The following is a 123,970-nucleotide window of genomic DNA, read 5'->3' on the forward strand; positions in this document are numbered from 1 at the left end:
GGACTAGTACAAGCGGCAACACACACACACACACACACACACACACACACACACACACACACACACACACTTATGCATGCACGTCGCTATATAAGTACAATAATCATGGGCACGACGTTAAACACCATTTCACCTCACCATCTGTAAGAGGCGACTAAAGGGATCGGGTGGTCAGGCTCGCTGACTTGGTTGATGTGGATCGATGCTCATGAGGTCAATCACTGGATTGTCTGATCCAGACTCGATTATTTACAGACCGCCGTCATATAGCGGCGTTAAACAACAAACCATCAACAAATCACCTCCATCAAATTCACGCCAAATTCCCTGCATCAAATATTCTGAGGAGCACCAAAGAGCAACAAGTGCGACTGACAATAGTGTTTTTGCTAATGTCGTACTAGGAAGATCGCCGCTAGTCCCCGCTTGCGCCGAGTTTAAAGTTTATCGTTTATGTGCATGGTTTGCGATTGATCCTCTATTGAATTAACATTAAACGCAGAATGCACGGCGCCAAATAACCTTAACGATAAACTACATTACGCAATCCTTGCAGCAACGTCGTCTTCAACTGGCGTCATCGCCATCCATGCAGCTGGGAGTTCAGACAGCGAGGTCTGGCACAGTTTTGACAATCCACACAAGATTAATACTTTATTGCAACGGAGTGTAATTTGTACATCTTTCAAGATGAAAGTTGAGATCACAGGTTTTTCTTTGGTGGACGAAAATTTGGCAGCCAAGCAATAGTGACACTCAGGGCTAGTATCAACCATTGGAATCTTCATCGGGTTGTTTATGATTTTCGACACAAGACGGCAAATATTTTCTTATGGGGATTTAAATTGTCTTACTTAATTCCGTTGTATAAAACACACTTTTTCGTTTTGGAATCTTTGCTTTTAGATCTAATCATTCCACGGCGGCCATGTCGCTGTTGTCTATTTGTAAATGTTTTCTGACAAGTCCATGGGATTTTATCGAAAAAAAAATTCGCGCAAAATTAAATTAAGCTCCAGACTGTTGAAAAAATGCCTGCCACTTAATAACATTGTTGCAAGGTGTTTTTCTCAAAAAGAAATCATAACTAATCTCGATACCAAATCCCAGCACCCCAGCCTCGGCCCTTTTGCGACTGGGTTCCGTCTAAGCGCAAACGGACATAGATAAAAGAATTGTCAACTCGTTGCGACAAAGATTCACGTATATATCCCCATACATAATATATATTCCAGATGCTATTTAAAACACATCGGGACTTGCATTATTATACAGTATGACTGAACACCTGTAAATGTATCATGGCAAATCATGTTAAACAGCCTTAAAAATATTGTTCATAACATACCTGTTGATGTACACTTACTGTTATACGGCAATGCAGATCACGTTGCTACAGAAAATGAAGCTATATTTAAGGCAGTACAACATTATATATGTACAACTAAAAGATTTGTGTAAAGAACTTTTCATTCAACAATGCATCTCTCTCTCTCTCTCTCTCTCTCTCTCTCTCTCTCTCTCTCTCATCTATAGTGTTTTATGTTTTATGCATATATATTGAATTTGAAATTGTGAATTTTTTGTAAATACCAGGGAGAGGGCATTCTAAGTTTGAAGAACTTGTCCCCCAATCCCGTTCACTCCTTGTGAATAAATATGTTTAAATCATGTATCATGGGTATTGTTTTAAATGCAAAACATATGTAAAATCAAACATTGTTCTTGAGGAATTCTTTGACCGAAGTAATTGCAGTCATAGGCGCATTCTGATTGTTTTTTAGCATTTTCGCACATAACACCCATCGATAGGAGGACGAGTCTTCTTGCAGCTTACGGAAAGTGGTGACGAATGGTTTCTAGGTTTGTCAGCACCATACCCGTGCTCGTGGGTTTCACCGAAGTGGTAAACGTCACTCCAGTCCACATATTCGAAAAACGTCCAAACGATTGATAAAATACCCGTTAAGGGCCCATTGAAATAGGAGCCAGTCTTGTCCCGTGCATTGTTAAGATCAACTCGCCACAAAGCTTAGCGCACGCGCATTATGATCATCAACACATATCTCGTGCAGCACGCACCGACGACTCATCCTAAATACATGATTTGGAAAATATCTGTTGGCGCAAACTTGACGGTACACATGCTTTACAAATTTTGCAATCGACAGAAGTATGCACGGCAGTTTACGGACCGGATGTTGATTTCATTACGCGATTTTGAATGGACTATGCATAGACTCGTTAGTCCAGCCAAACTCCATAATTCAAGCTTAGTTCGGCAAGGGGGGGGGGGGGGGGCACGGGTGGCCCAGTCGTCTAAGGCGCCGCGATTCGCTGTGCAGAGTTGTGTCCCTTGGGCACGCCAGAAACCTATGATTGTGGGTTCGAATCCCGGTTCGCCCCGATTATGTCCTAGGTTTGTCAGCACCTTACCCGTGCTCGTGGGTTTCACTGAAGTGGTAAACGTCTGAGACCTGCATCACTTCGGGCTTTCCTCCCACATTAAGCTGACACGCCGCGATATAACTGGAATATTGTTAAAAGCGGCGTTAAACCCAACTCACTCACTCACTAGTTCGACAAGGGTGGAAACTGGACTTTTATAGTTAGTTAACTCCCTTGCCTCGGGAAGATGGAAAAAGCAGTGATGACACCAGGTGTTCGCAAAACGGGTTAGCATGCCCTGCTCTATCGTTAGCAACCGTCACTCACACAAGTAACATGACATCCTTTCAAGAATATTATGACGTGTTATGCTGGGATTGCCTTCATTAGTAGAGGTCGACATGCTGATGGCTCGTGTGCCGTTTGACAATTCAGCCTTTTTATCACAAAGCGACTAAAAGCTCGAAAGCTCAACATCGCTCCTGTTTTGAAGGCTACAAAGATCAAAACCTTTTTAATTCTTGTTTCGAAAAACTAAAACCTCCAAAGCTTATAATCGCTCTCGCAATTCAGTTTTCAAACTAAGATTTTGGAAGATGAAAAGCTTAAAATCTCATTATTTGCTAATATCTTTCGTTTTTTTTATGTGATAACTAGCTCCGTGAAGGAGAAAAAGTATACCCTGGGTAAACGGAGAGCTCTGTGAGATTCGGTCTTGTATACTGGAGAAGAATAACGAAGTACAGCTTACTTACAGGAGTGTCTAAGTACAGTTAAATTAGTCAGTGAAGTTCTTTTTACATGAACATTTAAACATTCTCAACATTGTGTCTAAATGCTGATTATAACTTAAGTGAACAGGATTAACTAAAAAAATATGTACTTTCATATACTGAGTTGATATATACGTTGTAGTCTTATTACGATATAGGGACAGATTGGTAGCCCAGTGGTTAAAGCGTTTGGTCGTCACGGAATACTGTTAAAAGCTGCGTTAAACTCACTCACTCACACTATCACTTTTGATATGTTTGTGGATTTGTTGGTTTTTTGTTTTAACGCCGCATTCAGCAATATTCCAGCTATATGACGGCGGTCTGTAAATAATCGAGTCTGGACCAGACAATCCAGTGATTGACATCATGAGCATCGATCTACGTAATTGGGATCGATGACATGCATCAACCAAGTCAGCGAGCCTGACCACCCGATCCCGTTAGTCGCCTTTTACGACAAGCATAGTCGCCTTTTACGGCAAGCATGGCTTCCTGAATGCCCATTCTAACCCGGTTCTTGACGGGTCTATTCACTTTGTGACTTTGGAGTCATGGACGTGCATAGGAATGTGGACATTGTGCTTTTTGTGTCTAAACATTCAATGGGAGACTACACCTGGTCAAATTGGCAGTCCACATGGTTTGGTTCAAGTTTTTCAAACATCACTTTGTTTGTTTGTTTAAATTGTATTCTGTCTGAGAGTTAATGAGTACCGTAATTGCGCAGTTGCATATACAAGGCACTAAATACTAGGTCTAGAAAGGGCTGAAGATGAGCGTAGACGAGGAGCACAGCTCCACCTTCAGGAGGGATATAAAATTACAAAACTGAATTTTTCGGCGATACAAACGCAGACACAAAGAGCGAAGGGAGATCACTCTCGATAATTCACGCATACATACATTTAGTGACTGAAGTGATCGTAAAATATCCGGTATTCCGACACCAGCTTTGAAAGTATGGCAATCCATGTGAAAAGACTACGGGTTTCCCATCACAGACTCAGCTTGTCAAACACTGGCCCAGCAGACAGTAACACAGCGGGATAGGGAAAATGACCCCCTAAATATCTTCATTTGTTAATTAGTTTACTCTGTATAACAACTTCAAGATATCTTAAGACCAGAGTCGGTTCAGCCGCCTCTCCTGCTGTGTTGCTGTCATCTTGTCGTTATTAGATCCAAGGAAGGAAGGAAAACAGACTCTTGTGTATACCATTCATCAATATTTATTTAGATATAATCAAGAATTAGAATGACATGTGCCTAAAGAAAGTATCTCAATCGGGGCCAAAAGAAGTACAAAAACCGTCCTCTGAGTAGAAGAGAATTAAACTTAGAAATGTCAGACGAAAGGGAATGCCAAAAATTGATAACAAGATCGAAAGAGTGTGTCCAAAACCTACCCAAAAGGGGGTAGCCAAAAAAGACCAAAGGGAGGAATGTTTTAAAAGACGGGCACCAAAACACATCCTCTCACACAAAAACACTTTACCTATATGCATTCAAAACATATCTATATCACACATACAACATTACACTGAATCCCAAATGCAAAATACATCCCCTCGCATGCACACCCAATCACACATGCAAAACACATACCCTCACACCAAAATACTTACACCCAATAGCGCATGCAAAATACACTCTCTCACACTTACATCCAAACACACATGCAAAACACATACCCTCACATTATATCTAATCACACATACACATTAACACACACACACACACACACACACACACTCTCACACACACACACACACACACACACACACACACACACTGGATGAGAAATCTACGAGAAGATTCTCCTCCAGAAGGCAGCCACTCTCCTCAGTGCCTTCCTCAGAGGATGAACTTATCGGTCCTCCACGAAGCTGTCGTCGTCCTCGTCCTCATAGACCCAGTAGTCGTCACTAGGGGCAGGGTAGTAATCGACGTATGTGATGGTGACTGGGGCAGGGAGCGTCTCGCCGTGGTCAGGGCGGGCCAAGAACGGCGTGAAAACACTCAGAGGGTCAGGAGAGGGGGTCGGGGACGCAGCCTGGGGACGCTGCATCGGTGATGGGGGAGGGAAGGAGAAAGGAGGGTCATTGGGCGAGATTTGTAGGAGGTATTTAAAGAATAAATGCAAAAGAAAGTCAGAGTGCATAACCACAGTTTACACATGACAGGAGACGGTGTCACACGACAAACACGCTGCCAGACTGACAGAGAGAAATGTTAATGTGTAAATGGGAGAGGGTTGCCATGGGGCTGATGTTCAGGACACCATAACAGACAGTGAAATAAAATAAAGTGTCATTGGTGTGCGTAAGGGGACATGGACACATGGACGAAAACATCAAGCTATTCCGCCCAAGCTGCAACAGACGTCGATGAAATACATACACAGTCGGATTCCTCATCCAGCGACGGCCATAAACTCGCAGCAGGAGTGACATGATACCGGATCATATCTTCCCGTGCTGAAAATAACAAAAGCATCAAATTTAAATACACAAAACATAAATGCACAATGAAATAGAAACCGTCAAAAAATAGCGAGAGTATGTCTTTACTTCGATAGCCGATATTTGACCATGGGGACTAGTAAAGGCCACGAGAATGCGTTAGGCGAATTAAAATGGACATTGAAATCCTTGTGTTGATATACAATGCATCTTTTAGTGGTGCCACTGTAGGTCATATGATTGAAAGAGAGGTTTACAAATTAATAAATAAATACAAAATCTACGTCTAATTTACAAAAAAATCATCTATAGTTATGTAACAACATCGTCCGTCATATTTATATACCAACATCTATCATTTGACTGGCAGAAAAGAAATTAAAATGATACCAAATTCTGAATTTCTACAAATTGCAAATGGCGGCCATTGTCATCCCCACCGATACTGCTGTCAAAATACGGTCATTTTCAGCACTAATCTACATATTAAACACTTTAAAATACAAGAACTATCTTCTTAAATACCTTGGATATGCAGCCTAGTAAACATCTTGTTAGTAGAAGATCTTGAAACAATGCTGTAGTCAACTAAGTGTAGAGCGATAGCGAGCAAGAGCGATAGTGAATCTGTTAAAAACAGAAGGGGACGTTGGCAACGACAACGGTTACTATGTTATGGAGACGAAGTCAGAACGAGGCGTCATCGTCCATTTCCGACAACGTCAAACAGCCAGCATGTTATAGGGCCAAACACTTGGCGATTTGTAGTTTTTAAAGCGTTGCCTATATACTCAAACGCCGGATATATGGTAGTTCACCACCAAGTCGTGCCTGTTAGCGGTCGAAAACATACTATTCACTCTCTAAAGCCGTGTTAAAATTAGGATCAACAACAAATGTAAAGCATCAATGTTCAGTCTAAAGTATCTAAGTTTTCAGATTCCCGTTTCGCTGTTCCACACATGATTACCTCAGAAACAGAAGTTGCAGCCTATACACTTGCATTCCCGGTTATAGCTGACGGATATTTACAGGGTGATGAAATCTGATTTCTGGACAGGGCATTTGTGGCGACATTTAGAGATGAAACACGATGACCACTGGAAGAAACTGCTGGCGCAAAAGCAAACTCCTAAACAAAAGGAACGAGATCCTGTCGTGGCGGCCGTTGTCATGGTTTCCGTTGGTGATGAAGAAAAGGGCAGGTTGAGTTTGTTTTGGCCCCAGTATTAACTGGCTGTAGTTGAACGTATTTAATTGCTGGCAAACACCATATATTCATCTGAACTGGGAATGATTTACTGGTGTGTAGCTCGTGATGTACATTTGAGGTTGCCGGTAGCTGCACTAATTGCTGCGGAAAGACAAGTTGTGCTACATGTCTTGAAAACCCCGCGCTAATAAACTCGCACTATTAATCTGACAAGAGTTGTCTCCCTTTGTTCATTGGTCGCTGAGCTGGATAAAGTGCCGGTCCATCAATTCCTCCCACATACAAACGAGATAAAAGCTAGCCAACCTGCTTGCTGAATCAGTTTGCATGTGTATTTTGTACCTGATTCGATTAAGAAATTAACGCCGACTCTACAGCATATTTCCTGCTATATCCCCGCTCTTCCAAATACCAAGGCAGAGTCCCGGGCGTTAAATTGTAAGGCAATGTACGTGTTAACCTGCTCGTAATGACCGGTATTGACATTCAGCATTGGTTGTCCGTGCATGTAGTTGGTCAGTGAACCTGGCCAACGCGAGTTAAACTGACAAAGGCCATAGTCAAAGCAACAGATAAGATTAAACGCCTCGCTTTGATTTTAAGCTTCCTTACTTTATAAATCAAACATGGTTATTGGTTGGCGGTATTAGGTTGTTCCGTCCAATATACAGCTACACGCTGTTGATCTCCCGGGTCCACATGGAAGTAACGTGCTCCTTCTGCACACGCTGAATATACAACATTATATACCAGAATGCCAATGTGTGTCTTGTTAGTGTGGCGGCAGAAATGAATGACACTCTCGTGTATTTGTACACATGTATGATGTTTGTTTGTTTGTTTGTTTGTTGTTTAACGCCGCACTCAGCATTATTCCAGCTATATGACAGCGGTCTGTAAATAATCGAGTCTGGACCAGACAATCCAGTGATTGATATCATGAGCATCGATCTTCGCAGTAGGGATACTTGACATGCATCAACAAGTCAGCGAGCCTGACCACCCGATCCCGTAAGTCGCCTCTTACGAGAAGCACAGTCGCCTTTTACAGCAAGCATGGGTTGCTGAAGACCTATTTTAATCCGGATATCCAAGGGTCCGTAGTAATGGTCAAATGTGAAATGTCCAATATGGCCGCCAAGTTCAAAGTCCGACCGGAATTCTGTTTGGAGTTTGTTTGTTGTTTATCGCCGCACTCAGCAATATTCCAGCTATATGACGGTGGTCCAGTGTTTTGAGACACCATATGCGATCATTCATACAAAGTTTGATCCCCACAGGCCTTGTGGTTGTGGAGAGGTGTATCTAATTTCGTAACCCAAATGAATTCGTACCCCTATGCAATAAGCAATAAATTACGTTATATAAAATAACCCTTGTCAATAAACAACAAATTTTGTCATATAAAATATTTATCTTGAATTAAATGTACAAAAAAATCCTAACATGTTGATTGGTTATTAAAGTAAAAATAATAATAGTTTACAAATTGTTTGTGATGGGTAGGCTTTGGGATGGATTCACCGCCCTTATAAAATTCTGGATCGTTCCATGCATGGACAACGGGATGGTTGTATGGTATTTCACAGTGTGGCTTCTGCAGCCTATGTATCTCCTTAAGGGGTTTGTATGGCATAATGTATTGTAATACATTTTATTAACCCCCCCAAAATCAACCGGGAACAGAAACAAGAAAATATTTCTAAATAAATATATCTTTATTGCATAATTGAAAACAGTAACTGTAAAGTTGGTCACTACATCTGTCATGTAACATCATATTTGTTTCTCCTCTCAGCGTTGCCTTCAGTATATGTTTAAAGACAATATTTACTGTCACTATGCCCTCACTTGTTTAAAAGACAAAACCTCCACACCCATCTGTCATATTTGAAAACTTAGAGTGTTCTGGTGCTTCTTCTGGTTGAAGATGAACATCATACACTTTAAATTTCAAATTTTATCAAATAAAATTCGTACAAATTCCAAATTCCAAATGCAATCCGCTTTGAAATCTGTGTCTTTACACCCATTATGGTAAAACGATAGTTTCATCTCCTTTCAAAAATGTGTGATTTTTTTTTTAGCCGCAACAGGCAAACAAATCGTACCACACTGGTCTGTTTGGACAAGTGATTCGTTGTGTGCACAGTTAGAAGATTGATAAATCTGCAAAGCCATAAAGTTAATGTTATCGTTACCAGTCTTCTTATCAATGATATATTTAGTTTATTTTTTAACATCGCATTCAAGATTATTGCACAGCGAATCACGGTGCCTTAGACGACTAGGCCATCCGTGCCCCCCCGTTTTTATAGAGCAAATCCATTGAGATGCAAAAGTATAACATGGATACCCAACTTAGATAGATACAATATATATCTGAGTCAAGCAGTCCTTGTTTTATCCCCTTAATGCCAAGCTCCAGGCAGAAACAACAAGTATCATATATCTTTTGGTATGACAAGGATACAGATCGAACCCCGGACCTTCCGCTCTCCGGGCAGATGCTCCATCCACTACACCAGGGAAGCAGTTTATTAATATCTAGGTATGTGATAATTACTGTTGCCTTTGAGTATATTATTTGCCATAAGCTTTTATATTAAATAGACACGATTCAGGTAACGGTGCAATGGCTCTGCAATGAATTGATACAAGAAAAGCAAATAGCATAAATACATCAATATCAATTAAAAAATGCCCAATAAATTGAGATTTCTACAAATATAAAACTTGGCAAAAGGATAAAAAACAAAGGTTACCACCTGAGGGTAACAATGGCAACAGAAGGGGTAACCATGGCAATAAAGAGACTTCAGGAGGTTACTATGGTGACAAATAACATCAGCATGTAACCATGGTAATACATACACACAAGGGTTAACATCAGCCCTGAAAATAATGTGTGATTGTGCTTGGAAGACCTAGTCTTGCGCTGCTGGCCATTATTATAAACTAATATTTTGGAACATGAAACAAAACAATTATGGCTAAGGCTGAAAATAATAATAGTCTTGGTTCTCAGGCACCGCCCGTATCATAAAGTCTGCCGTTTTTATTTCCATTTAAAAAAAACAAATCTTTAATTATTCTGCATCTTGAACACACGACCCTGGCAGTGAGATGCTACAATACTTAAGTACAACATGGGTTCGCCAAAATTATTGTAAACAAAATTTGGTTACATACTGGCTTGAAGAACAAACAAAAACAACAAAAAAAACACACCGCCCGCCCGCACTATATTTTTAAAAGTCATTGCCTGAGAACCAATTCTTATTTTTTAAAGCCATAATTTACCCTTTTTCTCACGACAAAGCTTTCTCATGTTAGGTCTCCTGAAAGACAGTTTTGTTTTGATTAGGACCCAGGTATTTCAAAACATTGTACACAATCAAAAATGTTTTCTCAACACTTTTTCTGTATTGTTTCAGGAATGAACAATTATTTCTTCGGACAAATGCCAAACGTGTCACAAGAAGGCGCTGAGTTGCATCAAGTGGTTATTATTGTTTCAACATAACAACACAGTAACAGAAGGTTACCATGGTAACAATATCATGAGGTTCCTATAGTTAACCATGCCAACAGAGTAAAATCAAAAGGTTACTTATGGTGTACAGTTAATGTCAAATGGTAACCATGGTAACATCAGTAGGTTACTTTGACAATGCAGCTAACATCTGAGGTGTATCCATGGTAACTCAAAGAAGTTGGACTTCAACTGAATAGGTTGTGAAAACAAGCAGATGGGACTTCAACACTAAATGTTTACTCTGATAATTTTAAAGTAACCATGGTAACCCTGTACAGAAAGACATGAGATCAACACTGAAGAGTCATGACAAGACTTCATCTCCTCAATCTTAGCGCTAAAAATTCCTTTATCACTATTATTGCACACATACTCCACTGTTCAGTAGTACTAAGAGAGAATATAATTATTGGTTCTCAGACACTGCCTGCATTAGTAAAACATTAATTGTTAAAAACAATCTGTTAAAAACAATCTACCAAACACAATCTGCTAAACCAACTGTAGAACACAATCTGCTAACACTATCTGCTAAACCAACTGTAGAGTGAGAGAGTGAGTGAGTATGGTTTTACGCCGCTTTTAGCATTATTCCAGCAATATCACGGCGGGGGACACCAGAAATGGGCTTCAAACAGTGTACCCATGTCGGGAATCGAACCCGGGTCTTAGGTGTGACGAGCAAACTCTTTAACCACTAGGCTACCCGACCGCCCCACCAACTGTAGAACACAATCTGCTCAACACAATGTGAAAAACACAATCATAATACCATTGCAACACCACCTGTATTTGCAATAGAATCACAATACCAATGAGTTTGTAACACTGCCCTCAATAGCAGAGACTATGGCCTCTGTCAGTAGTCATTCTGACAATTAAGCTGAAGACACTGTCTGAGAGGGGCAGTCGGGTAGCCTAGTGGTTAAAGCATTCGCTCGTCATGCCGAAGACCTGTGTTCGATTCCTGACATGGGTACAATGTGTGTAGCCCATTTCTGGTGTCCCCTGCCGTGATATTGCTGGAATATTGCTAAAAGCGGTGTAAAACCAAACTCACTCATTGTCTGAGAACCAGCCTTTTCATCTCAATATTACTTGGTCCAGCATCCAGGCCAGGGAGTTAATCTCGCAAAAACAGAATACCATTAGAAATAGTGAAATGCACACAACAATGAGCATCCTCTATCATCCAGGGTATTATATCTCAATCAAGTTAAGATTAACACCCTGGACCTAATTGCCACCATAACTTCGTTAAAGAGTCTGGACCCCGTTCCACAAAGTGATCGTAGCACTACGTCTGATAATCTTAGCGCTATGATCGCTTTCTGGAACGGGACCCTGGTTCAAATGACATGATGCAAGAAATAGCTGTCCAATAAAAATACACAATTCTTTCAAGACTGAGACAAGCAGCTATGTAACCAGTACTCTCGTTGTTGTGCGCCTCTCAAATACAGGATTTCTAAGAAAAAGAGGAAAACTCTAGGGGGGTCTTGGGGCATGGACCCCCCCACCCACCCCCCCCACCCCATCCCGAATTAAACATTTGATTAATAAACAATTTCGTGCATGTTGGACAACATTCACACCATGAAATATAATAAGTCAATGGCAAAAGTCAGCGTCAAGTAAACAAAGATGTTGGATGCAAATTTCAAAGTTAAATTATTACTTTTAAAAAATCGGGCATAGCGTCTTTGCACCCGGCTACCTGTGCAATGTCTAACCCTTTCCCCATGTTGAAGCATACTGAAAAAAACTTACCTTATACTAATCACTATAAAACATCTAATTCACTTACAGGCTAAAAGACAACTTTATCTTAAAAACAAGCCATCATCTGAGTACTTACAAGTTCTGTGTGACACTACTTCCTACATTATAGTGCAAGAATTCATTATAGAAAACGTATGATGTCCGAAAACCTATGATCCGACGATAATAGTCTTGTGTCATGAATAATAATAAAGGCATATATGATGCTAAAAGCTCTTATCGAAAACAGGACAATCCGCGACTGTTGTCCGGAATCCCGACAATATTTTTGGGAGTAATTTTAAAAAATCTTTGATTATGTTTTTACGCGGAAGATGAGGACTACTTTTTAAAAAAACATGATTTTTCGCATTTCCACGGAAATTTCACATCCCTGCAAAAACTAAATAAAACATCTTGTCGCCTAAGACTCCCCTCTTCCTGTGTTAGTACTTGGGAAAATTTCTTTTCCAGCTAATATACTACTCAAACGAGTTAAGGAACATTCAAAATTGGAAGAGTCTCTTTTGCAATACCCACCAGCCATGACAGATTAACTACAGTCATATGAAAATAAATCAGATGTTCTTTAACTTCTTTTGAGTAGTATAGTTCATTTATTAGAGTCTTTGATCAAAAGTGACCATACTACATCACTAATCCCTGTGTTATGTGTAATTCATGACAAATAACAGTCATAAGAGAGCAGAGATTTTACTTATTTAGACTAGTTGATGCATCTATGTTTCAATTTTGATAAATTTCTGGGACCAGGGTGCAGCCCGGTTTTGTCTGGTGCAACTAGATTTTCATGTCAACATGCACATGGTGCAAGCTAAATCAAGTTCCTTCAATCGAGCCCTGGGACCCGTTTCACAAAGCGTTCTTAGTGCTAAGACTGCTGTAAGTCTATATTAAAGTGTAGGAGTTACAATCGTCTTAGCGCTACGAGGGGTTCTGGACTCTTTTTTCAGAAAGTTTTTGATTGGTCTTTGATACCAAGAGAGATAGAAATCCTGTGCTAAGTGATAGAGAGAGGAAGATGGTGATGCCACTTCCAAACTGAGGCTTGATGGTTAATGCTTCCAGGTGTTTCTGCTCTAGTTCACAGCAGATGTAATTCAAAACAAGAGTTTGGCACTAACGTGGTTGCAGAATTTATGACACAATTATATCTAAACAAACCCTAACCTTTTTGTAACCGAGGTGGAACTTGTCATGGAAATTGTTAAAAAAAGAACAGTTTGGAACCTAAGTCCATCTTGTTGCCATGGAACCGTAAAAAATAAAAATGTCTAAATAGCAAAAGGCACCAGTTTAGCATGTTCCTGACAAACCTGCAAAGTTTCATGAAAAAATATTAAACGGTTTCTGAGATATGCTCCGGAAACGAAACATGACGGACAGACGGACGGACAGAGCCCGTTTCTATATCCCCCTCCAACTTAGTTGGGCGGGGGATAATAAACATATCGTTTTTAGTATCAACAAAAAGTACACCATGCCATTGTGCTTGGATTTCTGGTCCTTCAACTGATTGTCTAGTTTATTTACAGGTCACCATCAGGCAAAAACACTTACTATTTTATACAGATTGTGTGATTGGCTACTGATAGGGCAGGACATGAGTACTCTCTTCGTGAACACCTGTGTCATTACTGACTTTCAGTGATTCATTCATATAATTTTCACCTCTGTTTTGACTTTTCATCTTCCCGGGGCAAGAGAGTTAACGGACTATAAAAGTACAGTTTCCTCCCTTGCCGAACTAGGCTGGTATTATGGAGTTACATTTTGGCTGGACTAACAGTCTATGCATAGTCCAATAAAAATCGCGCACCGAAATCGAAATTTGTTTGTAGGCTGTCAGGCAGGTTTCGGTCTACTGCAGGATTTGCAAAGCATGTGCATCGCTAACTTGTTGTCAACACATATTTTCTAAATCTTTTCGTGTTTTTAATCAAGGTGCTCACGTAATTTGATGTACTTCGCGTTGTAAGACTCGTTTTATCTCAGTATAGATCTTCATTATCGACCAGGTCGTCTTGACTGGGCATCACCTTTTTGTTTGAAGCAAATGCAAGTGATACGAGAGATGGAATCTGATTGGTCAATAGGAGAGGCATAGAAGGGACATAACTCGTAATAGCCACTGGTAGATTAAGGATCGAGCCCAGGAATTCCAGCCTAGTTCGGCAAGGGTGGAAACTAGACTTTTAAAGTCAGTTAAATCTCTTGCCTCGGGAAGATGTGACTTTTATGCCCAATTGAATCTGTTTTACTGGATAATCGAGACTGGTTATTCTTTGGTGTTGATGTTTTATACATATCCGTTGATGTTTATACATATTCGTTAATGTTTTATACAGATCCATTGATGTTTTATACATATCTGTTGATGTTTTATACATATCCATTGATGTTTAATACATATCCGTTGATGTTTTATACATATTCGTTAATGTTTTATACATGTTTTAAACATATCCGTTGATGTTTTATACATATCCGTTGATGTTTTATACATATCCGTTGATGTTTTATACATGTTTTATACATATCCGTTGATGTTTTATACATATCCGTTAATGTTTTATACATATCCTAACAGAACATAGATAAATTACCCTGGATAATTGAGGTTGAACAAATGGCGAGAAGAAAATAAATACCCATAAGCCCCATGATTTGTGATCAACACAAAAATTGTAAACTATCTAAACAAAAAGTGAATAAATTGATAAAGTGTGCGAGTGATACATATTCATGATGAAACGTGTGGTGAAATGAAATATACTGTTGGCAATAAATAAAGGAACATGACTGAGATCACTTGTTTAACATGACATCCTGCAAGAGATTGTGGTTTTCAACATAGTGACAAACTAGACAGTGCTAGACTGTTCACCAAGTTTGAAAAGAATCTGTGTAGTAGTTTTGGAGTTACAGGTCACACAAATGTTTAAGGAAAACAATTCTTAGTCAAAAAATGAAAAATAGTTGTATTTTTTCAGAAAATCCAAATACTGAAATCAAACTTCGCACTGCACCTCTCCTATTGTTGTAGAAAGTGTTCACCCAGTTTGAAAGAATCTATGCAGTAGTTTTCAAGTTACAGGTCACACAAATGTTTAAGGAAAACAATTCTTAGTCAAAAAATGAAATATAGCTGCATTTTTTCAGAAAATCCAAATATTGAAATCAAATTTCGCACTGCACCTCTCCTATTGGTATAGAGAGTGTTCACCAAGTTTAAAAAGAATCTATAAGCTTACAGGTTGCACGAAAAATGTCCTCGGGAAGGGCGGACAGGTGGACTTCATTTAATTACCATGATTACCAAGATAATGATAATGATAATCATAATCATAATCCATTTGTATTGCGCTTTTCCATGCTTGATATCCTGCTAAAAGAGCATAGAGAAATACCACAAAATAGCAAAATGCAATTTCAAGGTTGCCACTTAGCCTGAAACATATTTCTAGCCCATCTTCCCAAGGCAAGGGCGTTAACTGACGTTGAAATCTGCAAGTTGAAATCCATGTTGTTTACAAACAGAATATCAAGTTCGTTACGCGATTTTGATTGGACTATTCATAGACTCCTTAGCCCAGCTAATATGTAACTCCGGAATTCCAGCCTAGTTCAGCAAGGGTGGAAACTGGACTTTTATAGTCCGTTAACGCCCGTGCCTTGGGAAGATGTTACTAGCCTGAATTGCAATAGCGTATAAAGACACCCCCTTAAATGCCTGAAATTCTACTAGCCCTTTGAATACCTTAAACTTGATACTTTTAACATTAGAAGAACTGGCTCGGGTTTGCAGGCTGGCGCCTTGTTGATCCCAGTGCTACCAACAGAATACTTGGAAAAATTGCTTCTTGAGATTTTAATGTATTTGGAACATACCAGATATAAAAAATGAAATAAATTTTTTTAGTTAGAAAATTCAGTTTGGAAGCAGGAACTGGCTGTAGCCAAGCTGTACAAAAGGTATCGCTGTGGTTTATTAATAGACGTGAGGAATCAATACTAGTCACGGCAGTAACCTTTAAGTTAAGCGTTCCTTTATTTTCTTCCATGAGTATGCATGTATAACAGTGAGTGAGTGAGTGAGTGAGTATGGTTTTACGCCGCCTTTAGCAATATTCCAGCAATATCACAGCAATTATCTTTCACCATTGTTGTTTTTCCCCAAAATAATATTCTAAAAAGAGACCCCTATTTCAAATTTTGAGAGTGCCCTGGGCTCTGATTATGTCAAATATGGTAATTTCTTCAGCCCTACTTCAGCTCCTTTTTGATAATATATTTTTATCATGACAACGATAAAATTGAAACAAGAGTGAGTGAGTGAGTGAGTATGGTTTTACGCCGCTTTTAGCAATATTTCAGCAATATCACGGCTGGGGACACCAGAAAAGGGCTTCACATATTGTACCCATGTCAGGAATCCAACCCGGGTCGTCGGCGTGACGAGCGAACGCTTTAACCACTAGGCTACCCGGCCGCCCTGCATGTAATTTATCGATAAAAAATGATAAATTGAAATGGAATACGTATTTCAGACATTGTGAAATGTGACAGATTTAATAAATGAATGATATTACAGGTAGATCTAGGTCCATAAAAATATATACTATTTTGACGTGACGTGAGATAAACACACATTGATGATTTGGCCTCGGTTAAACGGCTCATCGTCTATAACGCCCAACAATTATTTGGACCCCATTGGTAGCCTTGTAGCGAGGGACCACTGTACAACAATAAAATCAACAATTGACAAGTTCAGACCTCTCTCCCATAGTGATAGTTGTTCCACTCAAATCTACATAATCAATACATGAAAAAGTCATGAACAGAGTGAGTGAGTGAAAGACAGTGAGAGAGTGAGTGAGTGAGTGAGTGAGTGAGTGAAAGACAGTGAGAGAGTGCAGTTTTACGCTGCTTTTAGAGTGAGTGAGTGAATTGGGTTTAACGCCACTTTGAACAGTATTCCAGTTATAGCGTTAAAGCGTGCCCCCCACACTGCGTCAAATTATATTAACACCTTGTGCATGTTGTGGTTGGTTATATTTATTTTCCTGACTTGTCATACTTTCAGGGTCAGCGGAGTTCATAAACTGATTTTGATAAAAGATGTCATGCCTATATTTTGGAGCATAAAAACCATAAATAGAATAACAAAAATGAATTACTGCAGTGGAAATTCCCCTAAACACATGCTAAATGGAGAAATATTTGAAAAAAGAAAATTCTTCAATTGCTTTTGTTTACAGCTTCAGCAAATAATCAATATAACGTGCTTCTCACTAATACCATATCACATGGTACATTTCCATATAAGGGCATGCATCAGACAAATGTATCTACTTAAGTCTCTGGACCTTATAATTGATATCAAAAGAAAATTCTTCTAAATTTAAGATATTTCTACTTTTAGAACTAGGACCGATGCCAGATGATGAAGTTTGACAATGGCTTTTCTGTAACTCGGAAATACTGAAGTAAACAATAGTAATGATAATCATAATCATAATAATTAAAAGTACAAACATTCAATCGGAAATAACCAATCATTCACAATTCATTTTTTATAAAAATATGGACAAAACACCCAACGAATTTTATAAAAATATTTTCATGTTTCCGTTATTATGCCTCCAAGACATCATTCCAATCAAGTTACAACTCATCTTTGGACTTGTGATTTCTGCCATGTTTTTCTTGATGTGCTGTGATGTAGCTAGGGTGTGACTTCACATGCTGTGCTCCTTGAAATACTAGACGTAGAAACTCATTGACGTCAAAACCATAGTTCGTGAATTTAGCGTGCGCTCCCAGGGTTGGATGGTGGCCCTGGAAAAGAATAACACTTTATTAATGTAGCGGCCATAAAATTTCCGAGTTCCGTGATGGGATTCGAACCACGGACCTTCTGATCCAAGGTCGGACGCCTTGTAGCAGGGTAACCTCTTTGGTCATGTGGACAAGGCGTCCGACCTCGGATCAGAAGGTCCATGGTTTGAATCCCGTCACGGGACTCGGAAATTTTATGGCCGCTACATTAACATCATGCAAAACATCACATGCAGTCAGCTTTAAACATCAGACCTTACACTGCTTGTGTTTGTTAATGGATCCGTCAACCTTAAAAATCGAAACTTAAGAAACTTCAAAGATAGTGAGTGAGTGAGTTGAGTTTAACGCCGCTTTTAACATTATTCCAGTTATCTTGTGGCGTGTCAGCTTAATGTGGGAGAAAAGCCCGAAGTGATTGAGGTCTCAGACATTTACCGCTTCAGTCAAACCCACAAGCACAGGTATGGTGCAGACAAACCTAGAAACATAATCCAGGCAAAGCGGAATTTGACCCACAATCATAGGTTTCTGGCGTGCCCAAGGGATGCAACCCTGCATAGCAAATCGCGGCGCCTTAGACAACTGGGCCACCCGTGACCCCATCTTAAAATACAAAATAGTTTTTTTTAATACTGCTGACAGTAAAATAGTTTTGGCAATAAAAATAATGCATGGGATTTCTATATGACTAAAACAGTATTTTAACTGATATCATGGAGTTTGGCAAGGTTGACGGAATGCCCATTTATAATTTCAAATAAGTTGCTGATTTTTTAATCGAATACGCAGGGTTACTTCACCATATTTTGATGATACGCACAAATTTTTTTTTTGTAGCGTATCTGTAATGTTTGTTGCGTATTTGATACGCACAAATTTTATTTTAATGTGTATTTCTGCATTTCTGATGCGTATTTTACGCAGATAAGCAGCTTATCTGTAGCTCTGAATAACCCCACTAAATTATACGGTAATTATTGTTGGATTTCCTCTTTAAGTGGCACTTATCATCACATACTTGATAATGGTGTTAGTATCTACACCGAAACACCGCATTCATTGTAATAAAGAAGTTGTGTATCCATAGAACTATCTCCCTTGTTCATTGTTCATTTCGAAGTAAGTTTAATTCCTACTACCGTTTTAGTCGTAGTATACTTGTTTGTTTCTATTTGGCTAAACTTCATGATCATCGCCAGCGGCTGGCTAAGGGATGGCGTAAATCCTGCTGGGGAACTGTGCAGGTAGCAGAAGTATTGTAAGTCCCCACGGTTCCTAGTAGGGTGGCCTACCTTTAATTGCTGGCAATCCCTAGCCCCGTTTTTATAATGTATTGTCATTTATGTAAAATCTTTTTATGGTTCCATACTAGTCTTAAAATATACATCTGTGATAATCTAGTTATTTTACTGTCCTTTGACGACAGGTTTTATAATAAAATTGTATGTATTACTGTCTAACTTGATTTAGTCACGATATGGCTGATATGTGACTATAAATATTCACTCACTCATTCACTCACTCAGTGTTCATTTCACGATTAATGCCCTTCAAAATTTCAGTAGTTCAAATCCTGCTGATATTGTTCGAATTTGGGTTCTCTTGCCAAGTCAAGCTGACCCGCTATGTTATAACTGACATACAGTTCCCGAGATGGCCGTGTGGATGACCAAGACTGACCACTGACCTCATCCTCCTGGTCCAGCTTGTCTTGTCTCTCCCAGGTGATGTAGCTGATCCCACGGAGGCGGGCCAGGTCGTAGTAGCAGCGCGGGTCCTCGCAGTTGTAGCTAAATGAAAAATAGCAGTATTCTTTCAGGAAATCCAAATATTGAAATCAAACTTCGCACTGCACCTCTCCTATTTGTACAGAAAGCGTTCACCAAGTTTGAAAAGAATCTATGTAGTAGTTTTGAAGTAAAAGGTCACACAAATGTTTAAAAAAAGCAATTCTTAGTAAAAAAATTATAAATAGCTGTATTTTTTCAGAAAATCCAAATACTGAAATGAAATAAAATTTCACACTGCACCTCTCCTGTTGGTATGAAAAGTGTTCACCAAGTTGGAACGTTATCTACGCAGTAGTGTTAAGGTTATAGGTTGCACAAAAAACTGTCCCTGCAAAGGATGTCAGCACAGACGGAATTCCTTGGTATAACTATATACCTCTGCCTGTTTAGTTTGGGGGTATAACAGGGGGATATACTCTATCCTGACTATACCAGCACTGATCTGGCATACGTACATCTCAAACACCACGGCCCAGTCAGGTTGAAACAGCAGGTGCGTGAGGCCAGCGCCATGCATGCCGATGAAGATGTCACTGTTATGGGAGATCTGCAGATATAAAACAATACAATGATAAAGAACATGAAGATGATGATGATGATGATGATGATGATGACGACGACGACTTATTCAAAATGTTAAAATACAGCTGTGATGTCACTCTAATTGATGACGTACTTACTGTAATGTGATTTTATAGCTCATGCATTAATTTTAAGCACGTGCTTTACAAATGAACTGGCTGCAGCGATCAAATCGCACAAAATGCAAAGGCAGTAGTAACATATAGGCTAGTTCAAATTCAGCATGGATATCTAAGAACAAAGTTAAAGATTCTCATGTACTGTGTATGAACTTTCCAAGCAGCATATTTGTGTTGAAATTATTTTCATGTATTTATCGAATTCATGCATTTAACTTCCAGGCCTACTATAAATCTGATCACACAGTATTTTGATACTTTGATGCTATAGTTTAAGTCAGATAATGCACACATAATTATCAGGACTCACGCCGGCTTCATTGGCTCGTACATTATTTGTTCCAAAAATCCAGCTACCTGACATAATCCTCAACACGACACACACTTAGATCCTTCTACACCTTACATTCATCACTGTAACCATGGCAACACTCACCTTGAGTTGGTCTAAAAATGGCATGTCCCTGAAACAGATAGAGAAAATATATATTGATTGTTCTTGCCTGTAATCACAAAATCAGTAGTGAAGATCCGGGGTAGAATAGGTAGAATAGGTCTTCAGCAACCCATGCTTGCCGTAAAAGGCGACTAACGGGATCGGGTGGTCAGGCTTGCTGACTTGGTTGATGCAGGTCATCGATCCCAATTGCGTGGATGGATGCTCATGATATCAATCACTGGATTGTTTGGTCCAGACTTGATTATTAACAGACCGCCGTCATATAGCTAGAATATTGCTGAGTGCGGCGTAAAACAACAAACCAACCAACCAACCAACCTAACCAGAAAAAAACCCTATTACTATTATGTATTAAAAGATTGGCAAAAGCAAAATAAATGTCTTAAAATTTGTAAATCAGTGTTTAACTGGAAGGAGCTAAACACATAATCTAATACCGTAAGGGATTTTCTTTTAAAGAAATTAAATTGAAAAATTAAGCATCAATGGCATTTGAAAGAAAACAAACAAAAAAACTAGTTATTAAACGGTTTTCCCCTAACTCTATGTTCTAGAATTGAATATACTCAAGACACAGATTGGTAACCATAGGCAACAGACGATGAGTATCAACATGGTGTAGAGGTGAGCACTCACTTGTTAAACACAACCAGCTTCACTTCAAACTCTCCAACTGTTTTGAGAGCAGACACCAGCTGAAACAGAAGATGGCAAAGTAATGGCAGCAACCATCCACATGTTTATGAAAAAGGTGAGTGAGTGAGTAAGTATGGTTTTAAGCCCCTTTTAGCAATATTACAGCAATATCACGGCAGGGGACACCACAAATGGGCTTCACACATTGTACCCATGTCGGGAATCAAACCCAGGTCTTCGGCATGAAGAGCGAACACTTTAACCACTAGGTTACCTGACCACCCCCCATGAAGTAGGTAATCATTTCAGTGGCAACAACAAAAACATCCGATTCTCTTAAAAAAACAACCCCAAAATCTGTGGTCTCATCAATTAATTCCTTAAACCTGTTAAAGCACATGTTTGAGCTGTTGGTCGTTGTTCTTCAGAAATTGGGAGAATTTTTCATCATATTTTATCAGGAAAAAAAGTTTCAAAGACAATTTATCATCCTGATAACCTAGATGCTAGGATGACCCAAACATCAATCAATGGATCCAGTGGCATGATAAAAAATCTGACAAATTTCTTGATTATATTTTTCTATAAATCAATCAGTTTTAACCTTCGGTGGTACAATATTGATCTCAATAAATAAACCATTATGATGACGTCATGCTATTGTTTTTGCTGTTGATTCTGGGAGAAGAATTCGCCATTCTGAACATGCAACGCAACACGTAAAACTGGCACTATGGGTCACTGTGCAAAATTATAGAGACATTTTACATTAAAAATAACATGGCTTTAGTCGGAGAAATCCCTCAATCTGTTGATTTCTCCACGATTATGACAGCCGCTCAAAAAATATATGTTGCTCTGAATGCAGGATCTGGGTGCACATGGACCAAGATTTTTACCTCGTCTTGGTTCAAGATGTTCCGATACTTTGTGTTCCGTGCCAGCACAGTCACTCGTACCTTGTTCCTCTGCAACACAACAAGAACACCACGGTCACAGAACACCACGGTCACAGAACACCTCGGTCACAGAACACCATGGTCACAGAACACCACGGTCACAGAACACCACGGTCACAGAACACCACGGTCACAGAACACCACGGTCACAGAACACCTCGGTCACAGAACACCACGGTCACAGAACACCACGGTCACAGAACACCTCGGTCACAGAACACCACGGTCACAGAACACCATGGTCACAGAACACCACGGTCACAGAACACCACTGTCACAGAACACCATGGTCACAGAACACCACGGTCACAGAACACCACGGTCACAGCCACATATATTGGCTAGTGAACAATCCCAATTAGCACCCCTTCCGATTGATCAATGTACACAAGACTTATTTATTCGCGTATAATACGCACTCGTGTGTTATATGCACCCTTAATTATGGGCAATTAAATTCTGGAAAAATATATCTGTCGTATATAAACAGTTCAGGCCGTCAGCATAAACCACTAAATTTATCTTATAACTCTGTTTTTTCCCCCAATTAATATTCTAATAACAGCCCCCTATTTATAATTTTGAGAGCGCCCTGGGCGCTTACTACATCGAATACGGTAATAAATATTGGGAGTCCTGTCTACTGTCTTCTATGACTACACTTATTAACCATGCTGGAATTGACTGACATGTATGCCTACTTGAACTGAAATAAAACAGTCCGATAAAAATAGCCTCACCACCCAATTCAATTTAGCTGTATCTTACAAAAGCAACATATTTTATATGAAGAACTTACATCATTATGAAGAGATTATTGTTTGATCAGCAATGTACCGTAGTAAAAAAAAGTCTTTCAATAAGTTGGGTAATCCAAATGTGAAGATTTCATACTCACCAGTGGGCCGTCCTGAGGAACGTCCAGTCTGTGGATTGTGTGTTGTGAGAACGCTCGGATCAGTCCACTGCCTTCGCAGCCATTAACCTGTATCACAACACTGAGTGTTCAGATGTGCTGAATACGCCATACTTAGATTTTATTGAAAAATATATTGAAATGGATAATCATTTCTAGATACTGTTTCATCAAAATGTCAGGTTTTACACTGACAGTACCTATGACCCTGAAATCTTCAAGGGCACTACATATATTTAAATAGGCTCTTAGAGTTCATTTTATCGTGCAATCTCATTAAAATCAGGTCTAAGTTCTCGCTGCCGCTAAACAAAGATCTGAGGACATCCCATTACGGGTCATGTCAGAACGACCTTGCACGAACTTTCACCGACCAATCAGAATGACCAATCAAAAGGTAGATTTCTCCTGCTTATCGGCACAAATTTCAAACTGGCGACTACGCTTCGAAACATATTTTGACAAATTCTTGATTAAAAATTAGAAACCTGAACAAAAGAACATTCTGGAATCGCTAATAGATGGTTTAGATTGTATGGATTCAGTCGTTAAACCCGTAACTATTGTTCGGAATACCCCGTGTTAAAGTTTTCGAAATGCATGATTAGAAATCACATTCTGACTATCACTTTCATGATCTGGTAAGCGACGCTCTGATTGGTCAGATGAAAGGTCGTTCTGACATGACCCCAACTGGGATGTCCTCGCTTTGTTTAGCCACAGCGAGAACTAAGATTTGATTTTAAATAGATTGTTTTATCATGTGAAACCATATCCTTCCTAAAATTATTCTATTTCTATAAATCTAAAGTCAGGGGTTGAAAATTTATGGAAAATGTTACTTGACTAAAGGCCCTATTTTAAAATGTACTTGCCAAAAATCAGGCTAATAAACTCAGTAAAATGTTACATCCTACAGAACTGAGAATCAAGGATACACAGAATGTTCCTTCGCTATTGCTCCCCTCAATATAGCGCCAACTTGGTTATAGCTCCCAAACTTTACTTGCATATTTACTCAACTCAAGTTTTAAACTGACACGATGTTTTTCGCCACATCTCAAAAAGAAATTATCAGCTGATCACTGCGAGCACGCAACGAAGTACCAGTCAACAAATCCGAACTGAATTACGCAATTTCTTCCCATTATTAAACTATTTGGTTATAAAAATGTGTTCATTGTATATCTGGACTTTTGCAATATATTTTATTTATTTTATTCAAATTTAATTTAGTACTTGTTTACATACATTTCGGCAAAACTCATCGTTATTTACAGCAACCACGATCAGATTACCGCTATTGACGCCTTGAAACAAACTTTAGTTGCAAGAGAATGGATACATATATCATAAATGCCATACTTTGTCTTGTTAAAAGTCATATTATAGCAACTTTGACTATTAAATGTCAACATAACGTTTTCACAATCGAAATACATGTAGCGTTGGAAGTCCCTACAGTGACTGGTCAAACTGTTCCATAGGCAAAAATATCCTGCATACCACCTGTACCAAAGTGCTATGCTTATGGTTTCTTATAGTTTGTAACAAATTATACAAACTGCAACTAAAATAGCACTCAGCAATATTCCAGCTATATTGCGATGGTCTGCAAATAATCGAGTCTGGACCAGACAATCCAGTGATTGACATCATGAGCATCAATCTACGCAATTTGGATACGATGACATGCATCAACCAAGTCAGTGAACCTGTCCACCCGATCCAGTTAGTCGCCTCTTACGACAAGCATAGTAGCCTTTTACAGCAAGCAGGGGTTGCTGAAGACCCATTCTAACCCGGATCGTCACAGGTCTTAAGAGTCAGTTAACTCCCTCACCTTGGGAGGACGTGGACATGACAGACGTTGCAATTTCAAGAATACTTTACAGCAAACGGTGGCATCAACTCACCAGTGGCATATTGTAATACAATCCCAGCCTTGTCCGAGCCAGGAAGGAGAATACCGCTTCCTTGAAACATACCTTTTAAAAAGAGAATAAATATGTTCTAGATCTAGTGAGTGTGTTGGGTTTCAGCAATATTCCAGCAATATTCCAGCAGGGGACACCAGAAATGAGCTTCAAACATTGTATCCATGTGGGGAATTGAACCTGGACCTTTGGCCATGTTGGCGTTAAAAATATCAAACAAACTGAAAGTGATAGTCACTGCACACTATCCAACTACTCTCATTAGAACCACTACAACATATCAGAGAATTTACTGTCTCACACTCACAAATAGCCCCGACACGGTTACTTGTATAACTGATTACTGTTTGATTTGAATTCCCAACCAGTTGACAAGGTAAAGAATGTGCAAACTGGAATTTGTTATCCTTGTTGAATATTATAAATAATCATTTCAGTTGTTCATGAAACTATCAATTATAATATACTGTTATAATATATATTAATATTCCGATTGGGATTAGTACTTTGAATAACATGTTTTTGGATATTCAATAACAATATCATATTAAAATATATAATAATATTCTAATTGTGATTTGTACTGTGAATAACATTTTTTTGAATGTTCACTAACAATATTATATTATAATATCTTATAATATTCTAATTGTGACTTGTACAGTGGATAACATGTTTTTGAATATTCAATAGCAATATTATATCTAAACATATAATAATATTCTAATTGTGATTTGTACTGTGGATAACATATTTCAGAATGTTCAATAACAATATTATATTTAAACATATAATAATATTCTCATTGTGATTAGTACTGTGAATAACATGTTTTTAAATGTTCAATAACGATATCATATTAAAATGTATTATAATATTCCGATTGGGATTAGTACTGAGAATAACATGTTGCGGAATGTTCAATAACAATATAATATCGAAATGTATTATAATATTCCGATTGGGATTAGTACTGAGAATGACATGTTTCGGAATGTTCAATAACAATAATATATTAAATTGTATTATAATATTCCGATTGGGATTAGTACTGAGAATAACATGTTGCGGAATGTTCAATAACAATATAATATCTAAATGTATTATAATATTCCGATTGGGATTAGTACTGAGAATGACATGTTTTGGAATGTTCAATAACAATATTATATCGAAATGTATTATAATATTCCGATTGGGATTAGTACTGAGAATAACATGTTTCGGAAAGTTCAATAACAATATTATATTAAATTGTATTATAATATTCTGATTGGGATCAGTACTTAGAATAACATGTTACGGAATGTTCAATAACAATATTATATCGAAATGTATTATAATATTCCGATTGGGATTAGTACTGAGAATAACATGTTTTGGAATGTTCAATAACAATATTATATCGAAATGTATTATAATATTCCAATTGGGATTAGTACTGAGAATAACATGTTTCGGAATGTTTGATAACAATATTATATCAAAATGTATTATAATATTCCGATTGGCATTAGTACTGAGAATAACATGTTTCGGAATGTTGAATGACAATATTATATTAAAATGTATTATAATATTCTGATTGGGATTAGTACTGAGAATAACAAGTTTCGGAATGTTCTACACCTACCCTTTTGCCATCATACTGCTGCAGGGGAATAATTGGGTGATCTGAAAATACTTTCCAGGTGGCACTGAAGAAGTCCCCATAATGGAAGCCGCTCTGAAACACAGGAACATGTGAAGTGAACAAATAATTATAATATTGGGCAATGATACGCTGAACTTTATCAACCCCACAGACTCCAATTGCGGGAATTGACAGCAGGACTGCACTTTATTACTGGTAATACTGTAAATTGTAATATGCTTTTCAAATGATACGTTTTGCAATATTTTTTCTGTGTTCCGGATTATCATGATTATTGGGTTAAAAATGAATTACAAGTTTTGCTATCATTTGTATTGTCTACCCTAATATCCACACAGAAATTCAATGATAAATGATGTCTCCCTTTGAAATTGATTGACAAAATGGTGGAATCGCGGAAGTGATTTGTCTCCCATATTGTTATCTCCCCTGTATCCATGACTACAAAACGCCCTCTGCTACTTGGTCGTGTATCTTTCTTTGTGTAAACATGTATTTTTTAAATCAAAAACTTCTTGGAAAATATCAGTAAAGTATCGTATTGAATAGATGTTTCATTTTTTTTCAAAATATCTCGAATCAATCACATATTTCCACATGGCTGGATCAGATGTCTTTCCTGTAACCATGGTAACTTGTTTCAAACGTTATAATGTAAAAGAAACAATGCATGTATTTTTCAGAAACTATGTCTGTTTGAAAACCATTCATTGTGGACAATTGATTTATTTCAAAGTCATTCAGATTTAACCAACAAGATAAAAATAAGCCATACATGACTTTCCTGTAACAAAATATTGTCCATCCCATAACAACATATCCATACTGTAACAATTACCTTTTCGGTCACAAATATAATTACCAGTGAATATAGTTCAAATATGTAACATAGACATTTAATCATTGGAGATTCAAATTTAAAATGATGGATATATACACAATGAGGGAATTGAGACAACAATTATGTGGGTTGAAACCCTTGTCATTTTGATGGTGTTACAATAACACATACACCTTACGGGATTTGTATACAAGAAAAATGCTTATTGTATTGCTTTAAATCATGTAAAATTGTAGTTATCATAAAAGTACCTTCTAATGTATCAACGATCTGAATTCAAAGTTTGATTATTTAATCATTCCACACAAAAATGTTTTGTTACAGAAAGGACATGTAACCATGGTAACCCAAGTGCAGACAGGAAAGCTTATAAAACTTATAAAAATTATTTTTGTACTATATATTTAATCATCTTTCCAAACCAAGGAATACATTGGCTCTACTAATTCATTTATTTTGTCACACTTCACAACTTTAAACTTTGACCTATTTTGATATTGATATGACTAACACTGTGTAACTTGGCCTGACCTTTGACCTGTGACCCATGGGCTGACACAGGACCACAGGCAACCATGTTGTTTTTACTAACTTACTGCCGACATGACTACCTACCGTGTCCCACATGACGATGTTGACGTCGGTGGAGAAGGAGTTGTTGAAGTGTTGGCTGAGGTAAAGGTTGACATAGTCGCAGAAATGGTGGAACATGTTCACGCCTGTAAACAATCAACTATCGTCAACAGCTATTTGATTGGCATTCTGGAAGTTGGTGAGTAAGTAAGAAAACGTACAACTTTATGGATAACGACTTCTTGTTTATTGCATATAGCGATGTTTTGATGTAGATTCTTACGCCGTTATCAAGCTGGAGTGAGAACAACCAAATGATGAGAGGTATATATGTTACAGGAAACAAGTATAATCAGTGATTAAGTCTAATGACTGAAAATTTCAGTGATTATGTCTAATAACTGATTCACTCGGTGGTTATGTCTAATTACTGAAATGAACCAAGGGATTTCATACTTGTTTACTGAAAGCATATCCCTGCCTTGTTTTTATAATGTGTGCTAGTTTTGAAATTAGATTAGCTATCAAAGTAAATATAACCTCCTGTAACAAGACACCTTACACAAAAATCACAGAAATAAGCTTAAACAGTTCAATCTTTTATTTCATAAAATGGTATGGCGTGAATGGTATAACCACCAAGTGAATCAGTTATTAGACATAATCACTGAAATTTCCAGTTATTAGACTTATTAACATTGACAACAGGTACTGTATTCGATGTAATATGCGCCCTGCTCTAATAAGCGCCCACGGCGATATATATTGGCTAGTGAACAATCCCAATTATCACCCCTTCCTATTGATCAATATACACAAGACTTATTTATTCATGTATAATACGCACTCGTGTGTTATACGCACCCTTAATCATGGGCAATTAAATTCTGGAAAAGTATTTTTGTCGTATATAAATATTTCAGGCTGTCATCATAAACCACAAAATTTACGATCTTTCAACTGTTTTTTTTTTACCAAAACAATATTCTAATGAGCATGATAAGAGCGCCCTATTTCTAATTTTGAGAGCAACCTGGGCGCTTATTACGTTGAATATGGTAATCAGGGCGCCAGATAAAGGCTGTATCGGTGTATGTAGGATAAAAATATGCATGATACGGTAGGCGATAATTTAGAAAGCATATCAGATATGTATCACAGCATACATATATGGTCTAACGGTCTTTCTAGACATATTTCCCTAAAATGATATTCTGATTTCAAGCAGCGTAATTTCTTAAGTATAGTGCACACTTTTCCCCAAAAACACAGCTGTGTGAAGGGGATGTGCATTATTCACGCCATAATGAGTTTTGATGGTTTTTTCCCCCCAACGCAAAAACATTACCGTGACCACATAACACTGGAAATACCATGTCAACAAATCCATACTGAAACCCCTGAGATTGAGTATATGCTGGTATTACAAGTCAATCTGACTGCTGATGGGTCATAATGACATTGAAAATATTGTGACCCTCTGACATACTTTCAATTCATACAGTGGAAATGGCAGTTTAGAACCTACCTTGAACAATCAAACACTTGACTATAGACCCACTGTCATTCTCTATGGCATAACAACATTATATTTATATGAAAAAAGAAATAGCTGGCCTCAGACAAACACTCCCCTCCTCCCTTCAATTTTTTACGGGGCGGTCAGGTAGCCTAGTGGTTAAAGCATTTGCCCGTCACGCCGAAGACCTGGGTTCGATTCCCCACATGGGTACAAAGTGTGAAGCCCATTTCTTGTGTCCACCACCTTGATATTGGTGGAATATTGCTTAAGGCGCGTAAAACCAGACTCACTCACTCATTCAAAGTTTTACCATGATCCAGGAGGACATTAGGAGTGCCATGTTTAATGGGCTGTTCAATCTGTGCAAAATGATTTGGAGTGACTTGTGATAGCCTTAATAACATTATTTATTTTGCGTTAAAAAAAATTCCACAATCTGTATATTGATCCTAGCTTCCCATGATTTGACCCCAAGTTCAAGGCCGATGTGTGTTTCAGTTCAGTGGTTAATGTGAAATTTAAAAGGTGGATTCATGCTGATATTTTGCTGTTTAAGTGACAAGCGGGAGGTTGGTCAGCATGCAACAGGAGAACATCCTATGACTGATATTGATTATGTGGGCAGTCAGGTAGAGTAGGCTAGCTTTTCTGAACCAAGGGAGATAACTCACCAGCATCAAGCTTGATGAGGTAGGTTGGCTTCTCGATGATGATGTCGCAAACACCAGAGGTCAGAGGTGGGGACTCTAACGATGTGAAGTGTTCAACTTCAGCATACCTGGAAGAAATAATTCAGCAAATGTCTTTTGTATCTATTCGGGTTTCTAAAAACCTGTTTCTCATTTGTTTAGCATGTTCAGGAAGCGGTGGAGTAGCCTAGTGGTTAAAACATTTGACGTCACGTAAAGGTCCCAGTTTGATTCCCCACATTGGTACAATGTCGGAATCCTATTTCTGGTGTCCCCCAACGTAATATCACTGGAATATTGCTACAACCAGGGTAATAGCATCATCTGGATGAACAAAAAACTGTACGAGCCTGTATTTGGTATTAACAAAACATTACATGTTCCATGTCATACTATGTTTACGACATACATTGTTTTTGACAAAGTTTTTGACAGACTTTGATGGAATAGAATCCTATCCTATTTCTTATCAAACTTTGATCAAATTTTGAAGACGTTGATTTAATTTAGCCAATCAGAATGCAAGGAATATTTAGCCCTTTTCAACCAAAAGTGCATAGATTCAAGTCAAAATGAACTACTTTAGACTGACAAGATGTTGGAAGAATTAATTGCCTCCTCAACATGGCAATACACAGAATACATATGACAACAGCAAAACATTCTTCGTCAGTAGCATCCATCTTGGCAAGATAATTCCAACCCAAACTTTGATGAGCATAAACAGCCCAACTTAGACTGAGAAAACTTGGTCAAGTTTTCTTTGACCAAGTTTTTATAAAAGTTTTTGATAGTGTAAAGACACCTTTACAGTATCAAATACTTTGATAACAAAATTGGTCAAAGACTTTGTATTTTGTGTATCGCCATGTTGAAAAGGTGGCGTCGGTGTAGGCAAAGGCATATATTTGGTCCCAAGAATGGCTGCTCGTTGTTGAACCAAATTGATTAACTCTTCCAACATCTCTTCAGTCCTAAATAGTGTGCTTGACTTGACTCTATGCACTTCCCGTTCATAAGGGGTAAATGTTCCCTGCATTCTGATTGGCTAAATTTAATCAATGTCATCAAACTTTAAACAAAGTTTGACAAGAAATAAGATTGGTTTCTTTTCTATAAAAGTTAGTCAAAAACTTGTTACACTATCAAAGACTTGGTCAAAATGGACTTTGATCAAGTTTCGTATCAAAGGTTTTGATAGTGTAACAGGGGCTTAAGAGTCAAATAACTTCCTGTGAAGACATAGCAGAGTATGAAAATTTGGTTTGTAAATACATGCAAAAAAGAGGCAAATGTTTTGTAAATTTCAATCTGTTAAGGTACAGTGAAGATCCAACTTGGGTTAGGAATTGAAGTACGCAAAAATGAACAAATGTTTTGTAAAAGGCATTTGAACCATGTAAATGGAATATTCATTTTGAATCAAGTCACATCAATTCAAACATTGCCCTGACTCACCAAGACTGCAGTGGGCTCTTGTGGTCACCCTGTCTGGCCAGCGAGGCTTTGTCCAGTTGACAGTGACCTCCAATCTTCCCATTGTCCAGGAGATCCTCACGGTATCTGGAAACACACGACAATGTCATTACCTGCTACCAGGAACTCAAGGGCTGGGACGAGTTCAAATTTACCACCCAGATAACCCAACCCCCTATCATAAATGCTTAGTTTTACCAGAGATCTATTATATGGTGTCTGGTTTTACATTATCACACTGAATGCAAAGTTAAAATACCTCAGAATTAAAGAAAGTGTATTTCTTAAATATATTCCCAATCATGAACAAAATAATTATTTTCCCCCCAATTTTCTTGTCATGGGCACACAGAATAGAATCCCAGCTAAATTTCTGCATGTATAAAAACGATCTGATCAGGCATTCACTGAAGCTGACTGAAACTATATTTTTACCGGTACTTAAAACTCAGAAGGCATGTGTGCATAGTCAGAAGGAGTTGCTAACATTAGCGACTTGAAGTGTAACCATGGAGTTTTAATTCTATTGTCATTAAACAACATATCATGTGACTAACCACATGTCTGGGTGGTCCTGCGGGTACATGGGTCCTATACAGGACCCACCCGACCCAGGTCTTCACCTCCCAATCTCATTAAAATCAGATCTGAGTTCTCTCTATCGCTAAACAAAGATCTGAGGACATCCCATTACAGGTCACGTCAGAACAACCTTTCATCCAACCAATCAGAGTGTCACTTACCAGATCATGAAAGTGACAGACGGAAAGTGTTTTCTGATCATGCAACCTCGAAATATTTAACAGAGGGTATTCCGAACGACAGTTACGGGTTTTATGATTTTATCCATACAATCTAGACCATCTGTAAGCCATTCCAGAATGTTCTTTTTATCAGTTTTAAAATTCTTAACCGAGAATACGTCAAAATATATTTCGAAGCGTAGTCGCCAGTTTGATTTTGTGACGTAAAGCTCGAGAAAGCTGCCTTCTGATTGGCTAATGTTGATTTCTTGTCAGTCATTTCATTGATCGGTCAGTTTCGCGAGAGTTCGTTCTGATGTGACCCGTAATGGGATGTCCTCAGATCTTTTTTAGCGGTAGCGAAAACTAAGGTCTGATCTTAATGAGATTGGTCACCTACTGATGGCTATTTGGTATAGCTGTTCTCAGTCCTTAGTTTACACAACTGCTGTACATCCACATCACATAAAGTTCACAACAGTTCTAATCATTAAAACAAAGAATATAACAAAACCATGAGATACTTTTGTTTCCTGAGATGGTGTATTCACCACTTACTACTTAGTGGTTGGATTAAAAAGTGAGAAAGGCTGATCTTGAGGCGAGTGTCAATTTTCAAAAATAAACTGCTGAAGTAAGTGTTCGTTTGTATTTGTTAGGTGTAGTTTTACATAATGATCAATCATTTGAGAATTGACTTTCACTTTGTGTGAGTTCATTGGACTACCAACCTCCATAGAGTGAGCGCCAAACTATATAAACGTCGGAGCTTGCAACCTCAAAGTGGGGCACGGGTGGCCCAGTCGTCTAAGGCGCAGCGATTTGCTGTGCAGAGTTGCGTCCCTCAGGCACGCCAGAAACCTATCATTGTGGGTTCAAATCCCGGTTCACCTCGATTATGTTTCTAGGTTTGTCAGCACCATACCCGTGCCCGTGGGTTTCACCAAAGTGGTAAACGTCTGAGACCTGCTTCACTTCGGGCTTTTCTCCCACATTAAGCTAACACGCCGTGATATAACTGGAATAATGTTAAAAGCGGCATAAAACCAAACTCACTCACTCACTCACTGCGACCTCAAAGGATATAGGCCAAGATCTATACACAATTTTATTTAGTATGTGTGACTTCATGTTTAGCGAGGATATTCGTGAATGATCATGCAGTCAAACTGTGACATTTCTCAATGTATACTAAAATGCTGAGCTCAAGATCAAAGGGTCTAAATGATCAGAAAGAACGCCTCTGTACGTATTCGTGCTAGGGAAATCCCAGGGGTTTCCCAAGGAACGTGGAAGTAGTCTGTTAATGTTTACGTCATTTCGAGAACACAGTCTCGTGAAAAACATACGAACGTCAAATTGCAGCGATCATACGCTTATGAATGTCAATTTCATGGTCAGATGACCGACCACTCATCCAATTGAAAAGCTGAATATCGCTTAAACTTCAAATTAAAAAATCATTTCCAAACCAATTCCCTCCCCTGAAACCAGCCTGACAGTGTCACGTGTTATTCCCGAGGGTCTGTGATTAATGTCCTACCTGTTGTTGCTCTGCTTCATGTTGGCGCCGCGGAAGTCCAGGTAGAGGTTGGTGGCGCGGCAGTACCGTGTGTGGTCCACGCAGCGCAGCGAGGAGTCATCCTGTACAACATGGACAGTCATTACATCTCCGGGTAGAGTAGCGTCATCTACTTCACCAACACTTAAATAACATGGCTGGAACTCTTTTCTGTTCAAACGAGGTGCCCCAATCGGGATTCCGGGTTAGAATTGGTCCCCAGCATCTATGCAGGCTCTAAGAGGTGACCAAATGGATCCGTTTGTCAGCCTCCATGACTTTGTTGATTGTGTGTCAACTGCCCTACGGTGTCGATAATCGCTCACAACATCGATCACAGGATTGTCTGGTTAAGATTCAATTGTTTTAAGAATACCATCATTTGGTTGAAATATTGAGTGAGCCATTAAACAACGAACAAATCAATCTAGAGCAGTAGGGTAGCCTAATGGTCAAAGCGTTTGCACGTCATGTCGAAAGCCTGAGTTTTATATCCCCACATGGGTAAGTGTGAAACCCATTTCTGGTGTACCACATCATATTACTGGCATATTGCTAAAAGCATTGTAAAGCCATACACACTTACTCCTTAAGTTCAACCAGACAAGAATGTTCATGGTGAGTGAGTATGGTCTTACGCCGCTTTTAGCAATATTCCAGCAATACACCTGAAATGGGCTTCACACATTGTACCCATGTGGGGAATCGAACCTGGGTCTTCGGTGCGACGAGTGAACGCTTTAACCACTAGGCCACCCTTCCATCCCTGTTCAGGCTGAAGTGACTGCAGTAAGATTCAGTACAGAGTTGTTCTATGTTAGCTTCCCATAGGAAAGCAACAGTACAAAACACAGTGAACATATTATTAACACCATGCACTAGGATTATCTAGGCTAGCTCACAGGCTCATAATCGGCCCACAATTCGCCGCAAATAGCTATAAATATTCCAAAATTGGATTTACAAATTAACTAATTCATCATGTTATTCAAAAATTGCCAGCAAAGGGCAATTAGTTTAGAATACTGGACAAATTCCTGTTGGGTTCAGAACAAGAAAGACCCGTGAAGATCTGACCAGAATAGGTCTTCAGCAACCAATGCTTGCCGTAAAAGGCTACTATGCTTGTCGTAAGAAGCGACTAACAGGATCGGGTGGTCAGGCTCGCTGACTTGGTTGATGCATGTTATCGATCCCAATTGCGTGGAACGATGCTCATGATATCAGTCACTGGATTGTCTGGTCCAAACTCGATTATTTACAGACCGCTGTCATATATCTGGAATATTGCTGAGTGTGGCAAAACAACCAAATCAGAACAAGAAAGGTTGAGAAAATGGAATATTAGCTTGATTGTGCCTTACTTTGTGAGCAGGCTTGCAGTAGTACTTGTACTCCGCCTTCCTCTCCTTCACCAACCCGAAATCAGCCTGCTTCCAGAATATCTCCAGGTTACTCTCCTCCCTGCTCACCCGCCTGGAGTATATCATGTATATCATAGAGACTTGAGAGGGGGCAGTATATCATGTATATCATAGAGACTTGAGAGGGGGCAGTATATCATGTATATCATAGAGACTTGAGAGGGGGCAGTATATCATGTATATCATAGAGACTTGAGAGGGGGCAGTATATCATGTATATCATATAGAGATCGGGACAGGCCAGTATATACATGTATATCATAGAGACTTGAGAGGGGGCAGTATATACATGTATATCATAGAGACTTGAGAGGGGGCAGTATATCATGTATATCATATAGAGATCGGGACAGGCCAGTATATACATGTATATCATAGAGACTTGAGAGGGGGCAGTATATCATGTATATCATAGAGACTTGAGAGGGGGCAGTATATCATGTATATCATAGAGACTTGAGAGGGGGCAGTATATCATGTATATCATATAGAGATCGGGACAGGCCAGTATATACATGTATATCATAGAGACTTGAGAGGGGGCAGTATATACATGTATATCATAGAGACTTGAGAGGGGGCAGTATATACATGTATATCATAGAGACTTGAGAGGGGGCAGTATATCATGTATATCATATAGAGATCGGGACAGGCCAGTATATACATGTATATCATAGAGACTTGAGAGGGGGCAGTATATACATGTATATCATAGAGACTTGAGAGGGGGCAGTATATCATGTATATCATATAGAGATCGGGACAGGCCAGTATATACATGTATATCATAGAGACTTGAGAGGGGGCAGTATATCATGTATATCATAGAGACTTGAGAGGGGGCAGTATATCATGTATATCATAGAGACTTGAGAGGGGGCAGTATATCATGTATATCATATAGAGATCGGGACAGGCCAGTATATACATGTATATCATAGAGACTTGAGAGGGGGCAGTATATACATGTATATCATAGAGACTTGAGAGGGGGCAGTATATACATGTATATCATAGAGACTTGAGAGGGGGCAGTATATCATGTATATCATATAGAGATCGGGACAGGCCAGTATATACATGTATATCATAGAGACTTGAGAGGGGGCAGTATATACATGTATATCATAGAGACTTGAGAGGGGGCAGTATATACATGTATATCATAGAGACTTGAGAGGGGGCAGTATATACATGTATATCATAGAGACTTGAGAGGGGGCAGTATATCATGTATATCATAGAGACTTGAGAGGGGGCAGCATATCATTGAGACTTGAGACTGGGCAGTATATCATGTATATCATATAGAGATCGGGACAGGCCAGTATATACATGTATATCATAGAGACTTGAGACGGGGCAGTATATACATGTACATCATAGAGACTTGAGACGGGGCAGTATATACATGTACATCATAGAGACTTGAGAGGGGCCAGTATATACATGTATATCATAGAGACTTGAGAGGGGGCAGTATATACATGTACATCATAGAGACTTGAGAGGGGGCAGTATATACATGTACATCATAGAGACTTGAGACGGGGCAGTATATACATGTACATCATAGAGACTTGAGAGGGGCCAGTATATACATGTATATCATAGAGACTTGAGAGGGGGCAGTATATACATGTACATCATAGAGACTTGAGACGGGGCAGTATATACATGTATATCATAGAGACTTGAGAGGGGGCAGTATATACATGTACATCATAGAGACTTGAGACGGGGCAGTATATACATGTACATCATAGAGACTTGAGAGGGGGCAGTATATACATGTACATCATAGAGACTTGAGAGGGGGCAGTATATACATGTACATCATAGAGACTTGAGAGGGGGCAGTATATACATGTACATCATAGAGACTTGAGACGGGGCAGTATATACATGTACATCATAGAGACTTGAGAGGGGGCAGTATATACATGTACATCATAGAGACTTGAGACGGGGCAGTATATACATGTACATCATAGAGACTTGAGACGGGGCAGTATATACATGTACATCATAGAGACTTGAGACGGGGCAGTATATACATGTACATCATAGAGACTTGAGAGGGGGCAGTATATACATGTACATCATAGAGACTTGAGAGGGGGCAGTATATACATGTACATCATAGAGACTTGAGAGGGGGCAGTATATACATGTATATCATATAGAGATCGGGACAGGCCAGTATATACACGTATATCATAGAGACTTGAGAGGGGGCAGTATATCATGTATATCATAGAGACTGGACATTTTGTTGGAGACTAGATATTATTTCAGCTACAGCTGCTAAAAGCAGAACTTGTATTTCTATTTAAAAAATAAGAGCCTAATTATTATTATTTTTCTAAACCTATGCAACAATATATTTTTGTGGCAGACAATTTCTTTATTTTTCAACAATCTGAAGCATAATTATTATGTTCAAGTCTTTTCTGCGACCAGTATTTTTTGATAAACGTAAGGTATCTTGACACTCACCTCTCCTTGCTGCTGCAACGAGGGGTGCTCATCCTCTGGTTCTCCGGACACGACTTCTCATAACCCCAGCAACGCTTTGACTGTGTAGCAGCCTGAAATATAGTCAGTCAGCATGGAGAATGTCTCAAGTTTAAAGTTGCAGAGAGTATAAGTTATCACGGTTTTCTCAAATGCTGACACTTCAGAACACTGTTAACCCCGAGTAGCAATGGATGCATTGACTGGCTGATTGACTGGCTGTATAATTATCACATGAAGCATGTTAAGTTCAACCCTCTCCCCGAGGAAAAGGTGTTAACTGACTATGTAAGTCTAGTTCCCACCTTTGCCGAAATCGGCTGGAAGTTTCAGGATTGTAGCACTACCAGTGGCTATTATGAGTTATGTCCCTTCCATGTACCTCCTATTGACCAATCAGATTCCACCTATCATATTACTTGCATTTGCTTCAAACAAAATGGCGGCGCCCAGTCAAGGCGATCTGATCAATAATCAAGATCTACATTGTAATAAAAAGGGTCTTACACTGCGAAGTGCATCAAATCACGTGAGCACCTGGATTAAAAACATGAAAAGATTTGCAAAATATCTGTCAACGCCAAGTTGGCGGTTAACATCCTTTGCAAAACCTGCAGTCTGCCGAAACCTGCATGTTGAAATACAAGTTGTTTACGAACAGGATATCTAGTTCTTTACATGATTTTAATTAGACTATTCATAGACTCGTTAGTCCAGCCAAAATGTAACTCCGGATTTCCAGCCTAGTTTGGCAAGGGTGTACACTGGACTTTTACAGTCTGTTAACTCCCTTGCCTCAGGAAGATGAGTTCAACTGGCTTTTGTCTATATAATTTCACACATAAACCTGTAAAAGATGTTTTGTACTTGTCATTTATACTACAACCAAAACATTCTAAGACAACAAAAAACCAACTACAGTGTCTTTCTGATATGTTACCGTGGTTACCATGGTAGTGATTTATCTAGATCTACTCAGAGACAGGTATTTGGCCCCAAAATCCGCAGCAAATGTCAATAAAATTCCCAAATAGCAGGACAACATATAGAGGTAGATGCTTTGATGATTAGTTTAACATGATTGAATTTAATGTTAACATGAAGCGTAAAAGACCTCTGAAAAAATAGAAACTTTAAAAAAACTCAATTTTGGTTAATTTTATTTCATTTTCAAAATATGCTTGCCAAGGGCCCGTAGTTTGGAATCGTAGACAAATCCCTACATGGTTGTGTGTCATACATATCATCATTGCATTTATTCCCCATACCTTATAAGGACAAGCTTCATCATCCTGGCACCGCTGTTTGATGTGAGGATTATTCCTGAAGAAGTAGGGCACGTGTTCCGGGGGGAGTCTGAGGTCCCCCCAGTCAGCAGCGCCCCCTACTGTCACCAACACCAATGAGAACACCACCAGGGGAAGTAACTGAGTATGCATGCATTTTCCCAGCATTCTGTGGACAAGGTAGAAATAATCAAGTCACACTGCATGTTAATAACAACTTCAGAGAATTATTTTACAACATATATTATCATGATGATGTTTATCAGACTGTAGTACACTGTAATACCATGTACAGTCAAGTCTCGTTAATCCGACACTCGTTAATCCGACAATAAGCTTTATCTGACACTAATGATGGGGACCGATTAAATCAGTGCATTTAGACCTGTTAATCCGACACTCTCGCTTTCTGATTCCGACACACCTAATTTGCAACGAATTACCGAAATCACTCATTAATCAGTCTTGTTAATCCGACACAGTGATCAGCGTACTTCGTAGTCATCTGCCCGCATGTTTTGATGCACGACGAGTGGGCTGGTAGCTTCATATTACAATGGCTGCAGTGATAAACATGCTTAACAATAAACAATTAATGAACACTTAGTGTTTGTATCATTATCTATCGTGTAGTTGTCCGATTTTTTATCACGAACGCTGATACAAAATTTATCCGACATACTCGTTAATACGACATAATCATATGCAACCAACCATGTCGGATTAACAGGACTTGACTGTTTTCTGGTTGTGAGGTCACCTTCACGTTCATTGAGCATGTTAAGTGAGTGAGTGTTGTTTTACGGCAGAGTGAGCATATGCTTAGGCAATATTTCAACCATATCACAGCAGCCATTAATAAAACACAAACCAGGGACATGCAAGCCAATGGTTGGATGCATTAGCATGTCTGCATCTGAAACAATCACTTATGTAATATGTAATTGTCACTATGCTGCTGATATATGGATGAAACTTTCAACTTGGAAACTATATAGAAGGCAGAGTTAATTTTAGTAATGAACACATATTGTTTGGATTTAAAAAGAATAATAACTATTCACTCAATGCAGTAATTAGGGCAACAAAATCTATGCTTTACAAATTTAACATAAAAAAGTAAAACCAATTATTTTACTAATTCAAAATTAATTGCATATTCAAATTGTAATTATGCAAGTTTCCATGTCTTCTTTGCATTTATTATTAAGAAACCCTGTATAAAATATGATATATGATCTGTCCATGCTACAAATATGCACATAATGTTTTTTTAGTCGTTATTTTTTAATTTGGTCCTTGGCCCATATGGAATAAACTATATCTTACTATAATTATTATGCCAAATGTAACAAATGACCCATGCACACTACGTATGAAAATGAAATGTAAAACAAGATGGGCAATGTAATGTCAGACATTATAACCAACCAATCCTCATTACCGTATTTGATGTAATAAACACATAGGGCACTCTCAAAATTAGAAATAGGGGTTCTTATTAGAATATAATTTTGGTGAAAGAGTTGAAAGATCATAAATTTGGTGGTTAAATTCTGACAGCCTGACCTGATACAAAAGCAAAAGTCTGTGTGTATTATACACGACAGATATATTTTTGCAGAATTTAATTGCCTGTAATTAAGGGTGCATATAACACACGAGTGCGTATTATACACGAATAAATAAATCTTGTGTACATAGATCAATTGGAAGGGTGCTAATAGGGATTGTTCACTAGCCAATATCTTAGCGGGTGCTTATTATAGCGGGGCGCTTATTACGTCAAATATGGTACTTGCCGCTTACAACAGATCTGCCCTACACACACATCGATTGTCTGTCCTATAGATGATATTTACATTGTACATGTTGTATGACCCTCATATAAATCCTTAAGCTTGTCAAGCTAGCAATGTTTGAAAAGACTTGTGATAATTTAGTTATACCATGCACTATCCATTGGCAAAAGATATTTTTTTGACATACAGTATGATTTATAGCTGGTTTATACATAAGATCATCTTTTATTGTTTTCTACATTCAACACCATCATCATTTCAGATCAATAACATTTTTGCAAAAATTAATAATACATTTCACTTTGTAACATATAGTCAGTTTTTGGGGTAGCATATTGTAATGGTTTCACTAAGTCATGAGGCTCACGATCATAATGATGCTTGACATATCTGCCAGCACAGATTTTGGATTTAGTGTTAACTATATACACTAAACAAAGTTATACTGTATTCTTTTACTAACATCTCATCTAAGGTTGAAAATTAAGTTTTAATATCACTATTATCACATCTATTCAGAAAATTAAAGACATCATTCACTGCAAGATGCCTGAATAATGTGCATTAGGAACATGCATTAATTATGTCACCTGTTCATGCACTCAATCTGTTAATATGCTCAATCATGTTAACATGGTTAATGACAATGAAGAAAAATAAATTATACATTTTCTTACTTGTTCTAATGTTTCATGTTTTAACCACATACCAACACAAAAATTATACCTAATTATCATGTTTATCATACAGAATTTAAAGCACTTATAGAACCCCGGTTTTTGCTGTTTGTTAAATTTAGTTAAGTTAATATGTTTCAGTGCATTCCATTTACTGAAGAACATTTTAAAAGTGTGATTGTAATTTCTTTTTCAAAATGATATTAAACGATTAAATCAATTTCACTCTGCAAAAGAGTAACGTACATGTACCAAATACATCAGTAAAAAACTAAATGGGAGGTGCATTAGAGCCAGACAACAAACACACTCAACGTGTTACAAGTAGCATTCAAGTGTTATCCGCAAATGACATTTAAACAACTTAAAGAACAAATAAAACCGCTTTCTAAGTGTGGACAGAAGTGACGTGCGATAGCTACGTTGTGACACGGACCTATACAGTCAGTGGCTTCGTGCATTTGACTTTGATTTGAGTATCGATCACGGATCACAACAAGAACAGATCACTTGCACAAAACAACGTGACAACATGAACAAAAAACGTATAAGTGCATAAAAAACAAATGCTAAGAGACCGAGTAGAGATATAGCGCTGAGATCATGAACACTGTGACATGTAAACACCTTTGTTGTCAGCCCCCTCATGCCTCGTCGTCTATCCACGTTACTTCCTGATACGCGCAGATACTTATGCGCAGTAAACGCCCAAGCTCGTCACAACAGATTTTAGTATTAATAAAGTGAGGGTTCGATCCCGTGTCTCACTAAACTTTATTCAACAATTTTTTTTTCCACTCTTACTTATTGTAGTTGGAAGGGAAAACCATAATATGACGTGTGTGTTTTCTGACTGACGTTAATATATATTATGTCACAACTGATATATATAGTTCCCGATGTTAAACTCAAATCCACTCTTAACAAATCGACCCGTTAAGATCCGGGGTAGACTAGGTCTTCAGCAACCCATTCTTGGCTAAACGGGCGAGTATGCTTGTCGTAAGAGGCGACTAACGGGATCAGGTGGTCAGGCTCGCTGACTTGGTTGATGCATGTCATCGTATCCCAATTGCGTGGATCGATGCTCATGATGTAAATCACTGGATTGTCTGGTCCAGGATCGATTATTTACAGACCGCTGTCATATGAGTGCGGCTTAAACAACAAGCAAACTTAACAAATCCCACCCCATACACCCCTCTAGTCTCCTCGATTATCCAGCGGATTACATCTACAAGCCATTATGGCTGGAGATATAATACACTGGATAACCAGAACAGACTATGTTTAATTCAATACAGAGTGGACTGTGTTCGTTATAGCTAGCAGAGACCATAACATATTTATTGCCTGTGCATTGTTATAGAGAGTAGAGCGTGTTCGTTATAACCGGAGTTGACTGTGTTCTTTACAGCTAGCAGAGACCATAACATATTTATTGCCTGTGCATTTTTATAGAGAGTAGAGCGCGTTCGTTATAACCGGAGTTGACTGTGTTCTTTACAGCTAGCAGAGACCATAACATATTTATTGCCTGTGCATTGTTATAGAGAGTAGAGCGTGTTTGTTATAACCGGAGTTGACTGTGTTCTTTACAGCTAGCAGAGACCATAACATATTTATTGCCTGTGCATTTTTATAGAGAGTAGAGCGTGTTCGTTATAACCGGAGTTGACTGTGTTCTTTACAGCTAGCAGAGACCATAACATATTTATTGCCTGTGCATTGTTATAGAGAGTAGAGCGTGTTCGTTACAACCGGAGTTGACTGTTCTTTACAGCTAGCAGAGACCATAACATATTTATTGCCTGTGCATTTTTATAGAGAGAAGAGCGTCTTCGTTATAACCGGAGTAGACTGTGTTCTTTACAGCTAGCAGAGACCATAACATATTTATTGCCTGTGCATTGTTATAGAGAGTAGAGCGTGTTCGTTATAACCGGAGTAGACTGTGTTCTTTACAGCTAGCAGAGACCATAACATATTTATTGCCTGTGCATTGTTCTAGAGAGTAGACTGTGTTCGTTATATACAGAGAAGATTTCGACCGTGTTCGTTATTAAGAGATAAGACTTTGTTCTTTATATACAGAGTAGACCGTGTTCGTTATTTAGAGATTAGACTGTGTCCGTTATATACAGAGTAGATTATGTTCGTTATATACAGGGTAGGCTGTGCTAGTCACATAGCGACAAGCCTGTGTTTGTGGTAACCAGAGTAGACTGTGTTAGTTGTATATAGAGAGTTGACCGTGTTCGTTATAACCGGAGTGGATTGTATTCGTTATGTACGGAATTGATCTCGACTGTTTTCGTTATATACAGATTCGACTTTGTTCTGTCTCTATAAGAGTAGACTGTGTTCGTTATATAGAGATTAAACTGTGTTCGGTACACGTAGACCAAACTATGTTCGTTACACACAGAGTAGACTGTGTTTGTTATATAGAGAGTAGACCGTGTTCATTATATACAGAGTAAACTGTTCGTTATATACATAGTCAGGTGTGTCCGTTATATACAGAATACAATGTGTCAGTGATAACCTCAGTGGACTGTGTTCGTTATATACAGGGTAGACTGCGTTAGTTATATATCGAGGCGTAGACCGCGTTCCTTATAACCGAAGTGGACTGTGTTCGTTACATACAGAGTAGACTTTTCGTTATAAACTGAGTAGAATGAGTTCGTTATATAGAGAGTATATCTCGTCGACAGTGTTCGCTGTACACAGAGTAGACTGCGTTCGTTATATACAGAGTAGGCTGTGTTCGTTATATCCAGAGAAGGCTGTGTTCGTTATATCCAGAGAAGGCTGTGTTCGTTATATCCGTGCGTGCGTAACACCAACAATTAACTGCCCCGCGGATTCGCCAGTTAGAAATGTTCGCATCAGCAATATGCCGTGTAGGCTATCTGAAAGGGCACTACAATCAAACAAGGTAAAATGTATACCCCGGTACAGTCTCTACGTGTTTAAACATGTGGGATGTTGACAGACCGACTGCTCCCCGGGAACTTCCTAAGGAGAGCCCACGTGGCACAGCAGAGGTAGCACAGCCGTCGACATCAGCTGGGTAGGGACGGAGGGGTCCGAGATGGGAGTGGGGGAGTGGGCATGCCGGCTGTGTCATATGAATTGAGTTTAATTTCCATGAGATCCAAAACGACAGTTGGTTGAGTCAGTTCGTGAAATGTATTTTATGTCGCTTTTAGCAATATTCTAGCAATATCACGTCTGGGGACATGAGAAATGGGCTTCACACATTGTATCCTTTTAGGAATCGAACCCGGTTCTTCAGCGTGACGAGCAAACGCTTAATGCTTGCCAACCGCTCCTCAAAACCGGCATATGAGTGAGTATGGTTTTACGCCGCAGTTTGCAATAGTTCAGCAATATCACGCCGGGGGACATGAGAAATGGGCTTCACACAGTGTATCTCTTTGAGAATCGAACCCAGTTCTTCAGCGTAATAGCTAACGATTAATGCTACCAAACCGCCCCTCTAAACCGGCATGTGAGTGAATATAGTTTTACGCCACTTTTGGCAATATTCCAGCAATATCACGGCAAGGGACATCAGAAATGGGCTTCACACGACGTACCGTTTTTAGAATCAAACCCGGGTCTTCAGCGTGACGAGCTAACGCTTAAACTACCCAACTATCCCTCTTAACCGGCATGTGCGAACATAGCATTAAGTGAGTCGATCAAAAGTTAGGGGGGCACGGGTGGCCCAGTCGTCTAAGGCGCTGCGATTCGCTGTGCAGAGTTGCGTCCCTTGGACACGCCAGAAACCTATGATTGTGGGTTCGAATCCCGGTTCGCCCCGATTATGTTTCTAGGTTTGTCAGCACCATACCCGTGCTCGTGGGTTTCACCGAAGTGGTAAACGTCTGAGACCTGCATCACTTCGGGCTTTCCTCCCACATTAAGCAGAACATACGCATTGAGTTGGGGCACATTCATGCTCCTCGTGGGGAACAGAGGCGTGTGTGAAGAGAATGTGTTTGGCACATATGGCAGATGGCACATTTGTCAAAGGAAGACAACAGGTTTGCTCACCTCTGGCAATAAACATAACGGTATACACAAGAAGACGGACGCTAGGGTAGCCCAGCAGTCCACGTGTTTGCTTGCCAAGACTTCCTGGGTTCTTTTCTCTCGAAGTGCATGCCACATAAACCATCACTGCAATAATATGCAGCGTTATCTATATCCAATCAAAATCGATATAAATATAAACATATATATTTTCTTACATAGTTGTTCTAGTTTATTTATGTATTCATTGTTTTTTTAACCTGTTTGTACTGTTTACATTATATTGATAAGTAGCGGACAACAACAAGAGACCCTTACTCGATACAGCTAAACCTCTTTATACCGAACGGTGGCGTTAAACAGTTCCGACATGCGCCAGTGTTTTTTTTCACGCGTACTGAAAAAGCCGGGTTATCAAAACAATGCATCACACACAGGTAAAAAAAGACTGATACACGTAACCTCAATATCTACCTGTGTCCAAATAGTTCGCCACGCGACAATGAAATGCATCTTCTAAGAACAGGTGAACGACAAACTTACCTGGTGTACATTTCAACATGCAGCTCTCTTACGCATCGGATTTACCGGAGTATGTTACCTGCGCGTTTGCGGTGCTTCTGGCATTTCAACAAACCGGCCCGTGAGCCGTCACTCTCACTTTACTCAAGCCTATTATGCCCTCTGTTTGCCAACAGTAACGGTATGGTATGGGCCAGCCTCTTTCAACAAGTCGAGTCCCAATTATACGATGATGTCGAGTCCCTGATGCACACGTTAAATGTTAGAACTGCCCTGCGCTAGCTTCAATGTGTTGACACATTAGACCAAGTCAAAGGGTCTAATTTGTCCATTTGAACACGCCTGTTTCCCGACCCGAATACTCGTATGCCTGTCGTTGCTGTACGCAAGCCACCCTTGACAGATAACGGGATATTGGCAGCCCTTAGAATATGCTAGGCATTGTTTGGAAACTATGATACACGAAGGTGATAAATCATTTATGGTTAGTTTATTCTCCATTTTGGGTAAGGTGGCTTTGTATTGTAAAGCTGATCGATCAGTATAGCTCATAGTATATTGATTAGTATTGGGAAAAGCGCCGCGTTTATTTTAACGTGTGTAAATTTTATATAGTAAATAGTTCATTCATATCACATAAATGCCGGCTGTCTTTCCACAGGGCAGGGTTTTATCGTCACCGGCAATAGTCCATCGAGTGCAGTGCGTAATATATGATGACAGATTTGATACCCCCCACAAATGATTGTCAACACCTAGTAAATAAACTTCATCCGATAAACGTTCCGAAAAAACACGAGAATGGGTGATAAAAGAAGCCACTAAAGTCGGGTATTCAACATTTTCAGAATTTGGGGATTGGGGGTTTGTCTTAAAACTTAAGGAATTAAGTTTTTATCCAATATCGACATTTTGAACCGGTCCCTCGGAATGGTGTTCCACCGCTCTTAGCACTATGCTAGCAACATGACGATGGAGGAACGAACACGGGTCTTTACATATTGTCCCCTCGTGATCTAACTATAACTATTGGGGGTCTAACTATCATCTAATATATCACTCGCGATCTAACTGTAACAATTCGGGGTCTAACTATCATCTAATACAGCACTCGCGATCTAACTGTAACAATTCGGGGTCTAACTATCATCTAATACAGCACTCGCGATCTAACCATAACAATTGGGGGTCTAACTATCATCTAATACAGCACTCACGATCTAACTGTAACAATCCGGGGTCTAACTATCATCTAATACAGCACTCGCGATCTAACTGTAACAATTCGGGGTCTAACTATCATCTAATACAGCATTCGTGATCTGACTGTAACAATTCGGGGTCTAACTATCAACTAATACAGCACTCGCGACCTAACTGTAACAATTCGGGGTCTAACTATCATCTAATACAGCACTCGCGATCTAACTGTAACAATTCAGGGTCTAACTATCATCTAATACAGCATTCGCGATCTAACTATAACAATTCGGGGTCTAACTATCATCTAATATATCACTTGCGATCTAACTATAACAATTCGGGGTCTAACTATCATCTAATACAGCACCCGCTACCAAACTATAACAATTGGGGGTCTAACTATCAACTAATACAGCTCTCGCGACCTAACTGTAACAATTGGGGGTCTAACTATCATCTAATACAGCACTCGCGATCTGACTATAACAATTGGGGGTCTAACTATCATCTAATAGAGCACTCGCGATCTAACTATAACAATTGGGGGTCTAACTATCATCTAATACAGCACTCGCGATCTAACTATAACAATTGGGGGTCTAACTATCATCTAATACAGCAGTCGCGATCTAACTGTACCAATTCGGGGGTCTAACTATCATCTAATACAGCACTCGCGATCTAACTGTAACAGTTCAGGGTCTAACTATCATCTAATACAGTACTCGCGATCTAACCATAACAATTCGGGGTCTAACTATCATCTAATACAGCACTCGCGATCTAACTATAACAATTCGGGGTCTAACTATTATCTAAAACAGCCCTGGCGATCTAACTGTAACAATTCGGGGTCTAACTATCATCTAATACAGCACTCGCGATCTAACTATAACAATTCGGGGTCTAACTATCATCTAATACAGCACTCGCGACCTAACTATAACAATTCGCGCCTAACTATCATCTAATACAGCCCTGGCGATCTAACTATAACAATTTGAAGCCTAGCTGCGGTAACCGTACCTCTCTACTGCTCCTACAAACGATTTTGATATTGACGTGTCGCTACACACAGCTGCAAGCTGTCACTTTATGCTTTACAAATAGATCTCCGATCCAAATCTGCAGCACACTCTATATGCTTCATCAAAGTGCATGCGCCATGATCTAACGACAAAATGCAACCTTCACTTCCTAAGACACTTGCTTTCAAATACGGTACCTATATTTCAGATCGTGCTGCTATGTATATTGTATTTCTGGTGTCCCCCGCTGTGATATTGCTGGAATATTGCTAAAAGCGGCGTAAAACCATACTCACTCACTCACTCACTCACTCACTTTGTATATTGTATAATTATTTACTTATCGAATTGGAAACCGGACCGGTAAAAACATTTTATCCGTCATCGCGCACAGCTATGGCGCCCCAAACCAGTACACACTTGATGATTCCAACACGATAAGTACATAGACAGTTGCATGATCGAAAATATAAGTACATATATATTTGAAGGCAGGTGTACATTATGACAGGGTTAGTGCGGTAGGTTTTGAATCAGAATATTTTCGGAAAGACTATGAAACAGCCCCTAGCTTTGTGTAGCGACAAGTCATCATCTAGCATTGTTTAAATAGAGAGCAGCAAAGAGATACGGTTACCGGAGTCGAGCCACCATCTAATAGCGACCTCGCGATGTCACTAGAACACTTCTGGTGAAACGATCATCTGATAGAGGCCTCGTGATCTAATTATGACAGATGATACCTGTAAATAGGATATTTCTTGCGGCAGTGTAATGTGCCGTAGACAGTATTTTCTCACCTTTAAATTAAAATGGCACCACCACCACGTCTGAAGCTGATGGCGAATGTGTAGGGGATATCTTCAATTTATTGTATTAAACTGATCAATGGCTTCACATAGACTCGCCGCGTTCAGAGGATATTGAAAATATGATACACCATACACTATTTCCACACCAACATGCTGTTACATTGACATACATAAACAATCTAAGAGTCATCAGGAGATGACATATCCCCCGATCTGGTGCAATTCGAAACTGGCCTTCAGCGAAAAAAGTAAAATACTGTTTAGTATTTTTAAAAATCCCGATTCATTAAAAGTGTCAGTTCACCACTAGATGGATCTGTATAGCAAGTTTAGTCACGAAATGTTCAGCGGTTTTGGAGTTCTGTTCCGGAAACGAGCACTAGCCTCGTTTTCAGGATAAATCCAACTTGTCCCGAAAACATAAAAAATTAAAGACAAATGAATAAAAAAAATCATCAGAAAGTGTCAGTTCACTACTAAACGGATCTGTATAGCAAACTTTAACAAAAAGGTATTCTCATCAACAACAGTTACTGTGATGATATCAATTTACACTATCCTACCCAGAATTCCATGCGTCAGCCCAGTATCTCTGCCACAGGCCAGCAGCATGTGACGTCACATCTTACACAGTCCATTCACGATATTGTATATATTTTTCATTTCTTTTGACGAGTCTACATATTGAGATAAACATGTGCCATAAAATGGTTTTACTTTCATGGAGAAAATATCCTAAATAGTAAAAAACTATTTCCATGTGCGTATTTATCCTTTGTTTACACTTGTACGGCTCCACGTGCGGTCATCAAAGTCCTATTTAGAGCTTGCGTTACGGTCACTTTGATGTATACAGATATATTGTCATGCTCCTAACTGTTGCTGAACACATCCTTAAAATTCAAATTTAAACAATCCTTAAACGCAATGAAAGTTTTCATTGGGCTGAACTACACTGATTTCAGAATTAGCGCTTTGTTTACATACAAGAAAAAAGTCCGATCACGTGATATGCAAATTAGCCTGTGGCATGTGTGTATTGCTGCGCCGGAGTGTGATTAATTAATCGATGGCTGTAATTTTATACCGACTATGACGATATTGATAGTTATTCTGACTGATCCATCTTCCATCTGTGTACAGTAGACACGTCAGACCAGAGTAGGGTTATTCCGTTTCATAGTAATTTGGTTCAACAAGATACTCCTTACTTTACACTGTCCCGCCTTTTCAAACAGCGGAAATCTCTAATGAATCTGAAGATATTTCACTCTACCTTTTGTAAAGAACACTCACATTGCTACAGGGATGGACTGTGTTGAGGGAGTGGGTTGTTCATTGTGTTTCAGCCTCATCCTCTCCGGGGTTCACACACCTCAGGGCGGCCGGGTAGCTCAGTGGTTAAAGTGTTCGCTCGTCACGCCGAAGGCCCGGGTTCCATTCCCGACATGGGTACAATGTGTGAAGCCCATTTCTGGTTTCCACCGTCGTGAAATTGCTGGAATATTGCTAAAAGCGGCGTAATACCATTCTCGTTCTCTTGAGGTCAAATCAACATCCATGCATTGCATCCATGGCTACAGCAGACTGGCGCAGCACGAGACTAATCCATTGTCATGATGGAACAATACACCTTGAGTGAGTTTTCCAAACTTCCTAAGCAGAGAAGCATAATAATAGCCATAAATGGTCTGACCTTTCGGGAGGTAGTCATCTTCCCGAGGCAAGGGAGTTAACTGACTATAAAAGTCCATTTTCCACCCTTGCCGAACTAGACTCGATCGCAGCGCCCCCAGAGGCGATTACGAGTTATGTCCCTGCAATGCCCATCCTATTATCAAGGCGATGTGATCGATGATCAAGATCTATATTGTTATAAAAAGGATATTACCCCCACCCTCACCCCGACCCCCACCCCGACCCCCACCCCGAAGTGCATTAAACCCGTGACTGCCTTGATTGAACCCATGAAAAGATTTGGAAAATATCTGTCAATGCCCGGTTGACGGTAAATATCATTTGCAATTCCTCCAGTTGACCGAAATCTGCACGTTGACATCCATGTTGTTTACGAACCGGATGTCGATTTCGTAAAGCGATTTTGATTGGACTATGCATTGACTCGTTAGTCCAGCCAAAATATAGCTCCATAATCCCAGCCTAGTTCGGCAAGGATAGAAACTGGACTTTTACAGTCAGTTACCTCCTTTGCCTCGGGGAGATAGGAGGTAGTCCACAGTAGGATTCCTATGGTTTCCAGAAAACTGAAGCCATAACTTTGCCAGCTGATGGAACAAACTTTGGTTTCTTCGGAGGAGGAGACGTTAGATGTTTGCGATACATTTGCCCCAATCCGTTTGCTGCCTGGAGAAATATGCTGCCTGGTTGTGTATTTGGTTGAAATGCTATCTGTTAATGTGGAAACTATTGTACACAAACCATGAAAACTGTTAAGCGTGTACTACACATCCCTCTCAGTTTGACTCCGAACTTTTCATTCACCCTTGCATTTGACACTAAAAATCACAGAATGGTGAATTAAAACATGATTCAGTTGATTGTGTCTGTGAGATTTAAATGTCGACCAAAGACATGTATCACAAATGTGCATGTGCAAACATGTTAAAAGATAATTGCCACAAACGGACTTGAATCTAATACAATCATTATGGTTGATTATTTATCATGCTTTAGATGGATTGATAGACAGTGTAACAACAAGTATCATCTTTTGACGTGTCTTGAGAATGACGCGGCCGGGGATCGAACCCCGGACCTTCCGCTATCCGGTCGGAAGCTCTGCCATTAGATCACGGAAGCGCTCTCGGCATAAAGGGGCTAAACAAGGATGTGTCGGCTCGGAGTCAGTATACTGTGCCTGAGTGGGGTAACGTTAAACATTAAACCCCTTTTCACCTATCCAAATTATTAATCTTCACATTTGTGTTCGTAAAGTTTTACAAGGAGCGGCCAGGTATATCTTTTATACAGATAGTACGACAATCAAATACGTTTCAGCTCAGTCAAGAAATGCGCAATCAAGTATATCCCGTTTTCGCAAAGAGTTAAAAAACAAACACGGACTACGCGCTGTTTGTTTATGACTTAAACTGGTGTTATCTCCCGTGAAGCGCAGATGAAATGTTCTATACGCTGGAGTCGTATAACGACGACCAGAGAGTGCACACCTTCACTCACCTGCTACATACCTGTGCACCTGGAGTACACCTGCCCCGTCCCGGAGGTCACCACTGCGATCTGACGCCCCACATACAGGCTTGTATGCCTATTTCAAAATTGAATATGAATCCAATTGTATGGCACCCAGTTCCAGCTATGCTGCTCGCAGCAGTGACTGAGTATGGCTTCCCGACACTTTTAGCAATATTCCAGCAATATAGGTGAGGTGAAATTGGGTTTAACGTCGCGTCCAAGATTATTGCACTTATATAGCAACGTGCATGCACGTGTGTGAATGTGTGTGTGGCTGCTTGTACTAGTCCGAACTGATGCCGATTTATAGTGCTAGCTCAATGAGATACCATGCCGCAGTTTAACATGAATACCCCACTCAGACACAGTATACTGACTCCGAGCCGACCAGTCCTTGTTTTAGCCCCTTAATGCCGAGCGCCAGACAGGGTAACAACAAGTACCATCTTTTAACGTCTTTTGGTATGACGCGGCCGGGGATCGAACCCCGAACCTTCCGCTCTCCGGGCGGACGCTCTACCACAAGACCACGGAGGCGGTCTCCAGCAATATATGGGCGGGGGACACCAAAAATGGGCTGCAGTCATTGTACCCACGTGGGAACCGAAACAGGGTCTTCGGCGTGACTACCCAACCGCCCCTCACGACAAAAGAACAACACGCTTATAACGAACTGACGGATATAACGAACTGTATATTTTGCTCCCCCCCCCCCCCCCCCCCCACACACACACACACACACACACACACCTCATTTGTTGTTTATGCGATGTTCATATGCTCATAACGAACTACGGTTATTACGAATTAAAATAGGTGGTTCCTTTGAGTTCGTTATAATTGTAGTTTACTGTCCGTAAAAGTACTAGTGACGTTCCACAGTGATCCACAAACGGATCTGCCCCACACTGTCTCTACATTTTCTTGTAACAACAACAACAACAACAACAACAACAACAACAGCAATAATATTAGGCCATTTATAGTGCGCATATTTCCACACTTCACAAAGAGCTGTTATTACCCAGGCCACTGAGTGAGTGAGTGAGTGAGTATGGTTTTACGCCGCTTTTAGCAATATTCCAGCAATATCACGGCGGGGGACACCAGAAATGGGCTTCACACATTGTACCCATGTCGGGAATCGAACCCGGGTCTTCAGCGTGACGACCCCAGGCCACTGGATCAGTGTGTACTCAACGATCATTCTCAGCTTCCTGGGGAGCATACAACCCAAGCTGCCTGTTAACAACCACATTGCCATCTAATCCTACCGTGTACCCATTCACTGCTGGGTGAACAGAGGCATTTTCGAACGAAGTCAATTGCCAAAGGAGACACCACATGTGTTACCGAATCCAAGATGCCGAAACGAGGTCACTCATCCGAGGACTCTCCGCCATCGACGTTGCTTAACTTCACCTGATTTTGTGACCTGTGCGGTGTGCATAGGACCACGTGCCACCACGTGGTTGTCTATTCACATGGGTATATGTGTGATTTCAGCTGTCTGTGAACGGCCTTAGGAGTTGGTGCTGACTTCATTGAGATGGGGAGTTTGTTCCAGGGTACAGACATTGCACATTGAAAGGAGCGGGCTCTGATGTCAACTAACAGGTCCTTGTTTTGTAATCTCAGAGACCGTGATGGAACGTGGCAGCTGAAGAGCGTTGAGAGATATTCTGGTGCAATTTGAGTCAGCAGTTTGAATGTATTTCAGTTTGCAACATCCAGCCAGTCAGCGAAGCTCTCCGAGGTCTGGCGTTATGTGTTGTCGTCATTGACACCTAGTTTAGATTCAGGCTGCTGGATTCTGAACTACCGATGACGATGCTGCAGTGATGACGGGATGCCACACAGTAGGGTATTGGCATAACCCAGACTCGACATATTTTTACCTGAAATAAAATTACGTATAAGGTTGTGTTAAAAGAATTCCATGAAGGAACATTCGCTTATTAAGCATCCTAAAAGGCTCTTAATTTCCTAGAAAGGGTGTATGTGTGTGTGTGTGTGTGTGTGTGTGTGTGTGTGTGTGTGTGTGTGTGTGTGTTCCCTTTCATCAGGAGGATGCGCCAGTGCATAAATCAGTCATAGCCACGGCTACAATCACGGCTTTGAACTCTATCACAACCACTTTATTCTCCTGACTGATCAGGCTTAGGCTTCCACCTGCCCCCACACATGAATAAAGCTCTAGCCGGAACCCTTTTCCACTCGAATGATGACGAGAACGTTTTGGGCAGCCAAAGGAAGGCCTCTACCAAAATGGGAGAACATTCCTTTAACAACGTTGACAAGAGGAAAGATTATGTTGAATTACCTTATACAGTTAAACATACAAATAAAATCGTGGTGAAATATGGAGAGAGAGAGAGAGAGAGAGAGAGAGAGAGAGAGACAGAGAGAGAGAGAGAGAGAGAGAGAGAGAGAGAGAGAGCATTCGAATATCTCCGAAACAGTTTCATCCCCGCGACAGCGACAGCATCGACGGCACTCGGACATCGTGTCAGTCAACAAACAATGTTACGGCGATAGAGAGGACATGGTATCCGAGTATGTCGACCCTGCTGTGGAATGACGTTGACGCCACAACATCGACATAACAGGTTGCTATGGGCCAGGCAGGTGCGGCGTTGGCAGGTTCGGGACAGGGAAAATGTTCTGTTCTCTGATAACGCCTCACGCCAAACTCTGTCCAGGAAGTTCAGCCATTTGGAGGGGGTGCCATCATGGCCTTGGGAGGAATGTGTTGAGACTTGGAGACGAGGCTGGTTATTATTCAAGGCAGCATTACTGTACAGGGGAATCGGGATGACGTTACCTTACCCGTGCCGCTATTTATCCAACAACAGCCACGCAGTATAGTCTTCCAGCATGATAACGCTGGTGTCCGTACTACAGGACTGACACGGGACTTCCTCAACAACATGAACGGTAATGTTTTGCCATGGTCTGCATGTCCTCCTCGCCCCATCCAACATTTGTGGGATCAACTTGATAAAAGGCGACCAGTACCGCCAGCAGGACCTACAACAATGTCTCACCGACATGGCATCGGATTCCTGCTTATATTACGTCATCAGACGGTGACGTCATCGTTGCGGCGACGTGTTGTGGCCTACATGGATGCACGAGGCGATTTTTAAATTTGCAGTGGGTTCCAAGGATGTTGTTACGCGTATGTTTTGACAATGATAGTGTCTCATTTTGACCCACTGTATCTTTGTATCAATGATACTGGTAAAGTTTCTGTTTTTATCGAGAGAAATTTTGTTCACATGCCACTTCCAACATGCCTTCGCTTTTCAATCAACTCTCAACGTCCAGGTGTATCTTCTTAGGCCATCCATGATTTTTTTATATGTTTCTCATCTCCAACCTCAACCAGCGGGTGAAATTTAATTATTTTTTTTAAAACAACCTGTTTTTCACAACTTATTGTACTTATTGTATGACAATTTAAAGAAAAGGACACCTCGTAACAACCCTTAATTATTCTCTGATCGAGTCGCTTTTCTTTGGAAGCGAATTTCTAATAAATATAGCAAGCGTAAAAACTGACATGTTTTTTTATTGTGTATTTGTAGGAGTATTTTTTATCACCTTGGGGCAGAAATTTCAACAGCGGAGGGGTTAATTGAAAGAGGAATTCTTTTTATTATTTCACGCCGGAACGAAGATTTAGGGCGGGCGGGAGAGGGGAAACAGAGAAAAAAGTACCAATAGGCCTATGAACGTCTAATTTGGCTTTCAAGTTAAAAAGCTTCATTATTCTCACCGTTGAGCTTATTTGTTCCATGCGGGGTTTAAAGTATATGTACACACAGAGGGAAGGTGTTCCTTTACATGTTTGTATGTCGTTGGCAATGTATGTGACAACACATATTTACACGGGTGTCTCTTCTATGTCTGTACCCTCTTCTCGGATACTCCACATCCATGTGATGAAGATGTTTTCAAACCCATTTACCCCGTGTCAACACCCACCACGACTATGATAATAACACGTTACGAGGACAAATATATGCCTGTTTGTTGTTTAACGCCACACTCGGCGTTATTCATGCTATATGCAGCGATCTGTATATAGTCGAGTCTGGACCAGACAGTTCGGTGATTGACATCATGAGCATCAATCCAAGCAATTGGGTAACGATGACATGCATCAACCAGGTCAACGAGTCTGACCACCCGACCCCGTTAGTCGCCTCTAACGACAAGCATAGTCGCCTTTTACAGTAAGCATGGGTTGCTGAACACCTATTCCAAGCGGGATCTTCACGGGTCCGGTTTTCAAAAAGAGGGGATAAAAAAGAGGGGATAAAAAAGAGGGGATAAAAAAAAGAGGGGATAAAAAGGGCATTAGTGGCACAATAATCCATGGGGCAGCGATTGTTTTTATTTCAAACCGTATTGTCCGGATTATAAAGGTACTGTATTTTAAATGGGTAAGGCAAATATACGATGAATTAACTACAGTGTCTCACCAAGCAATTTAAATTAATCAACTCACTACGATTACATGGTAAGCATGAACCTCGTCGTCAGAGAATAATCAGTGTCGACCATCTGCCGAATCAGATTCCAATTGGCGTAATTGACAAAATAGTGGAGAAAATCATATCAATGGATCACTGAAAATGCAAGCCTTTTTAAAAGTATCAATGTTATATCAGTTAATGCTGTCAACAGATGTAAACTCATCAAAAACAGTTACTGTGAACATATCAATTTACACTCTCCTACCCAGAATTCCATGCGTCAGTCCAGTATCTCTGCCACAGGCCAGCAGCATGTGACGTCACATCTTACAAAGTCCATTCACGATATTGTATATATTTTTCATTTCTTTTGACGAGTCTACATATTGAGATAAACATGTGCCATAAAATGGTTTTACTTTCATGGAGAACATATCCTAAATAGTAAAAAACTATTTCCATGTGCGTATTTATCCTTTGTTTACCCTTGAACGGCTCCACGTGCGGTCATCAAAGCTGTGGTCACTTTGATGTATACAGATATATTGTCATGCTCCTAACTGTTGCTTAACACATCCTTATAATTCAAATTTAAACAGGCCATTAAGCGCACTGAAAGTTTTCAACTACACTGATTTCAGAATTAGCGCTTTGTTTATAAACAAGAAAAAAGTCCGATCACGTGATATACAAATTAGCCTGTGGCAGGTGTGTATTGCTGCGCCGGAGTGTGATTAATTTATCGATAGCTGTAATTCTATACCGACTATGACGATATTGATAATTATCTTCCATCTGTGTACAGTCGACACGTCAGACCAGAGTAGGGTCATTCCGTTTCATAGTAATTTGGTTCAACAAGATACTCGTTACTTTACACTGTCCCGCCTTTTCAAACAGCGGAAATCTCTAATGAATCTGAAGATATTTCACTCTACCTTTTGTAAAGAACACTCACATTGCTACAGGGATGGACTGTGTTGAGGGAGTGGGTTGTTCATTGTGTTTCAGCCTCATCCTCTCCGAGGTTCACACACCTCAGGGCGGCCGGGTAGCTCAGTGGTTAAAGTGTTCGCTCGTCACGCCGAAGGCCCGGGTTCCATTCCCGACATGGGTACAATGTGTGAAGCCCATTTCTGGTTTCCACCGTCGTGATATTGCTGGAATATTGCTAAAAGCGGCGTAATACCATTCTCGTTCTCTTGAGGTCAAATCAACATCCAAGCATTGCAGCCATGGCTACAGCAGACTGGCGCAGCACGAGACTAATCCATTGTCATGATGGAACAATACACCTTGAGTGAGTTTTCCCAACTTCCTAAGCAGAGAAGCATAATAATAGCCATTAATGGTCTGACCTTTCGGGAGGTAGTCATCTTCCCGAGGCAAGGGAGTTAGCTGACTATAAAAGTCCATTTTCCGTCCTTGCCGAACTAGACTCGATCGCAGCGCCCCCAGAGGCGATTACGAGTTATGTCCCTTCCATGCCCATCCTATTAACCAATCAGATTCCACATACCATATAACTTGCATTTTCTTCAAACAAAATGGCGGCGCCCAGTCAAGGCGATGTGATCGATGATCAAGATCTATATTGTTATAAAAAGGGTCTTACCCCCACCCCCACTCCGAAGTGCATCAAATCACGTGACTGCCTTGATTGAACCCATGAAAAGATTTGGAAAATATCTGTCAATGCCCCGTTGACGGTATACATCCTTTGCAAATCCTACAGTTGACCGAAATCTGCACGTTGACATCCATGTTGTTTACGAACCGGATGTCGATTTCGTAAAGCGATTTTGATTTGACTATGCATTGACTCGTTAGTCCAGCCAAAATATAGCTTCATAATCCCAGCCTAGTTTGGCAAGGGTGGAAACTGGACTTTTACAGTCAGTCACCTTCTTTGCTCGGGGAGATAGGAGGTAGTCCACAGTAGGATTCCTATGGTTTCCAGAAAACTGAAGCCATAACTTTGCCAGCTGATGGAACAAACTTTGGTTTCTTCGGAGGAGGAGACGTTAGATGTTTGCGCTGCATTTGCCCCAATCCGTTTGCTGCCTGGTTGTGTATTTGGTTGAAATGCAGTCTGTAAATGTGGAAACTATTGTACATAATACACGAAAACTGTTAAGCGTGTACTACACATTCCCTCTCAGTTTGACTCAGAACTTTTCACCCCTTGCATTCACCCCTTGCATTTGACTCTAAAAATCACAGAATGGTGAATTAAAACATGATTCAGTTGTTTGTTTCTATGAGATTTAAATGTCGACCAAAGACACGTATCACAAATGTGCATGTGCAAACATGTTAAAAGATAATTGCCACAAACGGAATTGAATCTAATACAATCATTATGGTTGATTATTTATCATGCTTTAGATGGATGGATATATAGATAAATTGACGAGCACCAGACAGTGTAACAACAAGTATCATCTTTTGACGTCTCTTGAGAATGACGCGGCCGGGTTTCGAACCCCGGACCTTCCGCTATCCGGTCGGAAGCTCTACCATTAGACCACGGAGGCGCTCTCGGCATTAAGGGGCTAAAACAAGGATGTGTCGGCTCGGAGTCAGTATACTGTGCCTGAGTGGGGTAACGTTAAACATTAAACCCCTTTTCACCTATCCAAATTATTAATCTTCACATTTGTATTCGTAAAGTGTTACAAGGAGCGGCCAGGTATATCTTGTATACAGATAGTACGACAATCAAATACGTTTCAGCTCAGTCGAGACTTGCGCAATCAAGTCTATCCCGTTTTCGCATAGAGTTAAAAAAACAAACCACGGACTACGCGCTGTTTGTTTATGACTTCAACTGGTGTTATCTCCCGTGAAGCGCAGATGAAATGTTCTATAAGCTGGAGTCGTATAACGACGACCAGAGAGTGCACACCTTCACTCACCTGCTACATACCTGTGCACCTGGAGTACACCTGCCCCCCTCCGGGAGGTAACCGCCGCGATCTGACCTCCCACATACAGGCTTGTATGCCTATTTCAATATTGAATATGAATCCAATTGTATGGCACCCAGTTCCAGCTATGCTGCTCGCAGTAGTGAGGGAGTATGGCTTCCCGACACTTTTAGCAATATTCCAGCAATATAGGTGAGGTGAAATTGGGTTTAACGTCGCGTCCAAGATTATTGCACTTATATAGCGACGTGCATGCACGTGTGTGAATGTGTGTGTGGCTGCTTGTACTAGTCCGGACTGATGCCGATTTATAGTACTAGCTCACTGAGATACCATGCCCACTCAGACACAGTATACTGACTCCGAGCCGACCAGTCCTTGTTTTAGCCCCTTAATGCCGAGCGACAGACCGGGTAACAACAAGTACCATCTTTTAACGTCTTTTGGTATTACGCGGCCGGGAATCGAAGCCCGAACCTTCCGCTCTCCGGGCGGACGCTCTACCACAAGACCACGGAGGCGGTCTCCAGCAATATAAGGGCGGGGGACACCAAAAATGGGCTGCAGTCATTGTACCCACGTGGGAACCGAAACAGGGTCTTCGGCGTGACTACCCAACCGCCCCTCACGACAAAAGAACAACACGCTTATAACGAACTGACGGATATAACGAACTGTATATTTTGCTCCTCCCCCCCCCCCCCCCCCCCCCCCCCACACACACACACACCTCATTTGTTGTATATACGATGTTCATATGCTTATAACGAACTACGGATATTACGAACTAAAATAGGTGGTTCCTTTGAGTTCGTTATAATTGTAGTTTACTGTCCGTAAAAGTACTAGTGAGGTTCCACAGTGATCCACAAACGGACCTGCCCCATGCTGTCTCTACATTTTCTTGTAATAATAATAACAACAACAACAACAACAACAGCAATAATAACAGGCCATTTATAGTGCGCATATTTCCACACTTCACAAAGAGCTGTTATTACCCAGGCCACTGGATCAGTGTGTTCTCAACGATCATTCTCAGCTTCCTGGGGAGCATACAACCCAAGCTGCCTGTTAACAACCACATTGCCATCCATCCTACAGTGTACCCATTCACTGCTGGGTGAACAGAGGCATTTTCGAACGAAGTCAATTGCCAAAGGAGACACCACATGTGTTACCAAACCCAAGTTGCCGAAACGAGGTCACTCATCCGAGGACTCTCCGCCATCGACGTTGCTTAACTTCATCTGATTTTGTGACCTGTGCGGTGTGCATAGGACCACGTGCCGCCACGTGGCTGTCTATTCACATGGGTATATGTGTAATTTCAGCTGTCTATGAACGGCCTTAAGAGTTGGTGCTGACTTCATTGAGATGGGGAGTTTGTTCCAGGGTACAGACATTGCACATTGAAAGGATCGGGCTCTGATTTCAACTAACAGGTCCTTGTTTTGTGATCTGAGAGATCGTGATGGAACGTGGCAGCTGAAGAGCGTTGAGAGATATTCTGGTGCAAATTGAGTCAGCAATTTGAATGTGATTCAGTTTGCAACAACCAGCCAGCCAGTCAGCGAAGCTCTCCGAGGTCTGGCGTTATGGGTTGTCGTCATGGACACCTAGGTTAGATTCAGGCTGCTGGATTCTGAACTACTGATGACGATGCTGCAGTGATGACGGGATGCCACACAGTATGGTATTGGCATAACCCAGACTATACGTATTTCTACCTGAAATAAGATTATGTGATTATGTGTGTGTGTGTGTGTGTGTGTGTGTGTGTGTGTGTGTGTGCGCGTGCGTGTGTGTGTGTGTTCCCTTTCATCAGGAGGATGCGCCAGTGCATAAATTAGTCATAGCCACGGCTACAATCACGCCTTTGAACTCTACCACAACCACTTTATTCTCCTCATCAGGCTTAGGCTTCCATCTGCCCCCACACATGAATAAAGCTCTAGCCGGAACCCTTTTCCACTCGAATGATGACGTCATAGCAGCTGCCGAGAACGTTTTGGGCAGCCAAAGGAAGGCCTCTACCAAAATGGGAGAACATTCCTTTAACAACGTTGACAAGAGGAAAGATTATGTTGAATTACCTTATACAGTTAAACATACAAATAAAATCGTGGTGAAATATGGAGAGAGAGAGAGAGACAGAGAGAGAGACAGAGACAGAGACAGAGAGAGAGAGAGAGAGAGAGAGAGAGAGAGAGAGAGAGAGAGAGAGAGAGAGAGAGAACATTCGAATATCTCCGAAACAATTTCATCCCCGCGACAGCATCGACGGCACTCGGACATGGTGTCAGTCAACAAACAATGTTACGACATGGTATCCGAGTATGTCGACCCTGCTGTGGAATGACGTTGACGCCACAACATCGACATAACAGGTTGCTATGGGCCAGGCGGGTTCGGCGTTGGCAGGTTCGGGACAGGGAAAATGTTCTGTTCTCTGATAACGCCTCACGCCAAACTCTGTCCAGGAAGTTCAGCCTTTTGGAGGGGGTGTCATCATGGCCTTGGGAGGAATGTGTTGAGACTTGGAGACGAGGCTGGTTATTATTTAAGGCAGCATTACTGTACAGGGAAATCGGGATGACGTTACCTTACCCGTGCCGCTATTTATCCAACAACAGCCACGCAGTATAGTCTTCCAGCATGATAACGCTGGTGTCCGTACTACAGGACTGACCCGGGACTTCCTCAACAACATGAACGGTAATGTTTTGCCATGGTCCTCCTCGCCCTATCCAACATTTGTGGGATCAACTTGATAATAGGCGACCAGTACCGCCAGCAGGACCTAGAACAATGTCTCACCGACATGGCATCGGATTCCTGCTTATATTACGTCATCAGACGGTGACGTCATCGTTGCGGCGACGTGTTGTGGCCTACATGGATGCACGAGGCGATTTTTAAATTTGCAGTGGGTTCCAAGGATGTTGTTACGCGTATGTTTTGACAATGATAGTGTCTCATTTTGACCCACTGTATCTTTGTATCAATGATACTGGTAAAGTTTCTGTTTTTATCGAGAGAAATTTTGTTCACATGCCACTTCCAACATGCCTTCGCTTTTCAATCAACTCTCAAAGTCCAGGTGTATCTTCTTAGGCCATCCATTTTTTTTTGTATGTTTCTCATCTCCAACCTCAACCAGCGGGTGAAATTTAATTATTTTTTAAAAAAACAACCTGTTTTTAACAACGTGTGTTACTTATTGTATGACAATTTAAAGAAAAGGACACCTCGTAACAACCCATAATTATTCTCTGATCGTGTCGCTTTTCTTTGGAAGCGAATTTCTAATAAATATAGCTAGCTTAAGAACTGACCTTTTTTTTTACTGTGTATTTGTAGGAGTATTTTTTTTATCACCTTGGGGCAGAAATTTCAACAGCGGAGGGGTTAATTGAAAGAGGAATTCTTTTTATTATTTCACGCCGGAACGAAGATTTAGGGTGGGCGGGAGAGGGGAAACAGAGAAAAAAGTACCAATAGGCCTATGAACGTCTAATTTGGCTTTCAAGTTAAAAAGCTTCATTATTCTCACCGTTGAGCTTATTTGTCCCATGCGGGGTTTAAAGTATATGTACACACAGAGGGAAGGTGTTCCTTTACATGTTTGTATGTCGTTGGCAATGTATGTGACAACACATATATACACGGGAGTCTCTTCTATGTCTGTACCCTCTTCTCGGATACTCCACATCCATGTGATGAAGATGTTTTCAAACCCATTTACCCCGTGTCAACACCGACAACGACTATGATAATAACACGTTACGAGGACAAATATATGTCTGTTTGTTGTTGAACGCCGCACTCGGTATTATTCATGCTATATGCAGCGATCTGTATATAGTCGAGTCTGGACCAGACAATTCGGTGATTGACATCATGAGCATCAATCCAAGCAATTGGGGATCGATGACATGCATCAACCAGGTCAACGAGTCTGACCACCCGATCCCGTTAGTCGCCTCTAACGATAAGCATAGTCGCCTTTTACAGCAAGCATGGGTTGCTGAACACCTATTCCAAGCGGGATCTTCACGGGTCAGAACAAATATTGCAACTGTAGACACTTGAGTGTGCTATTTATCCAAAAAGTATTCAGGTCACTCTGTTCATAAAGTGTTTATTCAAGCATTTTTAACATACATATTAAAAAAATAAGCACACATATTTATCCTTATTTTTTATTGGTCCCTTGTGTCAAAGAAACCGTAAACAGTTTTTGAACACATTGCTTTAAACTGGAAATGAAAGTAGATTCTGTTAACGCTATGAACTGCGGGGCAAAATACAGTATGCACCCAAAGTTTGATGCTGGCTAAAATTAAAATAAACAAGAGATGGTTATTCGATGGTGATGTATTTGATAGGGGTATATCATAGGCGATATTACATGTTGCATATAAATGAGTGTCTCACAACAGGAGGAGCGGTGGGGTTGCCTAGCCTAGTGGTTAAAGCGTTCGCTCGTCACGCTGAAGACCCGGGTTTGATTCTCCACATGGGCACAATGTGGGAAAGCCAATTTCTGGTCTCCCCCGCCGTGATATTGCTGGAATATTGCTAAAAGCGGCGTAAAACCATACTCACTCACCTACAGCAGGAGATGTGCGCGTGGCGTCTCAAGGAGCATGGGGGACGCAATTTCACCGTCCACCTTGATGAGCAGAGTGAGGCTTGTGTATACTCTCTTTTTGTTTTTTCTTATACACCAAATTTTTCAGTGTTTTGGCGACTGGTTTCAGCCTTATAACGTTTGTAATGTCTTGGCCAAGCGTATACTCGTACTTTCTTTAACCCGGCAGTGTATCAATAAAAGAGACATTTGTAGGCTCTCTTTTCTTTCAATGGTGAGTGTGTGAATGGCTTTTTTTCGGCTGTCGGTTATATTCCACCTTCATCGAAAGCTTGTTAGTAATCGAATCTGGGCCAGGGAAACAAGTGGTTGATAGCATGAGCACGGATCCATGCAGTCCGGGTATACTAAAGCGCTATTAGCCAAGTCACATATTGTGGTCACCTGGTCCTCATTGGATTCGAAACAGGGACGTACAATGTATCTCAATGACGGTAATCGAACTAAATGGACTCTCAAGAAACTATTGATGGAGAATATCAAAATCTAGCGGATGTTGGCATCAGTATAATGATCATCTTAAAAACAGTTTGGAACAACGTCGAAACAATCCCTCAATCTGGACTACAAGGTTGATTAGTTCTTCAGTAGATTAGGGGCACGGTTGGCCAAAGGTCTCAGGCGCCGCATTTAGATGTGCAGAACTGACTCCCTTGATCGTGCCAAAATCTATGATCTTGGGTTCGAATCCTGGTTCGCCCCGATTATGTTTCTAGGTTTGTCAGCACCATATCCGTGCTCATGGGTTTCACCGAAGTGGTAAACGTCTGAGACCTGCATCACTTCGGGCTGACACGCCGTGACATAACTGGAGACTTTTCAACCCGGCTCACTCACTTACTCTCATTTAAAGTTCGCCCTTGTCCCTATATTTATGATGTCTTGCTTTGATGAGGTCAGGGTGCGAGGTCACTTGATCTGCTGCAACACGGACCAGTCTCAGGAACTCTCCTACGTCGAAGCTGTAGTTAGTGTAGTTAGGCAACACAGTCTGCAATGTACAGAGTTGCACACGATGGTGATTTGAGACATAGGAAATAACAAAGGACTTGGTATCTCCATTCGATAAATATGCAAAGGAGGCCATCTTGCCGGAACTGCTTAGGTAACTTCTATACATCGCTTCAATGCCCACATGCCCTTTACATGTTCCCAAGTGTTCAGACAGAGATATCCCCTTATCTGACCTTTCAGAGGAGATGAATGTCGGATTCTGATTAGCTGAGACCCATTCTATTTATTTTAAATGCACCCCACTCCCTACCCCCCACCTCCCTAACATGTAAGGTACATTTCCCACGCCCTTCGCTCGAATTGCCGAACTGTTAATTGGTATTGCATTTGCAACATACCGACCGCAATTTCGTATCTCGAATTTATCATGTAAGACCATTCGTCACCACTCGCCCCTTTCCGTAACCTGCATGTCCGAAATAACACGAGTTGGTCACGAATGATGTAAGACGCCATTCTCCGGATATTTCCGATATTTTCCGAATCAAAAAGATCTGCGAAGTAGATAAATGCTTCACTGTGGTATTCTGCATTATAATTAAGTGTTCGGTGAGATGAATTCTTTGTCCACTGGTCCCTCGGATCACGTTATATGTTGTCAACCGATTTCAAGTGGTATGAGCCTACAGGCTCACACACAGGGTATACATCCCGCCATGTGTCCCGAGGAATCGGTTGACAACGAATGTATCTCACCGACATTCATTCATATAGACCCGAAATATATGTCCGAAGTTTCACTGAGTAAAAGGCTTAGATTCCGCCATTTTTGACAGTCGGCAGAGGACGCAAACGAACCGAGTTACTTCCCTTTACCCAAAGCATTCAGATAACCATCGGCACATTTTAGCTCAGCGATAATCACGCGAGATAAGCAAGTTACCTGAGATAACCAACCAGAAGCTTGTATTTGAATGTAAGGTGATATAAGGGTAGATGTACCCATTAGGTTAGTTATTTCAAACCCTAAAACACATATATCCAATACAGCCCATGCAAGTCTAAAATATTTGGCAAGTCTAGAATACTGCATTGTTTTTTATATACAAATGCTTGTTTTATCTGATTGTTTTTATATGTGATTCTTCATTTTATCTGATTGTTTTTTTCATATGTGATTCTTCGTTTTATCTGATTGTCCGTTACATACGTTTGTTCGTTTTATCTGATTGTTCGTTTCAACCGATATTGACCCCATTCAGCATAAATTCAATAACGATAGATGATGACAATAGATTACAAATGTAGGTGACTATCAGATGGTATTCGCGCGTGTCTTTTTTATGACAAGAATCCATATCTGAATCGTGCTACTATTTCCTTACCCAAGAGACAAAATGGAGAGAGACATGTTACCTTATTTTCTGGGATGAGGGTCTCCAGGTTCTCCCAGGTGATGTAGTTGATGCCTCTCATCCTGGCCAGGTCAGGGTACATGTCGTCGATGCCGCACCTGTAACTGGACACGACACACAGAGTCATACTTGTCCCACTACTGTGACAATAGGGCCCACTTGCACAAAGCGATCTTAGCGCTAAGATGATCGTAACTCCCATACTTCAACATAGGCTTACGATAGTCTTAGCGCTAAGATCGCTTTGTGCAAGTGAGCCCAGGTCGCCTGGAACCAGATGGTCCCATGTCCACGTTTGACCAAAACTGACGTTTTTTACATTGTTTTCAAAATGGGTGGTTTTTTTAACATTGTTGTAAATTTCATTATTCCCCTGTTGCTGGAAAGTAGTATTTTCAGTAATTCTATGTCCAAAAACCAGAATGTTCTATGTCCATGTCAATGCCCATGTCCAATCAAAATCTTGACACAGATCATGTGACAAGGAGCGCATAGTTCCAAATCATTTGGAGATAGAACCATTTAGTTATCTTATCGACTGTACTTGGAGCGTGATAGAAATAACATTTATCTGTAAATGAGAACAATTGGATGATTACTAATTTGTATTTGTTTGTTTCATGAAAAATAATTGCATATTGTTTGTAAGTTAATATTATACAGTCAGTGCTCCAGATAAGCTGTGTATCTGCGTAAAATACACATCAGAAATGCAGAAATAAGCAGTAAAATAAATCAAATACGCAACGAACATTACAGATACGCTACAAAAATAAAATATTGTGATGTAACCCTGCGTATTCGATTAGCAAATCAGCAACTTATTTTGAAATTATAAACGGGCATTCCGTCAACCTTGCCAAACTCCACGATGTCAGTTACATCATGATCATTTGCCATCACACTTTCTTGTGGAAGTATCGTGGTATTTTTGAGTCCTATAAAGCTCTCGAACCCACACGACACCAGTTTGCAGGGACTAGATGAATAGTGTATTTAAATATTTAACTTAAATACCCACATGTGTAAAAACTAGTGGGTAACAGAAATTTGAGTACCCAGATAGAATTACTGATACCCAATGATTTTAAAATGTATGGGTAAAATACCCACAACACCAAAAGCTTATCTGGAGCTCTGTATACATCAAATATCATTTACTCAAAACTTGTAAAAGTGGAGATAGGACATTACGGTTTTTAGGCGACCCGGCGGATGGATACAGGCTCGTTTGTCAGTGTGTGTCTGCGTGTGTTTGGGGTCGGGCAGGACCCATTGTCTCACGTCATCAAAGGTACTGATTCAGGATGTTGTTCGATCACGTGACTCAAAATAGCCGATTGTTGAGTCTAAACATATCCATATACAATAATGCGGATTTTAAATTCGATTTCCCAGCAAATACTGCTACGTATGTATGTAGATCTTGACTTTTGGGTGAACGGGTTGAACAAAATTATGTGTGAAACTTTGTCGATAAAAAGAAAAACAGTGCTTTCAGTTGTAAGTTTGCATGGGTACTTTCTGACCATGAGATGGTTGTCAGTTACAACCCTTTGTTATTAATAATGGTGAAACTGTTACTTTAGGTAGAAAACAGAATTATAATATTCGTTGACCCAAGTACTTATATTCTTACGCGTATTCTGACTGGTTGTCGTTTTTGCGCACGTAACATTGGCCGATAGGAGGACAAGTATTCCTGCAGATTACAGAAAAGGGCGACTGGTGACGAATGAGTTGCAAGCATTGGGTGTTGGCGGTGGTTTTGAACTTCAAATTCTGCCCACGAGTACCAGAATCGTGCTTGTTGGTTTGACGAAGGTGTGTTGCGTATATGAGGTGAGGTGAGGTGAGGTGAGGTGCGGTGAGGTGAGGTGAGGCGAGGTGTTTGGGGTTTAACATCGCATTCAAGATTATTGCATTTATGTAGAAAGGTGAGGTGAAATGGGGTTTAACGTCGCATTCAAGATTATTGCACTTATATAGCGACGTGCATGCACGTGAATGTGTGTGTGTGTGTGTGTGTGTGTGTTGCTGTTTGTACTAGTCCGGACTGATGCCGATTTATAGTGCTAGCACACTGAGATACCATGCCGCAGTTTTAACATGAATACCCCACTCAGACACAGTATACTGACTCCGAGCCGACCAGTCCTTGTTTAAGCCCCTAATGACGAGCGCCAGGGTAACAACAAGTACCATCTTTTAACGTCTTTTGATATGATGCGGCTGGGTATCGAACCCCGGACCTTCCGCTCTCCGGGCGGACGCTCTACCATTAGACCACGGAGGCGGTCTTATGTAGAAACGAACATGAACGTGTGTGTATGGCTGCTTGTATTAGTCCAGACTAAGCCGATTTTAGCCCATTTAGATACCACGACACAGTGTAACACGAATACCCCATTCAGACACAGTACTCCAGTCCGTGTTTTACCCCTTAATGCAGAGCGCCAGACAGGTTAACAACAAGTGCCATCTTTTAACGTCTTTTAGTATGACGCGACCGGATCTCGAACCCCCGACTTTACGCTATCCAGGTAGACGCTCTATCCACTAGACCACGGAGGCGGTCATTTGCGTATATGAATTTGGGCTCTTCGTGCTTTCATCCCATGTTAAGTTGATTGACCTTGGAATAACTGTAATGCCGTTTAAATAATTTCCACAATCATTAGAAATCTAAAACTAGAGTCACTTGAACGATTCCGACTATAGCATAAAATGTGTCTATGAATCATTACCACATAGCGATGACACGAAACGTGAGCGTATCCTGTCCCAAAGGTGGCACCGTCACAAACAGATGCAACTTAGCAGCCCCCTGGCTCAACTCAACATGCTTACATTTCAAAGACGGTCGCCCAGTCTGGTAGGTAGAGCATGTACGTCAGCCCTGCGCCGTGGAGGCCGATGAACAGGTCAGTGTTGTGGATAATCTGTGAGAAATAAGACAATAATGACGCTCGAGTACGATTCCTCATCTGTGACCTTGACCTTTATAAGGTGACCTACAAGTCACGTTAAGTATGGGTTGCTGAAGACCTATTCTACCCCGGAACTTCACGGGTCAACTGCAATAACAAGCCAGGTGACTCGAAATATATTGCTTCGCCATCCTTCAACATGATATGACAAATATGGCGTCAACCATCACCAAGGGACACAACTCAGTCACACAATTGCGTGAAAACATATTTCATGAGACCAGGGCAAACAGTAACACAGAAACGTGTTCCTTGAATGACCTTCATGTGACCTTGACCTTTATGATTAGCACTCCTAACCTTATTAGATTCATCTCCGAGGGTGACATTTACCCACTTTCATCTAAATACAGAAAATATTTCAGGATGTACATGAAGTCTCAAGGAACATGGGGTCGCAAGTTGAAAGTACACAGGGATGAGCAGAGTGAAGTAGTGTATACTCTCTTTTACCCGGCAGTTTATAATCCGCATCAATATAATCAGCATCCATAGTGACCATCCGATCAACATCCCCACCCCTCCTATGCCCACCCGGTCAACATAAGCCGGCTTGTCTGTGGTTGACCTACCTGTAGCTGGTCTATGAACGGTGGTTGACCTACCTGTAGCTGGTCTATGAACGGTATTGACCTGCAAAACACAACAATCAACACTTAAATACGTTCGTCTCGTACATCGTCAAAATTTAATGATGTTATTGAATACATTGTAATTTCACGGTCTGATTCACTTCAGTTATATGCCCTCACTCTGAATATTTTATACAGAACACTCTCTGTGTGTCATGTTCCAATGGGAATTCGTTGTTAAACTGGTCTTTTTTCTAAACGGTGAGTAAATTCTAAATCTATGAATTATCGTTTTAATTGTATCTTTTGAGTTCAAATGTTAAACATTAAAGACTTGCAACACAAGTTATCAACCAAAAAATAACGATTGAGTGCATACTTATTGAAATCCACCATCTGTACCTCCAAATCAGGGAGTCGTTGTAAGCCAGCAAGCATCTAAACAAATGGAAATCAACTAATTTGAAATGTTATATCATATGAATCTAAACGACATCAAAATGCTATCAACTACACAAATGGTGATGTAATATTCCTAATGAGGTCAACATTTTCATATACGTTTAGTACAGTCTATTGTATTTTTAAACCAAATAGTAGATTCGTTTAAGAAATAATTCTGCGCAAAACACTGCTTCATGTGACCTTTGGTTTGTATCTGTGCGTGTTGCCCCAGTTGTGTCACGTGTCATAAACTCACAACAGCGATACGTGTATAAGTTAACACAAGCGTGACGTAGCGCCTTATTAACACTGCTGTAGAGTTCATGTATACACGATGCCTGCATTTGATCAGTAAATAAAGCTCTGTAAAAACATATACACTGTAGGTACCAAGCCGAAAGGGCTACATTGGGTAATTGATCTCTCAAAGAACACCACGCTTAGTAATCTCTACAAGCTATTTGAGGTGAGTTTACTCATTTTAAATGTGGGACACTCATTTAAAGGTATCGGTAATCTGATTACTAAATTACCGGCTAGGGTAGGTGAAATGCACACAGCTGAAAATGTGGCGCATTCGGCAATAGTCATATTTGAAATATGGCTCAACCGGCTAGACACCGAACGGTGTTGGTATACCATTTGGGATTGTGCTAATTGTCATTTGTATTTATGGGCAACTAAAAATATATCGGGTTATGGTGAACCGTATTTTACATAAATACGAAGCTTATCTGGAGCTCTGCACAGTGCGATGGAAGTAGTTTTAAGGAGATGAACATACTTCCTCCTGGTTTAGGATTCGCCGGATTTTGGTACTTCTGACGAGAAATGTCACCCTGACCTTGTCCACCTGAACAGGTAAAATATGAATATTGTAAGATAAACATGAAGATAATAGTGAGAATACCGTATTGCCTATTGTAAATATTATTTTACTCATAAGGCGACGTTCATGCACGTGTGTGTGACTGCTTGGACTCCTCCGGATTAATACCGGTTCTCTAGTGCTAATCCCACTGAGACACCACGCCGCAGTTTATCATGAACACCTCACTCAGACACAGTTAGTGAGGGACCATCCTTGTTAATTCCCCGGAACACCAGATTCTTTGATGTTACTACAGGTAATCAGCCATGTCGTGTATTATTAACTTTCGTCATAAAAGTCAGTGAGTATTGTTTTACGCCGCTTTTCGCTATATTCCAGCAATATCAAGGCGGGGAACGTCAGAAATGGGCTTCACACATTGAACCCTTGTGGGAATCGAACCCGGTACTTCGCTTTAACCACTTGGTTACCCCTACGCCCCCTATAGTAATTTGAAAGAATCGGGTGTTCTTTAACTTCTTTGGGGTAGTATACTTGGCATCAATGGACACACACACACACACGCACGCACGCACGCACGCACGCACGCACGCACGCACGCAGGCACGCACACAAACACACACAGACACACACGCGCGCGCGCACACACACACACATCGTCTCTACTGTACATCGACTCACCAAGGGGCCTGTTTGTTGAATATTTAGATTGTGCAGTACATGCTCCGAGAACGCATTCACCAAGCCGCTTGGCTTGCACCCCTTGACCTGAAATATAAATCGTTATCGTTTACCCTGAGCGTCGATACTTAATTACATTAACAGGGCTCCAGATAATGTATTGTGCCATTGACTTACTCACAAGTTATCTTTCACAATGGGTAATCATAGCGCTCTTTGGGAAGTCTATATATTTCTACTCCCTTGGGTCCAGTGTAATAGCTACTTTTACACCGACGAGTAGAAATTTGATTAACGATAATTTTGATTAAAATTCTGTTTCAAGTGACTTCCGGTATGTATCAGTTCGATTGCTGCCACAAGCCTGTAACATGTCACATAAACTGAGAACAGCGATATAAATGTCTAAATAACAATAAGCTAGACATGGCGCCATGCATGCATTATTTACTGCAGTCGAGTTCATGAATGTGTGAAATACGTGAAATACGTGTATACACGTTGAAAAGGATACATTGGGTAATTATGCACAGTATTTTTTTATTTAAAAAAAATACTGCGTATTTGTATGCAATTAACTTAAAATTAATTGGGTAATGGTAATTATTCTGGTAGTTGACGCATAAACGCAGTCCATCTTGAGGTCTGGTTATATAAATTGACTCGTATACGATAAGGAATAAGTGTTTCACAACATGTGACGTCTCCAGGATCAGAGGGGTCGCAATTTCACAGTACAGTATAATGAGCAGGTATTTTCAAGTGTATACTATCTTTTGCCGAGCAGTGTATAAATCCACATCAAAACACAAACACGCAGACTATTTGGAGTTTAGAATTATATTAACTGACTCGTAATTTGACAAGCAAACAAAAGGAAACAATGAATGAAGGAAACAGTCGGTTTGCCTTTTTTCTGTAAAATAATAACCGATTTCATCAATTGAAAGTCTAATTCGGAATTGGGGGAACGGGGGACCTAGTCGTCTAAGACGCCGCGATTCGCTGTGCAAAGTTGCGTCCCTTGGGCACGCCAGAAACCTATATTTGTGGGTTCGAGTCCCGGTTCGACCCGATTATGTTTCTAGGTTTGTCAGCACCATACCCGTGCTCGTGGGTTTCACCGAAGTGGTAAACGTCTGAGACCTGCATCACTTCGGGCTTTCCTCCCACATTAAGCTGACCCACCGCGATATATCTGGAATACTGTTAAAAGCTGCGTTACACTCACTCACTAATTCAGAATGATGCCTGTTTTGCTACTGATGCAGCTGTTACTGAATGTCTTACCGGTGCTAAGTTATAATAAATTCCGAGCATCATCCGAGCAGGAAGCGAGAAGATGGCGTCCTTAAAACAAACCTAAAACAGAATACACTGAAACATAATATATATATTCTTGAAGTGTAAAAAACACTATTTGAGTAGCACAAATGGTGGTAGTCCGGTTTATAAGCTTCTGAAAGGGGTGGCCTAGTGGTTACAGTGTTCGCTTGTGACACCGAAGACTTGTGTTCGATTCCCATTACGCACGCCCACACACTCACTCACCCACCCACCTACCCATCCACTCTCTCACACACGCCCATCGACACACTCACTCATACCCAACAGCCACACTCACTCACTCACTCACTCACTCACTTAACCCACCCACCCACCCACCCGCTCGCTCGCTCACTCACTCGGTTACTCACTCACTCACTCACCCGCCCACCCACCCACTCACTCACTCACTCACTCACTCACTCACTTAACCCACCCACCCACCCACCCGCTCGCTCGCTCAGTCACTCGGTCACTCACTCACTCACTCACCCGCCCACCCACTCACTCACTCACTCACTCACTGAAATATTAAAACAACGTCACCCTCTTCCCGTCGAAGTGTTTCAGCAGCATGACGTCATGTCGGGTGAACGCGTCACGCATCTCGGTCATGTACCCTCGGAGGTCAAAAAGACTCTGAAAGCACATAAACGTATTTTTTACAGTGCAGTGAAGAGTGAGTGAGTGAATGTTGTTTTAATCCCGTGTCAGCAATATCACTGCTGTCACGGCGGTCTGTTGATAATCGATTCAGGGACAAATAAATGAGTAATTGATAACATCAGAAACGAGCTACGAGATCTGGTACGAAAACACACGGTCGAACATGCAAAATACCGTTTTCTGATGAGGTCAATGACGAGAGCACCAACAAAGGTAAAAGGTTCATTCAGAAACACTTGTGAGCAACAGTTCCACAATTTTGAAAAGTGTGTAGAACTGTTCCCCGTTCCACAAATTTTAGCGCTAAGACGATCCTAACTCCTGTACTTTAAGACAGACAGAAGACAATCGTAGCGCTAAGATCGTTTTGTGGAACCGGGCCCTGAACTTCGTTCCACAGAGCGATCTTAGTGCAACGTTGGTCGTAAGCCTGTGATAAAGGAGTTACGACAACTTAGCACTAAGGTCGCTTTGTGGAACGGGGCCCAGGCGTCTAGGTTTTCGAAACGATCTTATCCCTACGAGTATCTTACAGCTATCTTAAGGAAATCGTACACTGTTCACTAGGTGGCCTAGTGCTACTGAAAGTTGCGCCCCTTGGTCGAGTCATGATCCGCTGGTCGTGGCTTCGAAACCAGATAATGATCCTTGGCCTGTCAGCTCCGCATTCGGGTTCATGGGTTTCAAAATATCACAGTGGTTTTAGACCTTGACTTTATCTTAAGCTTACACGCAATGCTGCTGCTGAAACGCGTCAAACCAAACACACTATACAAGAAGATGTACATATTAATGACGGCTGGAATTGTGTATTACCGTGTCCCACACAAGGATGTTGACGTCGTTGGAGAAGGAGTTGTTGACGTGTAGGCTGATGTAGAGGTTCATGAAAACGCAGGTATGATGAAATATGTTGTTTTCTGAAATTTCGTAATTGGTAAAAACATGAACATCTGGAGGAGATAAGTCTACTTCCGGAATCTACAGATTCTAATGATTTCTCTAACTTAAACTACGTTATGGTTGATATATAATTTCTCTATACTTTTGCATAATGACATATAGTTCTGTCAGTTTTACATGTTTACGATGCACCTTCAGAATATTGCCAGTGCATTCCTGGCTCAGAGTGAGTGAGTTGGCTTTAACGCCGCTTTTAACAATATTCCAGTTATATCGCGGCGTGTCAGCTTCATGGGGGAGGAAAGCCCGAAGTGATGCAGGTCTTAGACAATTACCACTTCGGTGAAACCCACGAGCACGGGTATGGTGCTGACAAACCTAAAAACATAATCGGGTCGAACAGGGATTCGAACCCACAATCATAGGTTTCTGGCGTGCCCAAGAGACGCAACTCTGCCCTGCGAATTGTGGCGCCTTAGACCCGTGCTCGTGGGTTCCACCGAAGTGGTAAACGTCTGAGACCTGCATAACTTCGGGCTTTCCTCCCACATTAAGCTGACACGCCGTGATATAACTGGAATACTGTTAAAAGCGGCGTTAAACCCAACTCACTCACTCACTCACTCACTCACTCACTCAAGGTGCACAATCAAGGAATCATAGGGGCATACGACGCCATACGTACCTTCGTCCATTTTGATAATGATGGTTGGTCGTTCGATGATGACGTCACATTCACCAGTAGCCAATGGCTGCGTGGGAAGAGATGTGAAATGTTCCATCTCTCTCATCCTGGGGATCACATGGAAGAGTTAAAGGATAACAATGGCGGAATCAACAGTTCAACACCACTCATCCGTTTGGGTTATTTTAGTGATCTTACCGACGACATGCGAATCATCAAGTCAATATGGGCATGAAGCATGGACATAACTATTGTAGCCGAGAGGGGACATCGCTTTGTCGGCCGCGAGATTGCGACAAAGCGATAATACGAGGCGAGAAAGCAATAGTTTCTCGCGTAAAGAATATCGTTTTCTAGTCGCGTGTTATTGCCTTTTTGTCTCGCTTATCGCAATCTCGCGACCATAATTGAAGTCGATAAAGCGATGTCCGATCTCGGCCTCCATACAAACCATGAAACAAACTGGGACTGTAAACTAAGAAGATATTTCCTTTAAAAAACATAGCGAGTTTGGTTTAACGCCGCTTAAGCAGTACTTGAGATACAACAGGGCGTGTCAGATGGATTGGGTGGAGGTGGGGGCTGGTCTGGTGAACCCACGAACACCCATATGTAGCTGATAAACCATGAACCATTACCACGAGGCCAGTGGCCGCTTGTTTATGAGTGGTGACGTCATTGCTGCGTCCAGTCCAACCTTGTCCAGATCACAGTGACCCCCAAAAGTGTTATCAAGTAGAATATCGTTCCTGTACCTGAAACAGATGGGACGAGAATCAAGGTCATATATCAAGGTCATGGTGTAACGTTCTTCAACCATGGAGCCTGACTCCAATCAAATGTAGTGAGTGAGTGAGTGAGTGAGTATGGTTTTACGCCGCTTTTAGCAATATTCCAGCAATATCACGGCGGGGGACACCAGAAATGGGCTTCACACATTGTACCTATGTCGGGAATCGAACCCTGGTCTTGGGCGTGACGAGCGAACGCTTTAACCACTAGGCTACCAGACCGCCCCCAATCAAATGTAGACTTTAAAAGGCATTGCCATGGTATATCGGTTAAAGATATTGATGTGTTGCACCAACACTAATATACCATATATGATGGTTAATATATCAATAATTACTCATATTCAAGGTATATTTGATTGGTTTGATGCACAAACGATCATACTGGTGTGTTGCGTGAACCGACGCTCTTGAACGCGTCACATGTGACGTCATAGATCCAAGATCAAGATGCATCATTTTTCTCGAGTAGGATTAGCGTGTAAAGTTTGGAAATGAAGTGTAGCATATAATGATGGAAATAAATACACTACGTGATACCGTTTGACTGTTTGTTATTTTTGTCATTAAGTGGCACACATAAGACTGGTTTTACGCCGCTTTTAGCAATATTCCAGCAATATCACGGCGGGGGACACCAGAAATGGGCTTCACACATTTTACCCATGTCGGGAATCGAACCCGGGTCTTCGGCGTGACGAGCGAACGCTTTAACCACTAGGCTGCCCGACCGCCCCGGTACACATAAGAAGCATCTCTTATTAACGTACATACTTCTCTATATGTTTCTATGATGTCTGTTTCTTTTGGCGGTGAGTATATACAGTAAGCTACGGTTATAACGAACTCAAAGGGACCACTAATTCTAGTTCGTAATAACCGTAGTTCGTTATAAGCATATATACAGCATATATACAACAAATGGCCGGGACTTAACAATAAGTTCGTTATATCGGTCAGTTCGTTATAAGCGTGTTCGTTGTAACGTAGTTCACTGTATTGATTACCGTGTTCAGATCGAAACAAGGCCATGCTTTAGGCTTTTTATGAAAGGGGTGAAAGGTTGTGCCTTATGACGCTTTAAACACTATTTATTATGTTCCGTCACAGCTTTATGTGGGAGTGAAACGGAGGCCCGTAGTTTGTGTTGGTTTGTTGTTTAACGCCGCACTCAGCAATAGTCCAGTTATATGACGGCGGTCTGTAAATAATCGAGTCACGACTCCAGTGATTGACATCATGAGCATCTATCCACGCAATTAGGACATGACATGACATGCATCAACCAAGTCATCGAGCCTGACCACCCGATCCCGTTAGTTGCCTCTTACGACAAGCATAGTCGCCGTCTACGGCAAGCATGGTTTGCTGAAGACCTATTCTATACCGGATCTCCATTCATAGCGGAACATAATCACGTTCATCGAAATCCTACAGGTCCAATAAAGACAAAGTACATTTCACAGCCAGGGTTTTATAACTGCGTAACGAAGATCCGTAACGTTCAATGCATAGAATATTTAGAGATATTGAAATGAAACAGATATTAATCATTTGATGTATACAAACAAATAATTTATGCTGATATTATCTGTAGTTGTAATTCGTGTCACAACATACCAAATGAAAGAAACGTCATGGTTGTCCAGTGGATAAAGCGTCTGTCCGGAGAACTGAAAGTCGGTGGTTCGATGCCCGGCCGCGGCATACCAAAAAGACGTTAAAAGGTGGTACTTTTTGTTACCCTGCCTGGAACTCGGCTCAGCTAAAACAAGGACTGGTCGGCTCGGAGTCAGTATACTGTGTCTGAGTGGGGTATCCTTGTTAAACTGCGGCATGGTAGCTCAGTGGGCTAGCACTAGTCCGACATTAGTCCAGACTGGTCACAAGCAGCAACACACACGCCGTTATGGACGTCGCTATAAGAGTACAATCATCCTGAGCGCGACGTGAAACCCCATCTGACCTAATGATGACCTAAAGTAACACGTAATACAGGGGTGATATCTACAATTACAAACACGTTGAACATATCTCGCAGAACAAGGACCTGTGAGTAGAAAACAACCATCCCGCAAAAAATGTTTCAGTAATTTAGGCCTCGTTTGGGAATGGGTGAGCGATGACTACCTTCAGGATATTCACAAACAGAATACACTTCATGCGTTTTCAGTTACAATTGCGAGGATCCAAGCTGCTACCTCAATCTTGCCCGACTCCGAGGGATTAAATACATGACATGGGAAAACGCGGACAAGCTCAAGACCTATTCTACCCCGGATCTTCACGGGTCTCTAGCCTACTGAATACCCTCAGTCCGACACAGTATACTGACTCCCAGCCGACCAGTCCTTGTTTTATCCCCTCCAGGCAGGGTAACAATACGAGTGTCACATTTTAACGTCTTTCGGTGTGACGTGGACGGGGATCGAACCACCGACCTCCCGCTCGTGACGAAACCGTGCTGCCCTTCGAGATTGTAAGTCTGCCGACTACGAAACATTGTAAAAGATATCTTAGCTGTCTCACTCTTTAACGGATCATACGTGAATTGCGTCAAAGAACCGCACCTGTCTCTGGTTGCCAGTTTAGCGTTACGTAGATCCAGGAACACGTTTCTTCCCCTGCAGAACCTGAGGGCATCCGTACATTCCAGGGACGAGTCAGTCTGCGAAATAATCAGTGAGTGAGGGATGGAGTGAGTGAGTGAGTGATTGAGTTAGATTTAACGCCGTTTTGAACAATTTTTTGTTTGTTTGTTAGTTGTTTAACGCCGTACTCAATATTCCAGCTATATGACGGCGGTCTGTACATAATCGAGTCTGGACCAGACAATCCAGTGATTGATATCATGAATATCGGTCCACGAAATTGACATGCATCAAATACGTAAGTCAGCGAGCCTGGTGTCATATTTGCGGGGAGCCGAGGTGACATATCCACTCTTGTGAAACCCATAAGCGAGGGAACGTGATAACAAACAAAGGACTAAAACCAGGGCGAATCAGGGATTCAAACCACTAGGCTATCCTGTTACAACAAAGGGACATAACTGTATACAGATAATAACGGCGGTATAGTCCATTGGGCCTACCTGGATTTAATCACATAACCATTATCAATGCACAGTTCTCTCAATTCATTACACTAATGTAACATTAAAATATATAATGAATTTAGGAATTCGATCCCGATATCATTATTATCATTATTTTTTCCAACGCCCACCTAACATATGTGTGTGATTGTGTGGTTTGAAGTGTGGTATTTAAGACATCTTAGCCCGCCGTTGGAATAGGGTGCGACATAAACAGACAGACAGAAGTTTATTCAAGATTTTAGGCCATATGACCTATCGTACAGAAGTGTTTTTTTGTTTGTATCAACATTGTACAGTCACGTGAAGGTAATAATAAGTTTACATATAATATTAACGTCTAATTTCAAAAATCTTCTTCAGGAATATTGACAGAGATGATATTGTATTTGCATTGCGGGAGTTCAACAAATTTTTCATCAGTTGTTCATCTTTGTACATAGTTGAAATCATAGGGGGGTATCTTTCTCTAAGAAACTGATAATATTTACCAATGAGAAGTACATGAAACTCATCCTCAACAGAGCCTTCATTACAATAACGGCATAAACTACTTTCTTTATCTTGTACATTTTTCTTTCTGAGATTATTAATATTAAAATTATGTAATGACATACGTAATTTACACAAAGATCTTCTCAAAGTTCTATCCTGAAGTACAGATACATATTTTTCAGGAACAAGTAATGATTTTTTATTCGTATAATGGCATAAAAACCTTGATGCGACATAAAGGGCCATCGAGAACCAACGACGTGCACATGATACCATACTGGTTTGTCTGGTCCAAACTCGATTGTTGACAGACCGCCGCCATAAAGACGGAATCATCCCGAATAAGGAGTTAACCAACGAAAGGTAGTTCTAGGAGCTTTTCCCACAGCTCTGATGCGACTGTTAAACATTTCGTTCAATGCTTCAAAACAAATAATTATTGTTTTTGTCATATATTTTTTTCCGGATGTCCAGAGAAAAAATGTCTTTGTTGCATCTTTTTGTAAAGCGTTGAATCAATCGTACTTTTCATTTTGTGAATATGCAAAATTGATTTTTTTAAAGAAAAGGATGCTCAGTTTGCACCTTTTTTTAACTTCAGTTCATGCATGACAGTCAACGAAAATCATGCTTATAGCATATATAGCATATATCAATTGTCTCAGATGATTTTATAAGTCACCAAAGAGCGGTAGTTTATGTTTACTTGATCAAATATGCATTATATTCCAGTATGTGTATGGTACGTTGATAGAAAAATACAATTTTCAATACAATATATTCACACTTTCTATATTGTATTGAAAATGGATATCCTTAAGTGGCATGCTGTCTGGTACTAACCTTGCGAGAACCTCGGCAGAATGTCCTCATGTTGTCCATCCTATCTTTCACATACCCAAAGTCGGCCTGACGCCAGAACAGATTTCTCCTACGATCAGTTACTGATTGTCTGTAAAGAGAATGGTCACATGCTATTTCCTGCATGTACATGTTCTTGACTTACACGTATATGTTCATGGGCACTGCATGCACATGTATATGTTCCCGAGTATACGTGTGCATGTTCCTGAATATAAATGTATATGTTCCTGAGTATACATTTATATGTTCCCGAGTATACGTATACATGTTCCTGAATATGCATACATATGTTCTTGAGTATTCACGTATATGTTCCTTAGTATTCATGTATATGTTCCTGAGCATACATCTATATGTTCCTGAGTATACATCTATATGTTCCTGAGTACTTATGTATGTGTTCCTGAGTATACATGTATATGTTCCTGAGTATACATGTATATGTTCCTGAGTATTCATGTATATGTTCCTGAGTAGACATCTACATGTTCCCGAGCATTCATGTATATGTTCCTGAGTATACATGTATATGTTCCTGAATATACATTAAATGTTCCTGAATATACATCTACATGTCCCTGAGTATACAATTATATGTTCCTGAGAATACATGTATATGTTCATGAGTATTCATGTATATGTTCCCGAGTAGACATCTACATATTCCTGAGTATACATGTATATATTCCCGAGTAGACATCTACATTTTCCTGAATATACATATATGTTCCTGAATATACATGTATATGTTCCTGAGTATACATATATGTGTGCTCGAGTATATATCTTCATGTTCCTGAGTATTCATGTACATGTTCCTGAGTATTCATGTATATGTTCCTGAGTATACATGTATATGTTCCTGAGCAAACATCTATATGTTCCTGAGTATACATGTATATGTTCCTGAGTATTCATGTCTGTGTTCCTTGAGTATACATATGCATGTTCCCGAGTAGACATCTACATGTTCCTGAGTATACATGTATATGTTCCTGAGTATGCATGTATATGTTCCCGAGTAGACATCTACATGTTCCTGACTATACATGTATATGTTCCTGAGTATACATGTATATGTTCCTGAGTATTCATGTATATGTTCCCGAGTATACATCTTCATGTTCCTCAGTATACATTTACATGTTCCTGAGTATACATGTATTTGTTCCTGAACATCCACCCACTCAATTAGGACACGATGACACCGAGCCTGACCATCCGATCCATTTGGTCACCTTTTTACGGGTTGCTGGGTCCCATTACTATCATTCTTGGACATGGGCGTGTTATCAAATATTCAAACTTATTCCTACCTTCTAGTCGGCTCGACCTCATCCGGACATACAGGCAGGCTCTTTCTCTGTGACTCCGGGCATTCCTCCTCGTATCCCCAGCACCTCGTCTCTCTCAACAAGGCCTGGGATGACACACAAAATCTGTCATTAGTTCGACGTGAGCTGTACAACAATACTGGTATTACTCTGTTGTTACTTCTTCAGTAATTAGGGGCGGTCGGGTAGCCTAGTGGTTAAAGCGTTCGCTCGTCACGCCGAAGACCCGGGTTCGATTCCCGACATGGGGACAATGTGTGAAGCCCACTCTGGTGTCCCCCGCCGTGATGTTGCTGGAATGTTGCTAAAAGCGGCGTAAAACCATACTCACTCACTCTTCAGTAATTACAACTTCCGCTGCTACGTCTACTGCTACTCTTACCACTGTCAGCAACTAGTAATCGATATTATGAGCAAAGTCCTCAGGCTACCATGACAAGCCTCCCTATCCTTTCAGTGGCCTCGTACAAGTAAAGATCGCTGAGGACCTATTCTAACCAATAATAATAATTTGTCTTTCGGCCGAATCTGTAACTTATGATAGAGTGAGTGAGTATAGTTTTACGCAGCCTTTAGCAATAATTCCGCAATATCACGGCGGGTTGCACCAGAAATGGACTTCACACATTGTACCCATATGGGGATTTGAACCCGGGGCTTCGGCGTAATGAGCGAACGCTTTAACCACTTTGCTACATGTTAGAGAAGTCTGTTCGGCAGAATGTCATCATGTTTTAAAATCGAGGTGTTATTAAAGACAGTCTGGTCAGCTGTAGTTATCAAATTTTAAACATATGAAAAGTGGTGTGACAATAATCAGACATGTCAACTATACCTTCTTTTTGTTTGCTCTTCGGGTTAACTGTATAAAAATGACTAAATGTTCTTTATAATGCTCATCAAACTTCAAGGTAAACTTACGAGCAAAAGAAACGATACAAAAAATTAGCATATCCATCAATAAAACTGCATAATATAAAACTGCGGTTTAATGTTTCAACAAAAGACATCCAACATGACCTTTCGTATAAAAGGTCATGCACAGAATGATCTCCAATTGGTATACGGATAAAAAAACCTCTGTAACATCGACATCGGAATTTACCCCCCTAAAGACCACAACAGTCATTCCAAGAGTGAGTGAGTGAGTTTGGATTAACGCTCTTTGAGCTCCAGTTATATCACGGCGTGTCAGCTCGATGAGGGAGGAAAGCCAGAACTGATGCAGGTCTGACAATGGTGCTGACAAACCTAGACACATAATCGGGGCGAACCGGGATTCGAACCCACGAACATAGGTTTCTGTTCTGTATTAAATCACAAGATTATTAACCTCCTCACCTTATAAGGGCAGGTATCTTCATCCTGACAACGTTGTTTGATGTGAGGATTATTCCTGAAGAAGTAGGGCACGTGTTCCGGGGGGAGCCTCAGGTCACCCCAGTCAGTGGCGCCCCCTACCGTCATAAACGTCACAATCAGGGGGAGTAACCGAAACCACGTGCATATGGTCCGCATTCTGTGAATTGAATATTTGTTTGTAATTCATGAAAAGAAAAAATCACTCCCGAATCATCCCGAAGATCGATGCTCATGATGTCAATCACTGGATTCGCTCGATTATTTACAAGGCGCTTTTATATAGCCGGACTATTGCAGAGTGCTGATAATTATATCATTCACAGAATACCACACAATCAAACCTCGTTTGTCACACGAGCTTCTTTTCACCAAAGTGAGTGAGTGAGTGAGTGAGTATGGTTTTATGCCGCTTTTAGCAATAATTCAGCAATATCACGGCGGTGGACACCAGAAATGGGCTTTTCACATTGTCCCCATGTCGGGAATCGAACCCGGGCCCGGGCGAACGCTTTAACCACTAGGCTACCCGACTCCCCTTCACCACAGTGAATAACTAAGACTATACACCCTTTCCTAGCATCCTGGCAGAGAAACTACAAAGGGACCTCTCACTCTGGCGTCATCATACAATGTAAAGGATATGCATGAGTGAGTATGGTTTTACGCCGCTTTTAGCAATATTCCACCGATATCACGGCGGGGGACACAAGAAATGGGCTTCACACATTGTCCCCATGTCGGGAATCGAACCCGGGCCTTCGGCGTGACGAGCGAACACTTGGCTAACCGACCGCCCCGTGGAGGGTATGAAGGTTAAGTAAAATCTAAAAGGATACGTCAATGAATTGTTCTTGTTTAGTCCAAACAAGCCTCTCAGCCAAAAGACCGTATCAGAATTGGCAAATTGCCTACAGAGTGTACAGCTGATGCGTCGTTTTTGGAAAAAAACTGACCATTGGTATGTCTTGGTCATTTCCAAATTTGACGCATCAGTGATAAATTGATGTGAGATGTAGTTCCCTATTTTGACTTGGGCTATATGTTCATGTCAAAAAAAAATCCGTTCCTTTGCATGCGTTAGAGACGGGTGCAACCTGTATGGCAGGATACGCTCACCTTTTCGCAAACACCTGGTGTCATCACTATATGATATAGTTGGAATCGTTGGGTGGTGGCTGGCAACGCATAAACGCAAATCGTAAACATTCATAATTACTAATTATTTAACACGAGCCCTTAAGAATTTACGCTTGACTGTTTTTCACGGTGCCATTGTCCTGTGAACAACATCAATATAATCCATACCATCCTGGATGACAAAGGTTTGCTGCCAGGTAACAGCGTGTCAGCTCGATGTGGGAGGAAAGCCCGAAGTGATGCATGTCTAACACGAGCACAGTTGACCTGGTTGATATATGTGAACGTGTCCCATTTGCGTAGATCGATGCTCACAATGGCCCAGACTCGATTATTTACATACCGCCTAAGCTGAAATAATGCTGAGAGCGGCGTTAAACAAACAAAACGTGTGTATTTTTGTAGTGTTTTATGTCCTGTTGTAGTGTTGTTCTCGTCATATACATATGCCAGGACTTCTTGGACGGACAACGAACCCTGGAACCATTACCCTTGGACTTCTAGAACCCGGAGCCAGCAGTGTACAAAATAAGACTAGGCTATAAAATCCGGACAGGGTTATCTCAAACAGTTTCACTGTCCGTATGCGCCTGTGCCTATATATGTAGACAGGTGTCCAGTTTTACGTCATATTATTTAACGCCAGAAATGTCACTTCGAAGATGTTGTGAAGTCTCAACTTATAAACAGCAACCATTTGAATCTGGTGAACTTACCTTCTGTCTCCAGCTTCATCCACTAGCTGCTGGCACAAAGACACGCATCCGGCCTACATATCTTGTCGGGGTAAGTATTGATCCTACGTTTTTAATTGTGTTCGTACTTGTGTGTGTGTGTTTCCACTTTCCTCATCGATCCAAAATTACCGTTAACGTGTGCGCCTTTAGTTTGTGCATTAGATAAGCTACGTAGTCATCTATGTACGAGGGGCGTTCAATACGTTTTGCAACTTCAATATAAGACCAAGTCGCAGAATATTTTTTGCACTTTTATTTTTCAATATAATCTACATTCACCTCAATACACCTATTCCATTTGTCCTTCAAGCTTTTAATACCACTGTAATAGAAATCCACAGATTGGCCCTCTAACCACGCCTCTGTGGCAGCCTTTATGTCCTCGACATCCTGGAAGCGTCCTCTATGTAGGGCAGATTTCATTTGCCAGAACAGGAAATAGTCACTGGGGGCTAAGTCTGGGCTGTAGGGTGGGTGATTTAACTGTTCGAGTCCACATTCACATATGGCGGCCTGTGCTCGACTTGTGAACCGGAGCGTTGTCATGCAAAAGTAGAATACCACGTGTTAACATCCCACGGCGTTTCTGGAGAATAGATTTTCGCAATTCTTTCAATACATTAGCATCATACTTTCCATTGATTGTAGTTTTGGTGGCATGTAATCAATCAGTAATATGCCACTTGCATCCCAAAATATGGTGGCCATTACCTTGCCAGCCGATGGTTGAGTGCAAAACTTCCTCGGAGGCGGAGAATTGGGGTGCTTCCATTGCATGTATTCTAATTTAGTTTCTGGGTCCCTGTGGTGGATCCATGTTTCATCACCTGTCACTAGATGAGAAAGAAATCCGGCTTCATCAGAAGTATAGAGATCCAGGAAGTCTCGAAATCTTTCAGTTCTCTGATGGCGATCTTTAGCTCCGAGGTTTCTAGGTACACATCTTGCAGATACCTGTTGAATAATGGTTCCAACAGTTCCAACTGATATTTGGAATTCCCTAGAAAGTTCAGACAAAATTGTGCCTGTTGCTATGCGTGTCTAATGGCATGTCTACTTACGGGTATGTCTGCCTGTTGCTATGTGTTGCTATGTGTGCCTACTGGCATGTCTACTTACGGGTATGTCTTCCTGTTGCTGTGTGTACCTACTGGTATGTCTACTTATGGGTAGGTCTTGTTGTTGCTATGTGTGCCTACTGACATGTCTACTTACGGCTATGTCTTCCTGTTGCTATGTCTGCCTACTGGCATGTCTACTTACGGCTATGTCTGCCTGTTGCTATGTGTGCCTACAGGCATGTCTACTTACGGCTATGTCTTCCTGTTGCTGTGTGTGCCTACTGGCATGTCTACTTACGGCTATGTCTGCCTGTTGCTATGTGTGCCTAATGGAATGTCTACTTACGGCTATGTCTTCCTGTTGCTATGCGTGTCTACTGGCATGTCTACTTACGGGTATGTCTGCCTGTTGCTGTGTGTTGCTATGTGTGCCTACTGGCATGTCTACTTACGGGTATGTGTGCCTGTTGCTATGCGTGCCTGCTGGCATGTCTACTTACGGGTATGTCTGCCTGTTGCGATGTGTGCTTACTGGCATGTCTACTTACGGGTATGTGTGCCTGTTGCTATGCGTGCCTTCTGGCATGTCTACTTACGGCTATGTCTGCCTGTTGCTATGTGTGCCTACAGGCATGTCTACTTGAGGGAATGTCTGCCTACTGGAATGTCTACTTACGGGTATGTCTGCCTGTTGCTATGTATGCCTACTGACATGTCTACTTGAGGGAATGTCTGCCTACTGGAATGTCTACTTACGGGTATGTCTGCCTGTTGCTATGTATGCCTACTGGCACGTCTATTTTCGGGTATGTGTGCCTGTTGCTATGCGTGCCTACCAGCATGTCTACTTACGAGTATGTCTATCTGCTGCTATGTGTGCCTACTGGCTTGTCTACTTACGGGCATGTCTGTCTGTTGCTATGTCTGCCTAAAGCCATGTCTTCCCATTGGTATGTGTGCCTACCGGCATGTCTTCCCACTGGTATGTGTGCCTACTGTCATGTCTTCCCACTGGTATCTGTGCCTACTGTCATGTCTTCCCATTGTTATGTCTGCCTACTGTCATGTCTTCCCACTGGTATGTGTGCCTACTGTCATGTCTTCCCATTGTTATGTCTGCCTACTGTCATGTCTTCCCACTGGTATCTGTGCCTACTGGCATGTCTACTTATGGGCATGTCTGCCTATTGTTAGTACTGTCTACTGGCATGTCAACATACAGTTATGTCTGTTTATTGGTTTGTCTGCCTCCAGGCATCACTACTTACACGTATATCTGCCAATTGTTTTGCCGGGATGTGTGAATAGCCATGGATTATATACACGAATGATTACCCGCCCAGAGTCGGGTGCATATTTATTATACCAATAGTTTCTTAGGTGTATCGACCCGTATCGACAATATACTAACAGTTTTGTTTGTACGCCTTGAACAGTATGGATATAACACATACAGACAGCAGACCCGTGAAGAGTCCGGGGTAGAATAGGTCTTCAGCTGTTGTTAACCCATAGCAAAGCTGACACCATGTGAAGATCCGGGTTAGAATTGCTCTTGAATAACTCACGCTTGTCAGGCGACTAACGGGATCGGGTGGTCAGGCTCGCTGACTTGGTCGATGTGCAATTGCATTGAATATTTTGGCAATTGAAACTCTGATGCCGGTGTTGGACTATGCTAGGACCTTGGTGTTGCTTCTTTCGCTGTTATTCTGTTGGCCCTTTTGTATTTACCAGGGTCACAGGTGGCCCAGTCATCTGAGGCGCCAAAATTCTCTGTGTCGAGTTGTGTCCCTTAGGTGTGCCATAATCTTATGATCGTGGTTCGAGTCCCTGACAATGTTTCGACTGTTATCATCACCATAGTCGTGCTCGTAGTAATACCTGCGACATTTCTGGCTTTCCTCCCACACCCAAGCTGACGTTTTTCAAGGCGGACCAAAGGACAACTCACTCCCTCAATGTACCACTGGTCCACTCCCTCAATGTACCACTGGTCCACTCACTCAATGTACCACTGGTCTACTCCCTAAATGTACCACTGGTCTACTCCCTAAATGTACCACTGGTCTACTCCCTCAATGTACCACTGATCCACTCCCTCAATGTACCACTGGTCTACTCCCTCAATGTACCACTGGTCTACTCCCTCAATGTACCACTGGTCTACTCCCTCAATGTACCACTGGCCCACTCACTCAATGTACCACTGGTCCACTCCCTCAATGTACCACTGGCCCACTCACTCAATGTACCACTGGCCCACTCACTCAATGTACCACTGGTCCACTCCCTCAATGTACCACTGGTCTACTTTCTCAATGTACCACTGGCCCACTCTTTCAATGTACCACTGATCCACTCGCTCAATGTGGATTTCTGCCAGTGTGATCCTGTGACGTCAGCAAACAATCGTTCCAAGAACAGTCTCACGTTAGGTCTGAATTGAACACGATTATTGACCATTGAATTGGTTCTATATTTTCTTACAAAAGCAAAAATATTGTGGTAATGTCATACTGAGTCTACAATCATAGTTCGTCCTTATGAATATGTTTAGAGTTCAGTTCCCCGTCTTTAAGGAATGCATGATGGGAAGTCACGTGATCTGCAGCCTTGCGAACAAGTCTAAGCGTTTCATATGGGTCAAACTCATAGTCGACAAACTTCGCCTTGGCACCTCCTTTGTAGGCGTCATCCTGTTACAGAAGAAAAGAAACATCGGTGATCACATCCTGATGAAGAAAAATATGGCAACATGTAGTTATTACAGGATAATGTTTACTTATGAGTTAAATAAGTTCGCTTCATATAAATAAATTGCAGTGTTAAACAATAATACCTGAGCGCCAATATACCACTTTCCAAACAAAACTGTTAATTTTGACAATAATATTATTATTCAATTTGCAAGAAACCGATTTCAAAGGCGCCGAAATTTTCTGTGCAGAGTTGCGTCCCTTTGTTGTGCCAGGAACCTATGATCGCGTGTTCGAATTATGTTATAGCACCATACAACAATGCCGCTGTATTTCATTTACACAGCAAACACGAAAACGTCGTTTTTATCCGTATTATGGGCATAGGGCTCATCAGTGAATCCACTCACCGCATTAATCGTCTTGAGCTTGTCCGCGTTTTCCCATGTCATGTATTTAATCCCTCGGAGTCGGGCAAGATTGAGGTAGCAGCTTGGATCCTCGCAATTGTAACTGAAAACGCATGAAGTGTATTCTGTTTGTGAATATTTTGAAGGTAGTCATCGATCACCCATTCCCAAACGAGGCCTAAATATTGGACAATTTTTAGCGGCATGGGTGTTTTCTACTCAGAGGTCCTTGTTCTGCGAGAGACGGTCTTCAAGATGTTTGTAATTGTAGATATCACGCCTGCATTACGTGTTACTTTAGGTCATCATTAGGTGAGATGGGGTTTAACGTCGCTTTCAGGATGATTGTACTCTTATAGCGACGTCCATAACGGTGTGTGTGTTGCTGCTTGTGACCAGTCCGGACTAATGTCGGACTAGTGCTAGCCCACAGAGATACCATGCCGCAGTTTAACAAGGACACCCCACACAGACACAGTATACTGACTTTGAGCCGACCAGTCCTTGCTTTAGCCCCTTAATGCCGAGCGCCAGACAAGGTAACAACAAGTACCATCTTTTAACGTCTTTTGGTATGACGCGGCCGAGGATCAAACCACCGACCTTCAGTTCTCCGGACAGACGCTTTATCCACTGGACCACCACGTTCCTTTCATTTTGTATGTTGTGACACGAATTACATCTACAGATATCAATATCTCTAAATATTGTATGCGTTGAACGTTACGGATCTTCGTTACGCAGTTATAAAACCCTGGCTGTGGAATGTACTTTGTCTTTATTGGACCTGTAGGATTTTGCTGAACGTGATTATGTTCCGCTATGAATGGAGATCCGGTATAGAATAGGTCTTCAGCAACCCATGCTTGCCGTAGAAAGCGACTATGCTTGTAAGAGGCTACTAACGGGATCGGGTGGTCAGGCTCGCTGACTTTGTTGATGCATGTCATCGAACCCCAATCGCGTAGATCGATGCTCACTGGATTGTCTGGTCGAGTCTCGATTATTTACAGATCGCCGTCATATAACTGGACTATTGCTGAGTGTGGCATTAAACAACAAACAAACAAACAAATATGAATGGAACAAAAGAGAAATATTCATTATCGCAAGCCGTAACTGCCATTCGGCTTGTCCCGGAGTTGGATCTGCCCTTGAATTTGACATCCGAAACAATTGCTCAGGACTGGGTCAGAAAAAATAATATTTGAAAAGCTTAAATTGAGACATCTGAACATGTGCATGGAAAGAGGCGAGTGGTGTGAGGAATTGCATCTGTTTTAACCCTTTTGTTAAACTGGACCACTTACATTTCAAACACCACTGCCCAGTCAGGTAGAAACAGCAGGTGCGTCAGCCCGGCGCCGTGGATGCCAATCAGGATGTCGGTATTGTAAGAAATCTGTAAATATATATTTGCCTCATGTTCAGCAAATGTACTCATTTTACACCGCTTTCAGCAACATCACTGCAGCATTACGGCTGTGAACACACAAAGGTTGGCGTCCACACTTTGTTTTGTTTGTTGTTTAACGCCGCACTCAGCAATATTCCAGCTATATGATGGCGGTCTGTAAATAATGGAGTCTGACCAGACAATCCAGTGAATGACATTTTGAGCATCGATCCACGCAATTGGGATGATATGACATGCCTCGACGAGTCAACGAGCCTGGCCACCCGATCCCGTTAGTCGCATCTTACGTCAAGCATAGTCGCCTTTTACGGCAAACATGGGTTGCTGAAGACCTATTCTACCCCGGATCTTCACGGGCAACACTTTGCACCCATATGGGGAATCAAACACGGGAATTCGGTGTGACGACCTGACGTTTTAAACATTTACCAGAATGTTTCCCTGCTTAGTGATAATGAACATTAATCTTCAGAATGCACAAACAGTACTTCTGTCGGTAATATTCAAGTCTATATGTCGTGAAATTGTTTTGTATAACAGACCCTCGTTAACCTGGACGGTCCTTTTGCATCCACCACAACGTAAATGGGTGAGCTGTTTGTATGTCCATTCCAACAGTATTCCAGTTATATCACAACGTGTCAGCTTTATGTGGGAGGAAAGCCCGAAGTGATGTTGGTCTTAGACGTTTACCACTTTGGTGAAGCCGACGAGCACGGGTATGAATCTGACAACCATAGAAACATGATCAAGGTGAATCAGGAATCAGAGGTTTCTGTCACGCCTAAGGGACGCAACTCTGTGCAGCGAATTGTGGCACCTTAAGGGGCCGTCACACCATGACGTTCTGGTCAACGTTCTCTGAACATTTCAATCGTTCAATTTTTGAGCGTTCTAGAATGAGGATGACACATCTGGCGTGTGATTAACGTGTGCCTAACGCATGACTAGCGTGTGTCTAACGCACGAGAAGCGTGTAACAGCGACCAAGTAAGATACCCCTGAAAACCATTAGCGGGTGCTAACGTGCCACTGGCGCGCGACGAACAATTTGTCAACGTTAGACGAGCGTGTTGAGCGTGTGACTAGCGTGTGAATAACGACAGAATAGCGTCTTGCTGGCGTGTTATTTTTACGGTGCGCTAGGGGACCGTTCAGCGGTCGTTGACAGGTCGCCAGTGAGTCGTTCAATGCAAAGAAAACGATTAGTAACAACCAAGTAACGCTAGAGTAACGACTGACTAACGATAGCCGAACGCGTGCAACGCTAGGCGAACGTTAGTAAAACGTTCCACGAACGTTCTTAAACGATCTTCAGCGTTTAAAATTAAACGTTGAAGAACGCTGGTCTCAGTGAGAACGTTTGTGCATGTTTAATACTTTTTTTCCGGACCAGCGTTCTCCGCCGATTCCCGGCGATCACCGACGTTCACTAGCGTTCACACAACGCTCTTCTGGCGCTATCCCAGCGACCATGGGCGACTACCAACGTTTCCTCAAACGTCATGGAACGCTGACCAGAACGTCATGGTGTGACGGCCCCATTAGATGACTCATGACTCAGCTCTATGAGGTGGAAAGACCAAAGTGATGACTCAGATTGTAGACGTTTATAACTTGAGTGAGGCCACGGGTATGGTGCAAACAGACCAAGGATCATAATCGGTGCAAATGCAGGATACGAAGCCACAGTACAGTCAAAGTTGTGTGGTCTGGGGGCGTCGGGTACTGTTTGTAGCAGTGTTGTTATTCATAGCGGGGAGAAAGTTCATTGAAAACTCAAATACAAAAAAGCTCTAAATATCAGAGGTTAAGTTAAAATTCCGTAAGTTTCATTACCTTTAATTGATCTGGAAACGGTATATTTCTGAAATCAAAATATAGAAGATATGTTACAATTATAAGATTGTCGTGTGCATGTCTTGTACATCAAAGCCTGCGTCTGTTTCTGGGGCTTAAACTTAGACATATCGCCAGTGTAAACTTGACATAACGTATGTGACGAAGTTCAAGTATTGTTTGTAAAATACCCTACCGGGTCAAAGAAAGTTACACCATGTTTGATGGTAGCTGAACATGAAGCCAACAAGAAAGAGTTATTCGATGATGTAGTTGATATGGGTTTATGTTTTGGACCATACGTTTGCAGTGTTTTGGCGACTGTTCTTAGCCTAGTAACGTTTTGATAACGTTTTGTATTTTTGGGTCAAATCTAATTTCCAAGGGTATGCTTTCTTTTGCTCGGCAGTGTATATGCACGTGTCACAACACATTTTAGTTTGGAACGTAGTTCATGAGATGCATGTACAGTGATGCATTACACCATTTGCGCACAATAAATACATAAATTTGATCGTTGGTAGTCTCGAAACATTCAAAGTTGTATGTAGCTCATGTTGATTATAGAAATAAATCAATATAGAATATTGTCGGACAACAATGTATTCACCTGAGAAATAAAATTGTGTCGCCTAAAGTAAAATCTCACCTGTTGTAGTCTACAACCTTCACATCAAAGTCGGCGTTACTCTTAAGGGCGGATTCCAACTTGAACGAATTTAAAAAAAAAAAGTGTTAACAGTTCGTATGGATGAAATAACATGGGAATTAATTCGCAGAGGCATTACTGATTACTCATTAGCGCCAGTCCCGTGAAGATCCGGGTTAGAATAGGTCTTCAGCAACCCATGCTTGCCGTAAAAGGCGACAATGCTTGTCGTCAGAGGCGACTAACGGGATCGGGTGGTCAGGCTCGGTGACTGGGTTGATGCATGTCACCGTATCCGAATTGCGTAGATCGATGCTCTTGATATCAGTCACAGGATTGTCTGCTCCAAAATAGATTATTTACAGACCGCCGTCCTACAGCTAGAGTGGTGTTTAGTGCGGCGTTAAACAACAAGCAAACATTAGCGCCACATCCGTAAAGTGGGTGAATGCTGTTTAAAGCCGTTGTCAACTCTATTTGAGCTATAAATCACGGCCACCTGTAAATAGTCGAATCTGGATCAGGTAAACCAGTGCACATGACATGCACTTTGTCCATTTAGTCAGCCTTTACGACAAGCATGTGGTTCAGAAGAGGGCAAAGGGAACCACACTGCATCAACGGAATCCTCACCATCGACACATCCATAAATCATTATCATCGCATCATTATTATTATCATAATCATCATCATATGACCATCGACGGAAGGAAATGGTCCTCTGCATATAATCATCATCATCACCAACAACAACGTAGTCATCATTATCAACAACGTCACCATTACTATCACCATCACCACCACCACCATCATCATCGTTGTCGTCGATATATCATCATCATCATCATCATCATCATCATCATCATCATATAATCACTGTCGAAACATCATTGTCAGCACCATTGTCATATTCATCGCATCATTCTGAATATCATGATCGCTGCATCATCATCATCATCATCATCATCATCAAATCACCTTAGCAGCAGCAGCAGCAGCATCAGCAGCAGCAGCAACCTACCTTGTCTATATTTCGTATCTTCCTGTACCTGGTGTTTCTGGACATGAAGGTCACACGTAATTTCCTCGCCTGTTGACGAAGCAGAGATTGTGTGTTACGGCAGTGGTAAGGTTACAAATCGATTCTGAACAGTCGTTAGATATCATATATTGAGGTTCTACGTTTTAAGAAATGTGTTTTTGTGTCATTATGTAGAAGGAGCAGTGCAATATTTTGTAAGAGTTTATTTCCGCGTCACACGGTTTACATTTATAGGAGTACGAGTAGGAAGTGATTGAGTGACTTGGATTTGACGCCGCTTTGAACAGTGTTCAAGTTATCTCAAGGCTTGTCAATTGATGTGGGAATGCCCGAAGTGATGCAGGTCTTAGACGTTCACCACTTTGGTGAAACCCACGAGCACGGGTATGGTGCTGACAAACCCAGACACAGACTGAGGGTGATCCGGAATTCGGACCCACGCTCATAGGTTCCTGGCGTGCCCAAGGGACATAACCCCCCACCGCGAATTGCAGCGCCTTCATGGCTGGGCTACCTGTGTCGCCACGAGTAAGAGTATATATAATAGGCGTCGGTGTACATGCATAAAAATAACGCCGAGCCATATATAGCTTGTGGCACACGATAAAACCGTAATAATAGGGTAAACTATAATGTAATAAACGTATGTACATATTTGTACCGTACATAATAGTTGATTTCAGACGATTACGTGATGAGAGACGATCTGCTGCCTGAAAGAAGGGTGTGTTCCTGTTTCACGGAGAGAAATGGTGACCAAACGATCCAGCCTAAGTCGTACCAGGATAGCGGGTTCGAATCCAAAATTCGCCCCGATTATGAACCTTGGTCGGCAAAATATGCATGCTAGTGGTTTCGTTTATTATTTTCACGACACTGAATACAAAGCAATCGATCATTTCAGGTCTGTAATTAACCAATCGTTGACTGATCATTAGAACATACCTTTTTGTTTTTTTTTGTTTCGGGGTTTTTTAACGCCGCACTGTTAGCTATATATAATGTGTAATATGATGGTGCGCTGTCAGAGCAACCTTGAACCTTCAAGGTCAGGCTAAAAAAACCACTGCATGGCACATGTTGTTCGCGTTGCCTGCTTTCATAACTGTCACATGCTTGAATTCGTGTAGTAACGAGCCGTACCGTCAGAATGTGCGTGTGTGCAAAATTATAACGGGAAATGTTTCTGAGGTTGATCGCGTTGGAGACTGCTGGTGTATGGGGTGATGTACTGTACTGCTGTGTCAGCATGTTCTCGTGTCGCCGTGTCTCCATACGTGCCTACTCCTACTTTATCTCAGCGTGTTTGCCTACTAAAGCTGGGGGGTAGCCTAGTGGTTAAAGCGTTCTCTCGTCACGCCGAAGACCCGGGTTCGATTCCCGACATGGGTACAATGTGTGAAGCCCATTTCTGGTGTCCCCCGCCGTGATATTGCTGGAATATTGCTAAAAGCGGCGTAAAACCATACTCACTCACTCACTCACTACAGCTGGGGCCTACTACAGTTGGAGCATGCTACAGTTGGGGCCGACTACAGCTGGGGCCGACTACAGCTGGGACCGCCTCCGTGGTCTAGTGGTAGAGCGTCTGCCCGGAGAGCGGAATGTTGGGGTTCGATCCCGGGTCGCGTCATACCAAAAGACGTTAAAAGGTGGGTCTTGTTGTTACCCTGCCTGGTGTTTGGCATTAAGAGGATAAAACAAGGACTGTGTCTGAGCAGGGTATTCATGTTATACTGCCGCTTGGTATCTCAATGGGCTAGTGCAATAAAACCGGCATTAATCTGGTCAAGTATAAGCAACCGCATAGACGGGGTGTTGCTGATTCGGCGTAAAGCAACATTCAAATATATCGTGGGTGGCATAAGGTGTACATAAATCACCCCTCCGTGAAGATCCGGGGTAGAATAGGTCTTCAGTAACCCATGCTTGCCGCCAAGGGCGACTATGCTTGCCGTAAGAGGCGACTAATGGGATCGGGTGGTCAGGCTCGCTTGGTTGATGCATGTCATTGTATCCCAGTTGCGTGGATCGATACTCATGATATCAATCACTGGATTGTCTGGTCCAGACTCGATTATTTACAGACCGCCGTCATATAGCTGGAATCTTGCTGAGTGCGGCGTTAAACAACAAACACACAAAGTACATCACCTTTCAGACAAACAAGTTGTTGACAGCATGAATACGTTTTCGTTTCATTTTAACCACGTCCCAATCTTAGTCATTCTTGAGATAAGGATGTGGTTGGACGAACCAAGAAACGTAACGCCCACCGCATCAGATTAACCCATAAAAGGGCTGTATCTCCAGTGGGAAGAATCTGATTTGCTATGGTTTTGCGGATGTGTATGCGCATGTGCGTGTATAGGTGAACGCGCACGTGCGTAAATGTGCGTGAAATAGCGTGACGTACCAGAGGGCCGTGTTGGTGTATTCCCAGTCTATGGAGAATGTGTTGCGAGAACGCCCTCATCAGCCCGCTGTTGTAGCAGTTCTCCACCTGGCAAACAATGGAATCACAAAGTATATTTGTTTATTGTTTTGTCGCATAAACCTAATTTGAAGTATACAATCATTTGCCGTGAAAATCCCCAACAGAATCATATTCACAATCACATAAATATTTATACTGATTTTTTTTATCATATACTGGCTAGGTTTCTCGGAAGAATGAAACCAACAGATATCCGTTGGGGTCATGTGCGGATGCAAATATGAAAGGTCAGGCAGGTACTACTTTCAGAATTACAAACAAACATGAAGTCTGCCTTGCCAATCGGTGATCGAGTTAACCATCGTGAATCTGGAGAAACCACTGGGATGAGTGTTATCATTATCAAAAGAGATTATCTGAGATACTGAAGATACGTGTCTAACTGAGACGTAGCTGAGGCATTTCAAAAGTTTTTGGCAACTTTGGAGATATATACAGAAAACTACGGTTATAACGAACTGACCGATATAACGAATTCATTTTTTAGTCCCGGCCATTTGCTGTATATATGCTGTATATATGCTTATAACGAACTACGGTTATTACGAACTACGGTTATAACGAACTTAAATTAGTGGTCCCTTTGAGTTCGTTATAACCGTAGTTTACTGTATTGCGAAACATTTTAGCCTGGGGATCATTTTTCCATAGGCTCGCAAAATGCAATATTTATTCCTAATACATGATATTTACCTTCCCAATACTTACTCGCGTGATAACGTTTATTGACCACATAAAGTCGCATCTTGAGTAGCAAGTCAATCGAGTTTTGGGATTGGGGGCTGGTTTACAGTTCTGCTGGCTTTCCAGCCAACAAAATCAACTTTGAACGGATTTACACTTCAAATCAATAAATAACTAATCATACATTTCTTATTCCATCTGATGTTTCCAAACGGGTTCTGTTGAAAAGCAGTATACTATCTGCACTGAGCGAATTGAGACTGGTAGATATATTAAAGAGCCGAAAACAGACAGATTGTGTATAATCTGCAAACGTCAATATATCGAGGATGAATATAATCTTATTCTAATATGCAATGTATAAAATAATCTGAGATATAAGTACACACCCCAGGAATTCTATGTAAATCCACCCCAACATAAGTTTAACTTTGTCTACAAAGCTCTGAGCCTTAGATCTTCGTGTATATGAACAACTTTCTTGTTACACGTATACCTCTCTCTCGGCTCGGAGTCAGAATACTGTGTCTGACTGGAGTATTCATGTTAAACTGCGGCATAATATCTCAGTGTGCTAGCACTATAAATCGGCATCAGTCCGGACTAGTACAAGCAGCCACACACACACACGTGCATGCACGTCGCTATATAAGTGCAATAAATTTGGACGCGACGTTAAACCACATTTCACCTCACCTCACCATCTCTCATGTCTGTATACACTTTGATGTAGCATGGGCCTATGGCCTAAACTATTTACTGAATAAAGACTATAAAGAATTCAATTTGTAGGTTCAAAGGCTCGGATAATCCCGTTATCCCTTGATGTACTCACTGGACGAATTGCGTAAAAGAGACCTTGCGACATCCGGGCCAGGAAGGAGAAGATGGCTTCCTTGAAACAAACCTGAAGAAAGTGATGTAATTGTTGTGTTTAACACTTGTAAATACGAAGAGAATGATTTTGGATTTTCCACCGCTTTTGGCAATATTCCAGCAATATCACGGCGGGAGACACCAGAAATGGGCATCACGCATTGTACCCATGTGGGGAGTCGAACCCAGTTGTTCGTCGTGATGAGAGAACACTTTAACCACTCGGCTAACCCGCCGCTCCTTTAACTGTGGTTATGCTAAAGACCCAAATAGTTCGAAGCAAATGATGCAATAGTTAGTTGCCCAAAAAGTATCTAAATCAATGCGTTACTTTTGTCATTGTTTTTCAAAACAAGTCATTCTTTCTCCTTAATATAAGGACCGCCCTACTCTTTTATATACTACTCACAAGAAGTTAAGGACCATCCGATTCTTTCGTATTACTATATTTAACCAAACCATGCCAGATTAACAACAGTAATATTAAAGAATCAATCCTTAACTTCTTTTGAGTGGTATATAACATGTGGCCACCCAATCTTCTACGACCCGTGAAGATTCCGGAGTAGAATTGGTCTTCAGCAACCCATGCTTGCCGTAAAAGGTGACTATGCTTGTCGTAAAAGGCGACTAACGGGATCGGTTGGTCAGGCTCGCTGACTTGGTTTGATGCATGTCATCGATCCCAATTGCGGGGATCGATGCTCATGATATCAATCACTGGATTGTCTGGTCCAGACTCGATTATTTACAGACCGCCATCATATAGCTGGAATATTGCTGAGTGCGGCGTTAAACAACAAACCAACCAACCAACCAACCGATAATTTGGTACATGTACTGACCCTTTTCCCTTCCAAGTCCACCAGCATGAGACGCGGGTGGTCAGTAAAGGCGTTCCATGTCTCCCCAAAGAGTTCCGTATACGCGCGAGCCTGCAACGAGAAGGCGGTTGACATGCAGCGGTTAAAACCTACAACTACATAATATCAGTAAAGGATATAAACCGCCTTAACGGCCTATCTGTGAAAATAATGCAGTCCGGCAAAGGAAAAGCCCGCGGGCCGTAGGCCCAAGGGCTTTTCCTGCGCTGGAGTGCACTATTGGTATCACACTGTATCGGTGATCGTGATAAACGTATAAGTGAGTGAGTATAGTTTTACGCCGCTTTTTGGCAATATTCCAGCAATATCACGGCGGGGGACACCAGAAATGGGCTCGACATATTGTAGCCATATGGGGAATCGAATCTGACGAGCGAACCCTTTAACCACTAGGCTACCTCACCGTCCGTAAACGTATACGACCAGCGGCATTCAAACTAATTCACGGGACAGACCAGTGGTCCAGTGTAGTCACGAAAGGGGATGAAATAGATCGGGAGTTATATTTCAGTGAAGAATCAAAATAGACAAGATGGGAATACAGATGTATCACAAAATAATTCGATTTTTATGATGTCATAAAATAAATAATTCCTGATTTAACAAATTCGATTTTTAGATGTGAGGTGAGGTGAAATGGGGTTTAACGTCGCGTCCAAGATTATAACACTTATCTAGCGACGTGTATGTACGTGGCTGCTTGTACTAGTCCGGACTGATGCCGATTTATAGTGCTAGCCCACTGAGATACCATGCCGCAGTTTAACATGAATACCCCACTCAGACACAGTATACTGACTTCGAGCCGACCAGTCCTTGTTGTAGCCACTTTATGCCGAGCGCCAGACAGGGTAACAACATGTACCATCTTTTAACGTCTTTTGGTATGACGCGGCTGGGGATCGAACCCCGGACCTTCCGCTCTCCGGGCGGACGCTCTACCACTAGACCACGGAGGCAGTCGATATTCAGATGTAAGCAAATGAATTTATTATTTATTATTATGTTAAAAAATGCATTTTATATATGTTAAAATGCATTTTATATCTTAAGTGGTATTTTAAGGAATAAAAAAATCGAATTGGTGATATCATTTATTTATTTTTTACAATAACTGCTCCCCTGACTGTGCTGATTAGGGAATAGAAAGAGATGTTATGACGTTTAGATATTGTATAGCAGTGTCAAGGTCAACTCACTGTATCCCAGATGAAGACGTTCACGTCCGTGGTGAAGGAGTTGTTGAGATGCTGGCTGATGTAGAGGTTGACGAAGTCACAGAAGTGGTGAAACATGTTCCCACCTGAAGCATCATCACGTTGTTACTGTAGTCGAATCAACAGTATATACTGTGCCACTTAAACACTGAGGTTAAATTAGTCTCATCGAGTACTATATCGTACATGCATATCACTACTAAGGCGACTATGCTTGTCGTAAGAGGCGACTAACGGGATCGGGTGGTCAGGCTCGCTGGCTTAGTTGATGCATGTCATCGTCTCCCAATTGCGTGGATCGATGCTCATGATGTCAATCATTGGATTGTCTGGTCCAGACTCGATTATTATCAGACCGCCGTCGTATAGTAGTAGTGAGTGTGTGAGTTGGGTTTAACGCCGCTTTTAACATTATTCCAGTTATATCACGGCGTGTCAGCTTAATGTGGGAGGAAAGCCCGAAGTGATGCAGGTTTCAGACATTTACCACTTCGGTGAAACCCACGAGCACACGTATGGTGCTGACAAACCTAGAAACATAATCGGGGCGAACCGGGATTCGAACCCACAATCATAGGTTCCTGGCGTTCCCAAGGGACGCAACTCTGCACAGCGAATCGCGGCGCCTTAGACGACTGGGCCACCCGTGCCCCCTCGTATAGTAGGAATAATGCTGAGTGCGGCGTGAACAAACAAACAAACAAACAAAGAGCTTATAATAAATGACCAGTCCCTTAGCGTTATATTGAAACTAGTCCATTCCTTCTAAGAAAGAAGGTATATGACATACATTTGTACACTCACCTGCATCTAGTTTTATAATGAACGTTGGTTTGTCGATGATGACGTCACATTTGCCGGATTCGAGTGGGCGTGAAGTCAGTGAGGTGAAAGGCTCCATTTCAAAATACCTAAATTGAGAAGACATGGAACTTGAACGGAATCTGGTGATTGTGGGTAATTGAGATTAAATGGCGCCTTGAACAGTATTTCAGTCTTATCACAGCGTGTTAGTTGTAGGTGGGGTGAGGTGAAATGGGGTGAACGTCGCGTCCAAGATTATTGCACTTATATAGCGACGTGCATGTACGTGTGTGTGTTTGTGTGGCTGCTAGTCCGGACTGATGCCGATTTATAGTGCTAGCTCACTGAGATATCATGCCGCAGTTTAACATGAATACCCCACTAAGACACAGTATACTGACTCCGAGCCGACAAGTCCTTGTTTTAGCCCCTTAATGCCGAGCGCCAGACAAGGTAACAACAAGTACCATCTTTTAACGTCTTTTGGTATGGCGCGGCCGGGGATCGAACCCCGGACCTTCCGCTCTCCGGTCGGTCGCTCTACCAATAGACCACGGAGGCGGCTTTCAGGAATAGATTAATGTTGTCCATTAAATGTGACATGACCTTAACCATTGTACATAGGCCGCAGGCGAAATGTAAAATAAAACCCTTTTGACATTTGACTTGAGTGTAAATAGGATTTAATATACGTGTTTATGTCATTAAAACTCGAGTTATAAGAGTTTTTAAAGGAACAATCAACCTCAAATAAATCAACTAAATTGTTTCCTTCGGGCATTTCACCCATCTGGCCTTAATACTCATGTCGAATGTATACATGTATATAGAGAAATATGCAAATCTAAATCAGAATTGGAAAACTTTTTAAAGCAGAATATGTAAGTGAGTACGGATTGACGCCGCTTTAATCTGTTCCAGCAATATCACGATGGGGGACGCCAGACAACTTTTAAAGTAGAAATGCTTTATGATCTAAACGATTTCAAAGACTGCATCTCTGTTTTGGTAAGGCCTCGCCCTGACACCCTTTGGAATACAACCAGGATTTACTTACCACTATCCTAGCATTTCTACATGCTCTTTTATGATTTTGAGAGAGGTTGTGCATGGGTGAGTGAGGTAGTTGGGTATGGAGCCACATTCAACAATATTTCAGTTGATGATAATTTTCGCGAACACCTGGGCCCACTTGCACAAAGCGATCTTAGCGCTAAGATGATCTTAACTCCCATACTCTAACATAGGCTTACAATAGTCTTAGCGCTAAGATCGTTTTGTGCAAGTGGGCTCTGGTATCATCACTGTTTGATATTGATTCATAAACACATGCTTATATCGTACATTGGACTCTGCTATTATCAGCGATTTCTTATGACTTAAAGTATGTGCTCATACAATCAATGACTGGTTTGTCTGTCCAAGACTTGATTAAAAATGTCGTAGAGCTTGAATAGTGCTGTCAGTGGCGTAAAACAACATGCACTTACACATTGTGTATCTCCTCTTGAATATAAATATTGCGTGTCACACGATGGCGACTGCGTTACGCCATGACCAGCCATCTTCCCGAGGCAAGGGAGTTAACTGACTATAAAAGTCCAGTTTACACCCTTGCCGAACTGAGCTGGAATTTCGAGACTCGATCGGAATGCCGCCAGGGGCTATTACGAGTTATTGGAGTCATTTTTACCAATCAGATTCCACAGATCATAATCACTCATGATAAACAAAATGGCGGCGGCGCCCAGTTAAGACGATCTGGTCGATAATAAAGATCTATATTGTAATAAAACAGGTCTTACCTCGCGAAGTGCATCAGATCATGTGGACTACCGCGTGAGGGTACACATGCATTGCGAATACCGCAGTCGACCGGAATCTACACGGCAGTCGCCTTTTTGTTTACGATCCGAATGTGGATTCCGTTACACGATTTGATTGGACTTTGCGAGAACTCGTTAGTCCAGCCAGAATATAACTTTCAAATTCCAGCCTAGTTCGGCAAGGGTGGAAAACTGGACTATTTAGTAGGTGAACAACCTTGCCTCGGGAAGATGCGACCAGTGCACTAAAATGACAAGTTTGAAAGACTCACCAAGACGACAGGAATCCAGTGTTGTCCCTCTGGGCGAGGAGACTCGCCCTGTCCAGCCTGCAGTGGCCACCAATCTGACCGCTCTTCAGTACATCCTTGCGGTAGCTGATCATGAAGAAGACGTTTCAGACTCGTGGCATAAATATGCTGTCTTGTGATTTAGTATCAATGAATATATTTATTCATAATTATTACCAGATTTGACACATAAATGTTCTTATGTGATAATGCCAAACTGTTTATGTGAAAATCCAACGAACTCAATCTTAAAATAGTTGACCTCGGCGTCAAAACGTGAAGAATACTGCGCTGTGAGGTATGATATATTTCTTGTAATCTTGAACTCTCTTTGTAATGTTAGTTTATATAGTTAACAAGGAGCGTTCCTTCACATCAAGATGTCTAAATCTGTTTGTGCCTTAATCCTAAATCGTCTATGTGTGTTTCTTTGTACATTCATCCTAAGGTAAATCCATATTTCAGTGCCTTCGGATTAACATAGGATTGTTGGAGTCGAGGTATCGGGGAATAGAGGCGTGTTGGAATGTAGGCATCAGCAATATAGGCATCATGGAACATAGGAATCGAGGGATCGGGGAATATAGGCGTGTTGGAATGAAGGTATCTGCAATATAGGCATCATGGAACATAGGAATCATGGAGTGTAGGCATCATGGAACATAGGAATCGTGGAGTGTAGGCAACGTGGAATATAGAAATCATCGAGCGTAGGCATCTGGGAATATAGGAATCATGGAGTGTAGGCAACGTGGAATACAGGAATCATGGAGTGTAGGCACAAGGGAATATGGGAATCATGGAGCGTAGGCAACGTGGAATATAGAAATCATGGAGTGTAGGCGTCTGGGAATATAGGAATCATGGAGTGTAGGCATAAGGGAATATAGGAATCATGGTGTGTAGGCATAAGTGAATATAGGAATCATGGAGTGTAGGCATAAGGGAATATTGGAATCATGGAGTGTAGGTATAATGGAACATAGGAATCATAGAGTGTAGGCAACGTAGAATACAGGAATCATGGAGTGTAGGCATCTGGGAATATAGGAATCATGGAGTGTAGGTAACGTGGAATACAGGAATCATGGAATGTAGGCACAAGGGAATATGGGAATCATGGAGCGTAGCCAACGTGGAATATAGGAATCATGGAGTGTAGGCGTCTGGGAATATAGGAATCATGGAGTGTAGGCATCAGGGGATATATGAATCGTGGTGTGTAGGCATCTAGGAATATAGGAATCATGGAGTGTAGGCAACGTGGAAATATAGAAATCATGGAGTGTAGGCATAACGGAATGTAGGAATCATGGACTGTATGCATAAGGGAATATAAGAATCATGGAGTGTAGGCATAAGAGAGCATAGGAATCATGGAGTGTAGGCATAAGGGAATATGGGGATCATGGAGTGTAGGCAACGTGGAATATAGGAATCGTGGTGTGTAGGCATAAGGGAATATGGGAATCATGGAGTGAAGGCATAAGGGAATATAGGAATCATGGAGTGTAGGCATAAGGGAATACAGGAATCATGGAGTGTAGGCATCCATGGATATAGGAATCATAGAGTACATGCATAAGGAAATATAGGAATCGTGGTGTGTAGGCATCTGGGAATATAGGAATCCTGGAGTGTAGGCACCGTGGAATATAGGAATCATGGAGGGTAGGCATAACGGAATATAGGAATCATGGAGTGTATGCATAAGGGAATGTAGGAATCATGGAGCGTATGCATGAGGGAATATAGGAATCATGGAGTGTAGGCATAAGGGAATACAGGGATCATGGAGTTTAGGCAAAGGGAATATAGGGATCATGGAGTGTCGGCATAATGGAATATAGGAATCAAGGAGTCTATGCATCAGGGAGCATAGGAATCATGGAGTGTAGGCATAAGGGAATATAGGAATCATGGAGTGTAGGCATAAGGGAATATTGGAATCATGGAGTGTAGGCATAAGGGAATATAGGGATCATGGAGTGTCGGCATCTGGGAATATAGGAATCATGGAGTGTAGGCAACGTGGAATGCAGGAATCATGGAGTGTAGGCAACGTGGAATGCAGGAATCATGGAGTGTAGGCAACGTGGAATGCTGGAATCATGGAGTGTAGGCATAAGGGAATATGGGAATCATGGAGTGTAGGCATAAGGGAATATAGGAATCATGGAGTGTAGGCAACGTGGAATGCAGGAATCATGGAGTGTAGGCACAAGGGAATATGGGAATCATGGAGTGTAGGCAACGTGGATTAGGAATCATGGAGTGTAGGCGTCTGGGAATATAGGAATCATGGAGTGTAGGCATATGGGAATATAGGAATCATGGTGTGTAGGCATAAGTGAATATAGGAATCATGGAGTGTAGGCATAAGGGAATATAGGAATCATGGTGTGTAGGCATAAGGGAATATAGGAATCATGGAGCGTAGGCATAAGTGAATATAGGAATCATAGAGTGCATGCATAAGGGAATATATGAATCGTGGTGTGTAGGAATCTAGGAATATAGGAATCATGGAGTGTAGGCAACGTGGAATTTAGGAATCATGGAGTGTATGCATAAGGGAATATATGAATCATGGAGTGTAGGCATAAGGGAGCATAGGAATCATGGAGTGTAGGCATAAGGGAATATAGGAATGATGGAGTGTAGGCATAAGGGAATATTGGAATCATGGAGTGTAGGCATAAGGGAATATAGGAATCATGGAGTGTAGGCATCTGGGAATATAGGAATCATGGAGTGTAGGCAACGTGGAATATAGGAATCATGGAGTGTAGGCGTCTGCGAATATAGGAATCATGGAGTGTAGGCATAAGGGAATATAGGAATCATGGTGTATAGGCATAAGGGAATATAGGAATCATGGAGTGTAGGCATAAGGGAATATATGAATCATGGAGTGTAGGCATAAGGGAGCATAGGAATCATGGAGAGTAGGCATCTTGGCTAATGTCACCTTGGTATTAACAGCTAATAAATGTTGATTCTCAGATACGCCCATTCCCACGTTCACACACCCTCATTTGTGCTGACTCAAGTTAAAAACTGTCGTGACTTTTATCAACGTTCCCCCTCTGCGTGTATACGCTTGCACATGTCGTTGTGTTGTGTAGCAGTCCTCACTGATGCTCACAGTTACATCACAACAAAGCTGATACCAATTGCTTGCCTTAAACCGGCATGACGACCACCAGAAAGCCAGGCCTTTTCACACACAATACATGAAGCACAGCAAATACAAGGATGTGCACAGGAACAGTGTGCAGCTAGACCAGGAAATAGACATGTATGTCAACATTACACAACGGTGCGTATGGGAACTTCAAATAATTCTATAGCGTATTGAAACGTGCGCAAATAGACTTGCTGGGTTGTGTGTTCAATTAGGGAAAGTACCTATGCACATCGAGTGTATACCTGTGTGAAGTGAGTGGCGTGTAGTGTTGGTTCACACAATACTTAATGTGTATGACATGTACCTCTTTCCCTGGTGCTTCACGTAAGCTGTGCGGAGGTCGATGTAGAGGTTTGTGGCGTGGCAGTACCGCAAGCCGTCCACGCACTCCAGGGACGAGTCACCCTGCAGGGAGGAATATTCATATGGATGAATAATGCTAAAAGAGGAGTAAAACCAATCACAGGCACTCAATGCGGCCTGAAAAGCTTGACGAGACATCGTGTGTAGATGGTTATTGTCACCATAGCGTATGCCGCATTCGTACAAGGAGGGGAAGGCTAGACTAACATCTAGTCTCTGAAATGAATATCTTACAGAAAAAAAACATTGCTAATGATACTGTAGTAATCTATACTTGCCCACTATTATAGACTTGCATGGGCTGTTTTTTGGATATATCAAATTTTTCTACGTTTGTCAGCATCTTTTCCGTGCTCGTAAGTTTCACCAAGTGGTAAACGAATTAAACCTGCATCACTGCATCGCTTGCCTCCTCACTCCCTCACTTGGACAGGGTATCACAAGGGGATCGAGTTCGACTGTGCATGAAACACAGGAGCTAAATTATCTCATTTCAAGTGAGTTGAAACGGTATTAACGTCGCGGTAAAGACTATTGCATTTACATAGCGACGTGCATCCATGTGTGTGTGTGTGGAGGGGTTGGGTGGGGGAGTGGGGGTCGGTGGTGGTGGTGGTGGTGGTGGTGGTGGTGTGTGTGTGTGTGGGGGGGGGGGGGGGGGGTGCGTGCGTGTGTCTGTCTGTCTGTCTGTACTGTAGTCTGTAGTATTGCAGATTTCATAGTGCCAGCCTACCGAGACACCATGCCTCAGTTTAAACATGGATACTTCACTCAGACACAGTATACTGACTCCGAGCCGTTTTTGTTTCATCTCCTTAATGTCGGTCGCCAGGCAAGGAAACAACAAGTACCATATTTTCTTTGGATATGACGCGGCTCTCGCTCCCGTTCACATTAAAATTGTCCAGATTAACACACTACTGCTTCAAGAAGAAAGTATACACCCATGTTTGATGGTGGCTATAAAATATAAAATAAAACGTTATTCGATGGTGATGTATTTAATACGTGTCACATTTATTAGTTGTATCTTGGACCAAAAATATTTCGGCGACTGTTTTCAGCGTTTTGATAACGTACGTAATTTTGGGGTCAAATCCAATTTTCAAGTGTACACCACACTAAGGTGTAAGATCAGGCAAAGTTAACCAACAGAAATCGCCGGAATATGCATCTACCACCTCAACGGCAGACTAAGGTCTTTGTGACACTGAAATTGATCACCGTCAATCCATGTAAATTTCAAACCCATGTACTAGACATATTTTGGTTGCATCTCCTGTGTACCTCCATCTTCCCCAGGCAAGGGGACTGTAAACGTCCAGTTTCCACCCTTGCTGAACTAGGCTGGAATTTGGGAGTTGCTCACGATCCTATGCATAGTCCAATCATAATCGAGTTACGAACTTGACATCCGGTTCGTAACAACATGGATTCCAACGTTCAGATTTCGGTCGACAGCAGGATTTGCAAAATATGTATACAGCCAACTGGTCGTCGAGAGATATTTTGCAAATCTTTTCATGTTTTTAATTAAAGGTGCTCAAGTGATTTAATGCACTTCGCGGGGTACGACCCGTTTGATTACAATATAGATCTTGATTATTGATCTTAACTGGGCGCCGCCATTTTATATGAAACAAATGCAAGTGATATGATGGAATCTGATTGGTCAATAGGAGGAACATAGAAGGGACATAACCCGTAATAGCCACTGGTAGTGCTACGATCGAGCCTGGAAATTCCAGTTTGGTTCGGCAAGGGCGGAAACTGGACTTTTGTAGTCAGTTAAAGTGGTGTTGTGTACCCAGTTAAAAGGTCAGGTAAAGCAACATTCCCCGCGGTGACAGTGTTGGGTTTCGGGGGCATCGGTCTTGCCCCACACTGAAGCAAAAAAAGTTGAAAGAATGATGTTGGATGATAAATATAAGCTCACCCTCGTGTCTTTTGATATCAAATAAACTGACGTCCAAAAGAAACTTTACCAACTGAAAATATAAATTTCAGACAAAGTATAATATTTTTTTCGATGAAGTCTATCTAAAACACATAACCTAAATACAACAATCGTGTATGCAGAAAATGTTAATCGTCTGTTACATGTTTGCGAGATAACACGCGAAAAAGTGAAAAACACGTGCACCACGGACAACTGCAAATGCACGTGCGGGCAAGGGTATAAAACGATTGCAACGGGAAGTCAGACATCCACAGTGATAAAAAAACACACACAAAAAAAATGCCACGACTCACAGTCGAACAACGTGAACGAGCCTTGGGTATGGTACAGATGGGAGCCACCCACGCCCATATTGCACGAACCTTCGGTTGCTCCCGTGTGGCCGTTACCAACTTGATGCAACGTTACAGACAGACAGGTCGGACCGCTGACAGACCAAGAACAGGCAGACCCAGGGTGACCACGCCCCATGAGAAATCCTCAGCAAGCCTCGAGAAATTTTTCCACTTTTATCAACTCGTGTTGATATATTTGATATCAAAAGACACTTGGGTGAGATTCTCTATGTGACTGTTAACTTAAGCGCATCATCATCATCATCATCATCATCATCATCATCATCATCATCAATCATCAATCATCATCATCATCATCATCATCATCATAATTCAAAACAAATGTCACCACCATCCGGGAGTAGATCCATACTGGACTCGTGGAATGATTAATATCGATCTGTCGTATCATGTGCGTGTACCATTCACACAGATATGAGGCATGTGCTGTTTCAAGGACGGTTGAGATGTCTGTCTCCACAGGTGTTATGTACTTTAGGAGGACAGACGCTGAGCGAGTTTGTTGTATCAGTTCTAGAGGCATCAATCATCAACTGGCTTTGATCAGGTGGACGTGGCAGAGATGTGAGGACACTTCCCAGTATCAAACCTCAGTGACCAAAATAATGCAATTTACTATTTTGACATATACTAAATGTTCCCGTGTTTGTTCAGGTGAACATTTGAGTTGCCTTTGCATGTGTTTGTGACGACCAAGGGTACGCTCACGTTTACGAGAACACCTTGTATCATCACAGCTTGATAGCGGTTTATAAACACATGCTTGTGATATAGTCGGAACCCTTGTGTGGGGTTGTTAAACAGTGGATGTGGATGTGGATGTGGATGTGGATGTGGCTGTGGATGTGGATGTCGTCATCTACACACAAAGAGTCAAAAGATGTGACCACTCGATCCTCATTAAGCGGCTCTTACAAAACCATAAGATACAGCTTGACAATATTGTAATAATAAATCATGTAGTGGGTGAGTGAGTTTGACATTACGCCGCTTTTAGCAATATTCCAGCAATATCACTGCAGGGGACACCAGACATTTGCTTCACACATTGTACCCATGAAGGGAATCGAACCAAGAACTTCGGCGTGACGAGCGGACGCTTCAACCACTTGGCCACCCCGCATGCATAATTCATGCATAGTGCTTCAATTGATATCATATCATAAGGACAGTTAATACCATTATCTATCAATAGACAGTCTGTCTACTCAGTAGAAATCAAGAAAAACAATAAGAAATCACCTGTGCTTGTGGCGTGCAATAGATCCTCAGGTTGGTTTTCCTCTCCTTAACGTAGCCAAAATCAGCCTGCCTCCAAAACGTATCTGTGTTTTTCTCCACTGCTGAATGCTCTCCCCGTCTGTTAGACACCAAACAATTTCACATTTTATTTTACATTTTAAAAAAGTATATGCCGCAATTTTATTAGTTCGAAAATGGTGTCAAATGGGTTTAGAAACCCAGAACTCTGGACGTTTTACTTCGCATACGTGCAGTATGAAATTTACAGGTATCAAATGCTCAATAACATCCGCAAAGCGGGAACATGTAATGCCCTGTGCATTATGTATTATATGTATTTGTATAATATACATTTAGTTCGAACCTTCAATTATCCGTTCAATGTTGTTAAGTTGTTTGCAATTCCATTTTCCTGAACATGTATGGGGAAAAATCATCTTGATAGTTTCTAATTTGCACTGTACTGCACTACAAGCCACGCCACGCCGCGCCGCCGCGCCACCCCGCCCCGCACCGCACCGCACCGCACCGTACCGCACCGCACCGCACATTACTTTCGTTGTAACATTGGTGATATGAAAACCATTGCGTCACCTCTTGTGTGCGAATACCATGTTTGGTAATGCAAAGCCTGTTCTCTTTCCGCAAACGAAATCCTGGCGTTTTCCGCTTTCATTACAGTGCTAGTACTTGTGCTTACCTTGGTTTCTGTGACCCATCCTCGGTGCACTGGGGCGTACTCATCCTCTCCCCGACTTGGCACCTGACTTCATACCCCCAGCATCTCCTAACCTCCAGGGAAGACTGTCAACACAGATGGAGTAATAAATATATGTATACTTCACATCTACAATTGTTTACTTGTTTACCCGGGGGGGGGGGGGGGGGGGGGGGGGTTATGATTTGCATAACTGTGAAGTGATGACGGCGCACGTTCAACGACCAACACGATATGTTGTATAAGAAAATCGCTAATCTCGAGTGAACAATTCGTTAGGACCCGTTTTCAATGCTACGCGGATGCACGGGTGGACCAGTGGCCTAAAGCGCCGCGATTCGCTGTGCAAAGTTGCGTCCCTTGTTCACACCAGAAACCTATGATTGTGATCGAATCCCGGTTCGCCCCGATTATGTTTCTAGGTATGTCAGCACCATACCCGTATATGCCGGGTTTCACCGGAGTGGTAAACGTCTGACACCTGCATCACTTCGGGCTTTAAAGCGGCGTTAAACCCAACTCACTCACCCACTCACTCACTCAATGCTTCGCGAACTATTTTTCTGTTTGCAATATTGCATTCATTTTACGGCAGAGACCACAACAATTGGGAACAAACCGGGTCTTCGGTGTCACAACCTAACGATTTCATCACAAGGTTATTTCTCTCTCACCTTATAAGGGCAGGTATCTTCATCCTGACAACGTTGTTTCATGTGAGGATTATTCCCGAAGAAATAGGGCACGTGTTCCGGGGGGAGCCTCAGGTCCCCCCAGTCAGTGGCGCCCCCTACCGTCAGAAACATCGCTGACGTCACAATCAGAGGGAGTTGCCACAAGTATTTGCTCCGCATTCTGTGAACCGAATATTTGAAGAGATACATTTACACCTGAAACCATCCCGTAGATCGATGCTGATGATGTCAATCACTGGATTGACACGATTATTTACAGAGAGCTGCCATGTAGCTGGAACATCGCTGACTGCGATGTTAATCAACAAACAAACAGAATCAAATCATCCACAGTTGACCACACAACCAAAACCTGTTTTAACGAATGTCACGCGAGTTTGTTTGTTTGCTTAACGTTGCACTCACCAATGAACGAGCTCTACACCGACACAGATATTATGAAAATAAACCCTTGCGGATTCCGAGGAATAATAGGTCGCCCAGTATGTCCAGTATGTCTCAGTATGTCTCAGTATGTCCAGTATGTCCCAGTATGTCCAGTATGTCCCAGTGTGTCCCAGTATGTCCCAGTATGTCCAGTATGTCCCAGTATGTCCCAGTGTGTCCAGTATGTCCAGTATGTCCCAGTGTGTCCCAGTATGTCCAGTATGTCCCAGTATGTCCAGTATGTCCCAGTATGTCCCAGTATGTCCAGTATGTCTCAGTATGTCCAGTATGTCCAGTATGTCCCAGTATGTCCAGTACGTCCCAGTATGTCCCAGTGTGTCCAGTATGTCCCAGTATGTCCAGTATGTCCAGTATGTCCCAGTGTGTCCAGTATGTCCAGTATGTCCCAGTATGTCCCAGTATGTCCCAGTATGTCCAGTATGTCCAGTATGTCCCAGTATGTCTCAGTGTGTCCAGTATGTCCCAGTATGTCCCAGTGTGTCCAGTATGTCCCAGTATGTCCAGTATGTCCAGTATGTCCCAGTATGTCCCAGTGTGTCCAGTATGTCCCAGTATGTCCAGTATGTCCAGTATGTCCCAGTGTGTCCAGTATGTCCCAGTATGTCCAGTACGTCCCAGTATGTCCCAGTGTGTCCAGTATGTCCAGTATGTCCAGTATGTCCAGTGTGTCCAGTATGTCCCAGTATGTCCCAGTATGTCCAGTATGTCCCAGTATGTCCCAGTATGTCCAGTATGTCCCAGTATGTCCCAGTATGTCCCAGTATGTCCCAGTGTGTCCAGTATGTCCCAGTATGTCCAGTATGTCCAGTATGTCCCAGTGTGTCCAGTATGTCCAGTATGTCCCAGTATGTCCAGTATGTCCCAGTATGTCCCAGTATGTCCCAGTATGTCCCAGTATGTCCCAGTGTGTCCAGTATGTCCCAGTATGTCCCAGTATGTCCCAGTATGTCCAGTATGTCCCAGTGTGTCCAGTATGTCCCAGTGTGTCCAGTATGTCCCAGTATGTCCCAGTATGTCCCAGTATGTCCAGTATGTCCCAGTGTGTCCAGTATGCCCCAGTATGTCCCAGTATGTCCCAGTATGTCCAGTATGTCCCAGTATGTCCAGTATGTCCCAGTATGTCCCAGTGTGTCCAGTATGTCCAGTATGTCCAGTATGTCCCAGTGTGTCCAGTATGTCCAGTATGTCCCAGTATGTCCAGTATGTCCCAGTATGTCCCAGTATGTCCAGTACGTCCCAGTATGTCCAGTATGTCCAGTATGTCCAGTATGTCCCAGTATGTCCAGTATGCCCCAGTATATCCAGTATGTCCCAGTATGTCCAGTATGTCCAGTATTCCCAGTATTCCCAGTATATCCAGTATGTCCAGTATGTCCCAGTATGTCCCAGTATGTCCCGTATGTCCCAGTATGTCCCAGTATGTCCCAGTATGTCCAGTATGTCCCAGTATGTCCCAGTATGTCCCAGTGTGTCCAGTATGTCCCAGTATGTCCAGTATGTCCTAGTATGTCCAAAATGTCCAGTATGCCCCAGTATATCCAGTATGTCCCAGTATGTCCAGTATGTCCAGTATTCCCAGTATTCCCAGTATATCCAGTATGTCCAGTATGTCCCAGTATGTCCCAGTATGTCCCAGTATGTCCAGAATGTCCCAGTATGTCCCAGTATGTCCAGAATGTCCCAGTATGTTCAGTATGTCCAGTATGTCCAGTATGTCCCAGTATGTCCCAGTATGTCCAGAATGTCCCAGTATGTTCAGTATGTCCCAGTATGTCCCAGTATGCCTGCCATATGGGCCAATGAAAATGGTGATGCTTTGGTCGAGATCTGTTACATACACTGTCTGAGTATGATTCATCACACCCTCATGACATTGATAGTTTCGCGTGCTTCCGGTTCCTGGTTTGTCTGGTCCAGGCTCCAGGATTACCAGGATGCTGTGATATCACTGCGGCGTTGCATAGCATTCACTCAATCGTTCATTAATCCGACGCTATTTTTTAGATATTTATTTCAAAATTTGACTGTCGCACCGGATTAAAAATGCAAGTATTGTCAATCAAAAACACCTAGCATAACATATATCTATAGTCATAGCAAATGTTCAGAAAAAAAGCATATAAAAAATCAACACTTTTACCTTGAAACGTCGTCCGAGAACCTATACTCCGTTTTGGGTTATGGGTACTGTATTAAATATAATCTTGGGCTCCCATAGTACACCAATCTTGTTCTCCTGTCACAGAATCATCTCGCGGTATAAAATTGTCGTGGAATATTCACACTTTACATATCCTAACATCTCCTAAAGACGATGCTAAAATCCAACGAGTATTACGAACCTACGGAAGCCTTTTAGAGCCATTTGCATTTTCATTTCCTTCTTAAAATTTCAACACTGCATCTTGAAATGTTGAAAAGATTAAATATCAAGATGCTATGTTGCAATTTCAAGTTATAATCTTAAAATTCCAACTTATTTTCTTGAAATTTCACGATCATTATTTTGAAATTTGTACATAGTATCTTGAACTTTGAACACAGAATCTTTAAATTTCAAATACAAATGGCCCTAAAAGGCTTCCGTACGAACCTGATAACCGTGCACTGTTTTCGTAACACGCCCATGCCTTTGGTATGTGCAAATATTGTCGGCAAGCAGGTTGTATGGATCAAATAATGCCATCTGGATCGTATTTTTGGAACAGTGTGAAAAGGCTGGTATATTTGATAGTGGTTGACATAAGGTGAGTTGTAACATTGTGTTATTTGTGTGCACCGGTGTCTGAGTATCCCGAGAGGAGAGTGGGTCAGTTGCCATGGGTTACCACCGCTTCAGCATATAGTGGGGCGGTGGGATAACCTAGTGGTTAAAGTGTTTGCTTCTATTCCCGGGTTCTGTTCCCCACATGGTTACAATGGGTGAAGCATTACATTGTGCCCCTCGCCGTGATATTGTTGAAATGTTGCTAAAAGCGGCGTTAAACCATACTCACTTGCTCATTAACCGAAACCCATATACCCACCCACCCTCTTACTAACTCACTCACTCACCCACCCTCTCACTCACTCACTCACGCACGCACGCACGCACGCACTCACTCACTCCCCCACCCACGCACGCACGCACGCACGCACGCACTCACTCACTCACTCACTCACTCACGCACCCACCCTCTCACTCACTCACGCACGCACGCACGCACGCACGCACGCACGCACTCACGCACTATCAAATATCATCTAAACAATGCATTGTCCATTTCGTCGATAAATAGATTAGCAAGTTTATCGGCGATGAAGAGAGAGCTCAAATTCACATTCTAATCAATATAAGAATTGTATGCATTCGTTTGAAAGTTGGCTTGACGTCCGGCTAGCTATTGTTCTCTGACTGACCTAGAACTGACGTGTTAAACCATCAAATGTATCTGATATTGACAGTTTCATTGCTTGGCTTCCAATACATATTCTAAACATATTTCCATCGAACAATAAACCACTCTTGGCCTCGAACGTTTACATGAAAGGAACTAACGTATTGTTGAGATAAAGATTAATAACTCAACAGTTCTTTAGTTTAGGGAATTAATCGATAAATAGGAATGCGTATTTCCACTACTACCGTCTTAGGGGCGTAGGCTTGTTTGTTTATTTGTCGTTTAACGCCGCACTCAGCAATATTCTAGCTATATGACGGCGGTCTGTAACTAACCGAGTCTGGACCAGACAATCCAGTGATTGAAATCATGAGCATCGATCCACGCAATTGGGATACGATGACATGCATCATCCAAGAAAGCGAGCCTGGCCACCCGATCCCGTTACTCGCCTTTTACGACAAGCATGGGTTGCTGAAGACCTATTCTCCCCCGGAATCTTCACGGGTTTATGCGGGACTATGAAACATGGGGGCACCTGTTGATTAATACCCATAAGACGACAAGCATAGTCGCCTTTTACGGCAAGCATGGATTGTTGAAGATCTATTCTACCCCGGATCTTCACGGGTGTAGTAAAAGCGATCGTTCGTCAAGGTCCGGGTTCGATTCCCTACATTCGGGTTTTTTCCGAATATTGCTAAAAGCGATGGTAGACCCAACTCACTCACTCAAATTGTTGGCCTATAATAAGAAAATAAATATTTATATTAACTGACAAACGATTACTGCCAACACTGAACAGAAACAAGAAAGGGTGATATAAACATATTTATGAAAGATTATTCTACGTTTGTGCGTAAGGAAGGCCACTATTTTTTTAATCAATAAACGGAATAAGAATATTAGAGCCTATCGATCTTTATTCATTCTGCATGTATACGTGAAATCGGGCAGATAGGCGAAACAACGTGTAACTGGTGCTGACAAACCTAGAAACATAATCGGGGCGAACAAGGATTCGAACCCACAATCATAGGTTTCTGGCGTGGCCAAGGGACGCAACTCTGCACAGCGAGTCGCGGCGCCTTAGACGACTGGGACACGACTGATCCCCTACACAATACTTGAACTGCACATACCTCATGTCACGTATTCAATAATTTTTTTAATTTAATTCACGATTCAGATAAGAATGTTGAAGCACATTCTACAGCATGCATAGAAGTATATACGATATTCTTACCTTTTATAGGCTTTAAGACCAGCTGAGCGAAGTGTGTAGTCCCTCAATGTGTCTAAAAGATGGCTATTGTTTCGTTGCTTCCAATAAAAGATCACATATTGTGATCTTGGGTCAAATAAATGATCATAAAATGTGATCTTTACTACAAATGTATATTTGGGCTTTCCTGTGGGTACCTCTGTGTCAGCTTGTCAAGAATCCCCGAGCGTTAAACAAAATACCAGAATGGATTGTTTAATATACAATCCTCGGTAGGGGCTTGTCAATCTTACAATGTGGCCCGTGCTGTGTTTAGCATAACAACGCTGCTCATAAGACATAGATCAATATACATGTTGTGAGGTTTATTTTCTGCTCGATATGGGCTTGCATTAAATATATTTTTACCCTGAACGTGGATTTCATGATTTGACCAAAGTGAAAATATGTATGCAGGTACATGATCTGAAGATAGATTGGTGGATATACATGTTGTATGTCACACGTGTACATACAGGATATGCGGGACACGTTCCCTATGAACGAATGCGTGCACTTGTTTCTTTAAAACAGAAATTGAAAAAAACACATTGAAAATTAATTTTCATTACGAATGTATGAAATTGATACAGGCCAACGTATTTTAAATATTGTAGTAATCTCAGTCATTTTGTATCCATCCAGTGTACATCATTTCAAGACCCGTGAAGATCCGGGGTAGAATAGGTCTTCAGCAACCCATGTTTGCCGTAAAAGGCGACAACGCTTGCCATAAAAGGCGACTAATGGGATCGGGTGGTCAGGCTCGCTGACTTGGTTGATGCATGTCATCGATACCAATTGCCCGGATCGATGCTCATGATATCAATCACTAGATTGTCTGGTCCAGACTCGATTATTTACAGACCGCCTTCATATAGCTTTAATATTGCTGAGTGCGGCGTTAAACAACAAACCAAACCAAACCAAAAACATTATTTCAAAATGCCTACCGATAATGAAGTAGTATCTATAAATATTAGCTTCAGTGGTGATTCCACCGAGTTTCAATCTGAGGTGGTTATTGTGATTTGAAACCACTAATTGACAAAACATAATCAAATATTTCCAAATTCAAAGTTGAATGTCACTACAAGGTAGTTGGCCCAGTCCTTCCTTGGGCACGCCAGGGTCCTATGATTGTGGGTTCGAATCCCAGTTCGGTCCGATTATGCACCGCATGTCAGACCAATGTATTAACGGGTGATAAAGTGAGTGAGTGAGTATGGTTTTACGTCGCATTTAGTATTATTCCAGCAACACCACGACGGGGGAGACCAGAAATGGGCTTCACACATTGTTCCCATGTGGGGAATCGAACCCGGACCTTCAGCGCGACGAGCGAAAGCTTTAACCACTAGGCTACCCACTGTCCCTGTCTGTTATTAGAGCCGAGGGTGGACCGTTGCTCATGCTATCAATCACCCGTTTTTCTAAGTTATCTGCAGGCAGTCGCTATGATATTGAGTGTGGTATAAATTTATATTCACTCACTCAGCGCAAACTTCAAGGCCACTCAGAATAATCACATCAGTCTATCAGACAATAAACCAGGCGACTGTTCCAGGAAACGCATGAAATCTGAACAAACGCCCACACTCTTAAATTAGGCAATCTTCCAGCAATGAGTGAAATCAATACTCATAAACCTTATTACATTTGCTTGATTCCGTATTCTAAACGGGGAAGTCAATCGCAGTTTTGGCGTACGTGAATATAGAATCCAGTCAACTTTAATTGGCATGCTGTGTGCACTGTTAGTCATGACACTGTAATTAGGGCAACGCGTGAGACTGAGACATTATTTTCTGTGTCGTTTCGGTAATCGTTGACTGTTGTTGAGTAATATCATCATCATCATCATCATCATCATCATCATCATCATCATTGTTTAAATGAGTGAAAAAGTGAGTGAGTATGGTTTTACACAGCAGACGGTACTCAAATGGCTGTCTCAACTAGTTCACCCCGCGTCAACATCATCATTGTTATTATTATTATTATAATGACGATGATGATGATGACACCACCACCACCATCATCATCATCATTATCATCATCATTATTATTAAAGGACGCGGGGTGAACTAGTTGTGGCAGCCATTTGTGTGCCCTCTGCTGTGTAAAACCATACTCACTCACTTATGCAATCATTTAAATAAGCACAGTTATTTTCCTGCCAGACGCTGAACAAGAACTGAAATTTGCCTCTATTTACAAAATAGTCATACCGGTCGTGTTATACCAAAAGACGTTAAATCATGGTTCCCTGCCTCGGCATTACGGGACTAACACAAAGACGGTCGACCCGGGGTCAGTCACACACACACACACACACACACACACCTTGCTGTAAGATAAGAGCGCAATAATCTCGCGTCAATCGCCCGTAACCCCATTTCATCTCATTTCTGATACTGCTTTACTTTGCTGTTGATCTGGCCATGTTTATTTTATTTATAAACGTTTTGGTATAAACGTTATAACTGATGGGTCGTGAGTAAACATTAGGATGAATCATATGGATGTGAAACACTCACATGTCGGCTGTATATCCTCAGGTCATTCGGAAGCTGCATCAAGAACCATTGCATCATTCGGGATCTCGGACAGTGCGCGGGACAGGTGAATGGCTACTGTTCATCAAAGTCATTCATCTGCAACATCATACCCTACAAGGATGGCGGGATGCTGCTGCACGTGTCAATGCACACAGACAATAGCCATCTCCACATTCTGATGTAAAAAACCACTGAAGAGAATCGGCTCTCTTCGATCTGTTCCGCTGTTGTTTTCCTTGACAACGGGCCGCATCGTGGACAACGGGCAGTTCATTGTGGCATCTGTATCATAGAATAACAAGTTGTATGGAGGCGCTGAAACAACACGTAGGTATGTAGTTTGTGGAGAGTCACGATGCCGACATCTTCATCATCATCATCATCATCATCATCATCATCATCATCGTCGTCGTCGTCCTCGTCATCATCATCATAAAAAGTTGCATGGAGGCGCTGAAACAACACGTAGGTCTGCAGTTTGTGGAGAGTCACGATGCCGACGTCATTATTATCATCATCATCATCGTCGTCCTCGTCATCATCATCATTATCATCATCATCATCATAAAAAGTTGCATGGAGGCGCTGAAACAACACGTAGGTCTGCAGTTTGTGGAGAGTCACGATGCCGACGTCATCATCATCATCATTATCATCATCAACATCATCATCATCATCATCATCATCGTCCTCGTCATCATCATCATAAAAAGTTGCATGGAGGCGCTGAAACAACACGTAGGTCTGCAGTTTGTGGACAGTCACGATGCCTATATCATCATCATCATCATCATTATCATCATCATCATCATCATCATCAATGTCTTCACCAAGACACTTCCTGAAAAGCTTCACGGTTGAATCAGGAATATATGCTTCAATGCACTGCTTTGGTAACCCGTCCATACCTTAACTGGTTTTGTGGTCCGCATCAATCGATTGAAACTGTATCATCATGCATCGCATCTCACCTGTACAAAAGTACCCAGACCGCCTCTTCGTCGACCCCACTGTTTTTTTAATATCTTTTTAACTATTTTTATCCCCCCGTCACGAAGTGGGATGGTGGTTATAGGAACGGAGGTCGTCTTTCCATCCGTCTTTTGTAAAAATTATTTAAGTCAGAGACATGAAATTTTACATAAGAAAAAGAGAATTTATGTGTATCACTTCTAAATCCTATTCAAAGACTTGATGAAATTTTACACATTGATTTTACTGGTGATGACCTCAAATGAGTACAGCAGTTGGTCCCGTCAATTAGTATGGCCCTTGTTCCGTGCTTTTCAACTTGTGTGCAATGGGGACAGGTTTTCTAAGAAACAAGTGAAGTTGCATGATTGAAAGTTTTCATGCTTATCAAAGAGATACTTGTCAAGGCTGAGTGCGAAAATTGGTCCCGTCAATTATTTCTTTACAGAATTATGGCCCTTGAGGTGTGCATTTCAACTTAGTGTATACTTTGTGAAATGGGGACAAGTTTTCTCAGGAACTACTGAAGTTGCATGAATGAAAGTTTGCATGATTACTATTATATAAGAGATACTGAGTTCGAAATTAGTCCCGTAAATTATCTTTTGACAGAGTTACGGCCCTTGATCCATGTTATTTTACTAGTGCATCGTATCGGCAATTGGGACAAGTTTCCCAGACACTACTGAAGTTAGCTTATTTAAGAGATACTTATCAAGGCCGACTTATTATTTTCCAGAGAAGAGGCCTTATTTGTGTATTAATTTCACTTTTAATCACTTTTACTGATGACATTCAGCGACCTAAGTTCCTATCTCTTCTTAAGACTTTATTGAACTCCATGTAATAGTTTATATTCATTATACTATATGAACAAACAACTTCCAACGTGAACCATGACGAGGGATAGTTATAACACTGTTTTCTTGTTACAAATAGTTTTTAATGCTGATATAAATGTCTGGTTCTCGATTATTTACAGACCGCCGTCATATAGCCAATTTCATTAAAGGCAGATCTTAGGTATCGCTGTGTGACCCGTCATGGGATGTCCTCAGATCTTTGTTCAGCGGTAGCGAGAACTAAGATCTGATTTTAATGAGATTGTTATATAGCTGGAATATTGCTGAGTGCGGTGTTAAACAACAAACAAACAAATCATTTATCCCATCGTTTCGGTTTGAACATGTATTGAATTTGACCGGCTTTACGAGGTCCGAACAACGCGATTCCGCTAAGAGAATATGCTCGCAGGTATATGCATATACTCAACAACAAAAGTTCCTGTGACACCAATATTTTGGTGTATTTTTCAAACAAGCCCCATACATTTCACTACCCAAGAATTGGTATAAAAACATGTGCGTTAACGGGATTCCATATGCATTGTTTAGCATCGTGCTGACAATAACCACTCAGAAAAAAAACAAATTTACGCAATTATTCAACATTACGAAATGCCACGCCTGTCCGAAAATGAGCGTCTGCGAGCCATTGGTATGCTTGAAGCAGGATCCAGTCATCGTGATGTTGCAAGACAATATAACGTCCGCAGAAACACCATTTGGTGTTTATGGCAACGTTGGCAACAGACGAATGCAGTCAGAGACCATCCTCGGAGTGGCAGGCCACGTGTAACCAATAATCGAGAAGACAACTTGATTCGAACAACACACCTACGAAATCGATTCCAGCCAGCAACAGTGACTGCAAGTAGCATCCCTGGCCTTCGACGAATATCCTCACAAACCGTACGGCGCCGCCTCAGATGTGCAGGGATTGTCGCCAGAAGACCCACCAGACGTCCCATTTTGACAGGAAACCACCGTCAAGCATGTCTACAGTAGTGCAGACAGCACCTACGCTGGGCGGCCATGCAGTGGGGACAAGTTCTATTCACTGACGAGTCTCGTTTTCACCTCAGCCACAGCGATGGACGGATTCGAGTGTACCGACGTCGAGGTGAACTTTACGTCAATCACTGTGTCATATAGAAGAAGATAGGTTCGGGGGCGGCAGCGTTATGGTATGGGTAGGGATTACAACAAGACAGAGGACCAGTTTGATAGTGGTAGAGGGAAATCTCAATGGACAGCGCTACTGCGACGAGATCATCGGCCCTGTTGTTCAACCGTTTTTGCATCGTCATGGCCCAGGCATTACCTTTCAACATGACAACGCCCGGCCTCATATTGCTCGACTTGTTCAAGATTCTCTTCAACAAAACAACGTGAATGTCATCCCCTGGCCGGCTCGCTCCCCTGATCTCTCAC

General features: G+C 41.6%; 3 protein-coding genes across 3 annotated transcripts; all 3 read right to left on the reverse strand.

Annotated features, from left to right (window-relative positions):
• Nucleotides 1–14,616: 14,616 nt before the first annotated feature.
• On the reverse strand, nucleotides 14,617–42,837 carry LOC139444820 (EGF domain-specific O-linked N-acetylglucosamine transferase-like). The gene is made up of 17 exons (XM_071225786.1): nucleotides 42,801–42,837; nucleotides 39,677–39,863; nucleotides 38,391–38,482; nucleotides 35,829–35,940; nucleotides 34,447–34,547; nucleotides 32,143–32,247; nucleotides 30,667–30,773; nucleotides 28,516–28,619; nucleotides 27,039–27,131; nucleotides 25,385–25,456; nucleotides 23,451–23,537; nucleotides 22,493–22,561; nucleotides 21,594–21,652; nucleotides 20,934–20,961; nucleotides 20,252–20,343; nucleotides 19,694–19,796; nucleotides 14,617–18,003 (listed from the first exon to the last, which is right to left on the reverse strand). The coding sequence occupies exons 2-17, from the start codon at nucleotides 39,860–39,862 to the stop codon at nucleotides 17,830–17,832; spliced, it is 1,584 nt and encodes a 527-aa protein (XP_071081887.1). The 5' UTR covers nucleotide 39,863; nucleotides 42,801–42,837; the 3' UTR covers nucleotides 14,617–17,829.
• Nucleotides 42,838–65,916: 23,079 nt separating this feature from the next.
• On the reverse strand, nucleotides 65,917–84,585 carry LOC139446503 (EGF domain-specific O-linked N-acetylglucosamine transferase-like). The gene is made up of 16 exons (XM_071227808.1): nucleotides 84,460–84,585; nucleotides 83,101–83,204; nucleotides 81,764–81,872; nucleotides 79,899–79,996; nucleotides 77,176–77,292; nucleotides 76,538–76,644; nucleotides 75,766–75,869; nucleotides 74,830–74,922; nucleotides 74,248–74,319; nucleotides 72,958–73,044; nucleotides 72,229–72,297; nucleotides 71,380–71,438; nucleotides 71,034–71,061; nucleotides 70,289–70,380; nucleotides 67,440–67,542; nucleotides 65,917–66,060 (listed from the first exon to the last, which is right to left on the reverse strand). The coding sequence occupies exons 1-16, from the start codon at nucleotides 84,583–84,585 to the stop codon at nucleotides 65,917–65,919; spliced, it is 1,512 nt and encodes a 503-aa protein (XP_071083909.1).
• A 5,320-nt stretch (nucleotides 84,586–89,905) lies between these two features.
• On the reverse strand, nucleotides 89,906–113,232 carry LOC139446069 (EGF domain-specific O-linked N-acetylglucosamine transferase-like). Its single transcript, XM_071227340.1, has 16 exons — nucleotides 113,053–113,232; nucleotides 112,361–112,464; nucleotides 111,661–111,778; nucleotides 108,044–108,144; nucleotides 104,532–104,636; nucleotides 102,434–102,540; nucleotides 101,612–101,715; nucleotides 100,374–100,463; nucleotides 99,488–99,559; nucleotides 97,888–97,974; nucleotides 95,451–95,519; nucleotides 94,430–94,488; nucleotides 93,781–93,808; nucleotides 91,835–91,926; nucleotides 90,525–90,627; nucleotides 89,906–90,114 (listed from the first exon to the last, which is right to left on the reverse strand). Exons 1-16 carry the CDS (start codon nucleotides 113,230–113,232, stop codon nucleotides 89,947–89,949), a joined length of 1,587 nt encoding a protein of 528 aa, XP_071083441.1. The 3' UTR covers nucleotides 89,906–89,946.
• Between the last annotated feature and the right edge of the window lie 10,738 nt (nucleotides 113,233–123,970).

Source organism: Haliotis cracherodii, unplaced genomic scaffold (genome assembly GCF_022045235.1).
Source record: "Haliotis cracherodii isolate W230 unplaced genomic scaffold, xgHalCrac1.p SCAF_6, whole genome shotgun sequence".
Taxonomy (NCBI): Eukaryota; Metazoa; Mollusca; class Gastropoda; order Lepetellida; family Haliotidae; genus Haliotis; species Haliotis cracherodii.

Coding starts and splice junctions, on each gene's coding strand:
- LOC139446503 (XM_071227808.1), bottom strand. CDS start 84,585: ATGACGGTAGGGGGCGCCACTGACTGGGGTGACCTGAGGCTCCCCCCG. Junction 79,997..81,763: donor TCTGCCGAGGTTCTCGCAAG/GTTAGTACCAGA, acceptor ATTATTTCGCAG/ACTGACTCGTCCCTGGAATG. Junction 67,543..70,288: donor TGGGCGACCGTCTTTGAAAT/GTAAGCATGTTG, acceptor TGTCGTGTCCAG/TTACAGGTGCGGCATCGACG.
- LOC139446069 (XM_071227340.1), bottom strand. CDS start 113,232: ATGCGGAGCAAATACTTGTGGCAACTCCCTCTGATTGTGACGTCAGCG. Junction 99,560..100,373: donor TGGACTTGGAAGGGAAAAGG/GTCAGTACATGT, acceptor CACTTTCTTCAG/GTTTGTTTCAAGGAAGCCAT. Junction 91,927..93,780: donor CGTTTCCAGATCAATTAAAG/GTAATGAAACTT, acceptor ATATATTTACAG/ATTTCTTACAATACCGACAT.
- LOC139444820 (XM_071225786.1), bottom strand. CDS start 39,862: ATGCTGGGAAAATGCATGCATACTCAGTTACTTCCCCTGGTGGTGTTC. Junction 30,774..32,142: donor AAGAGCCCACTGCAGTCTTG/GTGAGTCAGGGC, acceptor TATTTCTTCCAG/GTATGCTGAAGTTGAACACT. Junction 18,004..19,693: donor AGCTGGACCAGGAGGATGAG/GTCAGTGGTCAG, acceptor ATTCTTTTCCAG/GGCCACCATCCAACCCTGGG.